Source organism: Gossypium hirsutum, chromosome A10 (assembly GCF_007990345.1).
Source record: "Gossypium hirsutum isolate 1008001.06 chromosome A10, Gossypium_hirsutum_v2.1, whole genome shotgun sequence".
Taxonomy (NCBI): Eukaryota; Viridiplantae; Streptophyta; class Magnoliopsida; order Malvales; family Malvaceae; genus Gossypium; species Gossypium hirsutum.
The window spans coordinates 116,392,081-116,532,612 of NC_053433.1; the positions used below are offsets into that span (position 1 = coordinate 116,392,081).

General features: G+C 34.3%; 11 protein-coding genes and 2 long non-coding RNA genes across 37 annotated transcripts; 12 read left to right on the forward strand and 1 right to left on the reverse strand.

The window, feature by feature from the left end:
• Positions 1-23,044: 23,044 nt before the first annotated feature.
• Positions 23,045-24,435, forward strand: LOC107890348 (uncharacterized). Its single transcript, XR_001681928.2, has 3 exons — positions 23,045-23,185; positions 23,336-23,439; positions 23,517-24,435. It is a non-coding gene; the product is annotated as an uncharacterized lncRNA (long non-coding RNA).
• A 7,480-nt stretch (positions 24,436-31,915) lies between these two features.
• On the forward strand, positions 31,916-42,452 carry LOC107889666 (disease resistance-like protein DSC1). Of its 18 annotated transcripts, none has more exons than XM_041078345.1 (9): positions 31,916-32,690; positions 36,232-36,741; positions 36,834-37,968; positions 38,355-38,684; positions 38,926-41,177; positions 41,278-41,342; positions 41,567-41,672; positions 41,785-41,989; positions 42,069-42,452. In XM_041078345.1, the coding sequence occupies exons 1-5, from the start codon at positions 32,236-32,238 to the stop codon at positions 40,456-40,458; spliced, it is 3,963 nt and encodes a 1,320-aa protein (XP_040934279.1). In that variant the 5' UTR covers positions 31,916-32,235; the 3' UTR covers positions 40,459-41,177; positions 41,278-41,342; positions 41,567-41,672; positions 41,785-41,989; positions 42,069-42,452. The 18 variants fall into 18 exon arrangements, with proteins under 18 accessions (XP_040934279.1, XP_040934280.1, XP_040934278.1 ...); XM_041078346.1 differs by having other exon boundaries at positions 41,592-41,672; XM_041078344.1 differs by having other exon boundaries at positions 38,926-40,571; positions 40,899-40,940; positions 41,024-41,672.
• A 16,071-nt stretch (positions 42,453-58,523) lies between these two features.
• Positions 58,524-66,489, forward strand: LOC107889667 (terpene synthase 10). The gene is made up of 9 exons (XM_041078353.1): positions 58,524-58,798; positions 58,913-59,180; positions 59,269-59,647; positions 59,739-59,957; positions 60,055-60,112; position 62,159; positions 65,473-65,552; positions 65,640-65,888; positions 65,992-66,489. The coding sequence occupies exons 1-9, from the start codon at positions 58,559-58,561 to the stop codon at positions 66,292-66,294; spliced, it is 1,797 nt and encodes a 598-aa protein (XP_040934287.1). The 5' UTR covers positions 58,524-58,558; the 3' UTR covers positions 66,295-66,489.
• An 8,529-nt stretch (positions 66,490-75,018) lies between these two features.
• On the forward strand, positions 75,019-75,486 carry LOC107890136 (secreted RxLR effector protein 161-like). The gene has a single exon (XM_016814642.1). It carries the CDS (start codon positions 75,019-75,021, stop codon positions 75,484-75,486), a length of 468 nt encoding a protein of 155 aa, XP_016670131.1.
• A 9,125-nt stretch (positions 75,487-84,611) lies between these two features.
• LOC107889669 (disease resistance-like protein DSC1) lies at positions 84,612-94,601 on the forward strand. 4 transcript variants are annotated; one of them, XM_041078355.1, is made up of 5 exons: positions 84,612-85,279; positions 85,367-86,446; positions 86,758-86,814; positions 92,592-93,999; positions 94,160-94,601. In XM_041078355.1, exons 2-4 carry the CDS (start codon positions 86,108-86,110, stop codon positions 93,948-93,950), a joined length of 1,755 nt encoding a protein of 584 aa, XP_040934289.1. In that variant the 5' UTR covers positions 84,612-85,279; positions 85,367-86,107; the 3' UTR covers positions 93,951-93,999; positions 94,160-94,601. The 4 variants fall into 4 exon arrangements, with proteins under 4 accessions (XP_040934289.1, XP_040934288.1, XP_040934290.1 ...); XM_041078354.1 differs by having other exon boundaries at positions 84,613-85,279; positions 94,156-94,601; XM_041078356.1 differs by having other exon boundaries at positions 84,613-85,279; positions 86,758-86,784; positions 94,156-94,601.
• LOC121208139 (TMV resistance protein N-like) lies at positions 84,783-85,753 on the forward strand. Its single transcript, XM_041078634.1, has 3 exons — positions 84,783-85,279; positions 85,367-85,591; positions 85,708-85,753. The coding sequence occupies exons 1-3, from the start codon at positions 84,783-84,785 to the stop codon at positions 85,751-85,753; spliced, it is 768 nt and encodes a 255-aa protein (XP_040934568.1).
• A 6,782-nt stretch (positions 94,602-101,383) lies between the features above and the next one.
• LOC107889671 (disease resistance protein RPV1-like) lies at positions 101,384-102,066 on the forward strand. Its single transcript, XM_016814193.2, has 2 exons — positions 101,384-101,862; positions 101,961-102,066. Exons 1-2 carry the CDS (start codon positions 101,384-101,386, stop codon positions 102,064-102,066), a joined length of 585 nt encoding a protein of 194 aa, XP_016669682.1.
• Positions 102,067-102,126: 60 nt separating this feature from the next.
• Positions 102,127-103,093, forward strand: LOC121208140 (disease resistance protein RUN1-like). Its single transcript, XM_041078635.1, has 3 exons — positions 102,127-102,459; positions 102,553-102,900; positions 103,043-103,093. The coding sequence occupies exons 1-3, from the start codon at positions 102,127-102,129 to the stop codon at positions 103,091-103,093; spliced, it is 732 nt and encodes a 243-aa protein (XP_040934569.1).
• Positions 103,094-105,484: 2,391 nt separating this feature from the next.
• On the forward strand, positions 105,485-108,784 carry LOC107890137 (disease resistance protein RPS6-like). The gene is made up of 4 exons (XM_016814643.2): positions 105,485-105,727; positions 106,246-106,482; positions 106,871-107,203; positions 107,513-108,784. The coding sequence occupies exons 1-4, from the start codon at positions 105,485-105,487 to the stop codon at positions 108,782-108,784; spliced, it is 2,085 nt and encodes a 694-aa protein (XP_016670132.1).
• Positions 108,785-118,376: 9,592 nt separating this feature from the next.
• LOC107889673 (uncharacterized) lies at positions 118,377-121,149 on the forward strand. Of its 4 annotated transcripts, XR_001681819.2 has the most exons (6): positions 118,377-118,521; positions 118,612-118,679; positions 118,815-118,937; positions 119,015-119,156; positions 119,617-120,749; positions 120,828-121,149. It is a non-coding gene; the product is annotated as an uncharacterized lncRNA (long non-coding RNA). The 4 variants fall into 4 exon arrangements; XR_001681818.2 differs by having other exon boundaries at positions 118,377-118,679; XR_001681820.2 differs by having other exon boundaries at positions 118,377-118,679; positions 118,834-118,937.
• A 2,086-nt stretch (positions 121,150-123,235) lies between these two features.
• Positions 123,236-129,603, forward strand: LOC107890138 (disease resistance protein RPV1). Of its 2 annotated transcripts, XM_041078358.1 has the most exons (7): positions 123,236-123,384; positions 123,478-123,796; positions 123,887-124,969; positions 125,534-125,848; positions 126,129-126,275; positions 126,486-126,632; positions 126,908-129,603. In XM_041078358.1, the coding sequence occupies exons 3-7, from the start codon at positions 124,052-124,054 to the stop codon at positions 128,183-128,185; spliced, it is 2,805 nt and encodes a 934-aa protein (XP_040934292.1). In that variant the 5' UTR covers positions 123,236-123,384; positions 123,478-123,796; positions 123,887-124,051; the 3' UTR covers positions 128,186-129,603. The 2 variants fall into 2 exon arrangements, with proteins under 2 accessions (XP_040934292.1, XP_040934291.1); XM_041078357.1 differs by having other exon boundaries at positions 123,269-123,796.
• Positions 123,330-124,013, forward strand: LOC107890349 (toll/interleukin-1 receptor-like protein). Its single transcript, XM_016814804.2, has 2 exons — positions 123,330-123,796; positions 123,887-124,013. The coding sequence occupies exons 1-2, from the start codon at positions 123,330-123,332 to the stop codon at positions 124,011-124,013; spliced, it is 594 nt and encodes a 197-aa protein (XP_016670293.1).
• On the reverse strand, positions 129,603-131,939 carry LOC121208141 (uncharacterized). The gene is made up of 2 exons (XM_041078636.1): positions 131,513-131,939; positions 129,603-131,239 (listed from the first exon to the last, which is right to left on the reverse strand). The coding sequence occupies exons 1-2, from the start codon at positions 131,937-131,939 to the stop codon at positions 130,272-130,274; spliced, it is 1,395 nt and encodes a 464-aa protein (XP_040934570.1). The 3' UTR covers positions 129,603-130,271.
• Between the last annotated feature and the right edge of the window lie 8,593 nt (positions 131,940-140,532).

Genomic DNA, 140,532 nt, shown 5'->3' on the forward strand with positions numbered 1-140,532 from the left:
TAGTAGGATCATACTCAAAATAATCATGCAATTAGCACATAAAATATGTCGTTCTAGAGTATTATCAAACTCCCCTACTTAGCCCATGCTTGCCCTCAAGTATGGTTCGTATCCACTGTGAAAATTAAATCCTGCCATGAAAGAAATACTACTCCAAAGTTTTATAAAAATTAGAAAAAAAAGCAAACGAAAAAATAAAGAGAACCCTTAGCTTGATTTAAGTAAAATTGAAAAAGTGTTCCAATTAACACATGCAAAAATTAGGATCGACTTAGATTATTTCATGAAAATTAGGTAATTTACCGAACCTATCAAGACACCTTATTTATTTCTCCCTTTAGTCTCCAAATTTTATTAATGTTTTTTTTTCTCAATTTTATTTATTTACTTTCACTTAGGAATATACTGAACCTTTTGACGCAAAGAGAGATGACAACCCAAGCACCCCACCCCGGTTACTCAGCCCAACACATTTCTAATTTTATTATTCCTAAGAACATATCGAACCTTTTGACACGAAGAGAGATGACAGCCAAGTACCTCACCCTGGTTACTCAGCCCAACACATTCTTAGAAATTAATTCCGGTTAGCGGGGTTTTACCTAACACGTCACATAACCTTTTGACACGAAATAGGATGACAACCCAAGCACCCTACCCCAGTTAATCAGCTAGTCACATCTTAAGATGCACTCATAACCACAGAAATATTATTATTAATAAACGAAATCTTAATTTTGGAGGACTTAGAAAAAAAATAATCAAGTGTCAAGAATAAGTTTTAGTAATCACCTTAATAGTCATGAACATATTTTGAGCATGCAATTGTATTAAATGTCCTCTTGTATTTAGACTTAATAAAATTTACCAAAATTAAGATAGGGTTAACTCCATTAATCATAATTATTTAAACTAAAAGAAATAAAATAGTAGAGATGAAATCTATCAAGCAAAATCATAATTTACTCAGTAGATAAAAATCATGCATGTGGCTCAAACAGTGGGCAAGTCGTGGTCAAATTCTTGGGCATAAAAAGAGGAAAAATATTCTTAAAAAAAATTATATGGGCAGCAACAACCAAATCAGCAGTAACAAAAAAAATTTAGCATCTAAAACGACTGAAATAATGAAGAATGCCTCCCCCTACTTAAAACACATAGTCCTCGATGTGGAATAAATAAAATAGGAGAAAAAGGTGTAGAGGAACTCCCCGTGTAATTACTGTTGTTCATGCATAGCTGTAAGGAGGAGAAGGTTTGGCATCACGTGGATGAGAGGAAGGAGGGGAAGGCATTTGTCGGCTAATTCCTGAGTTTTTTTCCTTGTCGGTTTACCTAGATAGAAGAAGAGAAATTTATTAATATCCTAATAATAAATAATAAAATAAAATAAAGTAATAAATAAATAAATAAAATAAAAGTTGGGTTGCCTCCCAACAAGTACTTGTTTAACGTCACTAGCTTGACGCCCCAACTAGTATTGGGGCTATTCCAGCTGAATTCTTTCGTTCGTATGGGCTTGGAAATTCTCCTTTTTTATCACATCCACCATATTTGGGTTTAATCGTCGTTGCACTTCTTTCTTTCGTTTCATATTTTCCTCCAAGGGGTTGATCCCTTTTAAGTCAGCAATGGTCTCATCATTCTCCAAAAATGTGCATTTGAGATGCTCGGAAAGTGGTTTTAATTTCAGATCTGGTGCCTGCACAACAGAAGGTAGAAGTTTAGTATTCATAGGAGCCAATAATTTATTAAAAGATTCAAAATTATCAAACATCATTTTGGATTTATCTCCATAAGATGACTCAAAAGTTTTTTCTACTGATGAGTCAATTATGTCGACACGGTTTATGTCCAAGACTTCACTTGGGTGACTAATAATGCCATAAATGTTAAACTTCACGATCTCCCCATCAAACTCCATCGTGAGGGTCCCGCTTCATACGTCAATCTTAGTATTTCCATTACTAAGGAAATGTTGCCCCAACAAGATGTCTGAAGATCCAGGAGCGTTATCCTCCTCCATTTTTATCACATAAAAGTCTGCAGGGAAGACAAGTCTATTAACTTTGACTAATACATCCTCGAGGACTCCTTCGGGATGCACAATGGACCTGTTTGCTAACTGAATGATAACACCTATTTTCGTCAAAAAACCAGCGTTAAGTGATTCATAAACAGAAAAAGGCATGACATTTGTGGAGGCCCCTAAATCACACATAGCCTTCTTAATTCCTAAATGGCCTATTTTGCATGGTATTGCAAACATGCCCCTATCTTTGCATTTCGATGGCATTTTTTACTGTAACACTGCAGATACATTCTCACCAACACTTACATTTTCATTACCTGTTAATTTTCGTTTGTTGGTGCAGTGCTCTTTAAGGAACTTGGCATACCGCGGAATTTGTCTAATGGCATCCAATAGTGGTAAATTGATCTCGATGTTTCTGAATATTTCGAGGATCTCCTTGTCTTCTTTACCTTTCCGAAACTAATTTAATCGTCCTGGAAATAGAGGTTGGATTTTCAGCAATGGAGGTTTCACTCGGACCTGTTCGTCATTTTCGGGATTTTCTTGAGGGTTTTCTTGGCCAAGATTGCTGCCAGGAATTGGTTCCAGTACCTTCCCACTTTGCAACGTCACTGCATTTGCGTGTTATCTTGGATTAGGTTCTGTTTGTGATGGAAACTTCCCTTGTGAGTTCAATTTCTCAATTGGTATGGTCAATTCTCTTATAGATGCCTCGATTTTCTGTTGAAAATCAAGCATATTAGCTGCTAATTTATTGACCAAAGTTTCTAGAGAATTACTTGAATCTTGTGGCTGTTGTGGAACTCGATTTTGGTATGCCTGGTTATATCATAGATTGGCCCCATAACTCAAGTTAGGGTGGTCTCTCTATCCTGGGTTGTAGGTATTAGCGTAAGGGTTGTATCGCCTTTGTGGTGGCCTAGGAAAATTTCCCACAACATCTAAATGGGCCATAGTATCATCATTCAAACTGGGACATGCGTCAGTTGTATGTTCAGGGGTAGCACATATTCTGCATAACCGGGCTATTTTTTTCTGTAATAAGAGAATTCATCATATTAGTAAGTCTGTCAACTTTATCCTCTAAGGTTGAATTACTTAGCTGGTGAACCCTTCTAGGGGGTTCAGGATTGGCTCGAAATTGCTGAGAATTTGCAGCCATTGTGGAGATTAATTCTCTTGCTTGTTGTGAAGTCATGTTGACCGACACTCCTCCACTTGCGGCGTCTACCATATTCATCTCTATGGGTTTCAGGCTTTCATAAAAGTACTCGAGCAAAGATTATTCCATTATACCGTGTTGTGGACAACTTGCACACAACTTTTTAAATCGCTCCCAATAGTTATACAAAGACTCTGTGTTTTTTTGCCTTATTCCCACGATTTCTCTTCTTAACTCAGCTGCACGCGATGCCGAAAAAAACATGTTGAGAAACAAATAAGACAGATCAGCCCAAGTCGTTATAGATCCAGGAGGTAAATAAACTAACCATTCCCAAGTAGAATCTGCTAAGGAAAAAGGGAAAGCACGCAATTTAATTTGATCCTCAGTTACCCCCTAAGGTTTCATACTAAGGCAAACCATATAGAATTCTTTCAAATGCTTGTGGGGATTTTTGTTCTGTAACCCCCGAAAAGTTGGCAGTAGCTGGATCAAGCTTGACTTTAATTCAAAATCAGTATCCATAGTAGGATACGCGATGTATAGTGGCAGTTGTTCTGCTAGCGCTTCGGCCAGTTGCCGAATTGTTTGAGCCATAGGTTGAGGTGCTAGATTAGGGTTTCTATTAACCCTAGTGTTAAGCACTTCTTCTAGGGAATCGACTTCTACTTTTTCTCTTTCAAAAGTTTGAGTAGTGTTTTTGTTAACCATAGACTTTGTTTCGTCGTCGATTCTGATTTCTGGCAGTGGATTACTTTGAGTCCCAACCACCGTTGACTACTTTTTCCTTAGCTTTGTTTCCTTGCGATTAGCTCTCGCAGTCTTTTTAATTTCTGAATCGAACGCAAGAGTACCTGGAGCAGATCTGGCAATAAGAAACAAAAAATAAGATTAGTACATTACTGATCCCCAGCAACGGCGCCAAAGTTTGATGCGGTCGTTTAGAGTACAAAAATATCCTATTCCCTGTAAAATAGTAAAAATAACAGTAAAGGGGAAGTAGGGTCGAATCCTCAAGGACCGGATTATACGAATGCTCGTTTCTTGAAATCTTAGACAATTTCTTAACCAAGAAAACCTGCGTTCCTGAAAAATAAAAAAAACAGAATTAAGAATTTCGATCTGGAAAAATAAAATAAAAACAGAATTTAAAGTGAATTGAAATTACGAAATTAAATAAATTGCAAAAATTAAAATGAAGAATATAAAAATAAATAGAGTTTGGGGAAGAGAAAGTTTCTTATGTGGAGAGATTTCGGCCTTCGGTTGTCTCGTTCCGCCTTGGGTTCAATCCTTGCCTTTTAAGTAACCCTTCTCGAGCAGGATAAGCCAGTTATAGTGGAAGAGGACGCCTACAACCACCAGCTCCAAGGATTTAAACTTAAAATTTGCCAGAACTTGACTCTAGCCAATAATCGCTTTTGTGGGACTATCTTCTGCTAGATCATCACTTCCCAACAGCGAATACCACGCCATTTTGTCTCTTGGATTCGCCAACCTCTGACGCAGAAAGCCAACGAACCGACTGTGCAACCTTCCCAAAACGTACAAAGCGGTCGTTCCTTGCACAAGTTGAAAAGATAACCTATTAAGGGACATGGACGGAAGCGTTAGCCCCGTAATGCGGAGAAGCGATGAATACCCTGTTGAGAAGGCTAAGCACAGGTTCTAAGCCTAATGAACTTTTTTGGGGAATTTTGACAACCTTCGGCTAGATTCGTTTAGTGGCTCATGATTTTTGGGAAAGAAATAAATATAATAGAAATGAGATTTTTATTGAAGAAAATATGGAGAGAATAAAAGACAGAGTTTTTGGGAGAGGGAGTTATTACAGAAAAAGAGATATCAAATATGTGCCACTCGATCCCCTATTTATAGTACTAGAAAACCTAGTATATTCCTAATGAAATTCTAAAAGATAAATACAAATAAATAAAGATAATTAAAGATATATGAAAATAAATCCTAAAATTAAATCTAAATAAAAATCCTTAATAATTATCCTAATATAATTGAAATTAAAATAGAGTCTTGTGCTATAAAATCTCTTCTTTTGCATTTCAGTCCTTGGGTCTTCCATGTTTGCATTTTTGGCACCACTTCTCTCTTTCTTTGCATTTGGCCCATTATATCTTCAAATTCACACTTTTTGCCTTTAAATTTCCTCTTGCCTCTAATTTAATCCCTAAAAGATAAAAGACCACAAAATAATCCAAATTAGTAGGATCATACTCAAAATAATCATGCAATTAGCACATAAAATATGTCGTTCTAGAGTATTATTAGTATTGTTGCAAGCTTCTGTTAACCTTCATATATCATTGCCCAAATTTCAACAGAGCCCTAGTAAAGATACGGATATTGTTACGGATATATGGTGGGGAATCATAAAGCCTTTTTTTTGTTTCCCAGGAAATAAAATTTCATTAAAAAAGTTTTGAGTTTCGGAGTTTTAGTTCTTCAATAGATTTGAAGATAGCCCCAAATAGGCGTATTGGAGGTCGATTCTTGGATTTTGCTATCTGCCTTGTGGCCGATCTGTTGAGGTTTCAACATACTTTAACCGGGTAAAGTATGTATTTCAAACAGAATATTATTTTCTGGAACATTTGACAGCAACAAGATTCTCACACAAGCTTAAGAGATTAAAAGATTGAAAAACAAAAACAAAGAGAGCTTGAGTTCAAGAATAACTGAAAATCATCATTTTTCATTAAGAAAAGAGTAGGTTATATAAATTACAAAGTGAATGGACAATTACCTAATGACTTAACTACTCCCACTAATACTTAACAATTTCAAAATGTGAACCACATAAACAAGTAAGCTGATATGATCAGCCATTACATCCATTACATCAAAAATCTTACTAACTTTGATTACAAGTTACAAATTAACTAAGCAAGTTACATTTGAACAAAATAAACAAAAAGGGGACCATGTTGCTGCTGCTCTCGGTTCTGCTACATTGCAAGTCTGCTTGGTGAGCTGCTGGTCACATGTTGCATTGCAGACCAATGCTCAATACTCCTCCTTGGACTGTATGCAACAAACACCAATCATCTCCCTTAAGGCTTCAAATTTGAATGTACCAAGTGGCTTTGTTAGAATGTCAGCCAATTGGTCTTGTGAGTTGCAATGAATAAGGCTGATTTCTCCTGTCTGCTCAGCCTCACTAACAAAATGGAATTTAATTTTAAAATGTTTGGTCCTGCCATGGAAGACTGGATTTTTAGCTATGGCTACTGCCGATTGGTTGTCAACCATGATTTCTGTAGCTTCACTTTGTTCTTCATTTAAATTAGACAATAACTTTCTGAGACAAATAGCTTGATTCACCGCTGCTGCTGCTGCAATATACTCTGCTTCAGTTGTGGATTGGGCAACAGTTTGTTGCTTTTTTGAACTCCAACAAAATACTCCTGAGCCAAGAGTAAAGAAGTAACCCGAAGTGTTTCTCATATCATCTGCAGAGCCTGCCCAGTCACTGTCTGAATATCCCACCAGTTTAAGTTCATTTTTCTTCTTAAACATGACTCCAAGTTTCAAGGTTCCTTTAAGGTATCTAAGTACCCTTTTTGCTGCCTTAAAATGTGATGTGTCACAGCAGTGCATGAATCTAGACAACAAGTTGACAGCATGCATAAGATCAGGTCTAGTTGTTGTCAAATGGAGTAAACAGCCAACTAGGCTTCTGTACTCCTTCTCATCAACTCTTTCTTGGTTTCTAAAGCTGGTCAGCTTCTCTCCTTGAGCCATTGGTGTGCTCACTGATTTGCAATTGGACATGCAGAACTTGTCTAGGATCTTCAGGGCAAATGCTTGCTGGCTGATGAAGATTCCTTGATCAAACTGGTTCACTTCCATGCCAAGGAAGTATGTCATGGCTCCCAAGTCAGTCATATCAAATACTTCCTTCATTTGAGTCTTGAAGTCATTGATCAAATCAGTTCTGCTTCCAGTCACCAGTAGATCGTCTACATAAACTGAAATAATCAGCAAAGTTTCATTTTTAGTCTTCTTTACATAAAGAGTTGGTTCACTCAGACTTTTCTCGAACCCAAGTTTGCACAAGTAAGTATCAACTCGATCATACCAGGCTCTAGGTGCCTGTTTCAGACCATACAAGGCTTTCTTCAGCCTATAGACTTTGTTTTCTTCTCTTGGAACTTTAAACCCTTCTGGTTGCTCTATGTAAATTTCTGCTTTTAGAAAACCATTCAAAAAAGCTGACTTGACATCCAATTGGTGAATCTTCCAGTGTTTCTTTGCAGCCAAGGCAAAAAGAAGCTTGATTGTGTCAAGCCTAGCCACTGGAGCAAAAGTCTCCATGAAGTCAGTGCCATACTCTTGACTATAGCCCTTCACCACTAATCTTGCCTTATGTTTGTTCAAAGAACCATCTGAGTTAAATTTGGCTCTAAAAACCCACTTGACACCTATGACTTTCTTTTGGTCTGGCCTTTCAACCAAGTCCCAAGTTTCATTCTTCCTGATCATCTCAAGTTCAGCTTCTATTGCCTTTTTCCAGCTTCTGTCCCTTGCAACCTCTTCATAACTTGAAGGCTCAACTATGGCTACATTACACCTATGATAGATGTCAGCAATGGTTCTGGTTCCTCTCACAGGAGGATCATCAATGTCACCACTTTCTAGTTCATTTTCAGTTGGCTCTAGGTTGATATCAAGTTGATCTTCAACAAACTGACTTATTTCTGAATCATCCCAACTCCAAAACTTCTCTTCATCAAATCTGATGTCCCTGCTCACCAAAATCTTCTTTGTTGAAGGGTCATACACCCTATAGCCCTTTTTGGTACTGCTATAGCCAACAAATATCCCAGGGGCAGACCTTATTTCCAGTTTAGTTCTTTTTTCAGCTGGAATGAGTGTATAACACATGCATCCAAACACCTTCAAATGGGAAACGGATGGTTTGAGCCCATACCATGCCTCAAAGGGTGTTTTGTCCTTTACAGCTCTTGTAGGAAGCTTGTTCAATAGGTAAACTGAGGTGTTGACAGCTTCTGCCCAAAATTTGCTTGGAAGCTTGCTTTGAAACAACAAACATCTGGCCATATTCTCAAATGGGAAACGGATGGTTTGAGCCCATACCATGCCTCAAAAGGTGTTTTGTCCTTTACAGCTCTTGTAGGAAGCTTGTTCAATAGGTAAACTGAGGTGTTGACAGCTTCTGCCCAAAATTTGCTTGGAAGCTTGCTTTGAAACAACAGACATCTGGCCATATTCATCACTGTTCTGTTTTTCCTTTCACAAACTCCATTTTGCTGTGGAGTATAAATAGTGGTGAGCTGATGATGGATCCCTGTATGCTCACAAAGCTTCTGAAACCTCTCAGATAAGTACTCAGTCCTATTGTCAGTTCTCAAAGCCTTGATCTTGCAGCTTGTTTGGTTTTCCACTAGTGCCTTGAATTTGCTAAAGGTCTCAAACACTTCACATTTGTGTTTCATGAAGTAAACCCAGCAAAACCTGGTCAAATCATCAATAAACAGCACAAAATACTTGTTGTCATTCAACGAAGGGGACTTCATTGGTCTACAAATATCAGAATGCGCTAGTTCAAGCCTTTCTCGAGCTCTCCAAGCTTGGTTCACTGGGAATGGCAATCTGGCTTGTTTGCCAAACTGACAAACATTACAAACACTGTCACTTGCTTCTACTTTAGACATATCCTCCACCAAGTTCTGTTTTTGCAATAGATCAAGTGATCTAAAGTTAACATGGCCTAATCTTCTATGCCATAGACCAGCATTATCAGCCAAGCTTGCATAAGCTTTATTTTCAAGCTGATTGACATCAAGCATGAAACATTTATCTACCATGCCTACTGCAATCATATCTTGACCATGACAGTCCTTAATAACACATGAATCATTCTTGAAAACTAGAGAATACCCTTTTTCAACTAACTGACCAACACTCAACAAATTCTGATCAATTTCAGGCACAAAGAGCATATCTGAAATAACTTTGTTACCTGAACAAGTGCTGATTGAAACACTGCCCCTGCCTTTGGCTTCAATCAGTTCACCATTGCCAATTCTGATTTTTGAGACATAGCTTTTGTCTAGGTCCTTGAACAGACTCTCATCACCTGCCATATGGTGTGAGCAGCCACTATCCACCAACCAATTGCTTTTGACTTTGTTTGAAGATGCAAAGCAAGAAGCTGTGAACACATGCTCCTTCTGAGCTTGAAGGTCTTCAGTAGCTTGAGCTTGAATCTGCTGCTGTGCTGGTGCCTTTGGTTTATTTTTACAGACTTTCTCAACATGGCCAAACTGCTTGCAGCTCCTGCATTGGATGTTTGGCCTAAACCAGCAAAACCTTTCAGAGTGAGTGGTTTTCTTACAATGGACACATGGTGGAAACTTTCTCTTGCCTGAATCTCTCCTTGGTTTATCCCTCTTGTCAAGCCAAGGCTTCTTACCTTTCTGACTTGTGCTGGAACTTTCTTTGGCCTTTGCTTGGAAGGCTCCTTCTGGATGGTCTTCCTGCCTGTTGGCCCTTCTCTGCTCCAAAGCATATAGGGAGTTCACCAACTCAGACAAAGAGATGGTTGTCAAGTCCCTTGAGTCCTCGAGCGATGAGATTTTAGACTCAAATCTCTCAGGAAGAGTGGTGATGACCTTCTCCACTACTCTGCTCTCACTGAAGTCTTCACCAAGTAGCCTTATGCTGTTGACAGTGGTCATGATTCTGTCTGAGTATTGCTTAATGCTCTCAGACTCTTTCATTTTCAGGTTTTCAAAGTCCCTCCTCAAGTTGATCACTTGTTGTTGCCTAGTTTTATCTGACCCCATGAACTCCTCCTTCAACCTTTCCCATGCTTCCTTAGGTGTGCTGCAGGCCAAGGCTTTGTGCTTCTTGGTGCTCTCCTCAGCATGCTGCCTCATTTGTGCAATCGTGGGATTGGCCCTCAATGGAGGTGGTTCAATGTCATTTTCGACTACACTCCACAAGTCTTGAGCTTGAAGATAAGTCTTCATTTTAACTACCCAAATGTGGTAGTTCTCACCAGCAAATACTGGAGGTAGAGGTGCTGTAAAGCTCATCTTGCTGAAACAAACTTAACAGCCTCGATTTCTTCCTTCTCAAGCTTATATTTTCTCAACAAAAACAACAAACAAAACAGAGGCCCTCAAAGACTTAGGCTCTGAATACCATTTGTTGAGGTTTCAACATACTTTAACCGGGTAAAGTATGTATTTCAAACAGAATATTATTTTCTGGAACATTTGACAGCAACAAGATTCTCACACAAGCTTAAGAGATTAAAAGATTGAAAAACAAAAACAAAGAGAGCTTGAGTTCAAGAATAACTGAAAATCATCATTTTTCATTAAGAAAAGAGTAGGTTATATAAATTACAAAGTGAATGGACAATTACCTAATGACTTAACTACTCCCACTAATACTTAACAATTTCAAAATGTGAACCACATAAACAAGTAAGCTGATATGATCAGCCATTACATCCATTACATCAAAAATCTTACTAACTTTGATTACAAGTTACAAATTAACTAAGCAAGTTACATTTGAACAAAATAAACAAAAAGGGGACCATGTTGCTGCTGCTCTCGGTTCTGCTACATTGCAAGTCTGCTTGGTGAGCTGCTGGTCACATGTTGCATTGCAGATGATACGAGTCATAAAGGCCCAATCCAAGTTCAAGAACGTGATGGGCTCAAATTGCCACAAGGCCCAATAACGAGATCAAAGGCCCGACAAATGCGGTCCAAACTAAGTGGGACCATTCAAGAGCTTGTTAGCAAGGCCTTAGATGCATACACGAGAGAACAAGAAAATCAAGATTCACTTTCTTGTTTTCAAGAAAATCAAGAAATCGAATCTTGGCCCAATTTTGCTGTTCGAAGAGATTTCAAGAATCAAGAAAATCAAGATTTCAAATCTTGGAAATCTTGGTCCAAGAAACCAAATCTTGCAGCCAAAACGCATTGGATCTCCATTACGAGCGTCAACGACCCAATTTTGGTAGGAGATGGACCACGAGCCCAAATTCTTGAAGGGCAAAATGTCAGGCCAAAATGTCAAAGGGCCCAATTTGTAAATCAGGCCAAAATGTCAAAGGGCCCAATTTGTAAACATCTTACTTGTTTAATTTAATTTTTTAATCTTTAGGAGCATTATATGTAAAATTCGGCCCAAAACAGCCCATATAAGTGCATGGCCGAATTTACCTTGTTATTTTATTAATTAGGTTTAATTTTTTATTATTTACTTGTGAGATTAGGATTTGTTGGAGGCCTATATAAGCATTGGTCAGCCACCCTTTGTAAAGACATCTTATTATTATTTTTTCTATCAAATTTCAGATTTGTTGAGTGCAGAATTTTCTATGGGGTTTTCTCCAAGAATTCTCTCTTGAGTTTTCTTTAGAAGTTGTTTTAACAATCTTTTGATTGTGGGAGCCATCTTCAACCTTCTTCTTGCCATCGATATTCTTTGGAGGGGAGATTAGAGCCGTTTGAAGAGATTTGTGAAATCTTTCGGGATTTCAAGGATCTTTAGGACTTATCCTTTAATTCTTGCTGTTTTCGATTTCTTTCTTTACTTTTCTTTGCTTATACTTGTGCCAATTTCTCATCTAATATTTTGCTGTTCTTGTTTGTTTTCCAGCATTGATTAAACTCAAGATCTCATCGTTTAAGTTGTTCTCCTATTGGCAGCACCCATTCGAACCCAAAAATCCCCAATTCCTAGGGTTTGGCCGATTGGATTTCTTTCAATTTGGGAATCAATTGATTGCTGGAAATTGGGCATTCTTGGCCGAATCAATTCCTTGGCAGATTCGCATATTTTCTTTCTTCTCAATTTCGTTTGATTCATCGATTCTATTTCTTTTCTTCTTGCTGCTCTTTTAATTGAATTTGGGAATTTTAAATTCAAATCTGATTCGGTTTAACCTTGTTCTTTGTTTTGATTTCAGATCTGATTTGTCTAGAGCTTTCATAGGAATTTCTCGTGACTTGGCAACTTGATCTTGGTCCGCGCGCATTCCGTATCATTTGGTATCAGATTTTGGGCGTTTTGTGTGTTCTTGGTTGATTTCTAAACTGATCTCTATTTTTTAAAGCATAAACAACAGTTTTACCCAGAAAAATTGTTCAAAAAAATTCATTTGAGTGGGTAAACGTTGTCTGATTGATCTGAAATTTTACATACATGTTTTTGGCACTGTGATTGAATATAAAAAAATTATTCCCGCAAAAAAATCAGTCAAAAAAGTCAAAAAAATAAAAAAAGATGAAATTCAATAAAAATTTAAAAAAAGATTCAGCGGGTTACATTTGGTGCCCAAAATTTCCAGATCAAAAATTCAATATATAAGGACACTCCAAATTTAATTTCGTCATTTTTGGAGATCGGGAACACCTTGAACGAAGTTGTCAAGTTACTCCGCAGTTTTTCGGGTTTTCTGTTTTCAGCAATTTTTATTGATTCTTAGCTGTAGGTTTTCATTTGTTTACCTTTATTCTTCCTTTACGTTATCTAACACCTTCTTGTTTCTTGTGTTAGTAGGATTTAAACGTGTGCACAACTTCTTCCTCGGTGCAACACGAATCAATTGGTGTCTCGTCAGTTTTTGGCATCCTAGTGCAAATTAGGATTCTTTGGTAGTTTGGTTCACACTCTCTAATTGGTTGATATAAACTCTGATAAAGAACTCACAAGACTGAATTCGACCTCATTGAGAATTTGATTTTTTCTTTTTGAGTGATTAACGGTGAGGTTTGATAACTTTTATTTTTGAGTGTTGAGTGTTTTGCAAGTTTAAAAAAAATGTCTAAAGGTGATAATAATAGTGACATATTTAAAAAATTCCAATAACAGTTGGATGAACAGGCTGCTGCTCTTCGAGCTTTGACTGCTACCATCAATGAGGTGCAATTGAATCAAGAACCTCAATATCGAGATCCAATCAAAGAAGATAGGGATAACCAACCCCAGAGGCGCGGCCCTCAACGTGTCCCTAGAATGGATGATGATTTTCATGATCGTCGACAATCATCTTTGGCAAAACCAAAGAGCGAGCAGCAACGAGAACATCTCTTTCATACTCGCTGCCATGTACAAGGTAAGCTTTGTAGAGTTATTATTGATGGTGAAAGTTGCTCGAACATAGCCAGCACGACGATGGTGGAAAAGCTTTGCTTAACCGCTACCAAGCATCCACAACCTTATCAACTAAAAGGGCTTAGCAACGAAGGCCAATTTAGGGTCACTCAACAAGTGCGCATTGCCTTTTCTATCGGTAAGTATCAAGACGAAGTTGTGTGCGACGTAATGCCTATTCAAGCCTGCCATTTGTTGCTAGGAGAACCATGGCAACTGGATCGAAAAGTCACTCACGATGGTCGTACCAATAGGTATTCTTTCAAGCATCAAGGAAAGAAACTCACCTTAGTGCCGCTCACTCTGGAACAAGTCCATGAGGACCAAATCAAACTGAGAAATTCTGTTAAAACAAGTGAGGAAAAAGAAAAAGAGAATGAAAAAGAGCAAAAAGAGATTGAGAGTGAAAAGGAATGTGAAACAGAAAAGAAAATTGAAAAAGAAGTTGAAGAAAGAAGAGAAAATGAGTTAGAAAAAGAAACAAAAGAAAAAGACGAGGAAAGGCTAGTGATGAATGTTTTCACTAACCAAGATATGAATTTTTCTTGTGTTGCTACTTTTCAGGTTCCCGAAGGATCGAAAGATAACTTTCAACTTCAATACCTCTCAAATGAAAGACGCTTTCATACGATCAACTTAGGCAAAGATGAAATCACACTACATGATCCCGAAGGTAAGCGAGGTAAGGAAATTTTAGAAACTGAGTCCAGTGCAGATTTGAAAATTATTGATAAAACTTTTGGTGACTTAGTTCTTAAAAGATCCCCTCATTTTGATCCGAATAATTGTTACTCTTCGATTGTGGTTGATAAAGTCATTACGAAAAGAAGCGTGATTTGTTATTCTCTTGATTTACCTTGTGTAAAATCCTCGAATTTGTCCAAATCTGTTTTGGAGAATAAGGTAACGAAATTTTCCAAATTTTTTTTCAATTTATATTCGTGCCTTAAACAGTTTATGTGGTTGTACATGAAGTTTGAGTTCCATTTGACAAAGGTTAACTCAACAACGGAGATTCGACTACACTATGCCCCCGATGAGCGAAGGTTTGTTTTAAATGAAAAAGGTAAAATCGACCCTTATTCTTTTGCTTATCAAGGTAAGATGCTTGAAACCTTTGAAACACTTTTGTACTCCTCGGATAGTTACAAAGATCGTGTTGATGAACACTTAGATCGAAACGTGCTTGACTGTCCTATTTTATTTATTGATGATAAATCTATTTTGATGGTTGATAAAAAGATTCTTGTTTTTGATAATGCATGTGTGAGTGAACCTATAGACCGTCGATTAAGGCATGGTAATCTGAATCTGTCCATTCACATGCGTTATACCTGTTCTATTATGCTTATAATTGGACTACAAGCTTGTTTACGTTGCTATTTACTATTTCATGGCTATTCTTTTCATTGAACTCAATTGCCATTAGTCCCGTTCGATCGAGGAAAGTCGAGTTCATTTGATTTTTTAGATTCAAGGACGAATCTTTTTGAGGAAGGGGGAATGATACGAGTCATAAAGGCCCAATCCAAGTTCAAGAACGTGATGGGCTCAAATTGCCACAAGGCCCAATAACGAGATCAAAGGCCCGACAAATGCGGTCCAAACTAAATGGGACCATTCAAGAGCTTGTTAGCAAGGCCTTAGATGCATACACGAGAGAACAAGAAAATCAAGATTCACTTTCTTGTTTTCAAGAAAATCAAGAAATCGAATCTTGGCCCAATTTTGCTGTTCGAAGAGATTTCAAGAATCAAGAAAATCAAGATTTCAAATCTTGGAAATCTTGGTCCAAGAAACCAAATCTTGCAGCAACGCATTGGATCTCCATTATGAGCGTCAACGACCCAATTTTGGTAGGAGATGGACCACGAGCCCAAATTCTTGAAGGCGAGGCCCAATAACCAAAATCCAGCCCAATCAAGAAATTTCTTCATACTTAGTTGAAAATCAGGCCAAAATGTCAAAGGGCCCAATTTGTAAACATCTTACTTGTTTAATTTAATTTTTTAATCTTTAGGAGCATTACATGTAAAATTCGGCCCAAAACAGCCCATATAAGTGCATGGCCGAATTTACCTTGTTATTTTATTAATTAGGTTTAATTTTTTATTAGTTACTTGTGAGATTAGGATTTGTTGGAGGCCTATATAAGCATTGGCCAGCCACCCTTTGTAAAGACATCTTATTATTATTTTTTCTATCAAATTTCAGATTTGTTGAGTGCAGAATTTTCTTTGGGGTTTTCTCCAAGAATTCTCTCTTGAGTTTTCTTTAGAAGTTGTTTTAACAATCTTTTAATTGTGGGAGCCATCTTCAACCTTCTTCTTGCCATCGATATTCTTTGGAGGGGAGATTAGAGCCGTTTGAAGAGATTTGTGAAATCTTTCGGGATTTCAAGGATCTTTAGGACTTATCCTTTAATTCTTGCTGTTTTCGATTTCTTTCTTTACTTTTCTTTGCTTATACTTGTGCCGATTTCTCATCTAATATTTTGCTGTTCTTGTTTGTTTTCCAGCATTGATTAAATTCAAGATCTCATCGTTTAAGTTGTTCTCCTATTGGCAGCACCCATTCGAACCCAAAAATCCCCAATTCCTAGGGTTTGACCGATTGGATTTCTTTCAATTTGGGAATCAATTGATTGCTGGAAATTGGGCATTCTTGGCCGAATCAATTCCTTGGCAGATTCGCATCTTTTCTTTCTTCTCAATTTCGTTTGATTCATCGATTCTATTTCTTTTCTTCTTGCTGCTTTTTTAATTGAATTTGGAAATTTTAAATTCAAATCTGATTCGGTTTAATCTTGTTCTTTGTTTTGATTTCAGATCTGATTTGTCTAGAGCTTTCATAGGAATTTCTCGTGACTTGACAACTCGATCTTGGTCGGCGTGCATTCCTATATCAGCAGACCAATGCTCAATACGATCTCACAGACTGCTATTGTCACCATAATGATCTTAAATGTATCTGGGAATAAGAACTGAAAGCCACCGGTGATGGTAATGAAAAGTTCAAAACGAAGTGGTATGATCATGGGGATTGACTTTCTAAGCCAGACTATGAGCTCATGGGTGATCACGTTTTGATTCTGTTTAATGACGATATGGTTAAAAAAGACAAAGATTACGAGGAGGAATCATTTGAGTTCTACATGAAAGGTCACTACTACTGTTGGGATGAGCATAGAGATAAAACCGATGATATAAAAGTGAAGAAATGTGGTGTTCATGTATTTTATGTGGATGAAGATCAGATTGATGAGACGAGCAATGATGTATCAGATGAAAATCAAATTGAAGAGACGAGCAGTGATGCATCACATGAAGATCAAGAAATGTGCAACTTTGATGAGATAAGCAAGGATGTATGTTATGTCGAAGAGGATATTCCCGACCCCATCCCCCAACGTAAAAGGCATAAGCCCACTTAAACAAAAAAAACCTAAGACCATGAAGGGAATGAAGATGGCAGTGATCTTAGGAAAGACACTCTGAGCTTTAGCTTTTAAAAAAATGAGGAACATGTAATCAATACTTTGTCTTGAATCTTCAATTACCTTTGACTCGTTGTGATTTTTAGCTTCCTCATTCCATTCTTTTCCTCAGATTTATCAAAGGATTAAAATCAAGAATTTGCGGAAGTTGTTCTTTGGTCACAACCAGTGGAATGTACATGAACCAGAAAAAAAGTTGCACCAATCCAAATGATATCATGGTAGAGCCAATGTACTTTAGACAAAGGGTGCACTTGCTTTTATGATGCATGTACTTTGATTATGATATCAGTTTGGGCTGAAACTTCTATGTTTGTTACTGCCTCTCTAATTATTTCAGCATTGAAAACTTGAATTAAAATCCCAAAGTTTGATTTTTGGAATTAGAAATTCCCAACAGATGGCTCTTGTTGGCATATTTGAGCCAAGTTGAGTTCACCCAAATTTTGTATTTCTTTAATTCAACATTATTCTTCAGCAAGTTTTAAGGAATTCCAACAAAAGGAAATTCATGAATGGTAACATAAATTCTTGAAATTATTTATTTGTTATTCCACAATATAGTTAATATGAATCCAAACAGAGACTTGTTGGAGGAGATATAAACTCGTATAATCCCATACATGTTTACTCTGTTTAGCATTGAAAGGAAGTAACCGAAGACTTAGGTCACTATGCATTAACTTTTCCATCACCTTATATTTTTCGAATAATATCGAGTTTACTCTAATTGTTTCATACAGTTATTTTTCTAAGATAATATTCCATAAATTTAAAAGTTGAATCTTCGCATTTACAAACTTTGATGGCAGCCGGAGATTTTAATAAGGTAACGAAAAAGATGCTTCTTGGGAATTCATAAAATATCTATAGGACGCCTTGGTGAGTACCAAAATTCAGATACTAATATTCATAAAGATCAGTGGTGCTCATGCCACAGGAGGAAATATCACCTCGTATCTTGTGGTCTATTGTAACATTTACTAGCAGCAATTTCCAGAAATAAATTGACATTTATGACAATTTAATCATGTAATTTAACTTCATGAAACCTCATAATCATGGGCGAAGACATAGGATGTTATAGTCTCAATAAGTTTCCTCAAGTCCCAAGTCACTTTTGTTCTTTAGATTTATCACAAACCGGAATAGAAAAGACGTGCCTGATTCAGTTGAGCATCTCCACAAACTACAAAGATTATGTTGAGCAAGGCAAAGGTGAAAAAAGCATCGATCAATATTTCAAAGTTGGAACTCCTTCGTGAATTGGTTTTTAGTGCCCAGTGATCAAATTTCCAAAAATCCCAAAAAGGTTGGACTCATCTGGAACTCAAATTACAGAAGTGTCCTTGCCTTTCGACTCTCTAGGTAATCTTGAGTGGTTAGAGATGAGGGCCTCAAGTATTCAAAAGCTACAGTGTACTATCGCCCTGTTCGGTTCGAGAGAGTTTCCAACTGTTGATGTGCCCTCACCAAGCTTGAGGTCTAATAACCTTTAAGTATATGCGTATGGATAGTTGCAAGAGCCTCAAATTACTCTCAGAGCTTCTTCCGTATCTGAAAGACTTGAGGGTACATGACTGCATATCATTAGGAAAAGTATCCTTTGCAGATCAAAATTTATATCAGTTTGCTTCTTTAGGTGATCATAATAATGTGTTTCTCATGTTATTCTATAATTGCTTCAACTTGAATCAAAAGTCAACTAATAACATTGAGGCAAATGCCATGCTCAAAATTGGATCCCTAGCTAAGAAATGGGCAGCGACATATGATTCGAAAGACCGGCGACATGTACTCGAACTCAAGAGTGAATTTATAATGTAAAGAAAATATAAAATTTATTAGATTTTAATAAAAATATAAAATTAGAATTTTTTTTTATAAAAATCGTAGAAAATTAAAAAATGTATAGAAATATAAAAAATTTATAAAATTTTATATAATCGTAAGAAAATTATAAAAAATATAGAGAAATATAAAATTTGTAAAAAAAATTATCGTACCAAAATAAACATTTTATAATTTTTCTATAACTTCTATTGATTTTTATTTTCTATCATTTTTCGTCATATGCCATGCTATAGTGCAACACATGATAGCTTTAACTAAAAAAAAGAAAGAAATAGGGGTCGTTACTTTAAGGGTCAATGGTTAAAGTTACTGGTTAAAAGACCTTTTTGATACATTTTATAATTTTTTATGATTTTTATTTTATAATTTTTTACAATTTCTATAAAAATTTTCTAATTTTTAATAATTTTTATATGTTTTTATCAAAACTTTATAATTTTTATAACTTTTATTGATTTTTATTTTTATAATTTTTTATAATTTTTTTGTCACATATCACACCGTGATTGTGACATGGGTGGCTTTAACTAAAAAAAAATTAGGAGTAGTTAGGTTAAACAATCAACTGTTAAAATTAATGTCATTAAAGTTAACGGTAAAATTTTTTTTTTGTGCATTTTGATTATTTAAGTACTCAATTTAACCTGAAAAAGAAAATTTTAGCCCATTGGTTGGTGCAGGGGTAACAAGAAAACCCCACTACCCATGAAAAACTTCGTTTGAATACAAATGGCAAGTAGTATGAACAAAATGAATTAATTAAAATGCCTTTTTTTGGTAAAATTTTCAAACATCTCCTATCTAAACTTGCTTTTGTATAAGGTTTAATCTACAAAATTTTTTATTATATATTTTTATAATTAAAATTTATTTAAATTTATGAAAATTTTGATCGTAATGAAAAAGTGGAAAGAAAATAAATTTAGATTGTATTTAGTAGGAAAAATAAGTTAAGAGGAAAGAAAAAGTAGCGAATGTCATGTATGCATGTGAAGCTATTTTTCCTCAACACATAAATTATAATTTACAGTGCATTAAAATATAAACAGTTTTAAATGCAAAAATTACTAAACAGTTCTTTAATATTATATTTTATTTAAGTAAATTATTTTGGGGTAAACTACACTGTAAGTTGTTCAACTATGCTAACGTTTCTTTTTTGGTCTCTAAATTTTTTAAACTTTCAAAATGATCACTTAACTAATCATGTTTTTTTTTTTTGGTCTATTCCTGTTAAGTGTCCTCAAGTGTTTGGTGGAGGATGAGGTAACGGTTCAAAAATTAGTATAATAACAAATTTAACCTCAAATTTTACATGTTTCAATTCAGTCATAATTAAAAATAAATTTAACCCTTAATATTTACATATTACTTGAATTTGATCCTAAATCTAAAAAAAAACCAAAAAATTAAAATTAAAAAAAAATATTTACTATCGTTTCTAATTGCTCATAATTTTTCATCAATAATTTAATAGCAAAATTAAATTATCAAATAAGGGGAAAAGACTTTAACTTGGGGGACAAAAGAACTTTGATTTTATGGTCATTCAAACACAAGATACAATTAAAAAAAGAAATTAAATTGCCTCAAAATTATCTAATTTATGTATATGTAATTTGTGAGTCACACTGAAGTAAATGTAATTGTAACATCCTAAATACATTTCTAATACTGAGTTTAAAACATTACACTCTCCAATTCGGATTGAAGATGGAAGGAATTGCATAGATAATTAGTTAGGGTGAATTTTTTTTTAAGATTAATTTCACTGTGTGCGATAAATAAATATTGAGAATTAGAATTTTTTTATAATTATAAAGCAGTGACTCCTCAATAATTACCCTTTCTTACAATTACTTTATGATATCTAAATACATTTAACTCCCAATTCTAAAAGCTTGGCTTGGCTACATTCTTTTCATTCTTGTATCTTTCAAGAAAAAAATTAGTGAATGTTTATTAAAAAAGAATTTAAAAACAATAAAAATATGGATGAATTACAAAAATAATCATCCAATTATTTGTGTGTTTATACTTTGATCACTCAAGTTCAAAAAATTCTATTTTAGTTACTAACATCATCCAGATTTTATATTTTGATCGTTCTTTCATTAAATCGAATGGCAATAACATTAGTGATTAAAATAGAATTATTTTTAAAATTGGGTGACTAAAGTAGAAACACATTAATAGTTTAGTGATTACTTCTAAAAATAATGATGAATCAAATTAGTAGGGATATATATTATAAGCATAAGTGCATTGTCAAGTTTACTTGCTAAATTATGCTTCACATATATTTTCTAAAAAAAGAATCCAAATGTTAGGTACACAATTCTTAATTATCAAAACTCAGCATCATAGTGTAAACATCAAATGTATTTAATATTTTTGAAAATACTTGATTCCAAGAAAAAGTTAAAAGAAAATTCAAAGGTTAGGTACACACAACATTTGTTTGAGAAATGCTGATTGGTGTGTAAAATCATAGTCAAGGTCTTCAAATCATGTATTTGTTAATGGTTTTTTGTGGACCGGAATGATATTAGTTGGGTTTGGTGATTATTGTCAAATCAGATGCGATTATTATAATACAAGAGAATCGTCAAGTTTACTTGGTAAACCACGCTTTAAAAAGTGACGAAGAAACATAAATCTTAATTATCACATAGAAAACCAAATATATGTCTTCGGTGGAATATTTTGGGGACATTTAGGAAGGCTGGATTACATAGAGTTATACGATCATTAGAAATATCACATAAACAAAGTAAACTCTCCATATTAATTGATTTGGAGGAAAGTTGAATGACAACTGGAGATTTCAATACAGTACCAAAATGATTCTGGTTTGGAATTCATAAGATATCCATAAGGGTTTTTGGTTCGTACCAAGTTCAGATATTAAGATTCATACTTAAATTCTAGTTGGCAGATGACTTGTTATTGGTCGTATTTTTAATTCATAGGATCAGGGGTGGACTTCATTCAACCACATTGTTTAGTTTCTAACATCGGTGAGTGCTCATGCGATAGGCAGTCAGTGAAGATTTATGTTTCATATTAATACTTGATAAATTACTTTTAGAGGACTGAATCAATCCAAGGAATCATGTTGGACTGAATCAATCCAAGGAATCATGTTAGACATTTCTTAAATTGATAAGCTACCATTAAGCTCTACTGTTTTCGGAAACATTCTTAATCTTAAATTTATCTATTTCATTTCTCGTTAATATTGGAAAAAAAAAACTATTTGCAGGTCAAATTGATATTGTATCTCTTCCTGATGAATTAAAGTATCTTTGTTGAGGGAATTATCCTTTTAAATCTTTATCCTCAAGTTTTAATATTACATAATAGTGACATGAAATAACTGTGGAATGAAAATGATTGCCAGGTATTCTTTTTCGTAATTTCTTCATCCAGGAAATTTGTTAAGAAAAAATATGAATATAGTTCATATAGGTGGGGATTTTCTCTCTCATTCAAACAAAAAGCTTTATCAGAAATACTTTCCTGCGTATTCACTTTTTATTTTCTGAGTTAGGTTTATCAGAAATTGGAATACAAATAATGCCTGATTCAATTGAACATCTCGTTGAACTTAGAAAGTTGATCTTGAGAAACTCAATGGTTAAAATCATATCGAGCAATATTTCAAAGTTGGAATCCCTTGAATATCCCAAAATTCCAAAAATTCTATTAAGCTTAACAGAATTATATTTATGTGAAACTTGAATTGAAGAAGTGTCCTCACTTTTTGTTGGCCAAAATAATTCTCTTTTCTTAGATATGAGCGTCTCAAGTATTCAAAAACCTAAGTGCAACATCCCTTCTCTTGTTCAAGAAGATAAATGCTATTTTATCACTAATCAAAAGAAATAATTTTCTTTTCTTATATTTTTATTATAAACTAATGCCGAGATTGCTAAAAGGACAAAAAAAAGGAAAAAATAAAAACAAAAATAGTAAAAAAAAATAATGTAAAAGAAAACAAAAAATTTAAAGAATTAAAGAATTAATTTTTATGTTTATATGATGTGGTGGTTTATTATCGGCTAAAATTTTGTTATCGGATATAATATTTTTGTATAAAATAAATAATATAAAATATCCACTTGAGAGAAAGAGTTAATATTCGCACATTTATAATAATCCCAACTAATTTAGTCAATAAAAATATGAAGGGTAGTATAGCGAGTAAAGTTGACAATACTCTTTATATTTATAACAATCCCAACTAATTTAGTCAATAAAAAAACATTATTTTGCATCACAAATTTGTCCCATTGGAAGACCATGACTTTGAGAGTACACACCAATCACCAATCACCAAACCCCAGCACAACATATTCAATATAAAACTGATTGCATAAGGATCCATTTCATATGGTATGCAGCAATGGGTAATTAAATAAATCACCTCTTTCCCACTTGGATAAGGATTCCATTCATATGATGCTGCAAGGTTTGTTTTCTTATTTTATTTTCTTTGTTTATTTGTCTCCCTCTTTTTAACCTTTCTTCATTGGAGTCAAATGTATATATCTATATGCAGCGTTGTTTACTATGTTTATAATAATCCTTACTAATTTGACCATTCTTATTTTCATTATAGATAATTGGCTAAGCTGAAGTCATCGCCTATACTTTTGAATTTTAAGATCTTTAATTTCTTCTACTCAATGATTTTGGCCCTTGAGAGGAAGCATATGATCTTGGGTAAATTACTTTGGACTCATTCTGATTATTAGTATCCTCATGGCATTCTTTTCCCCTGATTATATAAATGCATGCAGAATTTGGCAGAGTTGCTCTTATCTCAAAACAAGTTGAATGAAGACATGGAGCCTGGATGTTATTTTCAATGCCAACCCTATCACAGTTTTCATTCTCAAGCTAGATTGATGTTTACCCCATAGAGGAACCCACATAAACACTTGGAAAAAAGAAATTTGAAACAAATCCGATTGATTTTGGTTTTGTTGGAACTTCAAAGTGAAGAGTTGGTTTCAATGCACAGCCATTTCACTTGATTGTTACATCAGTTTAGGCTAAAACTTGAATTAATTTCACTTGAATCACCTGATGTTTTGGAATTGAAAGGATGCAACATTGGAATTGGTTTGTGCATTCATTTTGATGAGATGATATACAACAAATTCAAGATGTTGGACAAAACACATTAGTGAACAAAAATTAATATAAATAATTATATAAACAAATAAAACAAATTAATATAAGAAAATATTTATATTTATGTAAAAACGCCAGATTTGAAAACAATTAAAAAAATAAGATTTTGGAAAACCAAAAATTGAATAAGGAAATCGAGTTTTACTAGATGTTGAGGCTTGTTTTCACAATTTCCTTAAGACAGATCTGGCTGCTCTTATGGTACTTGGAGAAACGTTGGTCGTTTGTCTCCTAGGATACAACAACAAGATTATTGCGACAGTACCACCTCTGCAATGATCAACGAACAAACCTTGCCTTCTTCTATCACCAAAATGTTTGAAAATTTTGGAGAGGAAAAAGAAACAAATTTTTGAGAGTGAAAAATTCGTTGTGTGTCTCTATGTAAAGAATTCTACACGTTTTTATAGGCATTCAATATGGTGGAATTTTGAAAATTTCCATGAATAAGGATACAAATTTGCATTAAATGAGCCTTTAAATCAATTTAAATAAAATCAAACCAAGTTTATTGGAATCAAATCAAATCAAGATATTTGACCTTTTAACACAGATTCTGTATAATATCTGCTAAGGAAAAAAATTATGTATTTGGCTAAAATATTCGTAGGCTCTTTTTGGACTTGATCGATCCAAACATTTTATGTTACCCACTACGTGCAGGTGCAACCCAACCAACCCTGATGGATTTGGATTTACATCCCCCCTGCACACAAGGCAAAGTTTCAATCTTAGTCATTCAATAACCCTTCAAGTGAGTTCTCATATATATACATATCTCACACTTGGTATTTAACCAATGTGGGATCTAAGCTTTTCTTCTCCACAACAAATATTCAAAGTAGCTTACTTTGAGCATCAATTTCTCATTCATAACTCAACCATTTTGAGCATATGATATATTGTTGTAAAGGTCTCATGGAGTATAATATAAAACCATAATTTTATAATTCAACTCTCCACCTTTACCAATCGAGAATATGCTATAAATTTTCCAAAAATTATTTTTTTTTCTAGCAATCCCCCACATGAATGAAAATTGATAGTTTTAACGAAAAATATTGACTCGATGTGGTGAGAGAACTATGCCTCAATAGTGTCCTCGAAGCGACCCTATTTTACTCTTACATAGGTAGCTTATGTTGCTCGACTCACCGAAACACACAACGATCATTAAAAGTATTACTTAACCTATCCCATTTTTAGTCACTGTTTACATCATAGGAATGGACTTGGGATAATAACCCCACAGTAACCTAGATATTAGGATCTCCAGTCAGCTAAGTAGGGTTTTCCTTCACATAGCGCCTTTTATTTTCATGGCTTTAGTCTCATTTCTTTCGATATTTTATCAGCATGATCTCGATTTAAGCCTTTAGTTAGCGAATCTGCATGTTATCTTTTGATTTTACAAAATCAATAGAGATAACTCTGTTTGAGATCTGTTGTTTAACAATATCATGTCAATGACGCATATGTCTCGACTTACTATTTTACATTACGTTAGCAAGACACCCCCACGCTTTCAAGTGGTTGAAAGATGGTTTTCTACCTTTCTATAACTCACACAGTGTCTTGTCCCTTTTCTTGCGAGGCACCTTATTTAAAAGGTAATTAGTTCATAGAAAATCTTCCCTCCACATTTCCTATAATAACCCAAAGCTTTCTAGCAAGGTGTTTGATGATCGTTTTATGATTCACTAAAGCAGACTACGATCACAACAAAGGCAAGTGCACCTATCGAATGGTAGTGTAGCTATGGTGAGTCCAGAATATTGTATCCACAATGACTAAAAGTACCAGTATTAACTATCTTTCTATTATTTAGCCTAAAATAAAAAAGGATTTGTTTTAATCTGAAATTAACTAAACTAATTAACTAATGAACGCGACAAATAGTGAAGGAAATAATCGAATAACCAATGATAAAGACAACACCCAAGGAAGAATCCACCTAGACTTCACTTATTATTCTAACTCTGAATCAAATGATTTATTCACTTGTCTTGATTCGTAGAAATCCCTAAATTATGTTAATATCTCTTTCGAGACTAAGAACAATTGACTCTAGGTTGATTAATTGAAATCTCTTTCTAATTAAAACCCCTATTGTCGCATTAACTCAATCTATGGATTCCCTTATTAGATTTGACTCTAATCCGATAGATTTATGTCACCCTATTTCTAGGGTTGCATGCAAGTCCACTTAATTATGCAAGATCTACTCTTAAACAGAGATTTTCGCTCCACTGAATAAGCACATCAAACTCGAATTAATATCCTAAAAATATTAAAGCAAGAATTAAGACCACATAATTAAGAACAAGAACAAGTATTTATGATATAATTCAAAAAATTAAATAATAAGATCCATCATAGGTTTCATCTTCCCTAGGTATCTAGGGATTTTAGTTCATAATTTTAGGGATAGATATCTCAAAAATAGGAAAACAACAAAACATAAAGAAACCCAAAAACTTCGAGAGAATTTGAAGGGAGATGTTCAGTCTTGAAGGAGATCCTGCTTCCGAGTTGAATCCCTTGGCGTTCTTCGAGTAATTTTTGCTCTCTACTCTGTGTCTACCCTTTAAGTATTCTTCTAGTATGTATTTATAGACTTTTGAATGTTTAGAAATCCTAAAAACTGGCTTTTTCCGTGTGTTTGGGAAACAGGGAGCGATACCAACATGGGCTGGCACATGAGCGTATGGCTTGCCCGTGTGGATCACATGGTGTAACATCTCGATTTTAGGCTTAGACGAAACAGTGGTTTCGGGACCATAAATCCGATGAGGAAAATTTTATTTTTATTATAGTTTTATGACGGAATGATTTCGTAAAAATTTTGTTCGAAAATTTCGACGTTTGGGCACTCAATTTAGTAAAAAGGACTAAATTGTAAAAAGTGCAAAAGTTGAGTTTTATATGTTAGAGGTGTCTAATTGTCATGAAATTTTAAATGGGAGGTCCTTAAATGATAATTAAACCATTTTATAACTTGTTGGACAAAAATGGCCTTGGTTGGGTACAGTTTGAAAGAATAGTAAAAATGGCATTTTGGTTATTTAGGGGTAAAATGAATTAAAAGATAAATTTTAAACCCAAAATGTGTTCCTTTCTTCTTGCTACAACAGAATGTACCAAGAGCAGCTATGTTTAGGGTTTGACCAAGCTTCCAAGCTTAATATGTTGTCAAGTTAGCTCGGGGTTGGAGAAACGTTGGAGGCAGCATCACACTATCAAGCCAACAGCTTGAGAGTATAAACAAATATGCTTGAATTAACAAGTGAGTGGCATGTATAGGGACCTAGTTTTAACATGTGTTATTATAATTTGGCCAAATATATTGGTCTTTAGTGAGCTAATGATTTTGATTTATAAATCTAACTATTCATGTTATGTCTGATATTGGTGATGTGCATATGCTTGCTTGCCATGCATGGTTGGTAATATGTTATGTGTTGTTGTGAGAATGCCATACTTCTGTCTTGATTGTGGATATATAATTACTCAAATATGCCATGTCAATTGTTACGGAAATGTATAAATGTATGTAGGTTATTAAGGGTGACAAATGGCTTGGAAAATAGACTTGAAATTGTCCACACGGATAGATATACGGGCGTATATCACCTAAACATGAAATTTTTCTATTACTTTTCTTAAGTTCTCGATTTAGTCCCGGATCATTTTTAATACGTGAATTGGGCCTAGTAGGCCCACAATAGGGACAATATGATATTATTTGATTGGTTTGAATGTGAAACGAAATTTTATAGTCGTTTTCCCAAAATGTCTCTGTATATGCTCAGTAATGCCTCGCACCCTGTCCCGATCTCGGGTAAGAGTAAGGGGTGTTACACATGGGCATGTGCCCAGCCCGTGTGGAAAATGCCCAGGCCGTGTGGATCCTGAAAACTTCGATTTTGGCCCATTTTCGCTCCTTTTGTTCCCAAATGCTCTCCTAAGTATAGAAACATGAATTTAAAGGATTAAGAGCATCAAATTCACTAAATTAAATAATAAATCATCCAAAAACATGCTAAGCATGAGATTTTTATGGTTTATTAGTGTTCATCATTTCTTTTAGAGTTTGATTTTTCTGTTCGGTTACTCTATTTGATTGAGGAGACTATGGTGGTGTTCCTCCATAATAATGCCATTTTGTGTACAGTATTCAAAAGGCTCAACATATTCACCACCACGATCACTTCTCACCATCTTAATCTTTTTATTAAGTTGGTTTTCAACTTCCTACTTATAAAGAATATATTTTTGTATAGTTTCGTCTTTGCTCTTAAGCAAATCTTCCATAATTAAGATCACATTCCGTAATTCAGCCATGAATTTTCATGAAAGTTCCACAAATAGTTGAAAAACGCATAAGAAAAACTAAGTTCATAATGCAACAAAGAATGAAAATTCTTCCCCTTGATATGTGACTCTCAGAACTTTTTTTTATGCATACAAGTACATGTTTATATGCTTTTTAAGTTTTTATAACTTTTTTTTCTTATATCTATAGAATTATATCTTTTTGCACATAGTACTTATGGTCTTTGTATTTGATAAAAGTTATACATTTTGGTATTTGAAGGTAATAATATTAATTTTTAGTATTGAATTTATGTTTTAGAGTTGTTTTGATGAAAATTTATAATTAGTTAATATAATTAGCAATTAAACTTCATCAAATCAACCTAAAAAACCGAATTAAGTTACATCCATCAAGCTATATTTGAAAAATTAAAAAAATTCAGAATTAGCATTAAATTTGTTCTATTAACAAATCATGAAAATTTTAGCCATAATAATATTAGCAATTAAATTTTATCAAATTTAAAAAAAATAATTATAGTGTCTTAAGTTCAATTTTCATTAGAGATTAATGTTTTCCGTTTTGGCACGTCTCTTTATGTCGCCTTTGACACGTTTTGTCTTGTTTCTTATTCATTTTTTCCTCTCTTCTTTGACTTTCTGTTATCTTTTTGCTATCAGTGATCATTATTATTGTGTATCTTCTTTTGCCTTTACTGTGAAAAGTAATGGAGCATGACATTGCGGATCTGAGTTTAGATGACGGTGAAGAAGAGGCGTTCTCTATACCGGGTGATGCAGAAAAACAAAATGCTATGTATAACTTTTGCTTGGTGGGAGGTTTTCTTACTGCTAGCGTGGTACATTTTCCAGCAATGAGAAATACTATGGCAAATATTTGGCATCCTTTGGAGGGTGTGCAAATTTCTGATCTGGGGGAGAAACGTTTTCTTTTTAAATTTTTTAATGAAATTGATACTTCAAGGGTTATTATAGGTGCTCCTTGAACCTTCAATAATCATCTTTTGATTTTTCATAGGATTGGAGAGAATGTAGACCCGATGTATATTCCTTTGGTGTATTTAGATTGGTGGGTTCAGATTCAGGATTTGCCCTCAGGTTTTTTTAGGGATTCAATGGCAGTGCAATTTGGAAATTTTATTGGAAGATTTTTGGAGTACGATGTGAAGCAGTTTTCAAATGGGTATATGAACTATATGCATATCCGGGTTCAACTTGATGTTCGAAGTCCTCTGAAAAGACGAAAAAAAGTTATGATTTCTGATTCAATGTCCGGTTATGTAAAATTTAAGTATGAAAAATTAACTTTATTTTGTTTTTTATGTGGATGTCTTGGGCATGGAGAGTTTTTGCCTAAAGAGGCTTCAATATGGAATGCAAGAATTGGTGTTGGGCTGGGATCTGTCATTGAGGGCTCAGGGGAGGAAGGTTTCCATTGTCAACAGTATCTAGTTGAGGGGGAATGGCGAGTATAGCACTTTTGGAAAATTTAGATTTGGGCATCAATTTAGCCAATACTCAAGTCATAATCAATGGCGTGAATCTGGGGGTTATATTAATCCTATTCTGGGGATTAATTTGAAAGGTTCCAAATCTCTAACTGTTTGAATTGTTTTCAGCAAGGAAATAATTTGAGTCATAATGGCGTAAAGGATTTGAGTTGTGGGAAAAATCAAATGGTGAGGTGTTCACTAGATGGTGATAATCTAAAGAGTATTTCAAATGGGTTGGGCCGGTCAAATGGATTGGAGGTGGCGAATACTGACTGTGAAATAGAAGAAGAACCTCTCATCGATGAGGATGGTAAAAAAAGATAGAGGTTTAATATCATGGGCTCTAATGTTTCTACTGGTCTGGATTCATTAGAGGTTGCTGGTGGGCATTCAACTCATTTTAAACAAATATCAGCGGCTGCCATTCGGCAAGTCGACCATAAAACATGAAAATCTTATGCTGGAATATTCATGGATTGGGGAGTTTGCGAGCAGTTAGAAGACTTCAGTATATGCTGAAGATTTATCATCTTCAAATTATCTTCTTTATGGAGACTAAATTGAGTACGAAAAAAATGGAGGTTGTTAGGAGACATTGTAGTTTTTTCAATGGTATTGATATTCCTGCTGATGGCTCTCGAGGAGGTTTAAGTCTAGGGTGCTATCCGAACTCTCAATGACATCTGAGTTATTTTAAGTACGTTGAGCTTATTTATATTTTACATTAGGTTGCAACGTATTAACTAGACTAAATGAATTTCAGTAACCTCCCAAAACTGAGCAGTCAGCGAATGCGGGACTCGGTCATCTAATGGTCTTGTTTTAAATATATGTGTGTGTTTAAACTTGTTATTTGTTTTTCGACTTTATGTTTTAAGATTGAATTATGTTGAATGGTTGATGGATTTAAGACTTAGTTATTTATTGATAAAACTTGCTCTAAGTTGGACTGTGTTCTGGTAAGGTGATGTGACATTCTAGACTTGGTCTTTTCGTCTAGGCTGGGTTTAGGGTGTTACATCATATGAATAGGATCCTTATGCACTTTGTTTTATTTGGTGTTTTATTTGGTGTGGTTATCATGGGTTCATATGGTAATTGGGTTTTTTATGTTCTTTTTTTTTTTCATTCTATTCTATTTCTCTTTCTATTTTCTTCCCTTTTAATATTGTTATTTAAAAAAAATTAAATTGCTCAATAAAAAATATGGGAACCAATTGTATAATTTAACCTAATATTTTTTGTTTGAAATGATGATTTAACGTGCCATGTCAGCTTACCGTTACACTATTCAGTAGCTAAAAATGTTACAACACATTAATGTAAATGACTAAAACATAACATTTCAAACATAAGTGACTAAAATATAACCCGAAATAAACAAAAGTGACTATTTTAATAGTTTACTCTAAAAATAAAATAGAAAGATTAAATCTTAAATTTGAAGATAAAAATTACATACAAATAAGAATAAATCTCAAATTTGAGAATAGTAGAAATCATTTCGGAGTTACTAGTTTCATGGGTGGTGCGGTTTGTAAGAGGTCCACACGCACAATGATTATTACCCCTCCACTTTTGTCGGTAAAAGATAATAAAGAGAATTAATTATCTGATGTGGTGTGACAAGTAACAACTGTGTTGACTAAAAGATAAAGATATCATTTTGAATTAACTAATGACAACTTAAAAATAAAGATATCATTTTGAAGTAGAAGGACTAAATCTCTAGTTTGAGAATAGTAGAGGGACCAAAAACAAAATTGGACCCTTTTCGAATTGGCTAATTTCGTTAGTGGTGCAGTTTTTAAGAGGTCCACACGCACAATGATTATTAGTTAATTACCCCTCCACCATCAAAACATACTCACTTTTGTAGGTAAAAGATAATCTGATGTGGTGTGACAAGTAACAAGTGTGATGACTAAAGATAATTGGCTGAGCTCAAGTCGTCGCCTATGCTTTTGTCTAAGAATCTTCAATCTCTTTTCCAAGAAACACTAGAAAAAGAAACGTAAAAAATTCAAATGATTTGGCTTTAGTTGGAGTTGGTTTCATTTAAATGGTTTTTAATTCAACAAATAAAGACCTTGACTTTTGTGGGTAAAATATGTCGAGAAAGTAGTCTGTCATTTCCTGGAAAGTGTGAGGGTGACACTTTTCTTGACTCAGATAATTAGGTAAAAGCTCCCTTTGTGTATTTTCCTCTCTTCTTCCTCTCAAAATCCACACTCTTACATGGCCTTTGTGTATTATCTGATGTGGTGCGACAAGTAACCACTGTGTTGACTGAAAGATAACTGGCTAAGCTCAAGTCCAAGGACAACGCCTAAATTTCTTTCCCATTTAATAAAAGGATACCAAAGATGATCCATATTTTACACTCTTTCTTCTTACAATAACACCACAAACCGAGCAAAACTCACTTCCTTTATTTTTCTCCCTTTTGCTTCAATACTCTTTCGTGGCTTCTTCTTCATCTTCTACTCTAATGAAGTATCATGTTTTCTTGAGCTTCAGAGGTGAAGACACGCGCCTTAATTTCACCACTTACTTACTTCAAGCTTTGGAAAGCAAGAGACTTGATGTTTTCTTCGATGAAGAAAAACTGGAAAGGGGGGAGCAGCTTGCACCAGCACTTTCTCGAGCAATTGCAGCCTCAAATATGTCAATCATCGTTTTGTCTGAAAATTATGCCTCTTCGAAATCATGCTTGGCTGAACTCTCTGACATCATGGACCGCTATCGCACCAAACAACAAATTGTTCTGCCCATCTTTTACCATGTTAACCGCTCTGATGTGGAGAATCTTGGTGGGAGTTTTAAGACATCCTTTGATGAACATGAAATAAGGAGGTCAGTTGATGAAGTGAAACGATGGAAAACAGCTTTTGCTGAAGTTGGTAAATTAAAAGGGTGGCCTATAGATGGAAGCATCTCGGATAGGTAACTATATTTGTATCATCTCCTTATGTCTAACTTATCTGTGTTTCGGATGTTAGGTTTGTAAAATAAATTTAAAATAAAATTGAATAAATTAGGATCTATCATGTCAAATCATCAAGAATAAATTAAGAATAAAATTAAATACAGAAGCGTACCAGAATCCACAAATTTCTTGAAGATTTATCGGATTTTGGGGATTTGATCTTCCAAATTAGCACACACGAAATTCAGAGAATATCTGCTCTCTCTTCCCTAATGATGGGGCTAGAAAAGATATCTTATGTGTAATTTGAGGATCATAACTCTAATATTTATAACCTTGCCATATTAGTTTTAATTCTTAATTAGCCCATCATTAATTAGAATTTGATTAGAACTCAATTATTAGAGTATCTACACATATTTGACCCACACTTTATTTAATAATTAAAGCCCAATAAAACTTTAACTAAATTAGATCAATTTTAATTTGGGCTAACCTATCATGATAGTAAATAATAACATGTAATTATCCTTATTATATAAGTGATGTCCATATTTTCCAACAATCTCCTACTTTAACCACATATATATACTAATTACTTTATAATTACATGTCATTATATAACCTTATGAACTCAAAATTTTACTATCATATCTAAAAGGTATTCCAAACAATCTCGTCCATTAATTATGTTAACATAGAACAAATGCGACTTTCTTTATATATATCATAACTAAATCCATCCCTAATCACATATATTAACACAATCAAATGACATAGATAAGTATTGATGTGTAGCATGGAAATTATATGCAATATGATATAAACATGTCTATTTCCAACTGGTCCTCCTTAGTGAGATCAAACCTTACGAAAATTAGAGTGTGAATAAACCAAATAAACTTTATTTCTACAGAAAATAAACTTAATATCTTTAAACTAAAATAACTGAAAATATGTCTATAACATAAAAGCACTTAAAAATACAAACTCTCACTAAAACTAAATATCCTTTAAATGACATTACACACATATGAGCAGAGTGCTCTTATAAAACCTTAGGTGTGATTCCGTAGTAAGCGGATCCGCAATCATAGAGTTTGTCCGAATATGCTTTATAGGCACCTAGCCACTCTGAAAGTCTATGTGCTTTGATTTTGATGTACTCCTATTGCTATTGGAATAAAAGGCTGCAATTTGTTTTCACAATTTGCACCTTAGTGAAAAAATATTGTATCCATATTCTATCAAATTTGGAGTCTATATACCTGATGATCTTTAACTGATTAGACCTCTAATATGTGAGCATGTAATCTTTTGTTCTTTGAAAATACCTTATAACCCTCTTGGATGCTATCTAATGGTCCAAACTAGGGTTGCTTAAAATATCTGCCTAACATCCCAATAGTATACACAATATTCCAATGTATACAAACCTGAACATACATTAAACCTTCCACTGCTAAAATGTAAAAAATCTAATACATTTTTTTAATTTCAAAATCATTCTTAGGGCATTGATTAAGGCTATATTTATTATTGACAAGCAGTATGTCATTAACATATAAAACCAAATATAGAACCTTACTCCCACTAAACTTATGGTATATATGATTATCAATAAAATTCATCTCTAAACCGAATGAGATAAGCATTTGGTAAAATTTGTAATATTATTGACCAGAAGTTTGCTTAAGCCTATAGATGAAGTTTTTTGCAAATCATTAACTTTGAATTATTAGACACAAAGTTTTCTAATTGCACCATATAAATGTATGATCAATGTTACCATTGAGAAACCATTAACTTAATATTCATTTGATGTAGCTTAATGTCAAAATATTCCACTAAAGCCATTATAACCATTTCTCTAGTGGACCTTTTTAATGACATCTATTCTTGAGGTTGTTGAGTTTGTTCTTTTGGAACAATTACCTCATCTTGAATAAGGAGTTGTTCAATATTGTCTTATTGAGGTTTTAGATTCAATTCTTAATCAATAATAGGTATGAGAACCTAAACATTATCGAAAGTGATAGTAGGAAATGAGTTAGAATTCAATTCCTTATTAAAAGCAATGTCTCTAACTTTATTTCTCCCTCCAAACTCAACATCCTAAAAGAATGTTTCAATTTTCGTCTCAAAAATATTCTTAATTGTGGGATCATAAAACTCATGGCCCTTAAATCATTCAGTATTTCTTTGACCCTTATACTTTATAGACTTCAAAGAAGCTAGAAATGATGTCATTTCAAACTTATCGTTTTTAGCAAAACGTTTCTCAATTTCGTCAAATAAACCTTGGCCTGAGTAATCTTTTCAGATTCTATGCCCCTTAAAGCTTCTAAAATGTTGTGCTTCATGATCATTAGACTCATGCAATTTGAACGATCCCACCTCTCAAAATCCCTTTTAACATAAGGGGTGTTTTCCGTAGTGAGAGGTGCAGCTTGTTCTTCCCTTAGTGTAATGTCTATGTTCATACAACCAAACACTATAAGTAAGTGTCTTTTCCATTCATTGAAATTAGTCCCATTAAGCATGGGTATAGAATTTATATTAGCAGATATTGTGGCAGTAGAAGATGAATTTGCTGAATATAGAACAAAAAATAAGCTCACATCAATATTCATAAATAAACAATAAAGATAATAGCTAATTTCATCTCAAGATACCAAACACAAAATTAATATCAAGTCTTTGGACAATAATATTAACAATAAGCGGTACTCTTGTTGTAACAACCAAATATTGACAATAAATTATGTCAAACAATGAATTAATCTTTGGACTAACATATTGCTCACATAAAGTACCTTATAATTGTCACACATTTATCACTACAGTTGTCGTTGAAATTCTACCAAATATTAACTTAACTTTGGGTCAATTAATAAACGCATGAATCACAAAAACATGTAATTATCTTAATATTTTAAATAAACTAATCATCGCAAAAGAGGTAACTTTGGCAACATTTTGTTTCAACTAATCTATTTAAAATATTAGACATCCTTAATTAAAATTCAAAGCCAAAATCTGAATTTATTTTTTCTAAATATTTTTCTTAAATAAAACTAAATAAACCAGGATCTATCATGTCAAATAATCAAGAATAAAACTAAATGAGGAAGTATACCTGAATCCATAAATTCCTTGAAGTTTTACCGGTTTTGAGGATTTGATCTTCCAAATTAGCACACAAAAAATTCAGAGAATATCTGCTCTCTCTTCCTTAATGATAGGATATTAGAAAAGATATCTTGTGTATAATTTGGGGACCATAACCCTAATATTTATAACCTTAGCATATTAGTTCTAATTCCTAATTAGACAATCAATAATTAGAATTTAATTAGAACTCAATTACTAGAGTATTTACACATATTTGACTCATACTTTATTTAATAATTAAAGCACAATAAAACTTTAACCAAATTAAATCACTATTAATTTAAGCTAAGCTATTATGATAGTAAATAATAAAATGTAATTACCCTTATGTGATGTCCATATTTTCCAATGGATTTCATATATACTTCTTCTATTATTTGCTAGACTTGAAACCACGCACATCAAGGGTATTGTTGCGCATGTTATGCAAAAGTTGATGAAGCATCAAGTTTTCGTAAGCTTAGGTGAAGACACACGCCTCAACTTCTCCAATCACCTAGTCAAAGCTTTGGAAAAAGTAAGAATTAATGTCTTCCCCGATAACGGAACACTGGAAAAAGGAGAGAAACTTCCACTAGCATATTCTCGAGCAATTTCGGCCTCAAATCTCTCGATCCTCGTTTTATCTAAAGACTATGCTTCTTCGATATCGAGCTTGGTTGAACTTTCTGACATCATGGATAGCAAGCGCAAACCCACTGACAAACATATTGTTCTTCCCATCTTTTACCATGTTGATCCTTCTGATGTGCGAAATATTGGTGGGAGTTTTAAGACGTCCTTCGAAGAGCATAAATCAAAGCAACCAGCTGATATAGTACAAAAATGGAAATCTGCTTTTGCAGAGATCGGTAAATTAAAAGGGTGGCATATAGAAGGAGGGAAATTTGACAGGTAACTATATTTTTCTCATCTTCTTATATTCGACTTATCTTTGTTTTAGATTTCATATTTACTTGTATATATATATTGTTTTTTTTTTCTAGACCTGAAACCAAGTACGTTGAAAATGTTGTTGAATATGTTTTAAAAAAGTTGACGAATATTAAGCTTAGAAGTGCTTCAGATGAATTGGTTGGAATCGATGATCAGAAAAAGAATATTTTGAAGCGGATTAAGCAAAAAGACTGTCGCGTATTAGGACTTTGGGGAATGGGTGGTCAAGGCAAAACAACCCTTGCTGAAGCTGTATATAAAGAAATCTCTTCAGAGTTTGAAAGTCATCGGTTTCTTGGAAATGTTAGAGAGAAAATAAAAAAAGAAGGAAAGGAACCTTTACGAAATGAACTTCTTTCGAAATTATTGAATTCAAAAGTTGATATAGGCACCCCCTCCATAGGATCCTGCACTTTAACTCAAGACAGGCTCAACAAGACCAAAATACTTGTTGTCCTTGATGATGTTGATGATGTTGATGTTGATGGCTTAAACCTGATAGATTATATGGGTGTTAAAGAGTTCGGTTTTGGAAGCAAAATCATTATAACATCTAGAAATAAACAAGTGCTTGAGAGTGGAGGAGCTGACACAATACGTGAGGTGAAAGCGTTAAATGATAACGACTCTCTTCAACTTTTTTCTACCTTTGCGTTTAAGCAGTTGAATCCCGCGGTTGGTTTTCAAGATCTATCTAGTAGGTTTGTCAAGTACACCCAAGGTAATTCACTTGCTCTTAAAGTTTTGGGTTCTGATTTATATAAAAGGCCTAAAAGTTATTGGGAAAGTAAGGTGGCGAATCTAAAAGACTGTCCCCCAGCAAAACAAATTTTGAAGGCTTTGGAAAGCAGTTATCATGGGCTAGAACCAGAAGAGAAGAATATATTTCTTGACATTGCATGCTTCTTTAAAGGGGAATCCGAGAAAACAACAAAACATATTCTAAGTGATTGTTATAAGGGTGCAGAGTGTGGAATAAACAAATTGGTCGACAAGTGCCTTATTAATATCTCATTTTCTACTTATGCTACAAACAGCAAAGAGAGATATTCATGGATAATTTCTATGCATGATATGCTTGAAGAGATGGGAAAGGACATTGCTTGTCAAGAGTCTACAACCCTTGGAAAGTGCAGTAGGCTATGGAGTCCTAAACACGTGGAACAAGTGCTCACATTTTATCAAGTAAGCACTAATTGTATTTATATTCTTTTATTTTTTTTAATATGCTTTAATGAGATACTGTCATTTGGTTTAACATCACTAATTAAATCTATACAATATTATATCAAGTATTATCTATTTTAATTAGTATTTAGAAACTAAAATATTTATTGTCTTGGACACATAATGATCATGTCTTAGGTAAAATGTAAAATCTGCTCAAGGTTTATGACTTGGTTAAATAGCTAATGCATTGAAAAAAAATAAGAAAACATTTTTGTATCTAAAAATTCCTAAAGCTGCTCAATTAGTCTGCGCTTGTCTTAATATAATTTAATTTTTTTATGAGTTACAATGCCCATAAATATCTTCATGCTAATTTTTGTTAAATTGATTTTTGTTATTAGGGGACTGATCAAATTAAAGGAATAACGTCAGACATGTCACATATGGATAATCTACGGTTCCGGCACCCTCTTGTTTTTCAAAACATGATTAATCTTAAATATATCATCTTCTATTTTTCTTCGAATCCGTTGTTGGAGGAACATGGATATTATAAGAAGTTGTTTACATGCCAACTTGATATTCTATTTCTTCCCGATGAGCTAAGGTATCTTCAATGGGATTATTACCCCTTCACATCTTTATCATCAAATTTTAATCCAAAGAACATTGTCGTGTTGAAATTGCCACATGGAAACATGAAACAACTTTGGAATGAAGATAATCATCAGGTATATATACTTTTATACTTTCTTCTTTTTCAAGAAAAAGAACTTATAATTATATAGCATTTAAATAACAATTTTTATTAAATTTTTAAAAAATATATATTTATAAAAGATTTTATTCTATTTTTTAAAAGAAGGAAATTGATGTATTAATTAATACACCCAATACATCAAATATAAATTTTTATTTTGATAAGTCTAAGTAAATGATGCTGTAACTACTTTATGGTCTCATCATGTGCAGGATCTTGTTCATTTACGAAAAATTAACCTTTTTAGTTGCAAAAATTTAAAGAAGATCCCTAATTTATTAGGAGCCCTCAACCTGGAAAGACTTGACTGTGAGAATTGCGAAAGTTTGGTTAAACTTCCTTCCCTCGCCCATTTGACATCACTTAAAACCCTTCGCATTAAGGGATGTCGTAGTCTCAAGAAGTTTCCGGAGATCCCAAATAACTTTTATGAGTTAGATTTATCAGAAACCGGAATAAAAAAGGTACCTGATTTCATTGAGCGTCTCGACAGACTTGAACGGTTGACCTTGACAAACTCAATGGTAAAAGATGTATCAAGCAATATTTCAAAGTTGAAATCCCTTAAAGTTCTAGATCTTAGTGGTTGTCCAATCGTCAGATCCCCAGAAATCCCAAGAAGCTTAACAGGATTATACCTATCTGGAACTCAAATTGAAGAAGTGGACTTGTCTTCCAACTCAGTGTCTTCCAACTCAAGGGCAAAAGATGCATCGAGTGATGGTTGTCCAATCGTCAAATCCTCGTTTCCAACTGTTGATGTGCCCTCACCAAGCTTGATGTTTATGTGTATGGATCGTTGCAACAGCCTCAATTTACTCTCAGAGCTGCCACCATATCTGCACGAGTTGAATGTACATGACTGCACATCATTGAAAAAAGTTTCCTTTGCAGATCAAAATTTATATCAGTTTGATTATTTAGATGCTGATGATCCTTGTTTTCATGCGTTTACCATGCTATTCTGTAATTGCTTCGTCTTGAATCAAGAGTCAATTAATAACATTGAGGCAAATGCCATGCTCAAAATTGGATCCCTAGCTAAGAAATGGGCAGCGGGATTTGATTGGGGTGACTTCGATGAAGACTTTCCAAGTTTTATTTGTTGTTTCCCAGGAAATAAAATTTCAGGAAATAAGTTTAAGTGTCAGAGCGAGAATTCTTTCTTAAGTTTGAAGATAGCCCCAAATGGGGGTAGTGGGAGTAGATTTTTGGTTTTTGCTATCTGCGTTGTGGCTAATCTCACTTACTGCCCTGCCCTTGAACGTCTTGAATGTATTTGTGAGTACCAACTTATAGGCGCCGGTGGTGGCAATGGTGGTGGTGGCCATGAAAAGTTGAGAAGTGTGATATTTTTCTCCAGTCTTCCTGAGCCAGAGAAGTTCATGGGTGATTACGTGTTTATTCTATCTAGCATCAACATGGTTGATGAAGACAAGAATTATGAGGAGGCATCATTTGAATTCAAAATCAGATATCTCATTTTCGATGAAGAAGAACATTATGAAGAAGAAGATTGTGAAGGAGAAGACCTTCTCATGTTTAAGCGTATCGAGGTGAAGAGATGTGGTGTTCATGTATTTTACGTGGATGCAGAGAGTAATGCCGATAGCAATGTTGAATCCAGTGAAAACCCCAACTTGAATGAGATGAGCACTGATGAATCCAACGACAGTCTTTACTCTGCAGAAGATGCAATTTTTGAGGAAGTTGATGGTGATACACAACCGAGGCTTCAGCTATGATGGTGCAGGGGATGGAGGGTCTCAAAGATTGAAATATATATTTTATTCCTTTAGAGCTTTGGGTCTGCTTTCGAGGAGATACAAGTTCTCAATGAAGTCTTCCAACTGCGTAGGTAAGGGTTTCATTTCATTTTTCATATTACTATACACATTTTTGTCCTTTCCTGCCATTGTTAATAGTAAATTTTCTTCATGCATTGATTTATGTTTCATATTTCCTTCAAAAATTAGTTGAATATATATATTGTCAGTTCACGGGGATGCAAAGAGACCTGCTGGTACAAAAGAAGTTTTAGCAATAATGGTGAAGAAAGGGATGGAGGGACTAAAAGATTGAAATAGTTGTACATGTTTTCATCTTTGGGTCTACTTTTGAGGAGATACAATTTCTGGTTTATCATATAAATGATCATACTATTTTTTTCTGCCATTGTTAATAGGGTTCTGCTTTAGAGTTCATAAAATATCCATAGGAGGCCGTGGTGGGTACCAAAATTCAGATATCAAGATTCATACTTGATTCTTTTTTGCGGTTGACTAGTTATTGGTTGGTTTTTATTCATAGGATCAATGGTGGGCTTCATTCAGCTTCATTGTTTAGGAAATTCTCCATATTAATTAATTTGGAGGAAAACCGAATGGCAACTCTGAGATATCAATACAGTAGCAAAATGATTCTGCTTTGGAGTACATAAAATATCCATAGGAAGCTGTGATGGGTACCAAAACTCAGATATTAACATAATAACATTCGTACTTAAATTATTTCTGGCAGTTGACTTGTTATTGCTTTCATGCTTTGTATTTTTAAATCATAAGATCAGCGGTGGGCTTCATTCAACCTGTTCAGTTTATAACATCGGTGAGTGCTCGTGTGATAGGGGGTAAGTAAGATTTATGTTTCATATTTCCTTTAAAAAGTTAGTGAATACATATTCTGATTACATGATTTCTGATTTTGGTTAATGTTAGACAATGTAACCTTCCAACTATTCTCTATGCATATGTTAATCAGAAAGGTTGCTTTTGTTGATCCAAATGTTTGCTATTTGTTGTGCTTTATCTTTTAAATTTCATAAAACTTGCATGAAAGTCAAGCCGTACGCAGATTCAATACTCTACTGGAACTGCAGTTGCAGAGTAAGGGTGATTTTGATATCTTCATCCTCACCAACAAAACAAGTTCCCACAAAATTTCTGGTGTTAATGTCAAGGTTGTCACCAATGCAAAATCCTTTTTTATCTCACATTTCTTAATGCAGTGTAGTATAAGATAGCCGAAACCTAGAGATTAAGCTTTGACTGTTTGAATTTGCTGATGTGAAGGGAGTGAAGATGCCAGTGATTGATGTAAGGAAAGCAGATGAGGAAGCTTGCAATATACTTGTGGTTGAACTGAGATATTGAGGCAGTGCTTGTTGACAACATATTAGCCTTGTTGAAGTCATCCAACTTCGGTTCAACGCGTTCTGGTTTTTGGAGCTTTAGAGGAACCATATGCTACTCTTGCCAATTTAGCCTTCCTGTAGAGGTAGATTACCTTTGTTTCATTGTGATTTTTTTGCATCCTCATGGCCTTGTTTTTACCTGATTTATCAATATTAATGCAGAATTTGACAGTTGCTCGTATCTCAGAACTCATGGAATGAACACATGGAGATGGATGTTATTTTCAAAGGCCACCCATCACAGTTTCATTCTCAAGATGGACTGATGAGCTTATGCGTATCCCATGGAGGAACCCAACATAAACACTGGAAGAAGTATTAACAAGAGTTGGTTTTGTTGGGGATTTTGGAGGAGGAGCAGAGCAGAGGAAGAAATACAGGACAGAACAAGACAGTATTTTTACTTGCTCACAAATGTGCAGCAAGGGAGCTATGACTTCAGCTCATTTAGCTCAATTTTTCAATAAGAAAAACAAAACATTTATAGTCAACTACATCACCTAAACATCCACTTAACACCACTAAGTTACATTGGAATTATGAAAACATTACTTGCACACATAGGTAAGCTGATTTATCAATCTATCAGCACCTAATTACATTAAAAACTATACTAACTCAGTTCATTTTGAACTAAAAAACTAAACTAGTGCTTGAAGTAACAAAATGAACAGCAGCTTGAACTTTAGCCAGCATAAGTATGGCTTTGCAGCTTGTTCTGCTTCTTGGCTGCTTCATGTGGTGCATTTGCTGCATGCATGCCAACTTCATCACTCCTCCTTGGCTTGCATGCTACATACTCCTAGCTGAGCTCGCAAATCAGTGAACCTTGCTGTTACAGCAAGCATATGTGCTGCAGCATGTTTAGAAGCTGCATGCACTTCAACCAAAAATATCACAGCAGCATAGTAGGCCAATTTTCAACACTACTGGTCTGCTTTTGAACTTGACAGTCTCTCATACTTCATCCAGCAAAAATAAATTGTCTTTAAATACATCTTGCCTTGTTCCTTTGTTCATTACAATCCTGTTTCTTCTTGCATAAACAGCTTGCAAGTATAGTTTGCTTGCCTTCAGTCTGCCATTTTGGCTTGCAATCCGACAGGTTTTCACTTTGCTGCTCTCACTAGGCTGAGCTTGCACCTTTGACAGGCTCGCATTTTTGCTTACTGTCTCTTAAGGTGTCTTCAACTTTGCTGGGCTGCATTTGCTGCATGCATGCCAACTTGAACAGGTTTCATGATAGAGCCATTTGACTTGATTATCAAGTCAGTTTGGGTGGAACTTCAATCAATTTTCGTCATTAAAATTCCAGAGTTTTACTCTGTTTTTGAATTGAAAGGATGTTGCATATTGGAATTGGTAATCAGTGACTTGAGTCACTAAATGGGTGTCATTTAGCAATTAGCAGATTTTGCTGTGTTAAATTTACCTGAGATTTGCAAATAATGAAAATTATCCTGTACCTAAGCATTGCATTATTTTATTCTAGATTGGTTTTCTCTGAAATTATCCTGTGGTTAACTATTTTATAACATTATTAAGTTTGAGACATGTCACACTCTCGAATCATGATTAGTGTCAATAATAATGTCATTGTGATGAAATCATTTAAAATTATTTGTTGACGTGATATATATGACAAACAATGTCTTGTCTACATGAAATACATATGGATTACCACATAAGTTGAGACACCAATATCATTAAAAAAGTTAATGTTTTAGTATGCATTTTTATTAAAGAAAGGTGATTGGACTCTTTTTTAAAGGTCAATGGCTAAATTTTACTAAAAAAAGAACAAAGATGGATATTTGAAATTAGGGTTAATTTTGGTTTGTTGACTAGTTATTTATAATCTTAATTTCCTGCAAAAATAGCATCGTCCACATACACAACTTAGTATCCTAAGGAAGTACATAAAAAGGAAATTCATGAATGGCAACAAAAAGTTTTGAAGTTATTAAGAAGTGAATCCCAAATAGAGTCTTGTTGGAGGAGATATTAACTTCTCTAATCTCATCTATGCTTTTCACTGTTCTTTTAATTGAAAGGATGCATTGCTGGAATTGTTAATCAATGACTTAGTCACTTAGAATTGACTATTAATTATACCTGATATTCCTCGTATAATTTCGTGTTTAATCCAATTGGTTTATACATTCATTTAATATCAGATATATTTGAACTTGAGTCTTAGCATTTACAATAATTTTCTCGCTAATCCTAAACTATGATCTACAATATAAGAAAAACACAAATTATATTATAGCAAATAGGGCAAAACTTAAATGTGGTTATTTTATAGTATAACAATGGCAGTCCTTTTGATGAAATCATCTATTATTATGCATGCACCATTATCAAACAGAAACAAAGAAAAATGGTGGTCAGAAATCGAGTGGAGCTAAGCTTAAGTTTACCTTAAAGGGGTCCCATTATCAAACAGATATTTGCTAATGGATCATTACGAGAGTCTTAAATTACTCTCAGAGCTTCCACCATATCTGCAGGACCTAATGCACAGGGCTGCACATCACTAGAAAAAGTATCGTTCCCGGATCCAAATTTATATCAATTCAATTGTATTGATTATGAATATTGTGGCCTTTTCATGAGATTTTCTAATTGCTTCAGCTTGATGAAGATGCAGTTGATAACATTGAGACAAATGCCATGCTCAAATTTGGATCCCTAGCAAAGGAATGGGCACGGGAATATGATTGTTTTTCTGTTTCCCGGGGAATGAAATTTCAGCAAATAAGTTCTAGTCTCAGAGCGTGAACTTTGGGAATATGGGGATCAAATAGTACAATTAATCAATACTCAAATAGTTCTTTCATACCATTGAATTAGACACTAATCTAAAACCAAAGAAAACAAAAAAGAATAGGCACCAACTAGCATTATTGACAGTATGCAAATTGAGAGTAGATCTCAAGGGGTCGAACTATTCGTTCAAACTTGAAGGTTTGTCTAAAATATATGAGAGCTTAAATAAAAATACAACATCTAAAAAGTAAGTTTAGACAAAATATATGACCTATTTTTTATTCGAGCCAAGCTTGATTAAGATAAGACAGTTTTTTTGTAATATCCTGATTTTGGGCCTAATCGGAATAGTGGTTTCGTGACCACAAATCCAAGATAGAAATAATTATTTTATGATTATTTTGAGGTCTATGATATGATTGCATGATTGTGTGAAAATTTCGTGAAGAAATTCTATACATAAAGTGCTTAATTTGAAGTTAGGGACTAAATTGAATAAGTTGCAAAACTTGCATTTTAGAAGTTTCTAGTATGAAATTGTTTTGAAATATTAATTAGGAGGTCTTAAATAGAAATTTTACCAATTTATAAGTCTATGGACAAAAATTGGACATTGATGGAATTTTTGGAAAGTTTAGTAGTAAGGGTATTTTGGTCATTTAGGGGTAAAATGAATTAAAATACAAAATTAAAAGCCAATTTTGCTCATCTTCAACCCCATGGCCGAATATAGCAAGTAGAAACCATGGCTAGGGTTTTTCAAGCTTCCAAGCTCGATTGTAAGTCCGTTCTAGCCTCGTTTTTAATGATTTTTACGTTTTTGGAGTCCTGGTAGCTCGATTTAGCTTATGCTAGCAATAATTTAACCTAGGGTTTATATTTGGAAAAATACCCATAGGTGAAATTTGTGTATTTTGGTGTTTTATGATAGAATATGAGGTTTTAAATTATGTTAGACAACTTGTGCTACTCGGTTTTAAGTGAAAACGAGCAAAAGGGCTTAATCGGTAAAAATACCTAATAGTCATAAGTACATGTTAGAGTGAGAATTTGATGTTGCCATAGAAGGGAAAAATGATCAGCATGTCATAAAACATAAGAAAATAGGCTGAAGTTTAATTTACGAGCTTTGGGGTAAAAGTGTAAATATGCAAAAGTTTAGGGGCAAAATTGTAAATTTTCCAAAATATGATTTTGGGTCAATTTGAATAATGTGAGTCCTAATTAGACTATATTTTAAATGATAGAGCAAGGAAAACTGAAATTCGAGCTAAAATAGGGAAAATACCAAGTTGTGGATGAAATGGTAAAAGTAGCCATTTTCGCATACGAGGTAAGTTCATATGTAAATGTTGGTAACATAGTTATTATTTTAAATGTTTTTATGTTATTTAAATGATATGATAATTATTATGAAATATCATACTTGTGACAATTGTTTGATAATATGTCAAATTATGTGATATACTTGGAAAATGTGAAATACTACCGAGTATCAGTATCGGTATTCTGTAGAAGATGGTTGAGACATATGATTGGGAAAATTGTCCCGTTGAACCTTAGGAATGGATTAGGATACAAGTGACATGTCACTGGGATATTTGGGCATCCGAACTCGTTGAGTTGAGTCCGAGTTCACTTATGGATGCGAGCGTCCGAACTCGTTGAGTTGAGTCCGAGTTCGTGAGATGTAACTAGGCATCCGAGCTCGTTGAGTTGAGTCCGAGTTCACTAAAGGATGCGAACGCCCGAGCTCGTTGAGTTGAGTCCGAGTTCGTTTATGGGCATGTTACATAGTAGTTTGGCTACATATGTGGCACTTATGTGCAAACTTTCCATGTATCTGAATTATATTCCGATGTGTTCAACGGGTAAGTTCTACTCAAATGGAGGAATACTCGAGATGAAAGGGACGTATTGGTAAGTGTTATGAAATGGATACGTTGAACAGGTATGTATTTAACCCTCGGGTTGAAAAATCGATATAACAACAATATGGTAAGATGATAAATGAAAATATGATATGAATGTCTTAGTGATGATTATGCAAATGATGTTTTATGTTTGCTTATATGGTTATGTTACTTGTTATTTGCATGTGAACTTACTAAGCATTTATGCTTACTCCCTCCTTTTTATTCCTTGTAGTTTTGACAAGCTAGCTCGGAAATCGGGAACAGTCGGAGGCTCGCTCACACTATCCGTATACCATCTTGGCATAATGGCTTGTATATTTTGAGTATGGCATGTATAGCATTATAATCATTTTGTATATATGGTCTTATGATATGGTTATTGAGTGGTATGGAAATGCTTGGTAATGATTAGCCATTGGAATGGCTAATCATGATCATATTTGGTGTTATGTATGTCAAATTGCTAGCTAATCCATGGAAACCATGAAATAGGTAAAATTTACCATAAAATAGATTCAGACAGCAGTAGTGATGTGAATTTGAAAAATCACTAAAAATAGTAGAAATGGAAATAAATAATGAATAAGTTATGGAATCGAAGCTTGATGAGTCTATTTTCATATGGAAGAAGCGAAACAGGTATATGAGCTATATTTTATGAGATGTTTAAATTTTTGTGAAACAGGGCCAGAGCGATTTCTGGATCCCCTGTTCTGACTTTGGAAATTCACCATAAATTTTAAAAATATAATTAGAAGTCATGCTTTATATGTACAGATTCCTTATTGAGTCTAGTTTTATTAGAGAGAAACGGCATAGTCATTGAAGCTCTGTACAGGGAGATATCTGATTCGTAATACACAGAGGTCAGAGTAGTCGAACCCTGAAATAGGGGAGACTTTAACTAATAAACTGTACTACTTGGCCTGAGCAAAAATTCTAGAAAAAAATTAGTAAATAGATATATGAGTCTAGTTTCAGGAAAAATTTACGGAATTGGATTTTGAGTTTTGGAACTCGAGATATGATTTTTAAAGCGACTGTGATGTAGTTAGCCAGCTTGTCTGAAAATTTTAAAATGAATTGTATGAGCTGTTTAAGTAATGAATTAAGTCCGTTAACACCTCGTGTTCGACTCCGGCGATGGTCTCGGGTACGGGGCGTTACATTTTTAATCTTACTTTTTACATTTATTAAAACGCTTCTGAGGATTACCTATTTAATTTGTTTCTGAATATCGCCTAATTTTATATTTTTATAATAATTCAAACTAATTTGTTCATCAATATTTTATGCCATGAAAACTAACGAAGGGGGTGGAAAATTTCAATGGAAACAACGAAGAAGATGAGAAACCCAAATAACTTCGGGCTAGGTGTAAAAAGTTATAAAATAATTAAATATATTAAATAATTTTGTAGTTATAGAGGTTTAAATTCATTAGATAATTTAAAATTAAAATCAAATTAATAGAATGTGTAAATGTTGAGGACTAAAAGTGTTATTGTACCAACTACAAATAGGTTACAACATCATTTTCATTAACAATTTAATGGAGGACGACCAAGTCATCATTTTCGTTAACAATTTAACGAAAGGGTGACCAAAACAAAAACACATTAATGATTAGGTAACTAATTAAGTAATTTACCCTATATTCATTGAAAAAATATTTATTTATGGCTTAATTAAATAGGAGGCATTAAATTATGCCTTTTATTTTAGGTATTTTTTTTTACCGAATTAGATATCTAAACTTTATTCCATAACCGAAGTTAGCCATGTGATCACCTCCATTAAAAAGAAATCGTCCCAGCCAATAAAAAACACCAAATCTCAATCCTACTAAAATATGATTAAAAAATAATTGATACTAGTATTAAATAAAAATAACTAAAAAGGTACCCCTCACCTCACCCTCTCTCTATATATTAAAGTTTTATCTATACTTTTATTTAATTAGGCCTTTTTGGTCTGTATTATTTTTTCATTTCCATTTTAGTTTTTTTTTCTCCTTCATTGTAATACTTTTATTTCCTGTTTTGATTCTAGAGAATTGTGAAATTGAACTGAACTAAAGATTGAGGGACGAGGGGTTATTTTTTATTTTTAATATTTAAATAATTATTTTTATGTAATGTTAACATAAAATAATTTTTTAATTATATTTTAAGGCCGACTGTAATGAAGAAATGCTAATTACTCACTGAATTGAGCCTGTATTTATTTTCTCATTATGAATGTGATGCGCGTATCTTGTTGATAATTCAGCCCCCCAGATTATTTAAAATGCTGTAATAATTAACCTTTTTGACGAATGAAAAAGGATAAAAGAAATAGCCTTTTTCTGATACGATTTGATAAGGCAGTGGTATGTTTGGGACTCATCTCTTAGACACGATTTGATGACCTTTTTGGTTTTTCAAAGGAATGAACATGAAAATAAAAGAAGCTGAAGAAAGCAAAGCACCCTTGCTCTCTTTCTCCATCAAGTACGCTATCTATTATCTCTTTTCTTAATAGTTTTTCCTTTTTATAAAACTGTGATTCAGTGATTAAAGTGGTAAAGTTAAAATGTTATTTATGTTGGTGGTATGAATTCAATTTTTTCGTATGAAATTTTTAATAATATAATTTATTTTAAATATAAAAGAATTAATTAATATTTTATTTAATTGAGTTGTTCTCATTTAACTTATGATATTAAATTTATTAGTTAACCAATTGAGTTGGTATCACTTTACTTATGACACTAAACTCATTGTGATTTTTTAGCATACCGACCTAATGACCATTTTTTTCCCATGAATTATCAACTGCTTTATGTGAATTTAGAAGTTGCCAAAGTTACTCTTATCTCAAAACTTATGGGATGAACACATGGAGCTGAAGAATGTTTTTCAATGGCAACCTCTCGACAGTTTTCTTTCTCAAGCTAGATTGAAACCCAAGAAGCACTAGAAAAAGAATTGTAAAAAATCCAAATGATTTGGGTTTAGTTCGAGTTACTTTCATTTAAATGGTTTTCATGAATCTTATGGAGTTTTGGGTCGAGTTTGAGTCATATTAATTGGTGTTGAAATAAATTTCGAATTGTTTCTAGTGGAAATGAATTGGACAACGGTTTAACAAGGGCGTGTTTATTTCTCTTTATATATGGAAGTTGAACATACTATTCTATTTTCTTCAAATCAATTTCAACACAACAATTGTTATCTACAAAATATTGGACAAATTAATTAAATAAGCTTACAATTCTCGAATTATATGATAATGATGTTTAAATAAAAATATTATAAATTAAATATGAATTTTATATATTATTTTTTTCCTGTGTGCACCTTAATAATATGGCAGTAGAATGGAAGTATCACAGTCTTCCAAAATCTCGGAGACATGCACCATCTAAAAATGTAGAAAGTATGTGAAAAAAATTGGATTCGAAATTTGTGGATTATGGCAAACAAATTTTTTTTTCTTTACCTAGAAACAAGAGGCTACACATGTGGTTGGTGTATGAGGCAGCCGCCTATATCTTGGCTGCCATGCTTTGTCGCACGACAAAACTCTCGATATAATGTCGACAAAAGAGGTAGTTACATAATGTGGACCCTGTTATTGTTTGAGTCCAGTCATAAGTATCCCCCATGAGTTGTAATATGTACACCCGACTTGGTGTCTTCCCTTTTACTAGGTGATCGTCCAAGCAATTCGTTGCATAGTGCAATAGGTTCAGCCATCCGACTTGGACTCATGATTGCATATCCGTCAATTGGAAGACCAAGTTGCTTCATGTTAGAATTAAGTGACCCAAATTCTTATTTAAATAAAATACGATGGAAAATAAAATAAAAGTAAAATCCATATAGAACTAGACTTCTTTTATTTTATTTTAGAGTAAGGTTTTTTAAACCTTATTAAACTCCTTCTATTTTATATTGATTAGGATAAGGTGTTTCAATCCTACTAGAATATGGCTTTACAAGCCTATAAATAGACATAGTCTATTCCTTTTGTATTGATTCAAATTTTCGACATAGTGAATTTTCTTTTCCTCTGCCCGTGGTTTTTTTCCCGAAAGGGTTTCCACGTAAAATTTGTGTGTTCTTTATTTTATTTATTTTATTTTATTTTTCACAAATTGGTATCAGAGCTTCCGGGTTATTCATCTCGATCACGGTAATGGCGTCTTTGAAGTATGAAATTCCGCTGTTGGATCGCAACACCATATTTGCGTTGTGGCAAATTAAGATGCAAGCAGTTCTTGCACAGATGGATCTGGAGGATGCCCTGCTAGGGATAGATAAGATACCTTCGACATTAACAGATGAAGAGAAGAAGCGTAAGGATCGAAAGGCATTAACACAATTACATCTGCATTTGTCCAACGAAATTTTGCAGGATGTGATGAAAGAGAAAACTGCCGCTGCTTTATGGAAGAGGCTAGAACAAATATGTATGTCAAAAACTCTAACAAGCAAGTTGCATATGAAGCAGCATCTTTATGCTCATCGTTTGGAGGAAGGTGCGTCTGTACACGAACACTTAACAGTGTTTAAAGAAATTCTCTCAAACTTAGAGGCCATGGAGGTTCAGTATGATAAGGAAGATCTAAGGTTGATTCTACTTTGTTCGTTGCCCCCGTCTTATTCAACCTTTAGAGACACGATTTTATATAGCCGCGAGTCTCTCACAGTTGATGAGGTTTATGATTCTTTAACCTCGTATGATAAGATGAAGCATCTTGTGGTTAAACCCGACTCTTAGGGAGAGGGTCTCATTGTTCATGGGAGACAAGATCGAAATGCTGATGATGATCGTGGTAGGACACAGGAACAAGATCCTCGTGGTAAATCTAAGGGTAGATCGAAGTCTTCAAACAGAGGTAAAACTTGCAACTTCTGCAAGAAGAAAGGGCACATTAAATCTGAGTGCTATAAGCTACAAAATAAGATTAAAAGGGAGGCTGCGAATCAAAAGGGAAAACAATCAGAAAATTCTGGTGAAGCTGATGTTGTAGAAGACTACAGCGATGGTGAACTTCTAGTCGCTTCTGTCAATGATTCTAAAGTAAGCGAGGAGTGGATACTTGATTCAGGCTGCACCTTCCACATGAGTCCCAATCGGGATTGGTTTACAACTTATGAAACAGTATCTGAAGGTGTTGTTTTGATGGGAAATAATGCTTCATGTAAAATCGCAGGTGTTGGAACAATTAAAGTTAAGATGTTTGATGGAGTTGTCAGAACACTTAGTGACGTGCGGCATGTTCCAGAATTGAAAAGAAATTTAATTTCGTTGAGTACTCTTGATTCAAAAGGGTACAGATACACAGCTGAAAGTGGGGTTTTAAAGATTTCCAAAGGGTCCCTTGTTGTGATGAAAGGGCAGAGAAAGATTGCCAAGTTATATGTTTTACAAGGTTCTACTATTACTGGTGATGCAGCTGTCGTTTCCACTTCCTTGTCAGATGATGATATTACTAAACTTTGGCATATGTGCCTAGGGCATATGAGTGAGAATGGCATGGCAGAATTAAGCAAAAGAGGACTTCTTAATGGGCAAGGAATTTGCAAACTGAATTTCTGTGAGCACTGTGTTTTTGGGAAGCAAAAGAGAGTTCGATTCACTAGAGGAATCCATAACACGAAGGAAACGTTGGAGTATATTCATTCTAATCTGTAGGGGCCATCCAGAGTGCCTTCGAGAGGTGGAGCTAATTATATGCTAACCTTTATTGATGATTTTTCCAGAAAAGTTTGGGCGTTCTTCCTGAAGCAGAAAAGCGATGTGTTTTACGCATTTAAGTCTTGGAAAATTATGATTGAAAAACAGACGGGAAAATAGATAAAATACCTCCGTACAGACAATGGCTTAGAGTTCTGTTCTGATGAGTTTAATAGATTGTGCAAGTCAGAAGGGATCATGAGACACTTGACAGTTCGTCATACTCCACAGTAAAACAGCATTGCAGAACGAATGAACAGAACGATCATGGAGAAGGTTCGATGTATGTTGTCAAATGCCAACTTACCGAAGTCATTTTGGGCAGAAGCAGCCTCTACTGCATGTTTTTTGATCAACCGATCTTCATCCGTTGCCATTGAGAAAAAGACTCCACAAGAGGTATGGTCTGGTAATCCTGCTAATTATTCTGATTTAAAGATTTTTGGGTGTCCTGCGTATGCTCATGTTGATAATGGAAAATTGGAACCGGGATCCATTAAATGCGTTTTTCTTGGCTATAAAGCTGGTGTAAAAGGCTATAAGTTATGGTGTCCTGAAAATAGAAAAGTTGTGATTAGCAGAGATGTTGTTTTTGATGAAATTGCTATGCTACCTAACTTATCTCTTAAAGACTCTTCCAATAAAGAAAACCAAAAGCAGGTAGAGCATCAGATTAATACAGAATCAACTCCTCAAGCCAGTACAAAAATTGAGAATAGAGTTGCTTCTTCACCGCAATACTCTATCGCCAAAAACAGAACAAGAAGAGAAATTAAACCTCCAAAGAAGTATGCCGAGGCTGATCTAGTTGCTTATGCTTTAAATATGCTGAAGATATAGATGCGAATCAAGATCCATTTAATTATTCTGAGGCGATTAGCTGTGAAGACTCAGAAAAGTGGATGTTTGCTATGCAAGAGGAGATGGAATCACTCCACAAAAACAGAACATGGGATCTTGTAAAACTTCCTAAAGGTAAAAAGGCTGTTCGTTGTAAATGGGTGTTTAAAAAGAAAGAAGGGACTCCAGGAGTTGAAGAACCCAGATATAAAGCAAGGCTTGTTGCAAAGGGTTACAGTCAAATTCCAGGAGTGGACTTCACAGATGTGTTCTCCCCAGTTGTTAAGCATAGTTCGATTCGAGCTTTGCTTGGTATTGTGGCCATGCATGATTTGGAGCTTGAGCAGTTAGATGTAAAAACTGCATTTCTGCATGGAGAACTTGAGGAGGATATTTACATGCAACAACCAGAGGGTTTTACAGTCTCGGAAAAAGAGGACTATGTTTGCTTGCTGAAAAAGTCCCTTTACGGTTTGAAACAGTCACCAAGACAGTGGTATAAGAGGTTTGATTCCTTTATGACTTCTCATGATTTCAAAAGAAGTAGTTTTGACAGTTGTGTCTACTTTAAGAAAAACAATGATGGTTCTTTTGTGTATCTACTTCTTTATGTTGATGACATGTTGATAGCAACAAAAGATAAAGTAGAGATAAGAAAGGTCAAAGCCCAACTAAGTGAAGAATTTGAGATGAAAGATTTAGGACCAGCAAAGAAGATACTTGGTATGGAGATTCTTAGAGATAGAAAAGCAAGTAAATTGTACCTAAGTCAGAAGGGGTACATTGAGAAAGTTCTTTGCAGGTTCAATATGCAGAGTGCTAAGCCTGTTAGTACTCCTTTAGCAGCTCATTTCAGACTTTCATCAGCTTTGTCTCCACAATCAGATGATGAGATTGAGTACATGTCACATGTTCCATACTCTAGTGCAGTAGGATCTCTCATGTATGCTATGGTTTGTTCACGTCCAGGTTTATCATATGCAGTCAGTGCAGTTAGCAGATACATGGCGAATCCTGGTAAAGAACACTGGAAAGCAGTTCAGTGGATTTTAAGATACTTACGAGGTACTACTGATGTTTGCTTACAGTTTGGAAGAACTAGAGATGGAGTCATTGGGTATGTTGATGCTGATTTTGCTGGAGACCTTGATAGAAGAAGATCTCTCACAGGTTATGTCTTTACAATCAGAGGTTGTGCAATCAGTTGGAAAGCCACTTTGCAAACTACAGTCGCTTTGTCTACCACTGAAGCTGAGTACATGGCGATTACTGAGGCTTGTAAAGAAGCTGTTTGGTTGAAGGGACTCTTTAGTGAACTTAATGAAGACCTTCAAATCAGCACAGTATTTTGTGACAGTCAGAGTGCCATCTTTCTTACAAAAGATCAAATGTTTCATGAGAGAACAAAACACATTGATGTTTGGTATCATTTTGTTCGTGATATTATTGCTCGTGGTGATATTGTTGTGAGCAAAATTAGTACTCATGAAAATCCTGCAGATATGATGACTAAGTCACTTCCTATAACCAAGTTTGAGCATTGCTTAGACTTGGTTGGTGTTCATTGTTGAAGTTAAACCCTTAAGGGGTTTTATGGAAGAGGTGGAGAGCTTGTTTATTGAAAGTTCGCGATGAAGAACTTGTTCATTGAGAATTTGTGTCAAGGTGGAGATTGTTAGAATTAAGTGACCCAAATTCTTATTTAAATAAAATACGATGGAAAATAAAATAAAAGTAAAATCCATATAGAACTAGACTTCTTTTATTTTATTTTAGAATAAGGTTTTTTTAAACCTCATTAAACTCCATCTATTTTATATTGATTAGGATAAGGTGTTTCAATCCTACTAGAATATGGCTTTACAAGCCTATAAATAGACATAGTCTATCCCTCTTGTATTGATTCAAATTTTCGACATAGTGAATTTTCTTTTCCTCTGCCCGTGGTTGTTTTCCCGAAAGGGTTTCCACGTAAAATTTGTGTGTTCTTTATTTTATTTATTTTATTTTATTTTTCACACTTCACAATATCTTTCAGTGTGATTATCACCTCCCCACACAACAGATGAAAAGTGTGAGTCTTTGAGTGTCAATGTTTAACCAATATAGATATTAAGTCCACATTCAATACGTACATCCAGATGCCTGCCAATGATCCAAATCCTGTTACTGCATAATTCATAAGTTCAAAATGTAACTTAGGAAATAGACTCGTGTTCTCAAAACGTGATAGTCATCCTGTGAATACCATATAAGTGGTTAATCTTTAACAATTTTAAAATTACACTTAATTATTTCGATTATAAATACTAACATGATTTTTTTCTTAAAAATTACTCTTTTTAACTTATTATGTCAACATAAATCTTTTAAGATAAAAGAGATGTTTTTTTAGATGAATCCTAAAACTATAAATGAACTATCGTTTTGATATACACTTGTATACACTTGTATATATACATGAATTTTGATTTTATGTAATTTTATATATGAAATTTTGATTTGATCAAATTCTTGTAAATTATTAACACAATCATTGATATAGCATCATTTTATGTTTATATATTACATATATCCAATATAAAAATAAATTGATATATTTATTTCTTTAAATGTGTATGATTAAATCAAATAAAGTTTTAAGTATGCATTTAAATCAAAATTAATATATACAATGACATATTAAATAAAAGTTGATATATAATTTTTAAATTTATCTTTTTCTTTTTACACTTTTTCTTCTTATAATAACACAACAATCCAAGCAAAACTCACTATACAAAATTAATATATATTTTAATTTTATTACAATTACTATTTAAAAATTTAATTTTAAAAATTATAAAATGTAGAATTATTGTATAGAAAAAAAGAGAGTATGATTACAATTGGACTACTTAAATTTAAAATGTATCAATGACATATATGTGGTTCTCTATTTGCAATTGCAATTTTAAAGTTGAATTTGACACTAATAAGAAGTTTAATGATGTAATACCACCGATAAAATCAATATATATTAATATTGTAAAAATTAATTACTAGTTGAATATTTGATTCAATATTCAAACTCAAATTGAGTTGAAGCTTGGATAAATACAAGAAAGTTCATGCCACCTGTACAGAAAAAATGAAAGGGTTTCAATATTCATCAACGACTCAGTCTAACAAAAAACGAGTTCAATCTCATTCTCATCTTGCAAGAAGATACCAAAGATCTTTTGCCTTAATCAGACAATTAATCCATACTCTTTGACTTCTTCTTCTTCTCTTTTGCCTCAATCAGACAATCCATACTCTATGGATTCTTCTCCTTCTCGTCAAATGAAGCACCAAGTTTTCTTGAGCTTCAGAGGTGAAGACACAGGCCTTAACTTCACCAGTCATCTACTCAAAGCTTTGAAAGACACGGGACTGAATGTCTTCTTCGATGAAGAAAAACTAGAGAAAGGGGAGCAACTTTCACCAGCACTTTCTCAAGGAATTGCAGCCTCAAGTCTCTCAATCCTCGTTTTATCTAAAGACTATATGCTTGTTCAAAATCGTGCCTAGCTGAACTCTCTGGCATCATGGACCGCAAGCACACACAAGGACATTTTGTTCTTCCCATCTTTTACCGTGTTGATCGTATCTCAGAATTCATGGAATGAACACATGGAGATGGATGTTATTTTCGAAGGCAACTCATCACAGTTTCATTCTCAAGATGGACTGATGAGCTTATGTATATCCCATGGAGGAACCCAACATAAACACTAGAAGAAGAAGTATTAACAAGAGTTGGTTTCATGATAGAGCCATTTGACTTGATTATCAAGTCAGTTTGGGTGAAACTTTAATCTATGATAGAGCCATTTGACTTGATTATCAAGTCAGTTTGCGTGAAACTTTAATCAATTTTCGGCATTAAAATTCCAGAGTTTTACTCTGTTTTTGAATTGAAAGGATGTTGCATATTGGGATTGGCAATCAGTGACTTGAGTCACTAAATGAGTGTCATTTAGCAATTAGCAGATTTTGCTGTGTTAAATTTACCTGAGATTTTCAGAGATAAAGCTATAGAATTGTTTTGTTTTTTCATACATTAGGTTGCTGGCCCATTTTATCTTTTAAATTCATTCTTTTTGCCCCTAAATTTTCTTTTGCCTTCAATTTAGTCCCTATAAGATAAAAAGCCATAAATAACTCAAATTAGTAAAATCATACTAAAAAAAAACATATAATTAATACATAAAAATATGTGATTCCAAAGTGTTATCATTATGTCTCTGCTAGCAGGGGCGAAGCCAGAAAATTTTTTTAGGGGGGCTAAAGTGTAATTTTACCTTCACTAATTTAAAATTTTTAAAAAATTTTAAAAGCCTAAAATTTAATTTTATATTTTAGGGGGTGCCGGGCCCATGCCAGCCCCTGGCTTCGCCCCTGTCTGCTAGTGATATCAGGCTTGCATCCAAAATTTTTAAATTAATATCATATGGTAGAAAATGAAGTGTTTAATAAAAACAAACCAGGATGACTCAGGTGTTTAATGTATCTTCTTTTATCACCCGACAAAAATAAGTTGAGTCACATATGGAGGGGTGAACTTTCATACTTTGGTGCATTATGAACTTACAACTATAAGACTGTAATCAATGAATGAAGATAAGGAAAAAGGACAATAAAGTCAATATGATGTGAGGGGGTGTGGGATCAAACAGTACAAGAAATTCCAATTGATCAATTAAAACCCACCAACGTATAAGAAATTTCATCCCAACCCACAAGTTTTCAATTGATGAATTAAGAAGTGAACTTCTCTCAAAATTGATAAAGTATCTTACCTAACTTTATTAATATTAAAGGTTTTATTTAAGTTGCGGTAATGTTAATTTAAATAAAATTTCAATTTAAAAACGTAAATAAAATTAGATTTACGGCACATTCGTAATATAAATGAAAAAATTACGTAACAAATTTGTTTATAAAAAATTCATATAAACATCAATTGAGGTTTTGGGTACAATTATAAAATTAATTACTTATTATGAAGAAAAAAAAATTGACAAACAACCTCATTAATCACCATAAAATAGTATCGTTTCTATTTTGTTAATTTAATCATTTCCATTAGTAAATTATCTAAATAATTGTTTTCTCCCATTGCAATAAAAATGAGTCAAAATTAATAATTAAAATAAAAATAAAAGCATGTACTGACTATCACTGAATAAACATTAACAACACACTAAATTAAACATAAAAATGTAATTTTTTTAAAAAGGCATTAACAATAGATGCACGTGCTAATGCATGTATCAACAAAAATCACTTCTATATATAGTCATGCATTGTTCTAATATGTTCTCCACATCAAGTGATAACCATCAATCTGAGTAGTAGGTAAAGGCTTTCAAAATGTCTCTTTGCATGTTGAGTTCATTCTCAATTTGCAGTTTTCCCATACACTCAAAATCGAAACGCTTCTCATATGATGGGTCAAGCTTTCGTAGGTTAATTGTTTCTTTTGCCTCACAATATGAAGCTACAGACAAAATTTTTGTTGAAGACGATATCGTAGTTAGACGATCGGCTAATTACCATCCTCCTATTTGGGATTATGATTATGTTCAGTCACTCAAAAACGATTTTGTACAGGTATATTTCGCATTTTTAGTACACTTAGACACCATTTTTTTGCTTTTTTTTTTCCCTAATAAAGCTCAATTTGGAGCAAGCTAACAAAAACTTCTTGTTACCTATGCGTGTTAGAATGAATCATACAAGGAAAGAGCAAGCAAACTAAAGGAAGAAGTGAGGATGATGTTTGAAAATGTGGTGGATCCTTTGGAGAAACTTGAGCTTATTGATGCCATACAAAGACTTGGGTTGTCCTATCACTTTGGAGCTGAAATAAAAAAAACATTGAAGAATATAAGTACCGATTGTAGCAGTACTGTTGCATGGAACAAAGGCAATTTATGTGCTACAGCTCTTGAATTTAGACTACTAAGACAACATGGGTATAAAGTGAATCAAGGTACAATACGATAAACGATTCAAAATTCGATGTTTCAATTTACATCTAATTTAATGATACATAACATTGAGTTACTTTCATGCACTAGATGTTTTCGCTTGCTTCATGGATGACGTTGGAAACGTTAAAGCAAGCCTTAATCAGGATTGCAAGGGCCTGCTCAACTTGTATGAGGCTTCATACCACTTATTAGAAGGTGAAACAATGCTGGAGAATGCAAGAGAGTTAGCAGCTAAACTTCTCAAACAATGTCTGAAGGAGAACAATGATCATCACTATCTTTGGATGCTTGTGGAACATGCCTTGGAGCTTCCTCTACATTGGAGGATGCCAAGGTTGGAAGCCAGATGGTTCATAGATGCGTATGAGAAAAACAAGGGAAAAAATCCCATTATTTTAGAGTTTGCTATATTGGATTACAACATAGTGCAATCTATGCACCAAGATGATCTTAGATATGCTTCAGCGTAAGTACCTCTACTGCATACCAGTTCAAAATTGACTCACATATGCTTCAACTTAAGTATGATTTTGATTTTTTTGACTTGTATTGTTTAGATGGTGGAAGGAACTTGGTCTTGGTGAGAGGTTGGGCTTTGCTAGAGATAGGCTGATGGAAAACTTCTTTTGGAGTGTGGGAATGATAATTACTCCTCAGGACGGAAAAGGTAGAAGAATTCAAACAAAGGTCAATGCGCTAATAACAGTTATAGATGATGTTTATGACGTTTATGGAACCTTAGATGAATTGGAGCTCTTCACAGATGCTGTTGAGAGGTTTGAAGTTATACTAGTATATGATTATCTGCTCTTGATATTTATAGCAAATGTTTAATAATGTTTAATAATCTTTAATATGTTGGCGTGAATTCAGATGGGATATAATTGCAATACAGAAGCTTCCAAACTATATGAAGATATGTTATCATGCAGTATATGTTGTTCCAATAGGGTCGGAAGCGTGTAAATTATTGTACTAAAAAATCACACAAAGTTCAATTCCCAGGGAAAAGAGGTGGATCACATGGATCTCTTAAATACCAAGTATTTCCTTAGACAGAATATCCCTTCTATAGTAATTTAATAGCACAATTAAATACTACTATTATACCCTCAAATATTGAAAGAAAAATAGGACAAGAAAGAACACAAGAGTTTTAATGAGGTTCGGTAAATTATACCTACGTCCTCGGGCACTAACACCAGATGATAACTTTACTATCTCCAAAGTATTACAAACAAATAGAATTCCTTAAGAATTCTCAAATGGGAGAAGAGAGAAAACTAAGAGAGAAAGATTGGTTGGGATGGTTGAAATGAGAAATGGTTAGGCCTATTTATAGTTGAAGTCCAGGGACTAACTTGCAAATGGCCTAAAAAATTAGGGACCAAAATTGCAATTATCCCTTTCAACTTTAAACAACTTGCCAACTATTTTTTTTCTTTCGGTGCCAATTGCACCTCCCACCATTTTTGACTTTTCAACCCCTTTTTAATTTAACTTATCAACAATCTCCACCTTGAAGATTTGATTAGGATAATCACATCTTCACACACTTCCTTCAACTCCCCAAATTCGATAAAGCTATCTTTTGTAGTGCCTCCAAATGCGCTCTCGAGCGCCATACACCTAAAGGTGCTCAAATTCTCAGGATGTTAATCAAGTTCAAACAATGATTAAACTTGATTGTTGTTACCACCTTGGTCATCATATCTGCGGGATTATCTGTTGTCGGAATCTTCTCAAGTAGAATTTTTCCTTTTTCAAAGACTTCCCGCACAAAGTGATATCTTACGTCGATATGCTTGGTTCTTGAATGATAGACTTGATTTTTCGCTAAATGAATAGCGCTCTGACTGTCACAATATAAACTTATGTGACTTTGAACAACTCCTAAGTCTTTCAACAATCCATTAAGCCAAATAGCCTCATTAACAGCTTCTGTAACTGCCATATATTCTGCCTCTGTAGTAGACACAACTACTGTAGACTGTAAGGTAGACTTCCAACTCACTGGGGCTTTCGCAAGAGTAAACAGATACCCCGTAGTTGAACGACGTTTATCTAAATCACCAGCAAAGTCGGAATCAACATATCCAACTACAAACTGACCAAGTGCTTCATCCTGTTCAAAAATTAAACCAACATCTACGGTTTTTCGAAGATACCGTAGAATCCATTTCACAGCTTGCCAATGTCCTTTTCCAGGATCATGCATATACCTGCTCACAACTCCAACAGCTTGTGAAATGTCAGGCCTCGTACACACCATCGCATACATCAAACTCCCAACTGCATTAGCATATGGGACTTTCGCCATATATTCTCTTTCATCTTCAGTCTTCGGAGATAATTGAGCACTAAGTTTCAAATGAGAAGCAAGTGGGGTACTTACATGTTTTGTGTTTTCATTTACACCAAAACATTGTAATACCTTTTTCAGATATTGCTTCTGATTCAAACAAAGCTTGCCTCTCTGTCTATCTCTACTTATCTCCATGCCGAGAATCTTCTTGGCCTCACCTAGATCTTTCATCTCGAACTCTTGATTCAACTGAGCCTTCAGCTTATCTATCTCATTTTGGCTCTTCGAAGCGATTAACATATCATCAACATACAATGAAAGATCCGTCATGCAGCTTCTGCAAATACACACAATTGTCATATTTGCTTCTTGTGTACTTCTGCCTTCTCATAAAGCTATCAAATCGCTTGTACCACTGCCTCGGAGATTGCTTCAATCCATATAGCGATTTGTTAAGCTTACAAACCCAATTTCTACCACCAGCATCTGTGTATCCTTCGGGCTGAGTCATATAGATCTCCTCTTCTAACTCACCATGCAAGAAAGCTGTCTTAACATCAAGTTGAGCTAGCTCCAAATTCAACTGTGCTACCAAGGCCAACAAAATTCTAATGGAGGAATGCTTCACAACAGGGGAAAATACATCATTGTAGTCAATTCCCTCCTTCTGAGCGTAGCCTTTAGCTACCAATCTTGCCTTGTAGCAAATATCCTTCTTGCTAGGAGATCCATCTTTCTTTGCGAATACCCACTTGCATCCGATTGCCCTTTTACCTTTTGGTAATTGCGCCAACTCCCAAGTATTGTTCTTCCGGAGAGACTGCATTTCTTCATCCATGGCGCTTTTCCATTTATCACTTTCTAAGCTTTGCATTGCTTCTTGATAAGTGATAGGAATATCATCAACAACGGGAAGGGCGTAGGCCACCATATCAGTAAATCGAGCAGGTTTACGAATTTCTCTCCGTGGCCTTGCAACTGCAACTGGTTCTGGTGTACTTAGTGGTTCTTGGGTCAGAACCTCTTCAACCTCTAATTCCTCCATTGTGGCTGGAGAATTAGACTTATTAACTGGGCAAATCCCCATCTGCTCAAACTCCACCTGTTTTGGAGTACACTCCACCTGCTGTGGAGTATTACTCGTCTGAATATCTTTATCTGCTACCTTTTTCAATGTGGCAGATTCATCAAAGGTAACATCTCTGCTACAGATCATTTTCTTTGTGCTTAAGCACCAAAGACGAAATCCCTTCACTCCAGAAGTGATTCCCATAAAGAGAGCTTTCTTTGCCCTCGGATCTAACTTTGACTCCTTCACATGGTAATATGCAGTGGATCCAAACACATGTAAGGAATCATAATCTGTAGCCGGTTTTCCAGACCATACCTCCATAGGAGTTTTTCTTTCTAATGCAGATGATGGCAAACGATTAATAAGATGGCCAGCGTATGTCACAGCCTCAGCCCAAAATTGCTTGCCCAACCCAGCATTGGACAACATACATCGAACTTTCTCCAGCAATGTTCGATTCATACGCTCTGCCACTCCATTCTGTTGTGGTGTATCCCTAACTGTGAAGTGTCGAACAATACCATACTCTTGGCACACATCGAAGAACGGATCACTTTTATATTCCCCTCCATTGTCCGTCCTAAGCCGCTTGATTTTCTTGCCAGTCTGGTTTTCGATCATAGTTTTCCATTTAAGAAAAACTCCAAGCACTTCATCTTTAGTTTTCATGGTATACACCCAAACTCTTCTGGAAAAGTCATCAACAAAAGTAACAAAGTAGTGTTTTCCTCCCAACGAAGGTGTTTTGGAAGGCCCCCACACATCTGAGTGAATATATTCCAAAATACCTTTTGTATTATGGATAGCAGTGCCGAATTTCACTCTCTTTTGCTTTCCCAGAACACAGTGCTCACAAAATTTTAATTTGCAAGCCTTTGCACCTTTCAACAATCCTTGCTTTGCCAGAATTTGCAAGGATTTTTCGCTGGCATGTCCCAACTTCATATGCCACAACTGCATTGAGTCCAAGTCTTTGTTACCGGAAGCTGCAGCGACTGCTCCAATAACTGTACTACCTTGGTAGTAATACAAGTTATTTTTCCTGATGCCCTTCAATATCACAAGTGCGCCAGATGTCACTTTCAAAATCTCATCTCTCATAGTAACAACTGAACCATTGGATTCCAAGGCTCCCAATGAGATGAGATTTTTCTTCAAACTGGGCACGTACCGAACATCAGTCAGAACTCTGGTTGATCCATCTTGATTCTTTAATTGGATTGAACCTATCCCAACAGTTTTACAGGCATTGTCATTGCCCATATAAACAACTCCATTTAGTTCTACTAAATCAGAGAACCACTCCCGGTTAGGGGACATATGATAGGTACAACCCGAATCCAATATCCACTCATCTGAATGGAACGACGATGATGATGCAACCAGTGATAGTTCAGAGTCACTAGTATCATGCTTTGCAACACAAGCATCTACAGCAGCTTTTCCCTTATTCTTCAGCTTTGGACAATTTTTCTTCCAGTGGCCTTTCTCATGACAAAAAGCACATTCATCTTTCCCGAGTCTGGACTTTGACTTTGATCTCCCCTTTTGAGTTTTCTTCCGAGTGTATGAACGACCTCGGACTACTAAAGCTTCTGTATCTCTGATTGAGTTTTTCTGTTTGTCCTTCTTTCTCTGTTCATAACTGTATAAGGCCGCACAGACTTCGCTCAGAGATATATCACTCCTGCCATGAAGTAGAGTAGTTTCTAGGAACTCAAACTCCTCAGGAAGTGACCCCAACAGCATCAAAGCCAAATCTTCATCTTTGAATGTCTCATCCATATTCAGCAAATCAGTGACTAACTGATTAAATTTGGTGATGTGATCATTCATTGTGGTACTTGGGACGTAAGTGAAGCGAAACAGTCTTTTCTTCAAGTGGAGCTTATTTTGACTGTTTTTCTTCAAAAATTTTTCTTCAAGTGCCACCCATAACTTATTTGCAGAAGTCTCCTTTGAAAAAGCATACCTCTGCTCTCGAGAAAGGCATGATCGAATTGTGCCACATGCCAACCGATTGATCGCCTTCCAATCTTTCTCCTGTACATCATCTGGTTTCTCTTCATCAATGGCAATGTCTAGACCCTGCTGAAAAAGGGCATCTAGAACCTCACTTTGCCACATACCAAAATGGTCCGTGCCATCAAAGATCTCCACGGCCAATCTTGCATTTGCAATTGTCGGTCTTGTCCACATGGACGATGTTGAAGCTCCTACACCGACCGTTTTCTCCATAATCTTTCAATATACCTAAGGAAATCTTTTCTGATGTGGAAGATCAGTTTAAACTGCAACCACAGAGCATACTACGATTAACCTTCGGCTCTGATACCACTTGTTGTTCCAATAGGGTCGGAAGCGTGTAAATTATTGTACTAAAAAATCACACAAAGTTCAATTCCCAGGGAAAAGAGGTGGATCACATGGATCTCTTAAATACCAAGTATTTCCTTAGACAGAATATCCCTTCTATAGTAATTTAATAGCACAATTAAATACTACTATTATACCCTCAAATATTGAAAGAAAAATAGGACAAGAAAGAACACAAGAGTTTTAATGAGGTTCGGTAAATTATACCTACGTCCTCGGGCACTAACACCAGATGATAACTTTACTATCTCCAAAGTATTACAAACAAATAGAATTCCTTAAGAATTCTCAAATGGGAGAAGAGAGAAAACTAAGAGAGAAAGATTGGTTGGGATGGTTGAAATGAGAAATGGTTAGGCCTATTTATAGTTGAAGTCCAGGGACTAACTTGCAAATGGCCTAAAAAATTAGGGACCAAAATTGCAATTATCCCTTTCAACTTTAAACAACTTGCCAACTATTTTTTTTCTTTCGGTGCCAATTGCACCTCCCACCATTTTTGACTTTTCAACCCCTTTTTAATTTAACTTATCAACAGTATACAATTCCGTAAATGAAATGGCTTTTGACACTCTTAAGGAACACGGGATAGATGTCGTTCCCTTCCTCAGGAAAGTTGTATTAAACCAATTCCTAAGACTCTTTTACTTTTCCTTATGACCTCTGTCTGATTTGTGTTATTCATGGTTCAATATAAATGTTTAGTGGACGAATCTTTGTAAATCATATTTGTTGGAGGCAAAATGGTATTACATTGGATATACGCCAACCCTGCAAGAGTACATCGATAATGCTTGGATTTCAATATCGGGTTCTGTAATGCTTGGTCATTCCTATTTGGCAACAGATCTTATAACAGAGGAGGGATTGCACCACATTGAAGCATATTACCCCAATATAATTTATTGGTCGTCCATAATTGTACGATTAGCAGATGATTTAGGGACATCATCGGTAAGCAATATATATTAATAAATACATATAGTTGTAAACTTAAAATTTCCATTAGTTAATTAGTTTAATAGTGATATGCTTGCCTGTTTCTTTTTTTGATCAGTATGAACTCGAAAGAGGTGATGTTTCTAAATCAATCCAATGTTATATGAACGAAAGTGGGGCATCTGAAGAAGAAGCTCGTGATCACATAAAGAAATTAATTGATGCAGCATCGAAAAAGATGAATGAAGAACAAATGGCTAAATCTCCTTTCTCTCGGATGTTTATTGAAATTGCTATGGACCTTGCAAGAATATCTTTATTGATGTATCAAAATGGCGATGGTCATGCTATTGAAGGTAATGAAACCAAGGATAGAGTGTTATCACTATTCATTAACCCAGTTTATTGCCCAAATGATTGAGAACACTGGAATTATTTTCCAAACTGGGCAAAAAAAAAAAGCCAGTTTTTAGTATAGTGTGCGAAATCATTTTATGATCTTTTAGTATGGTGTACAATAAACTTACGGTAGTGTAAAGACTACCATACTACATGTTTCCCTTTGTTTTTAATGTTTTCTGTTTCTCCCCTCTGTATCCCATTTTGTTTTTGACTCCTTTCAGCCTTTGCTTGTGACTGCATTTTTATCAAACGAATGCCTCGAGGAAAAAAAAAAGAAGAAAAAGTTGAAGATTCTTGACAACTTTGTAACATAGTACTATTTGCTTTTTTGCAATCAATGAATCTATACTTTGGGGTGTTGGAATCAAATCGTACAATTAATCAGTTCTTTCACAGACTAAGCAAGGAAAAGAGTTCTATTGAATTAGATATTACTCTAAAACGAAAAAAACAAAAAAGAATAGGTATCAGCTACCATTATTGGCAATATACAAATTGAGAGCCAAACCATTTGTTGAACCGTGAAAGTTTGAAAGTTTATTTAAAATATAAAAGAGTTTGAAAAAAATTACAATGTCTAAAAAGTAGGCTTAGACAAAATTTATGACTTATTTCTTAATTGAGACAAGCCTTGATTAAGAACGACAATTTTTTATTCTCACTCGTGACATTAAGAAAAAACCTCCATTGTTAGTGTAAGTATACCACATATTTTTTACATTTACTAAAACGCTTTTGAGGATTACCTATCTAATTTGTTTCAGCCTAATTTTATATTTTTATAATAATCCAAACTAATTTGGGCATCAACATTTTATGCTTTGAAAACTACTTAATATCCATCAACGTGTAATTTCTATTTAGTTGCTCTAATTTTTTTATTAGTTTATTATAAAAAAGATAAAAACAGTTGCTCTAATTTTTTTATTAGTTTATTATAAAAAAGATAAAAACAATGTCATAAAATATAATTTAATTTGTATATAAGAGGATAGTTTAATATTTTTTAATAAAAAATATACATTTTTGCAAGCAAAATTACAGTTACAACATGGCCTAAAAATCCCATAAGATCAAAATAAAAATGGCATCAAGAAGAAAGAGGCTCAATGCTAGTTTGTCAAGAAATCTGCAGTAAGAACAGACCCCAGATAGAAGCCATTCACCACAAAAGAAGACAAGATTAATCAATTCACCCCTATAGAATTTAAATTACTTATAATACCAATTTTTTTTAAAAGACCAATAATATTGAAGAAATGCCAGGTTAAACTTTTTTCATTTAACAAAAATACTTTTCTTTTGTGAATTACCTATTTTTAATTCTTTTCTGGGTACTCCTTGAATTGAAAAAAATGAATTTATTTTAGTTTTACAAAAAAAAAATCTAATGTAGAAATTAATGAAGAAAATATAAGCAAACAATTCCGTTAGTCACCTTAAAATAGGGTCGTCCCTATTTTGGTTACTGCTAGATGCAACCTGTGAACGCTGAGTCCTCTACGATAGAACCCAAGAAGAGAAGGATGTTGGTAGTGGTGTTCGGGTGGGAACGTTTAGGTAGAGGAGGAAGTGGTGGCAGTTGTAGGGATGGTGATTCCAAGTCGGCTTTTCTCGAGGAGTTTCTGGATGTTGAGAGGAGGTTCGGTGATGGAGCGCAGGGGCGAAGCCAGGGGGGCTAGCATTGGCCCCTGCCCCCTAAAATGTAAAACTACATTTTAGGCCCTTAAATTTTTTTAAAAATTTTAAATTAGTAAATGTAAAACTGTACTTTGGCCCCCCTAAAATTATAAAAATTCAACTTAATCCTTTATAAATTATAAAGATATAAATTATAAAAAATTAAAATTTCATACGGCCCCCAAAAAATTTTTCTGCCTTTGCCCCTGATGGAGCGTTTTAGGATGCGACAACTAAGCTGGAAGGGGTGATGGGATAACTCACAATGAGCATCATGAAGCGCGAAATGGGCAGTCATTGTTTACCAATGGGAGGGTGTTTCCCCCTCCTTCGATAGTGGCGGTGGCTCCTCTGACAACTAATGATGATGACAATGAGAAATCGACAATCGGAGCTATTTGTAGATTTGCAAGGACGATGACTTGGGCCCTGGTGGTTTGTTGGTTATGAATTTGGGTCAAAATATTAACTTAAAATTTTGTGATTTCTAAAGTGATCATTAAAAGAATAATGTTTCATTTTTTTATTTTTACAACAAATATTAGGTGAAAGAAATGATGACATGGTAGGTCCAACCAATAATATGTAGATGAGTTAAAGTTTGAGTAACCATTTTGAACAATTTTTTAATAGTACTGATTAAATTGATAAAAGAAAATCTCAAAGTGATTAGAATAGAGATGACTCTATTTTGGATTGACTAACAAGATAATTTACCAAAAAAATAAAGTCAGCCAAGCTTTCAGAATTGGGAGTCATCATCTATATTATTTGGTTGTTATTTTACTTTTTTTTTGGAATTACATGTAAAAAGAAAAATCATTTATCAAGTAAACTTCAACTTCTTTTTTTCCGAAGGACCAAGTAAACTTGATCTTGATATACTTATCTTTAGTAATATTAAATATTTAACACTTGTCGTAGATGGTGAAGGACAAGCTCCATCAACACAACAAAGGTTTTTGTTGGAACTAAAAAGGAAGATGAATGAAGTTTGACAGAAACTTGAGCTTTAAGGCTCGAGACTTGCTGAGCAAACAAACAAAATTAACTAAGGCTTTGAACAAGAGAAATGCTTGAGTAAAACCAGAAAAAAATGAATAAGAATTCTGATGATTTTTCATTAACAATGGATTGAGGCATAAAACCATTACATATACCAGTCAATAAGCTGGTCAAAATGAAACAAACATCACCTAATCATCACCTAACTCCACTAATATCCTAGTCTTGCACACTTAGTAAAGCTGATTTATCAGCTCAAACATTGCCTAATTACATCAAGTACATTACCAACTTAGTTCTAGTCTAACTAAGTTACAAAACAAACACTTGAAGTAACTAAATAAATTAGCAATATGAACTTCAGCTGCAACTTCATGGCTCGGGCAACTTCTCTGCTTCTTGGCTACATATAGGCTAACTTCAACACTCCTCCTTGGCTTGCATGCTGCAGACTCCCATTTTAGCTCTCAATTCCTTGAACCTTAACACACAAAAAGACTTTTTCAAGATATCAGCAAGCTGATCCTCAGAATTGCAATGAATTAGCTTCACTTCTTTAGCTTGTTCCATTTCCCTAACAAAATGAAACTTTATCTTGAAATGCTTGGTTCTTCCATGGAACACTGGATTCATTACAATTGCAACAGAAGACTGGTTGTCACATTTGATCTTTGTTGCTTCCCTTTGGTGTAGATTCAAATCACCCATGATTTTTCTTAGCCAAATGGCTTGGTTGACAGCTCCTGCAGCTGCCACATACTCTGCTTTAGCAGTTGATTGAGTAACTACATTTTGCTTCTTCGAACTCCAACAAAAAATGGTTGAACCAAGGGTAAACAGATACCCTGAGGTGCTCTTCATATCATCCACTGATCTAGCCCAATCACTATTAGTATAACCAAGTAGCTTTATGTCATCTACCTTGATAAACATCATTCCAAAGTTCAGTGTACCTTGGATGTACCTGAGAAATCTTTTGGTAGCTTTGAAATGCTTCACATTGCAGCAATGTATGAATCTAGATAGCAGACTTACAGTAAACATAATGTTTGGTCTAGTAGCTGTCAAATAAAGCAAACATCCAACCAAACTTCTATAGGTTATGTCAACTAATTATGTTCGTGGGCCTAAACTCTCAGTCTATGACAACAAGCCCATGTGGAAAATGCTAACAAGCTTAAGCATTTCACTTCAAGAACCCCAATTGATCTTACAAGCTTAGATGTTTCATATTGGGTTTAAGTTTTAGGCTTAATTTTTATTATATATGAGCACAATATTTTATTTATTAGCTCTTATTATTTTATTATTATTTTATTTTGAATTTTTGATAATTATTAAGTATTTTAAGTTATTTAGGAATTTTATGTTAACAAGAAAGTTTAGTTTAAAACTACTTCTTGTTTAGATTAAATTAGAGTTCTAGTATACTTAGGAGTTTTATTTAGATTTATTTATCTAGCCTATATATAGGCCTTTACATTATACACAAGGAGACAATTTGTTATTATTCTATTTCTCTTTTGAGTTAATAAATTCTCTCTGAGTTTTTCTTTTCAAGAATTTCTCTTGAGTTTCTTTTAGAAGAGTTTTAACAATCTTTTTAGATTGTGGGGATCATCTTCAAACTTTTTCTTGCCAAGGTTTTTATCTTGGAAGGGAAATTAGAGCTGCTTGAAGAGGGTTGTGGATTCTTCATGTTTCCAAGGCTTCTTAGGACTTCTACACACCATGTTCTATCTTTCCATTATCTTTCCATTTATCTTCTTTATTCACTTCCTGAATCTTTGATTTATCATTTGTTTTAATTATTTTATCTAACTTGGATTTAATTTCATTTCAGGTTGTGTAAAAAAAAATCCAAGTTTCTTTCCGAACGTCTAGAGCCCTAAGTCAAATCCACAGCTTTGACAAACTTTACAATCCGCTTTCGCATTCATCCTTCTCACCCTTTATCACAAAGACTTTGTTGGTTGAAGGATTTAGAATTCTATAGCCTTTCTTCACATTGCTGTAGCTCACCAAGATACCAGGTTGAGCCTTTTTGGCTAACTTGTCCCTTTTTACTGCTGGGACATGTGCATAGCATATGCATCCAAAGACCCTCAGGTGAGCAACTGATGGTTTAAACCCAAAACAGGCCTCAAATAGAGTTTTATGAACCAATGCCTTGGTTGGTAGCTTGTTTTGAAGATATACAGCAGTGTTAATTGCCTTAGCCCACAAGGTCTTGGGAAAATTTCTCTCAAACAACAAACACCTGGCCATATCCATCAAGCTTCTATTCTTTCTTTCACTAACATCATTCTGCTGAGGTGTGTAGGTGTTGGTGAGTTGGTGCTTGATGCCTGCTTCATAAAAAAAACTTTGAAACATTGCAGAGGTATACTCTGTCCCATTCTCCAACCTCAATATCTTTAGTTTACAATCTATTTCTATTTCTGCTGCAGCCTTGAACTTCCAAAATACTAAGGCCACTTCTGACTTGTGCTTTAGAAAGTAAATCTAGTGATACCTCGAGTAATCATCAATGAAAAAGATAAAATACTTGCTTCTATTCAGAGACTGTGTCTTCATAGGGCCATACACATCAGTGTGGACCAACTATAACCTTTCAGAGGCTCTCTAGGCTTTGTTTGAAGGGAATGGCAATCTGACTTGCTTTTCTAGCTGGCACACTTCACAAACATCTTCTTTCTCTACTGATTTGGAGAATTTTTCAACTAGGTCCTCTTTGGTCAGCTGAGCCAGTGACTTATAGTTGACATAGCCTAGCCTCTTGTGCCACAGTTTGGATTAATCTAAAATAGCTGTGTAGGCACTGTCTGAGTTCTTGTTCCAGTCCACCACAAATCTTTTGTCAGCCATGGTCACTAACATAAGCTTGGATCCACTTGGCTCACTGATCAAACATTTTTGCCTTTGAACACTACTAAATAACCCTTTTCTAGCAACTGAGCTATACTGAGCAAATTTCTATCATTTTCAGGCACAAACAATAAATTTGAAACAAGTTTGGTAACTGTAGGAGTGTTAATCAGCACATCTCCTTTGCCTTCTGTTTTTGATGAAGTGTCTATTTCCAACTTTCACCCTTGTTTTGAAGCTTCTATCATTTTTCTTAAAGATAGTAGCATTAGAGGTCATGTGGTTTGTGCAACCACTATCAATCAACCATACTTTTGTGGCTTTTCTTTTGGCAGCAAAACAAGAGACTGTAAAGACTTGCTCTTTTTGGTCACTACCTTCTTCTACCACTTGAGCTTTAGCTCTAGGCTATTGAGGCTGGTTTTGCTTTAGCATGCCTTTGTTTCTGCACATTTTCTCAGAATGACCCATTTTTTTTTTGTAGATTTTACACTGCATATTAGGCCTAAGCCAACAATTTTCTGCTAGATTACTTAGCCTTTTGCAATTTGGTCAATGAGGATATTTTCTTCTTGCTCCATCTTTCATAGGCTTGTCTAACCAGACCTTCTTCCCTTTGTAGTTAGAGGAGCTCGAGGTTGGTCTACTCTTGTCTTAGAAGGCACCTTCTTGATGCTCCTCCTATCTGCTAGCTCTTCTTTGCTATTGAGCATAAAGAGCATTGATCAGCTCAGTGAAATAGATGCTAGACAGATCTCTCGAGTCTTCAAATGATGAGATTTTGGCTTCATATCTCCCAGGTAAGGTTGCAATGACCTTTTCCACTATTCTTGTTTCACTAAACTGGTCTCCAAGCAATCTTATGCTGTTTGCAACAGCCATAATTCTGTCTGAGTATTGCTTCACTGTTTCTTCTTCCTTCATCTTTAAATTTTCAAAGTCCCTTATTAAATTCAATATTTGTTGCTATCTCGTTCTTTCAGTCCCTTGAAACTTCTCCTTTAGCCTATCCCAGGCCTACTTTGGTGACTCACAAGCCATGATTCTTGTGAAAATCACATCAGACACACTATTTTGGATGCAAGACATGGCTTTGTGTCTTTTGGTTCTTTCATCTGCATGTTGCTTGATCTGAGCCACAGTGGGATTGGGTTTTAGAGGTGTTGGTTCAGCATCCGAGTTAACAACCTGCCGTAAGTTGAATGCTTGTAGGTAGATCTTCATTTTTACTACCCAAATGTGGTAGCCTTCACCATTGAACACTGGTGGTGGAGCTGGAGAGAATCCAGATAAAGACATGACTTTTAGACTTGAAGAATGACATGTCCACTAAGAAATAAGCTCTTGATACTAACTGTTGGAACTAAAAAGGAAGATGAATAAATTTTGACAGAAACTTGAGCTTTAAGGCTCGAGACTTGCTGAGCAAACAAATAGAATTAACTAAGGCTTTGAACAAGAAATGCTTGAGTAAAACCAGAAAAAAATGAAGAAGAATTCTGATAATTTTTCATTAACAATGAATTGATGCATAAAACCATTACATATACCAGTCAATAAGGGGGTCAAAATGAAACAAACATCACCTAATCATCACCTAACTCTATTAATATCCTAGTAAATTGATAAACTTAACTTGCACACTTAGTAGAGCTAATTTATCAGCTCAAACATTACCGAATTACATCAAGTACATTACCAACTTAGTTCTAGTCTAACTAAGTTACAAAACAAACACTTGTAGTAACTAAATAAATCAACAACATGAACTTCAGTTGCAACTTCATGGCTCGGGCAGCTTCTCTGCTTCTTGGATGCATGCAGGCCAACTTCAACAGTTTTAGCCTCAGCATTAATAGAACATTATGACATGTTGACAATTGGCTTTGTCACAACTCAGGCACAATGTATCTGGAGTGATTGCAAGCACTTAATGTAATAAGGAAATTAGCCACAGATGGTCTAAAGCAACGAGTAAAAATCAACAAAAGAATTGAGTATTCACCAAACTAGAGAGGATGTCAACAAAATAATCCCCAAAATCACTTGTAAACCTAAGATTACATGTATAAGCAATACCAAAAAACTTGCTACAAGAGCTGACAAAAATTTTTAAAATTGAAGACTTGTTAAACAATAGAAAAATAAACAAAACATATAAACTTAAGACAACACGGGTCCAAATCGACACGTGAAATCATTTATTATCCCATGGTTGTCCACTTGCTCTTAAAGCTTTGGGTTCTAAACTATATGCAAAGTATAGAAAAAAGTGGGAGAGCGAAGTGGATAAACTAGAGCAATATGTCGAACCAGAAATTTCACAGATTTTGGAGAGTAACTTAGATGGGCTGGGTGAGCTGGAGAAGAATATATTTCTTGACATAGCATGCTTTTTTAAATGGACGTGTAAGGAAAATACAGAAAAAATTTTAAGTTGTTGTTATAAGGGTGCGGTGTGTGGAATAAGTAACTTGGTCGACAAGAGATTACTTGGTATCACACCTTGTCAATGAATTTCTATGCATGATATACTTGAAGAGATGGGAAAAGACATTGGTCGTCAAGAATCTAAAAGCATCGAAATGCATAGTAGGTTATGGAATGCTGAGAATGTGGATAAGGTGCTTAGATATAATAAGGTAAATGCTAATTGTTTGTATATTCTTTTTTTGTCATGATTAAGTAAAATATGTGTTATCACCTATTAACAAATTTAATTAAATGTACCCATTTTCAGATTTTAGTTTGATGCACCATATATGATAAAATAATTAGATTTGAAAAAGATTCAAGTAAGTTTATTTTTAATTGTGTGTTATCATCTTCTTACTTCGAAGATTTTGTAATAAGATGTCTTCATATGATATGACCAATGTCTTAGGATAAAAATGTTAGTTAAATACCTAATTCATCACTTTAAAAAATTAAAGAATTTACTTAAAGATGCCTCAAATTGATAACATACGATTATGTCCTACTATTTTATAGAACAATGATAACCTTAGATATTTATGGAGGGTTTGAACATGGAGTAAGAAGATATTTCCTAATGAGTTAAAGTATAACATAGGATCCACTCAAGGATCTACCAGAGTTAGTTAAATATCTAGTGCATTGCTTTAAAAAGTGGTGTGTCGTTGAAAGCACCTAATTTAAGCTGGAATTTTGCATAGGAGTTGACTCACCAATGCCTCTAAACTTGAAGTTGTCAAAGAATGATGGTGAAAAAATCTGTGATCCGTCTATTTATAGAAGCATAGTTGGAAGTTCACTTTACTTGACTGCAACAAGACCTGATTTAATGTTCCCTGCAACATTGTTATCGAGGTTTATGAGTTCACCTTCTGATGTTCATTTGGGAGTTGCCAAGAGGGTTCTTAGGTATGTGAAGGGCACAACAAGTGAATGGCTGAATTATTTAAAGGTAGGAAATGTGAAGTTGATTGGATATTCTAAAAGTGATTGGGCAGGGAGTTTGGATGACATGAAGAGTACATCTGGGTATGTTTTTAACCTTGGCTCAGGTACAATCTGTTGGAGTTCCAAGAAGCAACAAGTTGTGGCTCAATCAACCGCAGAAGCAGAATATATAGCTGCTGCTGCAAACCAAGCAATTTGGTTGAGAAATTTACTTTCTGATCTCGGTTTTGAGTAAGAAAGTGCCTCTATTCTTTTGTGTGATAATAAGTCAGCTATTGCTATTGCTGAAAATCCAGTTTAGCATGGTAGAACAACGCACATCAACGTGAAGTTTCATGCCAATCGTGAGGCTAAAAAAAATTTGCTGATTAAGATGGAATTTTGTTCTTCTGAGATGCAGGTTGCTGATTTGATGACAGTTTCTTTCAAGGAATAAAATTTCTTTCCTTAAGCATGAGCTTGGTATGTCCAATATGAACCTCAAGGTGGAGTGCTGATGTATTTTGAGTTTGATATTGTCAAGATCACACAAGTAAATGAATCCAACTCATAAATCTTTTTCATACACATTACTGTGAAAGTACATGCCTTTAATAGAGATAGATGTTAACTAACTTGACAGTTGATAACAACCTTAGCTAACTAACTAACTACTGACTTCTTATCCCTAACATGCCCCGAGCTTGTTCCTTCCTTTGCCATTACTAACATTCCACTGGTTAACACTCGAAGTTGACTTCGGAACTTGCTGAAAGAACTTGTCGCTAACAGTTTAGTCAGTATATCTGCAACCTGGTCCTGACTTGGTACATGACCCACCTGAAACAGACCTTGAGAAACTTTCTCCCTCACAAAGAAGAGATCCAATTCAACGTGTTTAAACTTTGAGTGCAACACTGGATTTTCTGCTACTGCCACAGCCGCTGAACTATCACACTACACAAGAGATTTGCCGCGAAGAGAAACTCCTAGTTCAGTTAACAGTGACTGGATCCATATCATCTCAGCAATAACATGGGCGAGGCTTCTGTATTCAGCCTCAACAGTCGACCTTGAGACGACCTATTGCTTCCTGGAGCTCCAGGAGATTGGACTCCCTCCAAGAAAGACGCAGTAACCAGATGTGGACCGGCGATCATTAATGTCAGACCCCCAGCTGGCATCAAAAAATCCTTCAAGCAAGAGCTTCGAGTTCTTTGTAAAATGTAACCCATGATCCAAGGTCCCATGCAAATAATGCAAGATTCTCTTGACTGCTTTGAAGTGCATATCCAAAGGGTTGTACATAAACTGGCACACTTTGTTAACTACAAAAGTAATATCGGGTCTGGTAATAACCACGTACTGCAACGCCCCAACAATGCTCCTGTATAAAGAAGCATTTTGAACAGGTTGTCCTTCAGTGGCTGACAATTGACATGTCGTGATCATAGGCGTAGGTGTGGCTTTAGACCCCTCCATAGAAGCCCTTCGCAACAGATCCAATATATACTTTCGTTGGCTAAGAAAAATACCAGTGGTGGTGTACTGGACTTTGATACCAAGAAAGTAGTTAAGGCGGCCAAGATCTTTCAAAGAAATTGATCATCAAGCTTCTCTACGAACTGATTAATAGCTTGATTGTTGTTTCCAGTAACTATAATATCGTCAACATAGACTAAAACATACATGAGCTGGGAGCCCGATTGAGAAACAAATAGAGAAGTGTCAGCTTTAGAGGCAACAAACCCTGTAGCAACTAAGAACTCCTTGAGCTTATGAAACCAAGCCCGAGGGGCTTGCTTGAGGCCATATAGTGCTTTTCTTAATCGACACACCAGCTGTTGACCATTATCCCCAAGTTGCTCAAACCCTGGTGGCTGCACCATGTATATTTCCTCCTGTAAATCACCATTCAGGAAGGCATTGTTGATGTCAACCTGACAAAGAGACCACCCCATCGAGACCGCAAGAGCTAGCACCACACGAACCGTTGTTGGCTTGACAACAGGGCTAAAAGTATCCCGAAAGTCAACACCAGCCTCTTGGAGATAGCCCTTGACCACTAACCGACCTTTGTACCGAGTGACAGACCCATCGGTATTTCGTTTAATCTTAAATATCCACTTACGCCCCACTGCTTTCCTGCCAGCAGGTAGAGGCACAAGATCCCAAGTGTGGTTCACGAGTAGAGCAGTGTACTCAGTGTGAGCAGCTGCTGTCCAGGCAGGGCTTTGAAATGCTTCAACGATGGAAGTAGACTCATGATCAGTAAGGACTGAAGTGAATAACCGTGGCTTAAAAATCCCACTTTTGGACCTAGTTTGCATCGGATGTGTATTAGTACGAGGCTGAACGTGCCCGGTAGAAGAGGAAGAGCAAGTTTCAGAGGTAGGCAAGTAAGAGTGACTAGAAGCAGATTGTTGTACTGGAAAGGCCACTCGAGACTGTGCTTGACCAATACGAAGACTAGATGCAGATTGTTGGGCAGAAGAGTCCACTCGAGACTGTGGTTGAGCAACACCGTCCGCATGTGCTGAATGTGCTGAGAGACTATGCTCCTCAGGGGCCGAGAGAGCAAGATCCTCATGTGTCGAAGGACCATGTTCTAGAGACGAGGAACTTGGAGGAACTAAAGAAGATCCTGGAATCACCACGGGAAGGGGAGACTGACGATAAATCACTCGAACTGACTATTCATAGGAGAACGCAGTTTGGTAGGGAAAAAGAGCCTCATCAAATGTAACATGCCTAGAGATAAACACCCGACCATGCTTGTCAAGACATTGATACCCTTTGTGGTTGGGTCCAATACCAAGAAAAATACAGAGACTGGATCGAAATTGTAGTTTGTTGGGATGATAAGGCCTCAACCAAGGATAACAGGCACAGCCAAAATGTAACATCCTTTTCAAATATTCAATTCAAACATCATATAAAATACGATACAATATTTAAATTGTCATAGTTACATGCTCATTCAAGATATACGAATCTACCTGACTAAATTGCAGAAATACCAAGATTTATGACATATTGGTAATTTACCATTTTTCCAAATTTCACCCAATCTTAAATTGATAATTTCATTCAATTTATTAATTTAGATAATAAAACAATTCATTCCCTTCAATTTAGTCATCTTTGACATTTTTACAAAGTTACCCCCTAAAGTTTTACTTTTATTCAATTTAGTCCATGAGCTTAAAACATGCAAATTAGCCATGCTAACTGAATATTCATATATATTTTCCTCCTCCTCCTCTCCATTCCACATCCTTAATGTATATGTCATGCTTACAAGTAACGTTATCAATAATTTCACTTTTGACTTGTATGTATATTCAAAGTTATTCATCTGTGTCATAGTCACTAAATTATTTATATCTGGAGCTATGGAACTCTAAATTAAGATCCTATAATTTTTCATGAAACTAGACTCATATATCTTCTTATCATAAAATTTTCAGAATTTTTGGTTTAGGCAATAAGTACAGTTTATTCTTTAAATTTGCCCCTGATCTGCTGTCTAACAGTTCTGACCCTTCTTCACTAAAAATTAATTATCTCCTCGTACAGAATTCTAATGATGTTTTCGTTTATTTCTCTTGAAAATAGACTCATTAAGGATTCTAAACATATAAATTTAAGCCTTTAATTATTTTTATTAAATTTTTTATGATTTTCCAAAGTCAGAACAGGGAAACCCGAAATCATTCTGACCTTATCTCACAAAAGTTATTGTATCTCATGATTTACAATTCCATTGCTTATATAATTTCTTTTATAAGAAACTAGACTCAATAAGCTTTAATTTCATATTTTATTCATCCTCTAATTCGATTTCTACAATTTATGGATAATTTTGTAAAAATGTTAGAAATGACCAATTTGCATGAAATGGATTATTTTATTATTTAAAATTACAAAATTGAATGAAATTATTAATTTAGCTCAAGATCGGGGAAAACATGTTTTAAGGATTAAGTTGAAAAGTGTTGAAATTATGAAAAATTCTGATAATTTATAGAATTCATGGGTTGTTATCAGTTTGTTTGAGAATAATGGCTAGAAATAAGGATTAAATTGCAAGAAATTTATTTTTTTAGGCTAAGGATGAAATCGTCATTAATTAAAAGTTTAGGGATAAAATGGTAATTTTGTTTAGAGCATTAATTGAATGTATTAGTACATGAAATAAATGAAAATGACGATCAAATTTCTTTATAAAGATCCGGATGACTAGAATACAAGACTTGAACGTGGAAAAGAAAATATATCGGATTAATGAAATTATAAACATGAACAAGCAACAAGATAAGTTAGTGTAACTTGAATTGTATTTTTAAATGCATGAAATATCGATATAATGAATTACCTGATTTATGTTTATGAAGAAATGGCAAGACAATGATATTTATCATGATATGTAAATAGGTGATTATCTTTGATACGTTGATACAAAGAAATTAAGTAAATTGAGACGAGTAATAAATTCAAGTAAAACATATCGAGAAAAATAAATACGTTAAGGGACAATATGTTTGATTTTAATTGGATCCAAATATGAACGTTAGATGAAATAAAATATCTGATAAATAAATCAGTAACTCCGGTAATGCTCCGTAACTCTATTCCGGTGACGGATTCGGGTTAGGGGCGTTACATGAAACATGAAAATGAATACTAAATAATATAAATTAATTGAAATTATTCTAAAAATCTCGGTAATGCCTCGTATCCTATCCCGGTCTCAGGTACGGGTATGGGGTATTACACAAAAACTTTAACATGTGAGTAGGTTGGTTTGACTTTGTATAGCATTTCATAGGGACTTCACTGCTTTAGCAGAGGTGTTGGTAATCTATTTATCAGGTGAACAGCATGCGCAAAAGCATACGACCAAAATTTCAGAGGTAAACCTGCTTGAGCAAGAAGAGTCAGTCCCATGTCAACTATCTGACGATGCTTCTGTTCAACAGCCCCATTTTGCTCAGAAGTGTGAGGGCAAGTGACCCTATGTTGAATGCCAAGACGGGCAAGTTCCCTAGACAACGAATAGTATTCGCCTCCCCAGTCAGATTGAAACATTTTAATGAAACCACCAAATTGAACTTGGACCATCTGTTTGAACTGCAGAAAACACTGAAACACATCTGCCTTTGACCTTAGAAAGTAAACCCAGGTGTATCTACTGTACATATCTACAAATGAAACATAGTAGACAAAACCATTTGATTGAACATGAGAAGGACCCCTAACATCAGATTCTACTAATTCAAAAGGTGCTGAGTACACTGTGCTAGAAGCTTTAAAAGGCAGCCTATGGGCTTTGCCAAACTGACAAGCTGAGCAAACATTCAACATATTTTTTCTAATAAACGGAATATTACAGTCTCGCAAAACAACCCCAAGCACATTGGGACAGGGGTGTCCAAGTCGTTTGTGCCACAAATCAGTGGAAGAGGAAACTCAAGCTGCACCCAAGAACATCGAGGTGGGTTGTGAAGGCACACCAGATGAGGAAGGAGACGAGTTGGACACGTCGAACCTGTAAAGACCATCACGCATGTGGCCCACTAGGAGTGTTTTCTTTGTCTTTATATCCTTCACATAACACAAGAACGGGTGAAATTCAAAATACGCCGCATTATCTCTGGCAAACTAACCAACAGAAAGTAAATTTTTACAAACAGTAGGAACATGGAGAACATTTTGAAGACGCAGCAGCCTAGAACCAGCCAACAGATTGGTAGATCCTACATTAGCAATAGAGATAGGATCACCATTTCCCATAGACACATGACTCGTACCTACATAGAGAGCAACATTCGTAAGGGCTGTTATATCTGGTGTGATATGGTTTGTAGCTCTAGAATCAGGATACCAGCCTTGATCAGAATCTGGAGAAAACGAAGGTTGAGAAGAAGGCTGCCAACAGGAGTTGCATTTACGAGAACAAGAACGTGTAGAGGAGCCATCTTGATCTTGAAATTGATGACAATTAACAGACACTTGCTGGTTGGAGTCGACCCCTGAAAAAGTCTCATCGAAACGATGATAACAGGTCTGAACTAAGTGACCAATCTTTCCACAGAGTTGACACTCAGGCTTAGAGCGAGACCAGCCACGACTACTCACACGGCCCCTGCCACGAGACAAACCACGACCATGACCCCGATGACCAGGCTTATACTCCTGCTGGTAGTGAGTTGAAGTCCCAGTATGTGTTGAATTTCCATCAGTGGCTTGTTTGGGATGAAAAGCGAGATTTGCTTGGAACGGTGTCTCTGTTAGAAGAGCTAGTTGTCTTGACTCGCAGTCGATTAACATATCAGTTAAGAGTTCAAGTGATATGGGAGTCGTCGAGGCAAAAATTCGAATAGATTCATATTCCATCGAGAGGCCAGCTAAAATTATACTGACCTGTTCTTGTTCAGATATTCGACTGCCAGTAGCAATCAGGCTATCGCACAACGTTTTCACCTTGGCCAAGTATTCTTTTACTGAAAGATTTGCCTTCTTGACAGAATACAAGGCATGACGCATATTAGAAATTTTAACAGTAAACTTCACACCGAAACGTCTTTCAATGACTGTCCAAACTTCAAAACTGGTCTTGGCCATCGTGAGATGTACCAAGATTTCATCAGTTATCGTAGAAAGCAACCAAGAGGCTAGAAATTTGTCTTGCTTTTTATAGAGAAGAAATGACGGATTAGGAACAGACTGTCCATCAGGTCCAGGAATAAGAGGAGAGGGAACAGAAATAGTACCAAGAACATATCCTTCAAGTTCATACCCCTCAAGAATGAGTAAAATTTGATGTTTCCACAGCAAGTAGTTTTGTTCACTAAGCTTGACCATATCATGTTTCGAGAAATATTGAACATTTGACAAAGGTGTAGAATTCTAACCTTGAGAAGCAGTATTCGACGAGTGATGAGGTGTGGCACTGGAATGTAGGGTTTCAGTCTCCATGAATGAAGCAAGAAAACGCAGTTGGAAAAATAAATGACTATGCCAAGAACTCACTGGCTCTTGATACCATGTCAAGATCACACAAGTAAATGAATCCAACTGATAAATCTTTTTCATACACATTACTGTGAAAGTACATGCCTTTAATAGAGATAGATGTTAACTAACTTGACAGTTGATAACAACCTTAGCTAACTAACTAACTACTGACTTCTTATCCCTAACAGATATTAGAATTTAAAATATATGTTTTGTGTGTCAGTTGCTTTAGGCTTTTAGTATTTGGCTGCAATAAGCTTTTCTGATGTAAGTTTCTTTGACTTATGTTTTAAGTTTTATTTTGCTTAAGTGGTAAGCAGCTGTAAAGTTTTTTGTGAGAAGTTGAACAGACAAGGAACTTCTCCATTATTCACAAAATTTTGTTTTTCTTTTCTCTCTTCTTCTCTTCCTCTCTCTGTAACCAAAACTAACTCCAACAAATGAAATTCATGAATGGCAACACAACATGTTTTACCCTGTTTTTAATTGAAATGACACAATATTGGAATTGGTAATCATTGATTTAAGTCACCAAGCTGAGACTTGTTGGAGGAGATATCAACTTGCGGGAATCGGTAATCACTAACTTAATCACAAAGATTTGACTATTCTACCCCCTTATGTTCTTCCTATAATTTCGGATTTTATCCAATTGGTTCATACATTTTGCTTTTCATAATTAACAATTTCCAATAACTATTTTTGATTCATTGTGATATTTTTAGCCTTCCTTTTACCTGATTTATTAAAATAAATGCAGAATTTGGCAGAGTTGCTGGAATGAAGAGATGGAGGTGGATGTTATTTCAATGCCAACCCTATCACACTTTTCATTCTCAAGATGGATTAATGAGCTTTTATGTTTATCCCATGGTGGAACCCAACAAAAACACTATCAACTTCAATGTCAAGTGTTGATTACATGGTAGAGTCATTTGACTTGATTATTACATCAGTCTGGGCAGAAACTTAAATCGATTTTCTTTTTTCCAAGATTATCAGAGACTGAACTTTGATTTTTACTCTGCTTTTGGATTGAAAGGATGCAATATTGGAATTGGTAATCAGTGATTCAGTGAGTAAGAATTGAGTATTTTATTACCGATAAATTCAAAACTTGAATCTTAGCATTGACAATCATTTTATCTCTAATCCTAAACTATGATATACTATATAAGAAAAACACAAATTATATTATAGCAAATAGGGCAATACTTAAATGTGGTTATTTTATAGTATAACAATGACAGTCCTTTCGATGAAATCATCTGTTATTATGCATGCACCATTATCAAACAGAAATAAAGAAAAATGGTGGTCAGAAATTGAGTGAAGCTAAGCATAAGTTTGCCATAAAGGGGTCCCATTTTGTACATCAAATATAAAGACTCAACTGTCTTTAATGGTCTATTGCCTATACTTTTGTGTGTACAAATATGGATGCCCATTTCATATTTTCCCTAAAATTAATGCACTGTTTTTTTTCCGCCATTCATTCTGCATTTAATGAAGATATTAGACACTAATGAGCTTTGCATAAAGAATAAATCCCCCCAAATCCCATTTGTATAATTGCAAGATAATGTTTGGGTTATCCATACATTTTAATATTAATCGATAAAGAAATTAAAACTATGTCATGTGCCTTTCCTATGCATTTCACAACAATATATATGATTGTAATATGCAGATTTTCCATGAAAATCCAGCGAAATTCTTAGTTATGTAGCTTCGTGGAAAGAAAGGATGAGAAGATGGCCCTTGACAGCATTGATTTGTTTTTATTTGAACATAATGAAGTCAATATTATTGATTTGTTTTGATGTTTGATAGTTATATATATATATATAAAGTATCAAAATAAAAAATACTTTATAATGTTTCATAAGAAATTATAAAAATAAAAAATTCATAATATTCTTCTATAATTTTTTTTATAAAAATTAAATTAAATCATACAAATATTAATTGAGTCAAGTAAATATAGATACTAAAATAAACATCAAAGCGAAACATAATTATTAAAAAGTATATTTAACCCTTTATTTTATTTTCTTTATTTTTTTTTCATACCAGGGTGAAGTCTGAATAAATTTTTAAGGGCTAAATAAAAGTTTAATTTTTTATAATCTATATCTTTATATTATAATTTTTAAAAGATTAAATCGAACTTTTATAATTTTAGAGGGGCTAAAATATAATTTTACTTTTATAAATTTAATTTTTTTTTTAAAATTTAAGAGCTTAAATAAAAATTTTACTAAATCCGCCGCCCCTGTTTCATAGGCAGCCCAATTTTTCAAAAGAAAGAATTTCATTGATACACGTTATCACTTTTGGTCGGCAAAACATAATTGGGTAAGTTCAATTCATCGCCTCTGCTTAAGTCTAACAAGAACACTTTCATTCTCGTTCCCATTTAATAAACACACTTTTTCTTCCTACGATTAGAAAAAGGAAAAAGAAGCAAAGCAAAGCACCCTCGGTGTATTTTGTTCTCTTTTTCCTCAATCTTACAATCCATAAACTTTCATGGCCTCGCCTTCTTCTTCTTCTCCTCCTCCTCATGTGAAGTATCAAGTTTTCTTGAGCTTCAGGGGTGAAGACACGCGTCTTAATTTCATCAGTCATCTACTCAAAGCTTTAAAAGATAGGGGAATGCATGTCTTCTTTGATGAAGATAAATTGGAAAAAGGGGAGCAACTCTCGCAATCACTTTCTCTAGCAATTGCAAACTCGGATCTCTCAATCCTTGTTTTATCTAAAGACTATGCTTCTTCTAAAGCTTGCTTAGGTGAACTTTCTCACATTATAGATCGCAAGCCCAATCCCACTGACAAACACATTGTTCTTCCCATATTTTACCATGTTGATCCTTCTGATGTGCGAAATATTGATGGAAGCTTTAAGACATCCTTCGAAGAGCATGATTCAAAGAGGCAAAGTGATGAAGTACAGCGATGGAAAGCTGCCTTTGCAAAAGTCGGTAAATTAAAAGGGTGGCATATACGAGGATGTAAATTTGACAGGTAACTATATTTTTCTTATCTTCTTATATTTGATTGATCTTTGTTTTAGATTTCATATATACTTATATATATTTGATTATTTGCTAGATCTGAAACCGAGTACATCAAGGATATTGTTGAATATGTTACTAAAAAATTGATGAATGGTATGTCTAGGAGCACTTCTGATGAATTGATTGGAATAGATGACCAGAAAGAGAAAATTATTAGGCTAATTGAGCAAGAAGATTGTCGAGTAATAGGACTTTGGGGAATGGGTGGTATAGGCAAAACTACCCTTGCTGATGCTGTATACAAGGAAGTCCCTCTAAAGTTCGAAAATAGTTGCTTTCTTCAAAATGTTAGTGAGAAAATTATAAAACAGGGGAGGGAATCTTTACGAAATGAACTTCTTTCTGAATTATTAAATGAAAAAAAAATTCATATAGGCACCCTTTCGATAGGATCCCCTTACAGAGAGAGGATGAACAATAAAAAAGTAATTGTGATACTTGATGATGTTAGTGACCCAGATCAAATAAATTTTATGGGTGTTAAACATTTTGGTCGTGGAAGTAAAATCATTGTAACATCCAGAGATAGACAAGTACCTAACAATGGAGGGACTAATGAAATACATGAGGTGAAGAAGTTAAATGCAAATGATTCTCTTCAACTTTTTTCTACATTTGCATTTAAGCAATTGAACCCAGATACTGATTTTCAAAATCTATCGATCAAGTTTGTGGAGTACGCCCAAGGCAATCCACTTGCTCTTAGAGTTTTGGGCTCTAAACTATACAAAAAATCTAGAAAAGAGTGGGAAACTGAGGTGAATAAACTAAGGGAATGTGCCCAACCACATTTTTTCAGATTTTGAGGAGTAGTTTTGATGGGCTTGATGAGCTAGAGAAGAATATATTCCTTGATATTGCAACATTCTTTAAAGGGGAACTAAGAGAAGAAGTAGAAGAAATTCTACGTTGTTGTTATAAGGGTGCGGAATGTGTAATAAGCAACTTGCTCGACAAGAGCCTACTTGAAATCATAGATTTTGACAAAATTTCTATGCATGATATGCTTGAAGAGATGGGTAAAGACATTGTTCGTCAAGAATCTAAAAGACCTGAAAAGCAAAGTAGGTTATGGAGTCCTGAAGATGCGGATCGAGTGCTCATACATAATAAAGTAAGCGCCAATTGTATTTATATTGTATTTATTTTCTCATATTTGGTTGATTTAATAAGAAAGTGTGTAAATTCTATTAATTAACAATTTTAATTATTTGTAGTTATTTTCAAACTTTAATTTGATGAGTGTATTGGTTAGCCGATGACATAACAATAATGACCATTGTCTTAGAATATAACATAGAATCTGCTAAGGTTTTATCGGTTTAGTTAAATTTCTAATGCACTATTTTTCAATTGGTAATAATAAAACATACTAAAACACTTTGTTTTATACTGATATTTGGATGTTCTTTGGTTGGTTATTAGGGGACTGATCTAACTAAAGGAATAAAGGTACGCATGTCTCCTACTGATCTTCGACGGGTAAGCCCTACGGCTTTACAGAACATGCATAATCTTCGATTTATCTGCATCTTTTTTGGGACTAGTTGGGCTGAGAGTCGTCCTTATGACCAAGATGTTGATATTGCATTCCTTCCTAACGAGCTAAGATATTTCCGTTGGGATTATTACCCCTTCAAATCTTGTTGCGCGGAAGCGTGTGAAAGAGTAAAATTATTGTACTGAAAAATCACACTAAGTTCAATTCCCAGGAAAGAGAGGTAGATCACGAAGATCACTTGAATACCAAGTCTTTCCTAGCCAGAATATCCCTCTATCGTAATTTAATAGCACAATAAATCACTACAATCACATTCACAAAATATACAAAACAAATAATAAAGAACACCAGAATTTTAACGAGGTTCAGCAAATTTTGCCTACGTCCTCGGGCACTACCAAATATATTTCACTCCAAAAATTACAAGTGAAATTTACAAATAGAGAGAGAGAATAATGCTTTAAGTAGAGAATGGCAATTATGGGATGAAGAAAGTAAGCAATGGTTAGGCCTATTTATAGTTGAGGTTCAAGGATCAACTTGCAATGTCCCTATACAATTAGGGACCAAAATTGCAATTATCCCATGCCAACTTTTAACCCAACTTGCCAACCAATATTACTTTCTACTTTCGGTGCCCACCCCATTTGACTTTTCAAACAATGGTGGGTTCCAATAATCTCCACCTTGAAGATTTGATTACGATAATCTTATCTTCACACAATTCTTTCTGCTTTTGACAACAATACTTGATAGTGCCTTCTTCAACTGTTAAACTAGCAGGATATTAATCAAGTTCAAACAATGTTCGAACTTGGTTGCTGTTACCACCTTGGTCATCATATCTGCGGAATTATCTGCAGTCTTGATCTTCTGAAGACAAATTTTCCCCTCTTCAATAATTTCCCGCACAAAATGGAATCGTACGTCGATATGTTTTGTACGTGCATGATAGACTTGATTCTTTGCTAAATGAATAGCACTTTGACTATCACAATACACGTTAATATGCTCCTGAACCAACCCAAAGGTTTTAGCCATACCTTGTAACCAAATAGCCTCCTTTACAGCCTCTGTTACAGCCATGTACTCGGCTTCTGTGGTTGACAATGCAACTGTAGACTGTAGTGTAGACTTCCAACTTATTGGTCCTCCAGCAAGTGTAAACACATAACCGGTGGTTGATATTTGCTTGTCCAAATCACCGGTATAGTCAGAATCAACGTACCCAATAACACCTTTACCAAGTGTATTATCCTGCTTGAACAGTAATCCAACATCCACGGTCTTCTGAATATACCGTAGAATCCATTTCACAGCTTGCCAATGTCCTTTTCAAGGATTATGCATATACCTGCTCACTATACTAACTGCCTGTGAAATGTCGGGCCTTGTACACACCATTGCATACATCAAGCTACCCACTGCATTAGAATACGGAACTTACAACATGTATTCTCGTTCCGTATTCGTCGAAGGAGATAGTTGTGCAGAAAGCTTGAAATGAGAAGCCAACGGGGTACTTACAGGTTTTGTCTGCTCGTTCATGCCAAACTACTGTAGTACCTTTTTCAAATACTGCTTCTGAGACAAGCTAACTCTATCATGAGCTCTATCTCTCCATATTTCCATGCCGAGAATCTTTTTAGCTTCTCCTAGATCTTTCATCTCAAACTCGAGATTGAGTTGAGTCTTCAATATTTCAATCTCAACTTTGCTCTTAGATGTTATTAGCATATCATCAACATATAAGAGCAAGTATATGAAAGTTCCTTCGTGTAGCTTCTGAAAATACACGCAATGATCAAATTTACTTCTTGTGTACCTTTGCCCTTTCATGAACTGATCAAATCGCTTGTACCACTGCCTCGGAGATTGCTTCAATCCATAAAGCGACTTTGTCAGTTTGCAAACCCAATTTTCTTTTTCAGCAACCTTGAATCCATCTGGCTGAGTCATATAGATTTCCTCTTCCAAATCACCATGTAAAAACGCGGTCTTCACATCAAGCTGAACTAGTTCAAGATCATATTGCGCAACCAAGGCTAGCAAAATCCGAATAGACGAATGCTTCACAACTGGAGAAAACACTTCATTGTAGTCTATTCCTTCTTTCTGAGCGTAACCCTTTGCTACTAATCTAGCCTTGTATCGAATTTCATTTTAATCAGGAAATCCTTCCTTCTTTGCATATACCCATTTGCATCCAATTGCATTCTTTCCCTTGGGTAGTGTCACCAACTCCCAGGTCTTATTTTTATGAAGAGACTGCATTTCTTCATTCATTCATTACTTCCACTTTACACCAACAGGGTTACTTATTACTTCTGTGTAAGTAGAAGGAACATCATCATCTGTAATTGGAAGTGCATAGGCCACTATATCATCAAAGCGAGCAGGCTTACGAATCTCTCTTCTTGGCCTTCTATATGCAATTGAATCTTGTTGCTGTAGAGGTTCTTGGGTAGGAACCTCTTCATCATTTGTCCCTTCAGTATTAGCTGGATCATCGTTAACCTTTTCAAGCTCCACCTGCTGCAAAGTACTACTGGTTTTGTCATCCTTTTGTGAATCCTTGTACTTCAACATGGTTGATTCATCAAAAGTCACATCTCTACTGAAAACAATCTTCCTTGTATCAGGACACCAAAGACGATATCCTTTTACTCCATCAGTTATACCCAAGAATAATGCTTTCTTTGCTCTTGGGTCTAACTTAGATTCTTTTACATGATAATATGCAGTGGAACCAAATACATGCAAAGAATCATAATCAGTAGCAGATTTACCAGTCCACATCTCCATAGGAGTTTTTCCATTTATTGCAGCTGATGGCAAACGGTTAATTAGATGGCACGCATATGTAACTGCCTCAGCCCAAAATTCTTTGCCCAATCCAGCATTGGACAACATACATCGAACTTTCTCCAGTATAGTTCGATTCATTCGTTCTGCCACCCCATTTTGCTGTGGTGTATCCCGAACAGTGAAGTGTCACACAATGCCCTTATCTTGGCATACTTGTAGAAATGGATCGTTTTTGTACTCAGTACCATTATCTGATCGAAGTCGTTTGACCTTTCGACCAGTCTGAGTCTCCACCATCTTCTTCCATTTTAGAAATGCATCCAAAACTTCACTTTTTCTTTTCATTAGATACACCCATACTTTTCTTGAATAATCATCAACAAAAGTAACAAAATAGTGCATACCTCCCAAAGAAGCTACTTTGGTAGGTCCCCACACATCACTGTGAACGTAGTCCAGAATTCCTTTCGTATTGTGAATTGCTGGACCAAATTTTACCCTCTTCTGCTTGCCCAGAACACAATGTTCACAGAATTCCATTTTGCAAGAATTTGCACTTTTCAATAAGCCTTGCTTCACCAATGTCTGCAAAGCTTTTTCACCAGCATGTCCCAATCGCATATGCCATAATCTGGTAGCCTCTGAATCTACATCTTTTGTAGAAACTGTTGATGTTGATCCAATAATTGTACTTCCATTTAAAAAATACAAGTTATTTCTTCTTGTGCCTTTCATCACCGTCAGTTGCCCAACTACTACTTTTAGTAATCCATCTCTCAAAGTGATTGTGAGCCCTTTAGATTCTAGGGTCCCTAATGAGATGAGATTTTTCTTCAGGCTAGGTATGTAGCGAACATCTATCAAGACTTGGATTGAGCCGTCGTGATTCTTCAATTGGACTGTACCCACTCCCATTGTCTTACAAGCACTATCATTGCCCATAAGAACAATTCCACCTTCTAGCTCTTTAAGACTAGAAAACCAGTCCTTATTAGGACACATATGGTAAGTACATCCTGAATCCAAAATCCACTCATCCGTTTGACATGCCATTGCCATGCCAACCAAGCTAAAGTCTGACTCCTCATCATGCTCCGCTACACATGCATTAGAAATAGCCTTGCCCTTTTGTAGCTTAGGACAATTCTTTTTCCAATGCCCTTTTTCACGGCAAAAGGCACATTCATCTTTGGCAGGTCTCCCTTTGGACTTTCCCCTTCTACCAGATTTGCTGCTGTGTGAACGACCTCTTACTGTTAAGACTTCTGCGATTGTATCTCTGTGATCTCTTTTATCTTTCTTTCGAGTCTCAGATTTATACAACGCACTACAGACTGCATCAAATGTGATCGTGTCCTTCCCATGAAGCAATGTGGTGGTAAGATGATCATATTCATCAAGAAGGGAATTCAACAACAATAATGCCTTGTCTTCATCTTCAAATTTCTTATCCAAATTTAGCAAGTCTGCTAAAATTTTATTGAATGAGTTCACATGGTCATTCATCGACATATCGGGTGCATACGTGAATCGATAAAGTTTCTTTTTTATATAAAGCCTATTTTCAAGACTTTTCGTTAGAAACTTTTCTTCTAGTGTATCCCATAACTTCTTCGCTGATGTCTCCCTCATGACAGAGTACTTCTTGTACCACACGCCTGTCTATTGATCTTCGCCCACTTCTTGTCATCCATCTTGTCAGGTTTTTCTTCAAGGGCTATATCTAGCTCTTGTTGACATAAGACATCCAGGATCTCACATTGCCACATACCAAAATTATTGGTACCGTCAAATTTCTCTACTTCAAATTTTTCATTTGTCACAGTAGTCCTTGCTGATGACGATGCTGCTGTCATTTTTCTCCTCAATCCCAACTACTGTATACGTGAACAGTATTGTATACGTGAATAGTGCTATATACATGAATAGTACTGTATACGTGAATAGTACCGTAAACGGTCGTATTCCCCAAGTACGAACCTGGCTCTGGTACCAATTGTTGCGCGGAAGCGTGTGAAAGAGTAAAATTATTGTACTGAAAAATCACACTAAGTTTAATTCCCAGGAAAGAGAGGTAGATCACGAAGATCACTTAAATACCAAGTCTTTCCTAGCCAGAATATCCCTCTATCGTAATTTAATAGCACAATAAATCACTACAATCACATTCACAAAATATACAAAACAAATAATAAAGAACACCAGAATTTTAACGAGGTTCAGCAAATTTTGCCTACGTCCTCGGGCACTACCAAATATATTTCACTCCAAAAATTACAAGTGAAATTTACAAATAGAGAGAGAGAATAATGCCTTAAGTAGAGAATGGCAATTATGGGATGAAGAAAGTAAGCAATGGTTAGGCCTATTTATAGTTGAGGTTCAAGGATCAACTTGCAATGTCCCTATACAATTAGGGACTAAAATTGCAATTATCCCATACCAACTTTTAACCCAACTTGCCAACCAATATTACTTTCTACTTTCGGTGCCCACCCCATTTGACTTTTCAAACAATGGTGGGTTCCAATAAATCTTTATCATCAAATTTTAAACCAGAAAAACTTGTCATATTGAGATTACAATGTAGCAAGGTGGAACAACTTTGGAATGAAGATGATGATCTAGTATATACTTTCATACTTTCCTCATCCAATTTTTTTTTAAATGGAGATTAATAATTTATTTATTTATGAATCATATTATAGCATCTTATTAAAAGTTTTTAAAAATAAACACTAAAAAATTTATTTTATATTTTTTTGAAAGAAGCAACATTATTTGATTTATTAATGGTGAATAAACTTATACTACATCAACACATCAAATATAATTTGTCACTTTATTTATATTATTATAATTATTTTTTCATTTCACTTTTAATACCGTTAAAAGTAAGCAGATGATGCTTTAAAGTAATATAGCTAATTTTTGTTTTGATTTGGTACAGGACATTGTTAATTTAAGGGAAATCAATGTTTCTCGTTGCAATAAATTAAGGAAGATCCCTAATCTATTAGGAGCCATCAACCTTAAAAGAGTTATATGTTTGTGGTGTGTCAGTTTGGTTGAACTTCCTTGCCTCAATCATTTGGCATCTCTAGAAGAACTTGAATTCAGGGGATGTCATAATCTCAAGAAGTTTCCCAAGGTTCCAAATATGTTTATGGATTTCGATTTGTCAAATACTGGAATAGAAGAAGTGCCTGATTCAATTGGGTATCTCGACATGCTTGAGCAGTTGGATTTAGCTGGCTCAAGGGTAAAGAATGTATCAAGTAATATTTTAAAGTTGGAAAAACTTCATGGTCTGGATCTTAGTTATTCCATGATCACTGAATTCCCAGAAATCCCAAACAACTTAATGCAATTAAACTTAAGTGGGACTCAAATTAAAGAAGTGTCCTTTTGTTCCAACCATTTAAGTAATCTTCATTGCTTAGATATGAGCTTCTCAAGTATTCAAAAGCTGCAGTGCAATATCGCCCTCTTCGGCTCGAGAGAGATAAGGCTTGATGCGCCCATACCAATCTTGAGGTTTAAAAACCTTAGAGTTTTGCTAATGACTTATTGCGACAGTCTTAAACTACTCTCAGAGCTTCCTCCATATCTACAATACTTCGATGCAAATAACTGCACATCATTAGAGAAAGTATCTTTCTCAGATCAAAATCAAGATCTATATGAACTCCATTCTTGCTTTGCTGAAGAGCTTGATTGTTCCATGTTATTCTGTAATTGCTTCAGATTGAATCAAGATTCAATTGATAACATTGAGGCAAATGCCATGCTCAAAATTAGACTCCTAGCAAAGAAATGGGCATCAAAATATGATGTTTGTCCACCAAATTTTTTTTCCTGTTTCCCAGGGAGCAAAATTTCAGCAAGTAAGTTTGAATATCAAAGCGAGAATTCTTCTTTAACTTTGAAGATAGCTCCAAATGGGTGTAATAGGAGCAGATTCTTGGCTTTTTCTATCTGCCTTGTGGCCGACCTCATTGGTTGCGTAAGCTTCAGTGGTTTTGACTTTATCTGTGAATACCAACTGACAGCTGCTAGTGGTGGTGGTCATGAAAAGTTCAGAAGTGAGTGGCATTGCAGGCAACAAAATTGGGCATCAATGGAGTGCATGGGTGATCACGTGTTGATTTTACTTAGTGGCGATATGGTTAAAAATGACAAGGGCTATGAGCAAGCATCATTTGAATTCTACATCAAATACTACGGCGAAGAAGATATCAAGGTGAAGAAATGTGGCGTACATGTATCTTATGTGGATGAAGAACCTAAGTCCCAACCCACAGCATAAAAGGGCTAGGCAAACTTGAGCACTAAACCTAAGACCTCCAGTTGCACAAGTAAGTGGGTTTCATTTCATTTGTGATATTACCATATTTTTCTACCATTGTTGATAATAAACTTTTAACTTGTGAATTGGCTATGATAGAAATAAACTGCTTTAGAACCAAGATGACATCTAACTTGCTCTGCTTTATAAATTGCTTGTCATTTAGAAAGTGCTATACCAACAAGAACGAGACCTATTGGAGACAAAAGAAGTTTTAGCAATGATGGTGAAGAAAGGGATGGAGGGCGTAAAAGATTGAAATAGTTTTTGTTTCTTTTGGCTCTGCTTTTCAGGAGTTACAACTCTCAATCATATCATCTACCTGCATGGGTAAGTAGGCTCATTTTATTCTTCCTACTTCCATAAATTTTTTCCGTACCATTTTTAGTTGTAAATTTTAAGCTTTTAAATTAATTGCCTATGATACAAAATGAATTGGCTTTAATTAATTAAAGCCAACCAGGATGAATGTAACTTGCTCTGATTTATAAATTACTTGTAATTTAGAAAGAGGTATATCATTTTTTGGAAAACTAAAACGTTTTAGTTCAAAATTATCAATGCTAAAAGTGGAGTTTGTGATAGCTGTCTATAAAACGGAAATTTGTTCAATATTTTATGGTAGTTGCTTATTATTTTTCTCATCTTCACTAACCTGTTGTGGGTTTAACGATTTGGTTGAGTCTAAGCCATGATTTCGTGCAGAAGCAAAAGGTGAGAATCTCCCACTACATGGCTAAGTCAAGGGGGAAAATTGTATTTGAGGTTGGAAGCTGGGTGATATTGAATTCTTAAACAGTGGGGTAAAAAAGATGGTCTTGGAACTGTTCAAGAGCATTTCCAATGTCTTTTTGCAATAGGGACATGGTAGCTTCTTGAAAAGTCTTGGTTTTTGGCTGGGTAAAATATAATTCAAGGAGAGTGTAGGGTGCAGTGGAGTAACTCCCTGTCGAAACCATTTTTTTGAAAACAGGCGTCGACTTATTTAAAAACGAAAATGGAGTCGCCACTCATCTTTTTTGTTTAGGTATGATCGGATCACCTAAAAATTTGGTCATTTTAATAAAAAATTTCTATTTACTAAAACAACAATTTTGGTCTACGAAAATTGAGAAAACGGGTTTGGGAATCGATTACATACGAGGAAGGATTAGCACCCTCGTAACGCCCAAAATTGGTACCTAATTGATTAATTAATGTTTTAATGTCAAAATTTAAAAACTCGAAAAGAATTTAAAATACGATCCCTCTTTTTATTAATGATAATTTTGCAAAGATGTTTAGATAAATCGAAGCAGATGTTAAAGACTTTTTCGTCCCGAAGTAATAAAATGTCACATCAACACGTTAGGACACAACACTTTAAACCCTTGAGAGTAAGCCGATCTTTGGATTTTCAAAACTCATGCACCTTAATTTTAAAAGGTTATTCGGTTATTTGGGTCAAACGAAAAAAATAGAAACCCAGCACGTTAGGGCACAATCTCTCGAATCCCCAAAAAATAGAATATTGCCTTTATTTTTAAATTTTTCTAAATAATTATCAAACGTAAGCTTAAAACGACATGAGCTTATTCGAAATGTGATTCAAAGATAACCGATTATATATAAACATAGTTCATGGGGAATAATAATGCAATAATATAAAACAACTATACAAGTCAAGGATATATGATAAATAAATGATATGGTAATACTAATGTACTATAGTAGTCATAGTAATATTAACAAACAAATTACAATAATGATAATACATATGAATTTGAATAAGTAAAGATGAAATAAATAAATAATAGTGAGGACAATAATAATAAAGTAATGAATAAATAAACATAAGGGAAAAGATTTAAAAATATTGGAAGTAAAGAACCAAATTAAAATAAATAATATTTAAAGTACAATTAGTAAAACATATATAATAATATGATAATAATAATAACAATAGTAATAAATAAATAATGATAATAAAAATAATAGTAAAGAAAATAAAGATAAAAAAAATAATAATGGTAATAATAATAAAAATAAAAGTAATAATAATATGTTAAGTTATAATAGTAGAATAATAATAATAGTGACAATAATAATATATTAGATAATAATAATAGTAATAATTATAATGGTAATAATTATAATTATAATTAATACTAATACTAACAATAAATGTAATAGTAAAATATCATAATAATAATAGCTATAATAATAATATTTTAAATAAGATAATGATAATAGATAGAAAGTGGTAGTAGTGATAATACATTAATAATAATAATAATAATAATAATAATAATAATTAATTTGAAAATAAAATAGCAAAATAGTGAAAAGGGACTAAATTGGGCTTTAAAACAGAAGTTTCGGGGCAAATCCAAAATAAAATGATAGGGGAAGGTCCATTTTGCAATGCGCAAAAGAAGTGGGGGCCAAAAGGGCAATATTCCTTCCCTTCTGAAACGCACAGCATAAGGGAGGATCAAAATGAAAACAAAAATAAATTATAGGGCACATTTAAAAATAAACAAAACTTAATTTTAAAACAATAAAAAAGTGGAAGGGTTAAAAGTGAAAATAGCCCTTCCATTAAAAACATGCGGATCCTAGGCTGGAGCGGGTTGGATCGGGTCGGACCAAGGGCAAAACGACGTCGTTTTGGGCATTTGAAGCTAGTCCCAAAACGACGTCGTTTTGGGGGCCTATATAAGTCAAATTTTTTGAAAAAAATCATTTCACCCTTTGTTTAAAAAAAAAACTTTAAAAGCTCTCTCTTCTCTCTCAAGTGTCCCTCCCCTCAGGCCAAGCTCCGACTCCGTCCACCGCCGTAGACGCCGTTGTCGCCGGCTGCCGCACACGGTGGCCGGAACTTCAAAAAAAGTATTTTTTATTTTTTTAATATTTTTTGATCTATTTATATAAACTACTCCCCCTTTTTTTTTAAAAAAAATATAGATGTATGAATATATTCGAAAATGAACAGATGGAAAAAAAGAAAAAAGAAACAAATAAGCGTAGGAAAGTAATAACCTTAATTCGTTTTTTGAACTTTGTTTGTTTGCTTGCTTTTTTTTATATATTTGAATTTATTTTTTTTGTTTTTAATGTCTCCAAAAAAAACCAAAAAAACCAAAAAAACCAAAAAGATTAAAGGCTTTATATAGCCATTTACAAAGTGTTTTCGTTCAACTACTTGTCACTTCTTTTTAATTCTTGCAGGTGCAACTTGAGCGGTGGCACAGTGGCGGTGAAGCAGGTGGTATGGGCGATGGGATAGAGAGCAGTTAGCCGAAGGCCCTAGGTGCGGCGCACCTAGGGTTTGAAAAATCTGATTCTTCCTTTCTTTTTATTTTTTTTTTGTTTTTTGTTTGGGCTAGGGTTAGTTTGGGCTTAAATTGGGTTTAGGTTTTTATTGGGCCATTTGGGTTTGTTTTAGTTGGTTTAGGTTTGTAAAATGGGCCTGGGCAATTTGGGCCTTCTACACTCCCTTTCAAATTTTGGTGTATTTCATTCTTACATGTTGGTGTTAGATTCTGCTATTATAGCACTGCCGTTTGTATGTTTCCTTTTTATTAATTAATAAAAGCTTTGCCTTAGCCAATGAAAAAAAAAACCTGTTGTGTCCGTCTTGTACTGTAGGTACATAATATATTGTCTAGGAAGGAAGCTCTCCATATCTATTAATTAATTTGGAGGAAATCTGAATGGCCGCTGGAGATTTGAATACAGTAGCGAAAAGATTCTGCTTTGGAGTTCATAGTAAGCTGTGATGGGTACCATAATTTAGATATTAAGATTCATACTTAAATTATCTTTTGATTGGTTGGATTTATGGTGGACTTCATTCAGCCTTATTGTTTAGTTTATAACATGGTTAGGAATTGTTCCATAACAGAACGACTATCAACCATTTGATAATTATTGGAATGATTGATAAGAATTCTCTTACTTATAGCATCTTTGGTCATGTATTTTGTCTCCAATTTGTCCCATAATTGCAACCCTTTGAAACTTACAGGGGACACACGGTTGTGTGTCACACACAGTTGAGACACACGCCCGTATCTTAGGCGGTGTGGACAAGAAATAGACTAATTTCAAACCATTTCTTTCACACAATCCATTCTCACACCCACAAGTCATTTGCACATAAAATCAAACTTCAAAATGTACCTAAAACATGCATAATAAAGCTAGCTCAATGTGGTATCTTTCCATACAACCAATATGTCAAAAGGCACCTCAATCACATAGCATCAAATCAACCTAAACATATGTATAATTTAGCCATTCATTAACCAAACATTGTTAACCTAATTCCATACCAAATCTTACCACAATGACCACATACCAAAATCACATTCAAACATACCAAATGAGTCATTCAACATAACTTCACTTGACCATTTCAACACTAACCATCAAAGCATTAAAATGTCAAAAGTTCATCAACCATAATACCACATTTACAAGCCAAACATAACGACAATCTCATCAAACACAATTCACCTATACATGTCATTATAACCATGACTCAAAACATAAAAAATTACCGATATAGTCGTTGGATAGTGTGATAGGTCTCCAACGAGCTTCCAAACCGATCGAGCTTCCGATAATCTATAAAACATAGAAAAGAAACACAATGTAAGCATATAATGCTCAGTAAGTTCGTAAATCATAAACAATGCTTACCATTTCAATGCATAAGCTTAAAAATAAACATGAATCAATCTAACACAAGCTTGGCACAAGCCTAAACATCACCAACAACACAAGTTAGTACTTAATCACATAACTTAGCAAAATTCATCACATGGTAAGGTTAATTTTCATAATCATAATACATATGAATTCATACCTTTCATAACATGGCTATACATACTTTGATAGCCAATACTTCATACCTTCCCATAATTTCATAATGAAATCAATCGGAACCCTTACCAGTTCATCCCTTTACATGCCCGTTGAACCACTTATAATAATATCAGATACACGGGAAGCTCACACAAAGTGTGCTAACATATGGTCGAAATCATTCTTTTCGTTTTCCTTTACGTAAATGCTCATACGAGCCATATATGAGCCTACTCACACAAGCTAACGAGTATCCACAACAAATGCTCAAACTAAACCATCGGTAGGACATTCAGGACCAGCACCTGAAACATGGTAACCCTAATGATCATGTCATTTGTATCATATATATTCCTAAGGTTCAAAAGGGCTCGATAGTCGCTGTAACATTGTTGGATTTTCCATCGTGACATGATATGATAAATAAAATAATAACATTTAAAATAAATACATTTAAATGCTATTTAAACGTACAAACTTACCTCTATCACAAAAACGATGAAATAAGATCGACTAGTCCAACACTTTATCTTTCCCTCGATCTAAATCCGTACGAGGCTTAATTTGATATAAATAAGTAAATTCAATCCATTCAACAACTATTCTATTCAATTTAGTCCAAAATACATACTTCTACAAATTTACACTTTTACCCCTAATATTTTAACTTCTTTACAAATTAGTCTTTAAGCCCGTAAATTGAAATTCATGTAATTTAATCCACGAACTAAACTAGCTGAATTCTTTATAAAGTCATAGCAAGTCATACAACTCATTATTTCACAATTTCATCATGTAATTTACACATTTTACTAATAAATCCCTATTTGACATTTTCAACAAAATTAACTTTACAAAAATTGTTTATTTAACAACAAAGATTCATTTTCTTCCATCAAACATCAAGAATCATATGCACACATTCATGGAAAAACCCTAACTTTTCTACAGTTTTGCAAATTAGCCCCTAGGCTAGCTAGATTAAGCTACAACTACTTCAAAAACATAAAAATCATTAAAAACGGGCTTGAAAACCTACCTTGCATGAAGAATTTACCCTAGCCGAATGTTAAGCCTTCAGAATGGAGTTTTTCTACTCTATTTTCGGTGAAGAAGAACCTTTAGAAAGATGATACCTATTTGCCTTATTTTAATTTTATCTTAATTTATTAATTTTACAATTTTAACCTTTATTAAATAACCTTGAATTTACTTAATTCATGCCCATAAATGTCCACCCAAAGTAATAATGGTCTAATTACCACATAAGTCCTCTTACATTAAAGTCCTATAGTCATTTGGTACCTTTAATTAATAGAACTCTAATTTTACATCTTTTACGATTTAGCCCTTTTTACTTAATGAAGCAGCCAATGTTGAAATTTTTTAATAAAATTTTTATATTAACTTACTAATATTCCGTAGACATTTAGTGGTTATTTTATAGCAAATAGGGCAAAACTTGAATGTGGTTATTTTATAGTATAACAATGGTAGTCCTTTTGATGAAATCATCTATTTTTATGCATGCACTATTATTAAACAGAAACAAAGAAAAATGGTGGTTAGAAATTCAGTGGAGCTAAGCTTAAGTTTACCATAAAGGGTCCATTTTGTACATCAAATATGAAGACTCAACTGCCTTTTATGGTCCACAGCATATACTTTTGTGTACAAATATGGATGTCCATTTCATATTTCCCCTAAAATTAAGGCACTGTTTTTTTTCCACCATTCATTTTCTAGGGTCTTACCTACTACCCTTTCTGCAATTAATGGAGCAATTTGACACTTATGAGCTTTTCATAAAGAATAAATGCCCCCAAACCCCATTTCTATAATGTTTGGTTTATCCATAGATTGAATCTTAACCAATAAAAAAATTAAACCTATATCATGTTACTATCTTTTCCTTGTGCATTTTACAACAATATGTATGTCTATAATATACGGATTTTCCATGAAACTTCACCGAAATTCTTAATTATATAGCTTCGGGGAAATAAAGGATGAGAAGATGACTCTTGACAGCTCTGTAGCATAGTTATTATGAATTTTTATAAAATTTAAGATTGTTTTTGAAGTCTAAATTTTAAAAAAATATTTAGGATATTACATAACAAAATTTTAGAGCGACATATCATCTCTTGACAAAGTTATATAAAAAGACTAAATAATTGCTTGACAAAATCCAAATTCGAATATCAATATAAGAAAAACAATTCAAGAATCAAGTTAAATCGAGTTTTCAAATTCGGAGAATAAATGTTAACATTTAATTATGTGCCTATAATAAAATTTATACATGTTTTTTCAGAATTAAATATTTAAGTTATTTCTAAATATGCATGAAACTGAAGAAATGAAATTATTTTAGTTTTATGGTAAAAAAGTAAACTAGATAAGACCTTGACTTGGAAATTAACGCCCATCATCATCATTAGAACAATTTTTCTTCTTGATATTAATCTTTTGAAACAAAAAATAGCATCACATATACACACACAAGAGCCGACTTAACTTCACAGCTTTTGATTAATATCATGTCGTCGTCTTCTTCTTCTTTTCCTCGTCAAGTGAAGCATCAAGTTTTCTTGAGCTTCAGAGGTGAAGACACGCGTCTTAACTTCACAGCTCATCTACACAAAGCTTTGAAAGACAGCGGACTGAATATCTTCTTCGATGAAGATACACTAGAGAAAGGGGAGCCACTTTCACCAGCAGTTTCTCAAGGAATTGCAGCCTCAAATCTCTCCATCATCGTTTTATCTAAAGACTACGCTTCTTTGAAATCATGCTTGGCTGAAGTTTCTAACATTATGGACCGCAAGCACACACAAAAGCATACTGCTCTTCCCATCTTTTACCATGTTGATCCCTCTGATGTGCGAAATCTTGGAAGGAGTTTCAAAACATCCTTTGAAGACCATGAATCAAAGAGGCCCACTAATGAAATGAAACAATGGAAAACTGCTTTCGCTGAAGTAGGGACACTAAAAGGAATTCATATAAAAGACGACAAGTAACTATATTTTTCTCATATTTTTATATTTTACTTATCTTTTTCTTTTTTTATATATTTCCTATATAATTATTTATACTTTTTTAATTTTCTTCTAGACCTGAAACCAAGTATATCAATGAGATTGTTGATGATGTTACAAGAAAACTGATGAACACTATGCCTAGAAGCACTTCTGAAAAATTGTTTGGAATGGATTATTAGAAAAAGATAATTCTGGGTCTGATTGAGCAAGAAGATTGTCGGGTAATAGGACTTTGGGGAATGGGTGGTATTGGCAAAACTACCCTTGCTGATGTTGTATACAAGGAAGTGTCTCCAAAGTTTGAAAGTCGTTTGTTTGTTCAAAATGTTCGTGAGAAAATAAAAAAACAGGGGGATGAGTCTTTACGAAATGAACTCCTTTCTAAACTATTAAACGAAAAAGAAATTTGTATTGATACCCCTTCCATAGGATACCCATACCAAGAGAGGTTGAACAATAAAAGAGTACTTGTTGTCCATGATGATATTAGTGACTCAGACCAAATAGATTTTATGGGTGTTGAACATTTTGGTCTTGGAAGTAAAATCATTATAACATCTAGAGATAGACAGGTACTTAAGAATGGAAGAGCTAACCACATACACGAGGTAAAGAAGCTAAATACGAATGACTCTTTCAAACTTTTTTCAACATTTGCATTGAAGATGTTGAATCCAGCAGCTAATTTTCGAGATCTACTGCACAAGTTTGTAAAACACGCCCAGGGTAATCCACTTGCTCTTAAAGTTTTGGGTTCTAAACTATATTCAAAGTCTAGAAAAGAGTGGGAGAGTGAGGTGGATAAACTAAAGCAATATGCTGAACCAAAAATTTCACATATTTTGAAGAGTAGCTTTGACGGGCTAGGTGTAGTAGAGAAGAATATATTTCTTGACATAGCATGCTTCTTTAAAGGGGAACTGTTAGAAATTGGCCTACATGCAGCATGTGAAGAAGCCAAAGTGTCAACATGCAGCCCATACAAATTCAAGCACATAAGTTATCCGGGTAAAGTATGTGCAAGAATTCATACACATAAGTTACCCGGGTAAAGTACGTGTAACTGAATCTGTTTGTTTTGGTTCTTTTGTAACCAAGTCTATGAAATGTGTTCTAGTTCGTTTTGAACTTAGTTTAAGCCTACATTTGATGTAGTTTGATGATGTAGGAGTTGATGACCAACTTTACTTAAGTGTACAAGTTTAGTTTTGTAAGTTCCAATGTAATAAGTGGAGTTAGGTAGTGTTTAGGTGATGAATTTGTTGATCTTTTGACCAGCCAATGACTGGTATATGTAATGGCTTTGAGCCAAAGTTTATTTTGAATGAAATCATCAGATTTTCTTCCATATGCTCCATTCTTCCTTTGCCTTCTAAAAATTCTAAGTTCTGTTCTCCATTCTTGACAGTAGCTAAAAGCTTGAACTTCAAGCATTTTTCCTTCATATTTTACCCGGGTATAATACGTTGCTGTTGGTGCTCTGTTTGAAATTCTTACTTTACTCAGTGAAAGTGTGTTGAAAATCCAACAATTGGTATCAGAGCCCTTGTCTTAGTGGACCTGTTATAGTTGAATCACATACTGATGGCTTCATCAAGCTTCTCACCAGCTGTACCTCCAGTTTTCAATGGAGAAGGATATCACATTTGGGTAGTCAAGATAAGAACCTACCTCCAGGCATTTGATCTATGGGAGGTGGTTAACTCAGATGTTGAACCAGAACCATTGAGAGCAAATCCAACAGTGGCTCAAATGAAGCAGTATTCTGAAGAAAAAAGTAAAAAGCACAAGGCCATGTCATGCATTCAGAACTGTGTTTCTGATGTTATTTTCACCAGGATCATGGCTTGTGAGACTCCAAAGCAAGCCTGGGACAATCTTAAGGAGGAGTTCCAAGGTACTGAGAGGACAAGACAGCAGCAGTTGTTGAACCTGAGAAGGGAGTTCGAGAACTTAAAGATGAAGGAAGAGAAAACTGTCAAGAAGTATTCAGATAGAATTATGGCTATAGTAAATAGCATGAGGCTCATTGGTGAGCATTTTAGTGAAGCAAGGATTGTGGAGAAAGTGCTCTCTACCTTACCAGAAAGGTATGAAGCAAAAATATCCTCCTTAGAGGATTCAAGGGACCTGACCAGCATCTCTTTAACAGAGCTGATCAATGCTCTGTATGCACAAGAGCAAAGGAGGGCCAGCAGACAAGAGGAGCACCAAGAAGGTGCCTTTCAAGTCGAAGCCAAGTCTGCCTCGAGCACCTCTGCCTACGAAGGCAAGAATACCTGGTCAAACGAGCCTAAAGCAGATGGTGCAGGAAGATATCCACCCTGTCCACACTGCAGAAGGGCAAGTCACCCGGGTAAAGTATGTTGGTTCAGGCCTGATGTGCAGTGCAGATTTTGCAAGAAGATGGGTCATGTAGAAAGGGTTTGCAAAAACAAAGGCAGACCAAGATACAACCAACCCCAGCAGCCAAGAGCTGAAGCTCAAGTAGTAGAAGAAGACAATGACCAAGAAGAACAAGTTTTTGCAGTTTCTTGTTCAGCTGTTAAAGGAAAAGCTACAGATGGATGGTTGATAGACAGTGGTTGCACAAACCACATGACCCCTGATGCTAGCATTTTTAAGTCAATTGACAGAAGCTTCAAAACAAATGTGAAGGTCGGAAATGGACACTTCATGAAAGTTGAAGGCAAATGAGATGTGCTGATAAGCACTCCTACAGGTACCAAACTTGTTAAAAATGTCTTGTTAGTGCCTGAAATTGATAGAAATTTGCTTAGCATTGCTCAACTGCTTGAGAAGGGCTATTCAGTTGTATTCAAAGGTAAAGAATGCCTGATTAGTGATCCTAGTGGATCCAAGCTCATGACAGTAGCTATGACAGAAAAAAGTTTTATTGTGGACTGGAATAAGAGTCCAGATAGTGCCTACACAGCTGCTGCAGATGAATCCAAGTTGTGTCACAAGAGGCTTAGCCATGCCAACTACATGTCAATGGCTCAGCTAACCAAAGAAGATTCGGTTAAAAATTTCACTAATTCGGTTGAGAAAGAAAGGAAATTTTTTACATTCAAAGAGGTGCATGATATGCATGGGAACCAATCATCTGCTCAGATAAAAGAATTAAAGGCACATGTAACTAGCTTGGAGCTTGAGTTGAAATCATTGCAAGCAATTAACAGAGATATGGCAGAGCAGTTAGAGAACAAAGCAAGTGAAGCAGAAAAACTGAGAGAACAAAATAAGACTCCAATCCCGTATTTCAGAACTCAAAATAATGTTAGAAAAGAGAGAAAAAGAAATTTTTATTCTCACGAAAAAACTTGAGGATGATAATAGTGAATCATTGTCTGGTATGAAGAACTTGACTGCTCAGGAAAATAATCTGCTATCAGAGAAGGAGACGTTGCAAGCTGAGAAGGCTCTGTTGAAAGAAAATTTTGCATTTGAAGGTGATAAGCATCAAATCAAGTATAGAGGTTAATAGATGAGGCAAACACATTGCAGCAGCAGCTAGAATCTCTTCATATCCAGAAGGAAAAACTAGAATTGCAGTTTGATAGAAAGAAACAAAAGTCATCCGAAAAACTGAATGAAATGGAGAATCAAAAATCAGAGTTGAAGCAAATGGTTGAGGACCTTCAAAGAGATTTGGAAGCAAAAGGAGATGAGAAAAATGATTTAGTGAACCAAATCATCAGAGAATGCTTAAAGAACAAGAGCTTGCAGCATGTAAGCCAAGGAGGAGTGTTGGAAATTGGCCTGCATGCAGCATGTGAAGAAGCCAAAGTGTCAACATGCAGCCCATACAAATTCAAGCACATAAGTTATCCGGGTAAAGTATGTGCAAGAATTCATACACATAAGTTACCCGGGTAAAGTACGTGTAACTGAATCTGTTTGTTTTGGTTCTTTTGTAACCAAGTCTATGAAATGTGTTCTAGTTCGTTTTGAACTTAGTTTAAGCCTACATTTGATGTAGTTTGATGATGTAGGAGCTGATGACCAACTTTACTTAAGTGTACAAGTTTAGTTTTGTAAGTTCCAATGTAATAACTAGAGTTAGGTAGTGTTTAGGTGATGAATTTGTTGATCTTTTGACCAGCCAATGACTGGTATATGTAATGGCTTTGAGCCAAAGTTTATTTTGAATGAAATAATCAGATTTTTTTCCATATGCTCCATTCTTCCTTTGCCTTCTAAAAATTCTAAGTTCTGTTCTCCATTCTTGACAGTAGCTAAAAGCTTGAACTTCAAGCATTTTTCCTTCATATTTTACCCGGGTATAATACGTTGCTGCTGGTGCTCTGTTTGAAATTCTTACTTTACTCGGTGAAAGTGTGTTGAAAATCCAACAGGAACCCTTGGATATTGCAGAAGAAATTCTATGTAATTATTATTCAGGTGCAACGTGTGGAATAAGAAATTTGGTCGACAAGTGCCTACTTGATATCAAAGATGATATATTTATTTCTACACATGACATGCTTGAAGAGATGGGCAAAGACATTGTTATGCAAGAATCTAGACATCCTGGAAAACGCAGTAGGTTATGGAATCATAAAGACGTGAAAGAAGTGCTCAAATATAACAAAGTAAGCTTTAATTGTATTTATATTCTCTTTATTCTTTCATATGCTTTGTTGCCGTGTATAAAATATTATCCTTTTTAATTTTTATTTCAAAAACTAAACTATGTATTACTTACTATAAACATAAAGACCAAATGTCTTATGACATAACATGGAATCTACTAAGGGTTTATTGGGTTGGTTAAATATCTAATACATTCCTTAAAAAACAAAAATAAAGGTGAAAACATTTTGCATCTGAAAATTCTTGTAAAAAGGTATTTTCGATTAGTACTTGATAAACAACATACACGACCTATTTGAAGGTATGCCTAATTAGTACTTTCTTTAGTGATTTAATGGAATGCCTACAAATTTTTGTTGATAACTTGTTCTCTCTCTTTGTTATCAGGGGACTGGCCTAATTGAAGGCATAAAGTTAGACATGACTCAAATTGATAATCTACAACTTTGTGCTACTGCTTTTGAGAAGATGCATAAGCTTAGATATATCGACTTCAAGTTTCGTCTGTACAATATTGCAGCGTTATATCAAGACCAATTTAATTATAAGAAGCTATATGCAACCCAAGTTGAAAGTATACCTCTTCCTGATGAGCTAAGAATTCTTAGCTGGGATCATTACCCCTTCAAGTCTTTATCGGGTTTTAATCCAAAAAATCTTGTTGTGTTGAGATTACGGAATGGCAACATGAAACAACTTTGGAATGAAGACGATCATATGGTATACACTTTCATACTTTCTTTATCTAATAATTTTTTAAAGAAAAAAATTATACTTTGATATATCAGATAATTATATAATTGCATATTATTTAAATTATTTAAAAATAAATATGAAATATTTTATTATATTTAAAGAAGTGACATCATTTGATCGTAGGTGAATTTGAACACCCAATACACTAAATATAAATTTTTATTTTTCATAATATTATAATTATTTCTTTACCTTTCATTTTTTATTGCCTAAAGTAAGTAGATGATGCTTCAAAATAATGTAGTTATTTTTATATATATTTCTTTTGCACAGGATCTTGTTAATTTAAAGGAAATTGACATTTCAAATTGCAAGAATTTAAGGAAGATACCTAATTTTTCTGGAGCTATTAACCTTAAACTCCTTCGATACTCTAAGTGTGAAAGTTTGGTTGAACTTCCTTGCCTCGATTATTTGGCATCTCTCCTCAACTTCGGGTTTCGACTCCATGGAGGTTGTAGTAGTCTCAAGAAGTTTTATCAGGTACCAAGTCACTTTCATTCTTTGGACGTATCAGGAATTGGAACAAAAGAAGTGCCTAATTCAATTGAGCATCTCATCAAACTTGTAAGCTTGTTGGTCAAAAAAATATCGATCAATATTTCAAAGTTGGAATCCCTTTGTGAACTAGATCTTAGTAATTGTCCAATGATCAAATTTCCAGAAATCCCAAGAAGCTTAACAGAATTAAACTTATCTGGCACTCAAATTGAAGAAGTGTCATTACCTTTCGACTCTCTATGTAATCTTCAGACCTTAAATATGAGTGGCTCAAGGGTAAAAAAAGTATCGATCAAGTTGGAATCCCTTCGTAATTTGGATCTTAGTCATTGCCCATTGGTTGAATTCCCAGAAATCCCAAAAAGCTTAACAAGCTTAAACTTATCTGGGACTCTAATCGAAGAAGTATCCTCTTCTTTTGAACCTTTGGGTTATCTTAAGGACATATATTTGAGTGGCACAAGGGTAAAATGTGTATTGGTGAACTTGGAATCCCTTCGTTATCTAAATCTTAGTCGTTGCCCAATCATGAAATTCCCAGAAATCCCAAGAAACTTAATGAGATTAGACTTAAGTGGAACTCAAATTGAAGAAGTGGCCTTGTCCTTAGACACCTTAAGTAATCTTCAATACTTAAATATAAGCGGCTCAAGTATTCAAAAGCTACAGTGTAATATCGTTCTGTTCGATTCGAAAGAGATTCCAAGTGTTAATGTGGCCTCATCAGTCTTAAGGTTTAAAAGCCTTAAATTTTTGAAAATGAATCATTGTAGGAGCCTTAAATTACTCTCAGAGCTTCCACCATATCAACAAATCTTGTATGTACATGACTGCACATCATTAGAAAAAGTATCCTTCGCTGATCAAAATTTATATCAGTTTGATTCATTAGGTGATGATGATGGCTATGTGTTTAGCATGTTATTTTGTAATTGCTTCAACCTGAACCAAGAGTCAATTGATAACATTGAGGTGAATGCCATGATCAAAATTGGATTCCTAGCTAAGAAATGGGCATCCGGGAAACAAAATTTCATCAAATAAGTTTGAGTGTTAGAGCATGAAGTCTTCCTTAACATTAAAGATAACTCCAAATGGGTGTAGTGGGAGCAGATTTTTGGTTTTTGCTATCTGCCTTGTGGCCGATATCACTCACTGCCGTCGCCTTGAATGTCTTGAATATATTTGTGAGTACCAATTGACAGCCGCTGGTGGTGGCGGTTATTAAAAGTTCAAAAGTAAGGTATTTTTGATCGGTGCTCTTGAGCCAGAGAAGTACATGGGTGATCATGTGTTCATTCTATCTTGCATCGACTTGGTTAAAGAAGACAAGAATTATGAGGAGGCATCATTTTAATTCTACATCAGAAATTTCAATTATTATGAAGAAGAAGCAGAAGAATATATCGAGGTGGTGAGATGTGGTGTTCATGTTTTTTATGTGGCTGCACAGAGTGATACTGATGCTATACAAACGAGACATGCTAGGAAAAAAAGAAACTTTAGCAATGATGGTGAAGAAGGGGATGGATGGCCTAAACGATTGAAATAGTTTTATTTCTATCCATCTTTGGCTCTGCTTTTGAGGAGTTGCAGCTTCTCAATATTGTCATCTAAATGCATAGGTAATTAGGTTTCATTCCTCTTTTTCTTTATATTAACATACATTTTTCTGAAAGATTTCAAGAGAGCTTTGAATAAAATTGTACTTCTCTTATTAACTAAAGAATTGAACTTAAATAGAGAAAAAAAAGTCCTAATCCTAATTGGGAAAATAGTTCCCTTATTCTAATAAACTTACTAAAACATAAAAAGAAAATAGTTCCCTTATTCTAGTAAACTACTAAAAGATAAAAATATTTCTAGAATATGAATAAAACTTATCTATCCAAATAAGATTTATCTACCTAATTAAATTTAAAATATATACATATTTCAACACCCTCCCTCAAGTTGGTGCATATATATCAATCATGCCCAACTTGCTTACAAGAAAATCAAAGCTTGTCTTAGAGAGTCCTTTGGTGAGTATGTCAGCAATCTGTTGTTTTGAAGGAACAAACAGCATGCACACTTGGCCTTCTTCAATCTTTTCCTTGATAAAGTGTCTATCAATCTCAACATGTTTAGTTCTGTCATGTTGGACTGGGTTGTGAGCAATGCTAATGGCAGCTTTGCTATCACAGTACAACTTCATTGGTGAAGTTATTGGTTTCCTCAGCTCTTCCATAATTCTTTTTAACCAAACCATTTCACAAATTCCTTGAGCCATTGATCTAAACTCAGCCTCTGCACTACTTCTTGCTACAACAGTTTGTTTTTTGCTTCGCCAAGTCACAAGGTTTCCCCAAACAAATGTACAGTATCCTGATGTAGATCTTCTGTCTGTTATTGAGCCTGCCCAATCCGCATCTGTATAAGCTTCAATTCCTCTTTGTTTAGATTTCTTGAAGAATAAGGCCTTTCCCGGTGAACTCTTCAAGTATCTTAGAATTTGAAACACTGCTTCTTCATGTTCCTCCATTGGGGAGTGCATAAATTGACTCACTAAGCTTACTGCAAAAGCTATGTCTGGCCTTGTGTGTGATAAGTAAATTAACTTACCAACTAATCTTTGGTACTACCCTTTATCAACTAATCGACCTTCTTTATTTTCAAATTTTACATTTGGATCAATTAGTGTGTCAGCTGGGCGACAACCACTCATCCCAGCCTCTTTTAAAAGATCAATCACATATTTTTTCTGAGAGACCACAAGACCCTTCTTTGATCGAGCAACTTCCATTCCAAGAAAGTATTTCAAAGGACCCAAGTCTTTGATCTCAAACTCTAATGCTAGATGCTCCTTGAGACGTCTTATTTCATCCACATCATCTCCTGTAAGAATGATATCATCGACATAAACTATAATAACAACTATTCTACCTTTTTGTGAATGTCGATAGAACATTGTGTGATCAGCTTGCCCTTGTGAGTAACCTTGTTTTTTAACAACTTGAGTGAATCGTTCAAACCAAGCTCGAGGAGACTGCTTCAGATCGTATAAAGATTTCTTGAGTTTACATACTCGAGTTCCCAATTTTTCTTCAAAACCTGGAGGAGGATCCATGTAAACTTCTTCTTCAAGTTTTCCATTTAGGAAAGCATTCTTCACATCTAGTTGCTGTAAAGACCAATCAAGATTAACAGCAATTGATAAAAGAATTCTGACGGAATTTAATTTGGCCACTGGAGCAAATGTTTCAAGATAATCTATCCCGTATGTTTGAGTGTACCCTTTTGCTACCAACCGGGCTTTGTATCTATCTAAAGATCCATCTGGTTTGAATTTGGTTGTGAACACCCATTTACAGCCCACTGTTTTTTCCCTACAGGTAATTCCATTGTTTTCCATGTACCTGTTTTTTCAAGAGCACACATCTCCTCTAAAATAGCCTCCTTCCACTCAGGAACCTGTAAAGCATCTTTCACATTTTTTGGTATTTGGACAGTATCGAGACACGAAACAAAGGTTGAGAATGTCGAAGATAAGGCTTTATAGGGTACAAAGTTAGACATGGGATATTTGACAATATTTCTAACACCTTTTCTTTTGGCAATTGGAATATCTAAATCAAAAAATTCATTGGCTGGATTATGAGCTTTACCTGGGCTTTTGACAGGATCTTGTGGGTCGGATTCTTGGTGATGAATCTGGTGGATTCCACTTTCTTGATTTCGATTTCTTCTTGAGTAAACAATTAACTCCTTTGTTTGTTCTTTATTTTCATGATCAGACTCTACACCTTCATCCTCCTTTTTATTAACATTAACATCATTAATTTTTGTGTTAATTATAAATTCGCCTTCCCTATTATTAGAATTCCTATGTTGTATATTCCTAGTCTCTTCTTGATCAATTATAGAATCTTCTTTAGTATAATTCCCTCCCTGAAGATTAGAATGAAAATAAGATTTTGTTTCAACAAATGTGACATCCATGGTAACTATAATCTTCCTATCAATTGGATCATAACATTTGTAACCCTTTTTATTAGAAGCATAACCAACAAAGACACATTTTTTTGCTCTAGGATCTAATTTACCTTGGTTGTGAAGATGAACAAAAACACTACACCCAAAAACTCGGAGGGATAAATCTGTAATCAATTTAGAGTTAGGAAAGTTATCTTTAAAGAGACTAAAAGGAGTTCTATAATTTAGAATTTTACTGGGCATTCTATTAATAAGATATGTAGCTGTTAACAAGGCTTCGCCCCAAAGATAACGTGGTACTTGACTAGTGAACATCAAGGCTCTAGTTACTTCCAAAAGATGTCAGTTTTTTCTTTCTGCAATCCCATTTTGTTGTGGTGTATTTGTACAAGAACTTTGGTGGACTATTCCATGTTTGGTTAAGAAAATACCTAATTGGTCACTAAAAAATTCCCCACCATTGTCAGTTCGAAATACTTCTATTTTCACACCAAATTGTGTTTTCACCATAGCATAAAAAGACTGAAACACATTTTTAACTTCGGACTTATCTTTTAATAAAAACACCCAAAAAAGTCGAGTATGATCATCAATAAATGTGACAAACCAACGTTTTCCTCAAAAAGTCGAGACTCTTGAAGGTCCCCAAACATCACTATGAATTAACGAAAAAGGTTTGGAGGCTTTATATTTTTAAGGTGGAAAGAATGACCGATGATGTTTAGCCAATTCACAAAATTCACAATGATATGAAGAAGGACTTTTATTTTTAAATAGATTAGGTAACAAATATCTTAAATAATAAAAATTAGGATGTCCAAGCCTATAATGCCAAATCATAACCTTATCAAAATCAGAAACAGAATTTAAACATAAAGTAGTTGTTGGTTGACTTAGATGGTTGTCTTCAAGAAAGTAAATTCCACCAAATTCTTTAGCATTGCCAATCATCCTCCCCGAGACCATGTCCTGAAACTTACACATAGAGGAGTCAAATATAACATGACAACTTGAGGACTGGGATAATTTACTGACCGATATGAGATTACAAGCTAGATTTGGCACATGTAAAACATCATGTAAAACCAAGGAAGATGAAATTTTAACAGTGCCTTTCTCGGCTATATTCGAGAAGGACCCATCTGCTACTTTGATCTTTTTGTTTCCTGCGCAAGGTGTGTAAGTTGAAAAAAGAAAATGACTACTAGTCATGTGATCACTAGCTCCAGAATCAACGATCCATGTGTTTGTTTTACAAGGCTTAACACTGAAAAAAATAGAAAAATTAGTACCTGATTGGGCAAAAGAGGAAGAAGGATTATTGGATGAGTTAGGAATAGAAGAATTCATCCGAAATTGTGGTGATTGAAAAAACTTGTGTAGATGCTCTAATTGTTCCTTAGTGAATGGAGACTCTTCCAGAGAACTTTGGCCCTCATAATTTCCATTAGTTGTTTGGAAAGCTCTGCTATCCCCTGATTGTGAACCACGACCATTGCCATTCTTTTTCCTTCCATTTGTCGGTTTCCCATGGAGCTTCCAACACGTTTCACGAGTGTGCCAATATTTTTTTGCAGTGATCGCACCAAGGTTTTTTCTTTTTTTCACTATCATCATTATTTTTAATAGTTACAAGAGCAGAATTATCATCATTAGCTTCAAACCCTGGCTTTAACATTACTTTTCTCCTTGTCTCCTCTCTTCTAACCTTAGAAAAAATCTCACGAAGTTTTGGAAGCGGTTTTTTCCCTAGGATCCGAGATCTCACTTCATCAAATTCTTTATTTAAACCAGCCAGAAACAAATAAGCTCTTTCATTCTCTTCTTTTTTCATAGCTTTTACACCATCTCCGGGACACTCCCATTCATCATTATAACACTGATCCAGTTCTTGCCAAAGAGACATCATCTCATTATAATAAAGAGTAACTTCTTTTTCCCCTTGCCTAGCTTTCCACAGTTTTATTTTTAACTCAAAAATCTGTGAAGCGTTTTCTAAATCTGAATAGGTGTCTTTCACAGCGTCCCAAACATCTTTAGCAGTTGGGAGAAAAAGAAAAGGTTTACCTATGGAAGCTTCCATGGAATTAATAAGCCACGCAATTACCATAGAATTTTCTGACCTCCACTTGCTCATCTTTGGATCACCCACCTGTGGTTGCTCAACTTCTCCATTTAAATGACCTAGCTTGCCGCGCCCATCAATTGCTAATTTTACGGATTGCGACCATTCCAGATAATTCTTGCCATTCAACTTGTGAGATGTCAATTGAAAAGAAAGGTGAGACGCCTCTGTCCCTTGAGTCATTGTACTCTCGGTAGTTGTTTCAATTGTAGAACTTTTTTTCTCTGTTTGATTGCTGGATCTCTTATCTCCAGTGAAGGCTGTTTTAACCATGATATTACTAGAGATTTTAACCTAGCTCTGATACCATGAAAGATTTCAAGAGAGATTTGAATAAAATTGTACTTCTCTTATTAACTAAAGAATTGAACTTAAATAAAGAAAAAAAAGTCCTAATCCTAATTGGGAAAATAGTTCCCTTATTCCAATAAACTTACTAAAACATAAAAAGAAAATAGTTCCCTTATTCTAGTAAACTACTAAAAGATAAAAATATTTCTAGAATATGAATAAAACTTATCTATCCAAATAAGATTTATCTACCTAATTAAATTTAAAATATATACATATTTCAACATTTTCTGCCATTCTTAATGGTAATTTTTTAACTTGTAAATTGTCTCTGAAAGAAAATGAAGTGCTTTAACTAATTAAAACCAACCAGGATGAATCTAACTTGCTCTGCTTTATAAATTGCTTTGCATTTAGTGGGAAAACTGAAACGTTGTAGTTCAACACTATCAATGTTAAAAGTGTATTTTGTGATAGTTCTGTTTAGAATGGGAAATTTGTTCAATAGTTTCTAGTAGTTGCTTATTTTTCTCATCTCCATTCCCTTGTTGTATCTGTCTTGTTTTGTAGGTATAGAATATATGGTCCAAGAAGTAAATTCCCCATATTAATTGATTTGGAGGAAAATTGAATGGCAACTGGAGATTTCAATACAGTACCAAAATGATTCTGCTTTGGACTTCATAAGATATCCATAGGGGCTTTTGGTGGGTACCAAAATTCAGATAATAAGATTCATACTTAAATTCTTATTGGCAGTTGACTTGTTATTGGTTGTATTTTTAATTCAAGGGATCAGTGATGGACTTCATTCAGCCACATTGTTTAGTTTCTAACATCGGTGGGTGCTCATGCGATAGGCGGTCAGTGAAGATTTATGCTCCATATTTCCTTTAAAAAGTTAGTGAATACATATGCTATAAATTCTGATTGCATGATTTATGATTTTGATTCATGTTAGCCAATGTAAATGTTTGCTAATAGTTGAGTGATGAATGAAATATTGGGGGAATCGATGGTGATTCAAGGGACGGAAGAATCGCTTGTGGGAGGGAAGTTGTTTGGGGGATTGGATAAGGTAATGTCCACTCATATTTTAGGTGAATTGGTGCCTATATTGAAAGATGCTGCGGCTTTATGGCTTGGATTTGTGAGTCAAATTATTAAGTCAATGTAGGATCAATGCTTCTTAATTATTTTTATTCTAAAAATTCATGGTGAAAATAAAGCTTTGTTTTTCTCTTTTTGTTTTCCTACAAAAAACCAACAACCTCTTGTCGGCATTTCTTTTTTTTTTCTCACATTATACATGTTTTTTAGTTACAGAGTTTAATTCAATGTAGTATAAGTTAGCCGAAACCTAGAGATAAAGCTTTGACTTTTTGAATTCGCTACTGTGAAGGGAATGAAGATGGAAATCATTGATGTAAGGAAAGCAGATGAGGAAGCAGAGTCAAGAGGGAGGAAAAGAAGAACAAGTAAGCTTCTAATTCTTCTACTGAATGATTGCCTTATATTTGTGGTTGAACTGAGATGTTGAGGCCGTACCTGTTGACAACAGATATGCCTCATTCGCTTTCTGGTTTTTGGAGCTTTAGAGGAACCATTCATATGTTAGTAGTCTTGGCAATTTAGCCTTCTTGGAGAGGTATACCTTTGACTCTTTGTGATTTTGTTAGCATTATCATGTCCTTTTTCCTATTTTTCAATGGATTATTTAAATGCATGCAGAATTTGCAAAAATTATTGTTCCTCAAGATTTGGGGAATTAACACATGGAGCTGGAGGTTAATTTCAATGGCGATGGAACCTCAATGCAATGGTACATCTACTCAAGTTGTTTCAGCATTTAAAACTTGAACCAAATTTCTTTTCTTTTTTCATATTCAAGATTATAAGACATGACGCTTGTTGACATATTTGAGCCAAGTTGATTTCCCCCATTTTGTGTATTTCTTGAAGTCAACATTATATTTCAGAAAGTTACAAAGAATTCTGTTGAAACAAAGGCAGCAACAAATCACAAAACAAACTAAGTTTGCTAAAAAATGACAGTAAGAAAACGAGGCAAAAGTTTGAAAAGAGAAAGAAATTGAACAACAAGAAGATTGAGCTGAAAAACATGCTCTTTCATTGATAATATCAAATTATATGTAAGTTACAAAGTGAATTTGACAGTTACCTAACAATGTAACTGCTCCCACCTATACTTAACTAATACAAGATTGAAATTCAAATCAAAGCTAGCTGACACATCAGCCATTACATCAAGTACAAATCAAAAACTAATCCTACTAGCTTTAGTTTCAAGTTACAAATAAACTAGGCAAATTACATTTGAACAAAAAGAAAAAACAAAATGCACCAAGCTGTTGCTGCTCTCGGTTCTGCTACATTGCTGGTCTGCTTGAAGTAGCTGCTGGTCACATGTTGCATTGCAGGCCAATGCTCAACAAATTCCATCAAAATGAAATCCATAAATGGTAACAGAACATGTTTTACTCTGTTTTTAATTGAAAGGATGCAATATTGGAATTGGTAATCAGTGATTTAAGTCCCCAAATTGAGACTTGTAGGAGGAGATATCAACTTGCTGGAATTGATAATCAGTGAGTTAATCACAAAGATTTGACTATTCTATCACCTTATATTCTTCGTATAATTTCGGATTTTATCCAATTGGCTCTTACATTTGTTTTTATGAAATGATATCCGATAAATTAGAAATTTATATTCTAGCATCTACAATGATTTGCTTCTATAATCCTAAATTATGATCCAAATCATACAATTCATTCTATTTTAATTATTCAACTATTGATTTCTTTACGATTTAGTCACTCAACTTTTCGAAATTAAATATTTAACGCAGTTAATTTAATAAGGGAAGTCTAACGTGAGTATTTTTTTCCGGTCCAATAACAAATTTAACCCTCGTATGTTTGCACATCCTATTAATTTTATCCTAAATCTAAAAAATTCAACAAATTTGGCATGGTGAAAAATCTTATTATGAAAAATCTTCGGATTTAAAATTAATTTACAGCAAGTGGATCATTTAACTTGTTGACAGAATAGTTGACGATCCTAATTATGAAGTGGAGAAATTCTTATTTATAGACAGAATGGTGTGGGTCATAGTAATCAAGCAACTAATTAGACCAAGCATCTGTTGCGTGATCATTCTATTAGCTTTCATCTACATGAAATTATACTAAAGCAGACACAATGAGAGGAACATTGATGTTGATTTGGATTCTGATCATCTGCCTCCCCCAAGTAGCAGTGCAGAGCCAACACTACTCGGAGACCCTACCATATCTTCCCAAGCCAGTTTAGGTCACCAATCTTCACTTCTAAACCCAATGAGATGTTCAATTGAATCAGGCACTTCCTCTATTCTAGTTCCTTCTAAACGCAACAAAGATAAATGATTCGGGACAGGACCTTAGGAAACTTCTTGAGATTATGATACCCCTCAATATCAAAATTTTTAGGAGATGCCAAATGAGTTCAACCAAACTTTCGCACCTCCTACAACAAAGGATTTCAACAAATCTTGTACATCGTCTAATATTATTAGACATTATAAAAGATAAAAATAGAAAAAATTAAAGAATTAAAAAAATATTTTTATGTTTATATGATGTAACGGTTTATTATTGATTGGAATTTTTTAATAAATATAATATTTTGATGTAAAATGAGTAACGGAAGATTAATTTAGGTACTATTTGTAAAAAATAAATTAGATATTCAACTTGGGAAAAAGAAATTGATGTTTGGACATTTTCAATGTAATTGATGTTTAAATTGGTAGTTGACGTAATGTGATCTTCCATTTGTTTTGTTATTAATAAAATTCTTAAAATTGATTTGAAAAAAAAAAAGAAAAATTGAGCACGCAACCTTTGGATTTTTGTTTGTTCTTTCTCCCTCTTTTAAACCTTTCTTGTTGGAATCGAATGTACTCTAAAAAAACTATGAAGGGTAGTAAAGCAAGTAAAGTTGAGAATACTCTTTATATTTATAATAATCCCAACTAATTTAGTCATTAACAAATAGATTATTTGCATCTCAATTTTGTCCCATTAGAAGACAATGACTTTGAAATTACACACCATTCACCATTTCCCAAACAAATTAAAGTAATGTTTTGTAGAGTGGCTTTAAATATATATATATTTAGAATGATACCTAACATGATAAGTATGTTAAACTTTTGTTGGGTGGGAGAGTTAAAGAAATGTAGCCAATCAAAGCATCCTTAGTATATTTTGCTTTTTTCTTTTTCCCTCAAATCACAAAATCCATCCGTTGTTTTGTCTAAACACTCTTACCTTTTTCTTCTCATCAATGGAAGCATGAATGCACTGCCGTAAATATCAAGGTGATGACACTTAACTTTTCTGTCAAACCCCAGCAGAACACATTCAATATAAAACTGATTGCATAAGGATCCAATTCATATGGTATGCAGCAATGGGTAATTAAATAAATAACCTCTTTCCCACTTGCATAAGGATTCCATTCATAAGATGCAGCAAGGTTTGTTTTCTTATTTTATTTTCTTTGTTTATTTGTCTCCCTCTTTTTATCCTTTCTTCATTGGAATCAAATGTAGATATCTATATGCAGCGTTGTTTACTATGTTTATAATTGGCTATGTTATTTTCGTTATAGAAAATCGATTCTCTTGTAGATAATTGGCTAAGCTCAAGTCATCACCTATGCTTTTGAGTTTTAAGATCTTCAATTTCTTCTACTCAATGATTTTGGCCCTTGAGAGGAAGCATATGCCCTTGGGTAAATGACTTTGGACTCATTCTGATTGTTAGTATCCTCATGGCATTCTTTTCCCCTGATTATATAAATGCACGCAGAATTTGGCAGAGTTACTCTTATCTCAAAACTCGTTGAATGAACACATGGAGCCCGGATGTTATTTTCAATGCCAACCCATAGAGGAAACCCATATAAATACTTGAAAAAAAGAATAATTGAGCACGCAACCTTTGGATTTTGGTTTGTCTTTTCTCCCTCTTTTAAACCTTTCTTGTTGGAATCGAATGTATATTAAAAAAATTGTTAAAGTATGACTCTTATTTCAGTCAAATTTGAGAAGTTAAACTCTGTTTATTTGTTTCAATTAAATTCTAATTAGTTTAAATTATTTTATTATTATTTGACCTATGAGTTTAGCCTATAAATAGGATCTTTTACAACCTTAGAACACATTTAGAAAATTTTGTGTTTATATTTTGAGGGTTTTTTATTTTCGGGTTTTCAGGGTTTAGTTTTTATCTCCATCTTTTATACTCTTCGTTCTTTTACCATTGTAGTAAAATTATCTTTACCTGTGTTTTTTATCCTCTTTGGAGGGATTTTTTCCACGTTAAATTTGTGTGTTCAAGTTATCAATTTCTTCTAATATTTTTTACTTGTTCGTTACTTAATCGGGTCGATCCCTAACAAGTGGTATCAGATCTAGTTCAATTTTTGTAGATCAGTCTATTCAGAGATGTCAGCAACAAGTTTGAAAATTGAGAAGTTCAATGGTGTCACAAATTTCAATTCGTCGCAAGTTCGGATGATAGCAATTCTAGTTCAAACTGGCCTAAAAAAGTTGTTATCGAAAAAAGCCTAAGAATCTAAATCAAACAGAATGGGAAGAGCTTGATGAAAAGGTCTTGTCTGCAATCCAGTTGTGCCTCGCGAATATGGTATTGTAGGAGGTATTGATGGAGAAGACGTCATTCGCCTTGTGGAAAAGGTTAGAAACTCTTTATGCGACCAAGTCTCTGACTAACCGTTTAATGTTGAAACAACGTCTATTTACGTTTCGCATGAACGAAGGTGAGCTTCTTAGATATCACATCAGTCAATCCATTACTCTTTTAAATGATTTAAAGAACATTGAGGTTCTGATTGATGATGAAAATCAAGCATTGCTATTATTGTGCTCTTTACCCCCTTCATACAAGTCTTTCACGGGGACCATGATTTATGGCAAAGATAAATATGGCAGAGATAAACTCTTATTCGAAGATGTACTCATTTGTTGAGTAGAGACAAACTCGACAATGAGTTTGGTTCAGATAACAAGGCAAATAGGCAAACTTCCATTTTGGTAGCATTAAAAAAACGAGACAAAAGGTGTCGTTATTGTAAAAAGTTAGGTTACGTCAAAGCATATTGTTATAAACTTCGAAATAAATGAGTTGCTAAAAGTAACGAGGAAAATGTAACTAGTGCTAATTTGGCCGATGAAAGCGATGATGATTTCTTAATAGTGTTAACAAACAATAACTCTAAGCTTACATCCGAGTAGATCCTAGATTCGGGATGTTGTTTTCACATGTGTCTCAATAGAGAATGGTTCTCCACATACAGTTCGGTTGTGCGCATTAGAAACGATTCATCCGTAAGGTAATTGATATTGGTACTATTAAAATTAAAATAGACGATGAGATGATTAGGACACTCTTAAATGTTAGGTATGTACCTGATTTATGAAAGAATCTCATCTCCTTAAGTATTTTAGGCTCGAAAGGTTGCAGAATCAACATCAAGTCAAGCGATTTAAAGTATCTTGTGGAGTTCTCGTTTTGTTAAAAGGTAAAAGAACTAATAGTCTTTATATTCTAGAAGGTTCTACAATGACTAGTAAAATCCGATGTCCCTCGTTTGTTACAGAGTCAAAATCAACTCGTTTGGAGTGGAGGCAACTTGTTCATAGGAGGAAAAAATGTATGATCATTTCGTTGAAGATTCTATTTTGGATGAAGGTTTTGAAAAGTTAAGGCATTGTGTTCGTGAAAATTAGACCCGGGTTAGTTTTGATTTGGCAGTGTACAAGTCGAAGGCTAGAAGTCTTCTAATTTCTAAGCACAGATTCGACTAAGTTAATTCCTTGCATAATTCAAGATAGGCCCGTGGTGGGCTTTGGCAAAGATGGTGTTGTGGGAATATGAGTCAATGTGGAGATTTGCTAAGTATGACTCCTTTTTTAGTTAAATTTGAGAAATAATCTTCTAGTTAAACTCTGTTTATTTGTTTCAATCAAACTCTGATTAGTTTAGATTATTTTATTATTATTTGACCTATGAATTTAGCCTATAAATAGACTCTTTTACAACCTTAGAAAATACACACATTAGAGATTAAAACTCATAACACATTTAGAGAATTTTGTGTTTACGTTTTGAGGGTTCTTTGTTTTCGGGTTTCGAGGTTTAGTTTTTATTTTCATCTTTTGTACTCTTTGTTCTTTTACCATTATAGTAAAATTATCTTTGCCCATGATTTTTTATCCTCTTTGGAGAGGTTTTTTCCACGTTAAATGTGTGTTCAATTTCTTTATTTCTTCTACTATTTTTTACTTATTCGTTACTTAATCGGGTTGATCCCCAACAAAAACTATGAAGGGTAGTAAAGCAAGTAAACTTGACAATACTCTTTATATTTATAATAATCCCAACTAATTAATTTAGTCATTAACAAATAGATTTTTACATCACGATTTTGCGACTTTGAGATTCCACACCAATCACCAAACCCCAGCACAACACATTCAATATAAAACTGATTACATAAGGATCCAATTCATATGGTACGCAGCAATGGGTAATTAAATAAATCACCTCTTTCCCCCTTGCATAAGGATTCCATTCATATGATGCAGCAAGGTAGGTTTGTTGTTTTATTTTTTTTTTCTTTGTTTATTTGTCTCCCTCTTTTTAACCTTTCTTCATTGGAATCATATGATGGATACGAGTACATGTTTATATGCTTTTTAAGTTTTTATAACACTTTTTTCTTATATTTAGAGAATTATATCTTCTTGCACGTAGTACTTATGGTTCTTATATTTTATAAAAGTTATACATTTTGGTACTTGAAGGTAACAATATTAATTTTTTAGTGTTTAATTACTTTGATGAAAATTTATAATTAGTTAATATGATTAACAATTAAATTTCATCAAATCAACCCAAAAATCCGAATTAAATTTCATCCATCGAGCTGTATTTGAAAAATTAAACGTAAAATTAAGCAAATTCAAAATTAATACTAAATTTGTTCTATTAACAAATCATGAAAACTTTAACCGTAATAATATTAGCAATTAACTTTTATCAAATTAACCCTAAAACTTGAATTAAACACTAAAAAAATAATAACAAACACGTTCTCTTTAATTGTTTTGATTGGCCCTCAATTGTGAAAGAGGGCTTTATTTATTTAATTACTACACCCATTGGAGATTCATATGAATGGGATCCTTATGCTTTGAAATTTTATGAGGAAACAATGTTTTTAAGAAAATTTCACATCGTATTTCAATTGGAATAATTAATAGTAATACCTACTTGGATTACTAACGATATTATTGTAATAAAGAATCAAATTGTGCCAGTTTAAAGTATAAAGATCAAAATCTAAATTTAGGAATAATTGAAGGACCAAAACAAAAGTTTGAGCCTTCTCAAGTGAAGAATTTCATGTAAAGTGGTTGGAAGAAGTGGGAATGAGCTTCTAGGGGTAAGTATTCGATCGAGTCGAGTCAAATCAAGTCAAAAAATTTTGAGTTAGTCGAGTTGACGAATCCTATTTCAGCAACTGAACTCAATTTGAATTTTTTTAATTGAATCGAATCGAGTAAAAAATTTCAATTAAAGTCAAGTCGAGTTAATGAATCATATTATTTATACTCAATATTGCGTTGACATGAACCGATTATTTAACTAGTAGACGAAGTACAAGATTATTTAACTAGATAAACAATATAATTGTGAATGTGTCGTACATATGAATAGTCATGATGTAGATATCACATTAACAAAATTAACAAATATTAATTTTTTTCATTTATTTTAGGTGATTTGAAAGAAAATATAAATTCAAAGACTAAACATGAAAAATTAATTGACGGATAAAATGATTTTTTTTGTAAAGTTAAAAATCTATTACGCCTTTAATTTTCTGAAAATATAATTCAATGCTGCCTTAATGTAGAACAAGCAGGAAAAGGTACCCACCAAGTATCTAAATAATTTTCTCACACAAAAGTCACAGTCAAGGCTTACTAAATATCACACAGGGAGTGAAATATACTATAACAAGGGTTGAAAGCATTTAGTAACTACTTGTAAACAAAGCGGTAAAATTAGTCCTAATTAAATCAAGCACACTTTCATGGCTTCTTCTTCTTCTTGTTCAATGAAGCATCAAGTTTTCTTGAGCTTCAGAGGTGAGACCCGCTTTAACTTCACCGCTCATCTGCTCAAAGCTTTGAAAGACAAGGCACTGAATGTCTTCTTTGATGAACATACACTGGAAACAGGGGAGCAACTTTTACTAGCACTTTCGCAAGGAATTGCAGTCTCAAATCTCTCAATCATCGTTTTATCTAAAGACTATGCTTCTTCGAAATCATGCTTAGCTGAAGTTTCTGACATCATGGACCGTAATCGCTCTGAAGGACATATTGTTCTTCCCATCTTTTACCATGTCGATCCTTCCAATGTGCGGAATCTTGGTGGGAGTTTCAAAACATCCTTTGCACACCATGAATCAAAGAGGCCCACAGATGAGGTGAAACGATGGAAAGATGCCTTCGCTAAAGTCGGGAAATTAAAAGGAATTCATATAAAAGACGACAAGTAACTATATTTTTCTCATCTTCTTATATTTGACTTATCTTTGTTTTAGATTTCATATATAATTATATTTACTTTTTGCTTCTTTGATAGATCTGAAACCGAGTATATCCAGGATATAGTTGATGATGTTACAAGAAAATTGGTGAATAGTGCGCCTAGAATCACTTCTGAAAAATTGGTGGGAATAGATGATCAAAAAAAGATCTTTTGGGGTTGATTGAGCAAGCGGACATCCGTGTAATAGGATTTTGGGGAATGGGTGGTATTGGCAAAACTACCCTTGCTAATGCTGTATATGAGGAAGTCTCTCCAAAGTTTGAATGTCGTTTGTTTCTTAAAGATGTTAGTGAGAAAATAAAAAAACAGGGGGATGAGTCTTTACGAAATGAACTTCTTTCCAAACTATTAGACGAAAAAGAAATTTGTATTGACACCCCTTTTATAAGCTACCCTTACCAAGACAGGCTGAATAATAAAAAAGTACTTCTTGTCCTTGATGATGTTAGGGACCCAGACCAAATAGATTTTATGGGTGTTAAATATTTTGGTACTGGAAGTAAAATTATTGTAACATCTAGAGATAGACAAGTACTTAGAAATGGAAGAGCTAACCACATACATGAGGTAAAGAAGTTGAATAAGAAAGATTCTCTTCAACTTTTTTCTACATTTGCATTTAAGTTGTTAAATCCTGTTGTTGATTTTCAAGATCTATCATGCAAGTTTGTAGAATATGCCCAAGGTAGTCCACTTGCTCTTAAAGTTTTGGGTTCTAATCTATATACAAAGTCTAAAAAAGAGTGGGAGAGCGAAGTGGATAAACTCAAGCAATATGTCGAACCAAAAATTTCACAGATTTTGAAGAGTAGCTTAGATGGGTTGGGTGAGCCAGAAAAGAATATATTTCTTGACGTAGCATGTTTTTTTAAAGGGGAAAAAATGGATATTGTAGAAAAAATTCTAAGTAATTATTATATGGGTGCAATGTGTGGAATAAGAAACTTAGCCGATAAGTGCTTACTTGATAGCATAGATGGTTATCATATTTCTATGCATGATATGCTTGAGGAGATTGGTAAGGACATTGTTCGTCAAAAATGTAAAGAAAACCCAGGAAAGTGCAGCAGGTTATGGTTTCCTGAAGATGTGGATCAAGTGCTCAGATATAATCAAGTAAGCGTTAATTGTATTTACATTATTTTCGATTATCTTTTTTTGAACAATATCATTATAGGTTCTAATCATATATGCTCTTTTTTATACGATGCCTAGAACTAGGCATAGCCCCTCCTCAACCCTTAAATAGGATGATAATGCGCTTCAGCGCACTCGAACCCATGTCCTCCTGTATTACAATAATGTCTATGCCAATCAAGCTAAAACTCAATCGGCTTCCATTTTTTTTTTGTTTTCTTTGTTATTTAATTAAAAAATATATTTGATATTTTTAAATATATAAATTCAATTAATTATATATTTTAATATATTAAAAGTTTAATTGTTTGTATTTACATTGTATGAAATGATAATCATTTTAGTTATTATTTCAAAAAAATAAAATATTTGTTTACTTACCATACTAATAATGACAAGTGTGTAAGGGTATAACATGGGATCTACTCAAGTGTTTATTGGGTTGGTTAAGTATTTAATATATTGCTTTTAAAAAAAGAAAAATAAAATTGAACACTTTTATATCTAGACACTGATACTTGATAAAATGTTTTTCATTATTAGGGGACTGTATCAATTGAAGGAATAAAGTTAGACATGTCTCAAATTGACGAGCAACAGTTATGTCCATATGTTTTTGAGAACATGTTTAATCTTAGATATATTTACTTCTATAAACCTGAGATCGGGAAAGAGGATTGGAATCCAAAGCTACTTGCAAACCAAGTTGATAGTGTATCTCTTCCTAATAAGCTAAGGTATCTTTGTTGGGATTATTTCCCCTTTAAATCTCTATCAAGTTTTAATCCAAAGAATCTTATCGTGTTGAAATTACGATATGGCAATATGGAAAAACTTTGGAATGAAGATGATCATATGGTATGTGCTTTTATATTTTCTTCATCTAATTTTTTTTATGGAAAAACAATTTATAATTTGATGTATCAAATAATCATATGATGATATCTTATTTAAAGTTTTTTAAAAATAAACATGAAATATTTTTTATTTTATATAAAAAAGTGACATCATTTGATTTGTTAATTGTGGGTGAATTTTCACACCGAATACATCAAATATAACTTTTTATTATCTTAGTATTATATTTATTTATTTTCTTTTCGTTTCTTAAAAGTAATACAAATATTTTTCTATACAGGACCTTGTAAATTTGAGGGAAATTAACGTTTCAAATTGCAAAAATTTAAGGAAGATACCTAATCTTTCAGGAGCCATCAACCTTGAACTCCTTCATTGCTCTAATTGTGAAAGTTTGGTTCAATTTTGGGGCGAAGATAATCATATGGTATGTGCTTTCATACTTTCTTTGAAAAAAAGAATTTGTAATTTGATGTATGAAATATCCATACAAGACATCTTATTTAAGATTTTAAAAAATAAATATAAAATAATTTTATTTTTCTTAGTATTATAATTATTTATTTCCTTTTTGTTTTTTATGTAGATGATGCTTAAAAGTAATATAATTAATTATTTATTTATTTATTTTGCACAGGACCTTGTTAATTTAAAGGAAATTGACATTTCAAATTGCAAGAACTTAAGGAAGATACCTAATCTTTCAAGAGCCATCAATCTTGAGCTCCTTAATTGCTTTAAATGTAAAAGTTTGGTTCAACTTGGGAATGAAGATGATTATATGGTATGTACTTTCATACTTTCTTCGAACAAAAAAATAATAATTTGATGTATTAAATATTCATATGGCATCTTATTTAAAATTTTTTAAAAAATAAATATAAAAAAAATTTTGTTTTATTTTATTTAAATAGGTGACATCATTTGATCTATTAATTGTAATACATCACATATAAATTTTTATTTTTCTTAGTATTATAATTTATTTCATTTTCATTTTTTACTGCCTAAAGTAAGTAGATGATGCTTAAGAGTAATACAGTTGTTTTTTCTGCACAGGACCTTGTTAATTTAAGGAAAATTGACATTTCATATTGTGAGAATTTAAGGAAGATTCCTAGTTTATTAGGAGCCATCGACCTTAATTTCCTTAATTGCTCTCGCTGTGAAAGTTTGGTTGAACTTCCTTGCCTCAATCATTTGACATCTTTTCGTCAGGATAAGCTTCGCCTTTTTGGATGTTATAGTCTCAAGAAGTTACCTCAGGTCCCAAGTCACTTTCATCATTTGAATTTATCAAGCACTAAAATAAGAGAAGTGCCCGATTCAATTGAGCATCTCCACAAGCTACAGAGATTGTCATTGAGCAAGTCAAAGGTAAAAAGGGTATCCATCAATATTTCAAAGTTGGAATTCCTTCATCAATTGGATCTTAGTGATTGCCCAATGATTAAATTTCCAGAAATCCCAAGAAGCTTAACAGAATTAAACTTATCTGGCACTCAAATTGAAGAAGTGTCCTTGCCTTTCGACTCCCTATGTAATCTTCGGAATTTAAATATGAAGGGCTCAAGGGTAAAAAATGTGTCGATCAAGTTGGAATCCCTTCGTCAATTAGATCTTAGTGATTGCCCAATGATTAAATTTCCAGAAATCCCAGGAAGCTTAACAGAATTAAACTTATCTGGCACTCAAATTGAAGAAGTGTTCTTGCCTTTCGACTCCCTAAGTAATCTTCGAAATTTAAATATGAGGGGCTCAAGGGTAAAAAATGTATCGATCAAGTTGGAATCCCTTCGTAAACTGAATCTTAGTAATTGCCCAATGATCAAATTTCCAGAAATCCCAAGAAGCTTAATAGAATTAAACTTATCTGGCACTCAAATTGAAGAAGTGTCATTGCCTTTGGACTCTCTATGTAATCTTCGGGACTTAGATATGAGTGGCTCTGCGGTAAAAAATGTATCGACCAAGTTGGAATCTCTTCGTTATCTGGATCTTAGTGGTTGCCCAATGGTTGAATTTCCAGAAATTCCAAGAATTACATGGGACTCTAACCCAAGAAGTATCCTCTTCTTTCCAAACTTCGGGTCTAGGAAGCATGAACACAGTTCATCCCTCCTCCCGGTGTCGAACATGTCCAAAACGGACACTAGTTGGATACGCCCGGATATGTACGCGACATGCTGGAATACGTCAAAAAAAAGGTCGGACACGGTCATGACACGGGTGTCTAAAAATAGATATGTGATAGATGCAAAAAAAGTAGATGATCATGTCCTTAACGAGTATCGCATGTTTGTGTCCATCTTTGGGTTATCTGGAGGACATAAGTAGAACAAGGGTAATAGGTGTGCCCTCTCCAAGCTTGAGGCCTACAACCCTTAGGGATATGTGGATGGATGGTTGCAAGAGCCTCAATTTAATCTCAGAGCTTCCACGATATCTGCAATACTTAAGTGTACTTGATTGCACATCATTAGAAAAAGTATCATTTGCATATCAAATCAGTTTGATGATGATAATGATGATGATGATGATGATGATGTGTTTCGCATGCTATTCTGTAATTCCTTCAACTTGAATCAAGAGTCAATTGATAATATTGGGGAAGCGAGATATGATTGGAAATAAATGCTGATAAAGTTCCAAGTTTGATTTGTTGTTTCCCAGGAAACAAAATTTCAGTAAATAAGTTCAAGTGTCAGAGCATGAATTCTTCATTAAGTTTGAAGATAGCCCCAAATGGGGGTAGTGGCAATAGATTTTTGGTTTTTTCTATCTGCCTTGTGGTTGATCTCACTCACTGCGATTGGTTTGGAACTCTTGCATATATTTGTGAGTACCAACTTAGAGCCTCCGGTGATGGCAATGGTGGAGTTTCAACTTCTCAATTATGTCATCCAAATGCATAGGTAGGGGTTTCATTTTCATCTCATTTTTTCATATTATCATACATTTTTCAGTTTTTTTATTCCATTTTTCGTATTACCATACTTTTGTTTTCCATAATTGTTAATAGTAAATTTTCAACTTATAAATTAATGACAGCAAATGAAGTGCTTTAATTAATTAAAACCGATCAGGATGAATCTAACTTACGCTTTTATGTTGAAGTAAGACTAGGTGGTTGGTATTTGTTGTGCATTATCTTGTTGAATTATATAACATTGATCTCTAGTAGGCTTGCTAATTGTGAGTGGTTTTGATATCTTCCTTCTCACCAACAAAATAAGTTCCCTCGAAATTTCTTGTCTCAATAGGTTGTGACCAATGTAAAACACATTTTATCTAACATTATACATGTGCTTTTTAGTGACAGAGTTTAATGAATGGTAGTATAAGTTAGCCAAAACCTGGAGTTTAAGCTTTGACTGTATAAATTTGCTACTATCAGGGAAACGAAGACAAAACAGAGAGTGTAGAGGGAATAAATGGGAGATATTTGGAAAGGCCATTGTTGGGTTTTTGACACACTTTAACTGCGTAAAGTAAGAATTTCAAACAGAGCACCGGCAGCAACATATTATACCCGGATAAAATATGAAGGAAAAATGCTTGGAGTTCAAGCTTTTAGCTACTGTCAAGAATGAAGAACAGAACTTAGAAGTTTTTAGAAGGCAAAGAAAGATGGAGCATATGGAAGAAAATCTGATGATTTCATTCATTTGAAATATTGGCTTAAAGCCATTACATATACCAGTCATTGGCTGGTCAAAAGATCAACAAATTCATCACCTAAACACTACTTAACTCCACTTATTACATTGGAACTTACAAAACTAAACTTGTACACTTAAGTAAAGTTGGTCATCAGCTCCTACATCATCAAACTACATCAAATGTAGGCTTAAACTAAGTTCAAAACGAACTAGAACACATTTCATAGACTTGGTTACAAAAGAACCAAAACAAACAGATTCAGTTACATGTACTTTACCCGGGTAACTTAGGTGTATGAATTCTTGCACATACTTTACCCGGATAACTTATGTGTATTTGTTCTTACGTGCTTGAATCTGCATGGGCTATATGGAGGCCAACTTTTCTGGTTCAAGATGCATACTTCACCCAGTAATAATACAATAGTTTGATCTCTTTTCTTCACAGCTGCATGCATGGCTTGGGCTACTTTTTGACATGTTGGAAATTCACATGCTGCATGCAGGCCAATTTCCAATACTCCTCATTGGCTTGCATGCTGCAAACTCTTGTTCTTTAAGCACTCTCTGATGATTTGGTTCACTAAATCATTTTTCTCATCTCCTTTTGCTTCCAAATATCTTTGAAGGTCCTCGACCATTTGCTTCAACTCTGATTTTTGATTCTCCATTTCATTCAGTTTTTTGGATGACTTTTGTTTCTTTCTGTCAAACTGCAATTCCAGTTTTACTTTCTGGATATGAAGAGATTCCAGCTGCTGCTACAATGTTTTTGCCTCATCCATTAACCTCTGTACTTGATTTGATGCTTCATCACCTTCAAATGCAAAATTTTCTTTCAACAGAGCCTTTTCAGCTTGCAACGTCTCCTTCTCTGATAGCAGATTATTTTCCTGAGCAGTCAAGTTCTTCATACCAGACAATGATTCACTGTTATCATCCTCAAGTTTCTTCGTGAGAATAAAAATTTCTTTTTCTCTCTTTTCCAACATTATTTCGAGTTCTGAAATGCGGGATTGGAGTCCTATATTTTGTTCTCCCAGTTTTTCTGCTTCACTTTCTTTGTTCTCTAACTGCTCCGCCATATCTCTGTTAGTTGCTTGCAATGATTTCAACTCAAGTTCCAAGCTAGTTACATGTGCCTTTAATTCTTTTATCTGAGCAGATGATTGGTTCCCATGCATATCATGCACCTCTTTGAATGTCAAAAATTTCCTTTCTTTCTCAACCGAATTAGTGAAATTTTTAACCAAATCTTCTTTGGTTAGCTGAGCCATTGACATGTTGTTGGCATGGCTAAACCTCTTGTGACACAGCATGGATTCATCTGTAGCAGCTGTGTAGGCACTATCTGGACTCTTATTCCAGTCCACAATAAAACTTTTTTCTATCATAGCTACTGTCATGAGCTTGGATCCACTAGGATCACTAATCAGGCATTCTTTGCCTTTGAATACAACTGAATAGCCCTTCTCAAGCAGTTGCGCAATGCTAAGCAAATTTCTATCAATTTCAGGCACTAACAAGACATTTTTAACAAGTTTGGTACCTGTAGGAGTGCTTATCAGCACATCTCCTTTGCCTTCAACTTTGATGAAGTGTCCATTTCCGACCTTCACATTTGTTTTGAAGCTTCTGTCAATTGACTTAAAAATGCTAGCATCAGGGGTCATGTGGTTTGTGCAACCATTGTCTATCAACCATCCATCTGTAGCTTTTCCTTTAACAGCTGAACAAGAAACTGCAAAAACTTATTCTTCTTGGTCATTGTCTTCTTCTACTACTTGAGCTTCAGCTCTTGGCTGCTGGGGTTGGTTGTATCTTGGTCTGCCTTTGTTTTTGCAAACCCTTTCTACATGACCCATCTTCTTGCAAAATCTGCACTGCATATCAGGCCTGAACCAACATACTTTACCCGGGTGACTTGCCCTTCTGCAGTGTGGACAGGGTGGATATCTTCCTGCACCATCTGCTTTAGGCTCGTTTGACTAGGTATTCTTGCCTTCGTAGGTAGAGGTGCTCGAGGCAGACTTGGCTTCGACTTGAAAGGCACCTTCTTGGTGCTCCTCCTGTCTGCTGGCCCTCCTTTGCTCTTGTGCATACAGAGCATTGATCAGCTCTATTAAAGGGATGCTGGTTAGGTCCCTTGAATCCTCTAAGGAGGATATTTTTGCTTCATACCTTTCTGGTAAGGTAGAGAGCACTTTCTCCACAATCCTTGCTTCACTAAAATGCTCACCAAGGAGCCTTATGCTATTTACTACAGCCGTAATTCTGTCTGAATACTTCTTGACAGTTTCCTCTTCCTTCATCTTTAAGTTCTCGAACTCCCTTCTCAGGTTCAACAACTGCTGTTGTCTTGTCCTTTCAGTACCTTGGAACTCCTCCTTGAGTTTGTCCCAGGTTTGTTTTGGTGTTTCACAAGCCATGATTCTAGTAAAAATTACATCAGAAACACAGTTCTGAATGCATGACATGGCCTTGTGCTTTTTACTTTTTTCTTCAGAATACTGCTTCATTTGAGCCACTGTTGGATTTGCTCTCAATGGTTCTGGTTCAACATCTGAGTTAACCACCTCCCATAGATCAAATGCCTGGAGGTAGGTTCTCATCTTGACTACCCAAATGTGATATCCTTCTCCATTGAAAACTGGAGGTACAACTGGTGAGAAGCTTGATGAAGCCATCAGTATGTGATTCAACTATAACAGGTCCACTAAGACAAGGGCTCTGATACCAATTGTTGGGTTTTTGACACACTTTAACTGCGTAAAGTAAGAATTTCAAACAGAGCACCGACAGCAACGTATTATACCTGGATAAAATATGAAGGAAAAATGCTTGGAGTTCAAGCTTTTAACTACTATCAAGAATGAAGAACAGAACTTAGAAGTTTTTAGAAGGCAAAGAAAGATGGAGCATATGGAAGAAAATCTGATGATTTCATTTATTTGAAATATTGGCTTAAAGCCATTACATATACCAGTCATTGGCTGGTCAAAAGATCAACAAATTCATCACCTAAACACTACCTAACTCCACTTATTACATTGGAACTTACAAAACTAAACTTGTACACTTAAGTAAAGTTGGTCATCAGCTCCTACATCATCAAACTACATCAAATGTAGGCTTAAACTAAGTTCAAAACGAACTAGAACACATTTCATAGACTTGGTTACAAAAGAACCAAAACAAACAGATTCAGTTACACGTACTTTACCCGAGTAACTTATGTGTATGAATTCTTGCACATACTTTACCCGGATAACTTATGTGTATTTGTTCTTACGTGCTTGAATCTGCATGGGCTGTATGGAGGCCAACTTTTCTGGTTCAAGATGCATACTTCACCCAGTAATAATACAACAGTTTGATCTCTTTTCTTCACAGCTGCATGCATGGCTCGGGCTGCTTTTTGACATGTTGGAAATTCACATGCTGCATGCAGGCCAATTTCCAATAGCCATTATACAGAAAAGGAGGAACAAGTAAGCTTTTAATTCCTTCTACCGAATGCTTGCTTTATATTGTGGTTGAACTAAGATATTGAGGCAGTACTGCAACGTGTCAATAGATATGCCTTCTGGATTTTGGAGCTTTAGAGGAAACATGTGCTCTTGGCAATTTAACCTGCCTGAAGAGGTAAATTACCTTTAATTCATTGTGATTTTTTAGCAATCTTACCTCATGGCCATCTGTTTCCTACTTTATCAATGCATCATATAAATCCAGAATTGGCAGAAACTGCTGTTTCCCGAAACTTGTGGAATGGACATATGAAGTTGGAGGTTATTTTCAATGGCAACCTTGGACGGTGTTCGCTCTCCTGCTAGATTGGTGAGCTTATGTACTGATTTTGTTTGAAGTGAAGAATTGGTTTCATTGGAGAACATTGGAGTTGAGACCAGGCTGAAATAGATTTTGTGTCGGCTTGAATTTCTTCTGTTGTTATATTTGTGGTTGAAGTGAGATATTGAGGCAGTACTGCCATTTAATTTAGAATTGTTAAGAGTTAGAAGTAAATTTAATTTAAGGGTAAAGTAATCCGGTAGTGACTCTGATTAAAATAATAAAACAATTACTAAATTTTGAAAAGTTACAACTCAGTCACTAAACTTTAGAATAATAACAAGTGAGTCGCTAGTAATTATTTTTCGTTACGTCTGTAACAGAAAGCTGACCTGTCATGTTAACTAACTACGTTGGCATCCCACGATGGAAACAGTCTGAATTTAAGAACCTTAGATGACATTTAGAGGCATTTAGATGACATGATTGAGAAGTTGTATCTCCTGAAAAGCAGAGCCAAAGATAAAAAGAAATTAAAACTATTTCAATCATAGGCCCTCCATCCCTTTCTTCACAATCATTGCTAAAGCTTCTTCCGTAACCAGCAAGTCTCATTTTTGTAGCATAATCATCCTGGACTTTTCCATATTAGCATATTCTTGGGAGTCAAAGCTCTGGTTGGATTAACCAGTGCTCATCCCATCAGTATCGGTGTAACTCTCCACATCCACGTAAAATACATGAACACCGCATTTCTTCACTTTGATATCATTTACTTCAATTTCTTCTAGACTGTAATATTATAAGTTTATGACTATATACATTTTAAATATTTTTAAATATGGTTTACATTTATTATTTTTGTAATTTATTAGTTTCTTTTACAAGTTTTATAATTTTATATCATTTTTAATATATTTCATAAGTTTTAAATATTTTATATTTTTTTTATGATTTTTATGTGAAAAATGAAAGATTAAATTAAGAGTTGCCACTTACCACCAAGGGGTAACCAAAAATTTTTTTAGGGGCTGAAATTAAATTATATATTTTTACAATAGTAAAAATACAATTTCACCATTTTAATATCTATATCTTTATAATTTTTAAAGGATTAAATCAAAATTTTATCAAATTTAGGGGAGCTAAAGTGTAATTTTACTTTTACTAATTTAGATTTTTATAAATTTAAAAGGGGCCTAAATGAAAAAAAAATTCATTTTAGAGGGGGCAGGGCCCTGTCAGCCCATTGGCTACGTCCCTGGTTGCCACATTTTGCCATTTGATTGATCTATCTATTGATTTTTAATGGTCAATGTGGTTAAAGACGAAAATCGTTAATAGAAGAGCTTAATTGACTTTTTTTAATTAACGGTAAGTACTCAATTATGTGCGAGTTGAGTTGAGAGAATTAATTTTTGGATTTTCTCTTAAATATTAGCCTTGTTATAGAATAAGGAAAAGTCTTTTTGTCCGATATATGCATCTAACGGTTAAAGGTATCCAAGAATTGGGATTATTAGGAAAAATAGAATTATCATTTGGACTGTCATGTTTAAAAATTTAACATTTTTAGCCCGTATTTCAATTAAAAGAATAGAAATTTGACTCTTTTTAAAGAATGATGATCAATTTTGACTACTTTTTAACTTCCCAAAATTTGAAAGTTTGACTCTTGAATTTTATTGTAATTAAGTCTCTATATCTGTGGCTTTGTGCTTTGTTTATGTGTTCGAAGTCAGGGGTTTGAGATTCATTTTTAGAAAGTTTTTCTATTTTATTTTGATTTAATCCCCTATCCTTGAAATATCGACTTAAGTCTAATTCTGTGTGATTTTATGTCAAGAATGAGTTTGCTGGTTCAATGGTTAAACTTTTGCAAATTTGTTGGTTGTATGTTCAAGTTCTCCTTTCTCTCTGTTTTGTTCTTTTTCTTTTCTTTTCTTTCTTTTTTTCTTCCTTACTTCCAATATCTTCCATAAAACTTGCTACTAAGCTAAATTGGGTTTTCTATGTGGTGCGTTGCCGCTATTGCAAGGATTTTGTGTAAGTTCTATTGTCAATTTCTTTCAACTACCGTTTGAATCTGTATGCTTTGTCGAATTCAAAGGTTATTGTTAGTGTTTTCCTGACTCCTTGTTAACTGCTTGTTTTGTTTTTGTTTACGAGAAGATCTTGAGAGGAGTGTTCCTCCAGCGAATTAGTTTCATTTAGTGGTTGTACGACTGTTGGTAAGTGAACATTTTATATTTCGGGGTTTTGTGTCGAAGTTTCAGAATAGTTCAATTCAACTATTAAATTAGTGTTTTTAGTTCGATTAATTGTTAAATTGCTTATTGGATGGTCGTTTAGGTTTTGGGATCCCTTTACGTTGTTCCTGCATCGAAATCATACCAGATCCGTAACGAAAACCCAAGATTTTGTGTTTCACAAACGTAAAAAATCATGGTTGTTGACGCCACACGGTCCTGCCCTAGACCATGTGATAGACCGTGTGAGGCACTATTTGGGTCACAAGGCCGGGGACACAGGCGTGTATCAAGACTGTTTTACTAAAGAGACAAACAAGCCAGGGACACAGGCGTGTGTCCAAGCTATGTGAGTGAAATTTGAGGTTTTAAGTCACATGGGCGTGTGCTAGGCTGTATGGTAGACCATGTAACTCACTATTTTAGGTCACATGACCATGTGCTAAGCTATGTGTGATGATAAAGAGGCCACATGGGCATGTATCAGGTCGCGTGTGAATCCACACGGACGTGTAGGCCAAAAATCTAAGTTTTTCTTTAAGGTCGTGTGTGATGTTGTAATCGAACATAGTCCTTTCATAGGGTTCGTATGATCTGAATTATGCTACATAACTTGATATCTATAATCTGATGCTCTGATATTGAATAATCTGTTATCTATACGTCTTTCTGTTGCGATAACCGTATTATTATGAATATGATTTGTTACTAGATAATTGTGTATGTAGATTGATACCCAATATCATTGTATTTGCATTAGGTTGGGATTGTAAAAAGAAGGATATGTGACAATTTAATAATCTGTCGAACCCAGTGGCTAAGTCACAAGCATATGTCTGATTCAGGCGAATTATTGCATTTTGTTCTGGTAGTTCGACTACAATCATTTTGAAACGTGACATATAGTCACCATGTGATGTGTAGAAATGGATGGATACTTGATATCCTATATGGTTTGTAGGGATGGACGGAGATTGTGTGTAGCTGTTGGGGGTAGGAAATTGCATCTGTATCCTCTGCTATCTTTTGTTTCTGTTTCTTTATCTGATATGGATATTTGATTGATTAATAAAGAATGGTGATTCTAGTTGTTATGCTATGATTTAATTGCGAATATAAGTTATGCACTGAGTTGTAAAGTCATTTTGTTTGTTTGTTTGAATTACAGGTAACCCTCAGACTTAGGCGGGTTGGTGTGGCAGGAGCTCGATCATCTTTTCTTAATTATTTTATCATTTTCAAAGATTTATGCTATTGTGTGTTTAATTTGGGTTTGGTTTGGAATTTGGATTACTATGTTGATATGACGGAAAATGTGATTTCAAACTGCTACGATTTTAAGTATTTAATGGTTGGTTTATTTCGAATAATTTGACGTAGCTCTCTAGACTTGGTCTCACGTCTAGATCAGGTATGAGATGTTACACAAATTTAGATCTAATTTGAAATTATGCCTTCTTTTGACATGTTGATATATATCCTTTATGGATTAAGATCTTTTAGTCAATCTATTTGGGATTTGCATCATAATTTTGTCCCTTTGACGACCTTACTTTGTCAAAAGCAGAAACGAAACTGATGTTTTCTAAAAATTAATTAAAACCTTTACGGTGCTACATAAAGAGGAATTTGGTTAAATCAAATCAGACCAGCGGTGAGTTTTCATTGACCTTCATAATGCAGCAAAGTAGTTTTGCCATTAAACCGAACAAGCTCGTGAAGAATAATAATGTTTGCTGCAAGAAATATGGCAATAAGTGCAATCTGTTTGAAATTTTTAATTCCAAAAACTAAAGTTCAATCCATAATCTTAAATATGAAAGGAAAAGAAAACAACTTCGGAGACATTAACATAAAGAGAAATTTCAACACAAACTGATCTGAAAAATCAAAATCCAAGAGAAGAAGACATCAACCCCATCACAAAATAACCTTTACAGAATCATGCTATCTAATTCATCCAGCACGTCAAAGCCTCTCAAAATCTGTCCAATTTTTGTAGGCCATATTCCTTTAATCCTTCCAACTCGCTCTCCTACGCTTTTCTTGACTTGCTATTCAGCTTAGAACCCAAAACTTTAAGAGCAAGTGGATTGCCTTGGCTTGGCTTGATTTTTTTATTCTTGTATCTTTCAAGGAAAAATTATATGGATGTTTATTAAAAAAGATTTTAAAAATAATAAAAATATGGTTGAACTACAAAAATAATCATCCAACTACTAATATATTTCTATTTTGGTCACTCAAGTTTAAAAAATTCTATTTTAGTCACTAACATCATCCAAATGTGATATTTTGATTACTCTTTTATTAAATCAAATGAGGATAACGTTAGTGGTTAAAGATAGAATTATTTTTAAACTTGGGTTATCAAAGCAAAAAAACATTAATAGTTTAATGATTACTTGTGAAGTTTAACCTAAAAATAAAGATGGATTATTGGGATATTATAAGCACAAGTGCATTGTCAACTTTACTTGGTAAACTATGCTTCACATATATTTTTCTAAAAAAGATTTAGAAATGTTAGGTACATAATTCTTAATTATCAAGATTCAATATTAGTGTAATCATCAAATGTATTTATTATTTTTTTTAAATACTTGATTCCAAGAAAAATTTTGATAAAAATTCAAAGGTTAGGTACACACATCATTTGTTTGATGGTGATTGGTGTGTAATATCAAAGTCAAGGTCTTCCAGTCTGACAAAATTGTGATGCAAATCATATATTTGTTAATGGTTTTCTTTTATGGACCGGAATGATATTAGTTGGGTTTGGTGATTAAATAGATATTATTGTCAAATCAGATGAGGTTATTATAATATAAGAGAATTGTCAAGTTTACTTGGTAAACCATCCTTTAAAAAGTGACGAAGAAACACAAATCTTAATTATCAAATTTCAGCATTATCTATCCCATATACGAAAATTATTTGATTAATTTATTTTTATTAATATTTATTATTGAATCAAAATTAAAATTTTATTTATAGATCATTATACAAATTAAATTTCATATATTATTGATTTCTTTTATTTATTAAATTCAATATAAAAAAGAATTTTATTCAAGAGTTGGGGTGAATTTCTGTCCGGAAATTATAGTTGATTTCTTGATTAATTTATATCTATTTCATATAACTGGTTCAAACGAATGTAGCATTAAAATATAATATTTTGGGGGAAATGATCCAACCCAAATCCAAGAATAGAAAAACAAATATATGTCTTCGGTGGGATATTTTGGGGACATTTAGGAAGCATCCTAGATTTTCTTGTGGTTGGATTGCGTAGAGTTATATGATAATTAAAAATATAACATAAACAAAGTAATCCACTATCAATCCAAAAGAGAAAAAGAGTCATAACATCAAAATTATTGGGTAGTTGTTGAAGCATATCTTGATAAGAAATGAGTGCTTATCAAAAAACAAATGCATAACATTACTAGCTTTTTTTTTTTTTTCTTTTGCAAAAAATACCTATGTCCTAACCTAAGTAATTACAACTGAAAATTCAACCACTCTATCAAACCCAAATTCATCGAAGAACTCCTCTAGGATCCTAATAAACAGTTGTACCTCTGAATTGCTTTCTGAAGTCATTTTAGTGAGCCTATATATCTGCAAGTCTATTCCTCTCCCTTGGAATATGTGTGAAGTTCCACTGTTCAACAGTTTGTAAATTCAAGTGAATTCGCCTTACCAAAACTGATGGCGAACTTTCTTAGCGACCAGTCTGTATAGCTGTAATAACTTCCAAATTATACGAATGGACCAAAACATTCTTATACCCCCGTTTCGTAATAAGTGTCAAACCATTAAGAATATTCCAAAGTTCAGCCTCAAAAGCGGAACAACTCCCCAAATAATAGTTATAACCAAGAATCCATTCTCCCTTTTGTCCGCATATAACCTCCTGCAGCAGCAAAGCCAGACTCTAACCTAACAACCCCATCAGTATAAAGATATACCCAATCCCCTGTCAACGAACCATCGGAAGCCAAACTGAATTGCTAAGACGGATTACACTTATATGTTGCATTGTACTGTTTGGCCCAACTCACCGATACCTTAATAATATACAGGAAACTGAATGGTACCTGTACAATAATAAACAAGAAGACCCGTATTTTTTTTACTATTGTTATGATGTTGAGAAATAAAGAAAAGATTTTCAATGAGATGGTACCAAGTTGCTGCCACACACTTAAAACGAATGATAGACTTGACAGAAAACTTCAAGAGAATCACAATCAACAAATCTGCAGGTAGCCGATCCCTAATTTGAATTCTATTTTGTCAAAAATTCTTAGCTCAAAATGATGAGAAACTAGATTGTGAAGCTTAATTATTCAATATATTTTTAACCCCACATGACTATTGAAATTAGATCCCTTTTTTTTTTAGATGCAATAATGGCAAAAAAATGATTATAAAGATTTTATTGTAAATCCTTTTTAAGGAAAAACTACTGGTGGAAGAGGAGAATTTTACATTAGTAAAGGTAAATTTGTACTTTAGCCCCCTCTAAAATTATAAAAATTCAATTTAATCATTTACAAATTATAAAAATTCAATTTAATCATTTACAAATTATAAAGATATAAACTATAAAAAATTAAAATTTCATCCGACCCCCCTAAAAAATTTTTCTGGCTTCGCCCTTGCTATTTAGCTTCTAAATACTCCAAAAATCGAGAATCACATTATTTCATGCTCTAACATATATTCTTCACTGTCCAAATTCAATATTCAAATATTTGAGGTTGAAAAATTTTTCACAAGCTTGTTCTTGACATTTTTGGGACTCGAGGTGAAACAATAAATTGAGCCTTTATCAAGAAAAATTATAAAATGTAATACAATAAAAGTTGAAAAATTATTGAGGTCTTAAGAGATGAGACTTTTGTGGTGAAAAATTGAAAGTCCTAAATATTTAATTAATTTATTTTAGCCTGAATTTTTTTCCCACATT

Coding starts and splice junctions, on each gene's coding strand:
- LOC107889666 (XM_041078336.1), top strand. CDS start 32,236: ATGAAGTATCATGTTTTCTTGAGCTTCAGAGGTGAAGACACGCGCCTT. Junction 36,742..36,833: donor GAAGGAGGGAAATTTGACAG/GTAACTATATTT, acceptor TTTTTTTTCTAG/ACCTGAAACCAAGTACGTTG. Junction 37,969..38,354: donor AAGTGCTCACATTTTATCAA/GTAAGCACTAAT, acceptor TTTTGTTATTAG/GGGACTGATCAAATTAAAGG.
- LOC107890349 (XM_016814804.2), top strand. CDS start 123,330: ATGGCTTCTTCTTCTTCTTGTTCAATGAAGCATCAAGTTTTCTTGAGC. Junction 123,797..123,886: donor ATTCATATAAAAGACGACAA/GTAACTATATTT, acceptor CTTCTTTGATAG/ATCTGAAACCGAGTATATCC.
- LOC107889671 (XM_016814193.2), top strand. CDS start 101,384: ATGTCGTCGTCTTCTTCTTCTTTTCCTCGTCAAGTGAAGCATCAAGTT. Junction 101,863..101,960: donor ATTCATATAAAAGACGACAA/GTAACTATATTT, acceptor ATTTTCTTCTAG/ACCTGAAACCAAGTATATCA.
- LOC107889669 (XM_041078355.1), top strand. CDS start 86,108: ATGTGCCCAACCACATTTTTTCAGATTTTGAGGAGTAGTTTTGATGGG. Junction 86,447..86,757: donor GAGTGCTCATACATAATAAA/GTAAGCGCCAAT, acceptor GTTGGTTATTAG/GGGACTGATCTAACTAAAGG. Junction 86,815..92,591: donor CTCCTACTGATCTTCGACGG/GTAAGCCCTACG, acceptor GATTTGGTACAG/GACATTGTTAATTTAAGGGA.
- LOC121208141 (XM_041078636.1), bottom strand. CDS start 131,939: ATGGCTTGTGAAACACCAAAACAAACCTGGGACAAACTCAAGGAGGAG. Junction 131,240..131,512: donor GAGCACCTCTACCTACGAAG/GCAAGAATACCT, acceptor TTTCTTGTTCAG/CTGTTAAAGGAAAAGCTACA.
- LOC107890136 (XM_016814642.1), top strand. CDS start 75,019: ATGCCTCTAAACTTGAAGTTGTCAAAGAATGATGGTGAAAAAATCTGT.
- LOC107890137 (XM_016814643.2), top strand. CDS start 105,485: ATGGAGAATCAAAAATCAGAGTTGAAGCAAATGGTTGAGGACCTTCAA. Junction 106,483..106,870: donor AAGTGCTCAAATATAACAAA/GTAAGCTTTAAT, acceptor CTTTGTTATCAG/GGGACTGGCCTAATTGAAGG. Junction 107,204..107,512: donor GGAATGAAGACGATCATATG/GTATACACTTTC, acceptor TCTTTTGCACAG/GATCTTGTTAATTTAAAGGA.
- LOC107890138 (XM_041078358.1), top strand. CDS start 124,052: ATGGGTGGTATTGGCAAAACTACCCTTGCTAATGCTGTATATGAGGAA. Junction 124,970..125,533: donor AAGTGCTCAGATATAATCAA/GTAAGCGTTAAT, acceptor TTTCATTATTAG/GGGACTGTATCAATTGAAGG. Junction 126,633..126,907: donor GGAATGAAGATGATTATATG/GTATGTACTTTC, acceptor TTTTCTGCACAG/GACCTTGTTAATTTAAGGAA.
- LOC121208140 (XM_041078635.1), top strand. CDS start 102,127: ATGGGTGGTATTGGCAAAACTACCCTTGCTGATGTTGTATACAAGGAA. Junction 102,460..102,552: donor TAACATCTAGAGATAGACAG/GTACTTAAGAAT, acceptor TTTGCATTGAAG/ATGTTGAATCCAGCAGCTAA. Junction 102,901..103,042: donor ACATAAGTTATCCGGGTAAA/GTATGTGCAAGA, acceptor CATTTGATGTAG/TTTGATGATGTAGGAGTTGA.
- LOC107889667 (XM_041078353.1), top strand. CDS start 58,559: ATGTCTCTTTGCATGTTGAGTTCATTCTCAATTTGCAGTTTTCCCATA. Junction 59,181..59,268: donor TGGGTATAAAGTGAATCAAG/GTACAATACGAT, acceptor TTCATGCACTAG/ATGTTTTCGCTTGCTTCATG. Junction 59,958..60,054: donor TTCACAGATGCTGTTGAGAG/GTTTGAAGTTAT, acceptor GCGTGAATTCAG/ATGGGATATAATTGCAATAC.
- LOC121208139 (XM_041078634.1), top strand. CDS start 84,783: ATGGCCTCGCCTTCTTCTTCTTCTCCTCCTCCTCATGTGAAGTATCAA. Junction 85,280..85,366: donor CGAGGATGTAAATTTGACAG/GTAACTATATTT, acceptor ATTATTTGCTAG/ATCTGAAACCGAGTACATCA. Junction 85,592..85,707: donor TACAAGGAAGTCCCTCTAAA/GTTCGAAAATAG, acceptor AAATTCATATAG/GCACCCTTTCGATAGGATCC.